This window comes from Borostomias antarcticus, assembly GCF_949987555.1.
Source record: "Borostomias antarcticus genome assembly, chromosome: 11".
NCBI classification, from domain to species: domain Eukaryota; kingdom Metazoa; phylum Chordata; class Actinopteri; order Stomiiformes; family Stomiidae; genus Borostomias; species Borostomias antarcticus.
The window spans coordinates 6,375,988-6,513,487 of NC_140244.1; the positions used below are offsets into that span (position 1 = coordinate 6,375,988).

General features: G+C 48.7%; 6 protein-coding genes across 7 annotated transcripts in view; 1 reads left to right on the top strand and 5 right to left on the bottom strand.

The window, feature by feature from the left end:
* il17rc (interleukin 17 receptor C) overlaps positions 1–107 on the bottom strand; it is a gene marked incomplete at its 3' end in the record, with an annotated part of 7,600 nt that extends 7,493 nt beyond the window's left edge. Inside the window, exon 1 of the mRNA XM_084445767.1 lies at positions 1–107. This exon is cut by the window's left edge and continues 131 nt beyond it.
* Positions 108–3,049: 2,942 nt separating this feature from the next.
* Positions 3,050–19,512, bottom strand: LOC311315603 (inter-alpha-trypsin inhibitor heavy chain H3-like). Of its 2 annotated transcripts, XM_084446284.1 has the most exons (25): positions 19,382–19,512; positions 18,176–18,339; positions 17,860–17,964; positions 16,882–17,044; positions 16,360–16,467; positions 16,084–16,212; positions 15,571–15,687; positions 14,720–14,888; positions 14,038–14,148; positions 13,650–13,831; positions 11,497–11,676; positions 11,028–11,149; positions 9,834–10,057; positions 8,373–8,453; positions 7,607–7,636; positions 6,975–7,034; positions 6,747–6,767; positions 6,083–6,142; positions 5,505–5,576; positions 5,344–5,409; positions 5,116–5,220; positions 4,815–5,010; positions 3,992–4,137; positions 3,733–3,817; positions 3,050–3,382 (listed from the first exon to the last, which is right to left on the bottom strand). In XM_084446284.1, exons 1-25 carry the CDS (start codon positions 19,454–19,456, stop codon positions 3,265–3,267), a joined length of 2,889 nt encoding a protein of 962 aa, XP_084302410.1. In that variant the 5' UTR covers positions 19,457–19,512; the 3' UTR covers positions 3,050–3,264. The 2 variants fall into 2 exon arrangements, with proteins under 2 accessions (XP_084302410.1, XP_084302411.1); XM_084446285.1 differs by lacking the exon at positions 6,747–6,767 and having other exon boundaries at positions 6,083–6,163.
* A 16,192-nt stretch (positions 19,513–35,704) lies between these two features.
* Positions 35,705–83,488, bottom strand: wnk2 (WNK lysine deficient protein kinase 2; the record flags this gene model as incomplete). Its single annotated transcript, XM_084445768.1, has 29 exons — positions 35,705–36,019; positions 37,217–37,533; positions 37,744–37,788; positions 40,088–40,186; positions 40,530–40,679; positions 42,941–43,173; positions 43,578–44,206; positions 44,426–44,493; positions 44,742–44,799; positions 46,180–46,967; positions 47,508–47,675; positions 47,837–47,879; positions 48,301–48,471; positions 48,719–48,835; positions 50,029–50,194; positions 52,739–52,788; positions 52,974–53,060; positions 53,334–53,414; positions 54,769–55,439; positions 58,488–58,770; positions 59,194–59,390; positions 59,984–60,263; positions 60,854–61,073; positions 63,537–63,625; positions 64,370–64,527; positions 65,539–65,759; positions 66,708–66,880; positions 82,571–82,828; positions 83,069–83,488. The coding sequence occupies 29 exons, from the start codon at positions 83,486–83,488 to the stop codon at positions 35,705–35,707; spliced, it is 6,555 nt and encodes a 2,184-aa protein (XP_084301894.1).
* A 2,474-nt stretch (positions 83,489–85,962) lies between these two features.
* On the top strand, positions 85,963–92,305 carry ninj1 (ninjurin 1; the record flags this gene model as incomplete). The annotated part of the gene is made up of 3 exons (XM_084446318.1): positions 85,963–86,087; positions 90,257–90,494; positions 92,163–92,305. The coding sequence occupies exons 1-3, from the start codon at positions 86,031–86,033 to the stop codon at positions 92,303–92,305; spliced, it is 438 nt and encodes a 145-aa protein (XP_084302444.1). The 5' UTR covers positions 85,963–86,030.
* Positions 92,306–93,994: 1,689 nt separating this feature from the next.
* Positions 93,995–100,153, bottom strand: card19 (caspase recruitment domain family, member 19). Its single transcript, XM_084446037.1, has 6 exons — positions 100,118–100,153; positions 99,300–99,439; positions 98,618–98,774; positions 96,128–96,187; positions 95,940–96,005; positions 93,995–95,420 (listed from the first exon to the last, which is right to left on the bottom strand). The coding sequence occupies exons 1-6, from the start codon at positions 100,122–100,124 to the stop codon at positions 95,308–95,310; spliced, it is 543 nt and encodes a 180-aa protein (XP_084302163.1). The 5' UTR covers positions 100,125–100,153; the 3' UTR covers positions 93,995–95,307.
* A 2,240-nt stretch (positions 100,154–102,393) lies between these two features.
* Positions 102,394–118,386, bottom strand: LOC311314902 (protein bicaudal D homolog 2-like; the record flags this gene model as incomplete). Its single annotated transcript, XM_084445429.1, has 8 exons — positions 102,394–102,523; positions 105,636–105,873; positions 106,473–106,624; positions 106,820–107,818; positions 109,325–109,732; positions 110,034–110,186; positions 110,514–110,726; positions 118,144–118,386. 8 exons carry the CDS (start codon positions 118,384–118,386, stop codon positions 102,521–102,523), a joined length of 2,409 nt encoding a protein of 802 aa, XP_084301555.1. The 3' UTR covers positions 102,394–102,520.
* Positions 118,387–137,500: the final 19,114 nt, after the last annotated feature.

Sequence of the window (137,500 nt, forward strand, 5' to 3'; positions counted from 1 at the left end):
ACACCGAAAGATACTTTCCTTTTAACCCGATAGCGATACTCTTGCTTTACGTCCCCAGAGTCTGACACACTTAAACAAGTTCAGTCGGTCTCACGACATGTTCCCGGGCCGTTTCCAGCGTCTGGGAAACACGATGACGCCGCTGCCGTCGTATAAGAACTAGCCGAGAGAGTGAGATAAAGGGGGACGTGCTGTCAGGAAAGCCACTCGTAAACCTGAGCCTAGGCTAGCCTACTACTTCCTCCACACAACACAACTGGAAGCACTAGGTCCACTTTCAAACAACATTTAGTAAAAAATCTAAGTGATTTGGACCAGTTTTCCTTTAATGACAAATATATGGTTCTAAGATGAAAGAGTCGTATGTTCTCTACTCTGATGTGTGTGAGTCAGTCTGCAGGTAAATGTCCTCCTGGCTTAACCCCACCCCTCCAGAGCACACACGCACGCACGCACGCACGCACACACACACACACACACACACACACACACACAAACACACACACACAAACAGGAAATTATACGGTCCACAAATTTCCTCTCGGGGGTTAAATTCCTAAATCCAGTTCACCCTAATGTCGCCTCAACCAAGCCCTGCTATGGGGCACATAACACACACAGTAACATATGAGATCCTGCCACTCTCCTCAAGACTAACCCTCCCTGTCACACAACACTCTAGTGGGACCAAAGTCCATTGCCCTGGTAATTATATAACACTGCCTGTCTTTGAGGACAGGGTTACCTGTAGCCTACATTTGCTTGGACAGGGTTACCTGTATACAGTATTTTACTGAGGCTTTTGGTGTGGTGAAAATGGTACTGTACCTCACATTACCTGGTCCAGTGATCCCAGACTGTGTTCGTTTGTTAGCTGGCTTTGTGACCCCGTGCTGTGTCATCCCTGTGTTGGGTTTGTTTCCATGTGTGCCCTTTTGAACCAGTTAATCAGTGAAACTCTGCTTCATTTCAGGAGGAGTCGGATTGCAGTTGTGCATTCTATAGCTTTGACTCATTCCATGCTCCCAGCATACAGTAGCCTGACGATGGAATAGGAGCCGAACCTGTTTGATCACATAGCCTACTGTAGTTTTGTTTGTTTTGAGGACATCATACACTTTTCTTAGATGTTACTCCTATAAGGCATTATCTTTGTGGGAGATAATTCAGAATTACTTTATTGTACACTACAAGGTTGTCAAATTGACTTATTTTATTTTACCCTTAGGCAATTGTTACTATTGGTAATTGTTACAATGGGGGAATCGGCCTTGAAAGTTTGAGTGTTTCTGTGGTTGTGTGTGTGTGTGTGTGCGTGTGTGTGCCTGTGTGTGTGTGTGTGGTCGTTCTACATAACAAAGTAAGTGTCAAATTACATTAGAGTAGAGATGAGCTATGCTGATACCTCACGATGTGATACCGGTCAATTCAGTGTTTCAAACTGAGACTCATCAACCAAGCAAGTCTCCCCACACAGTTTTGCTTGGTAACGAAGCACTTACAGACCAGTGTTAATTTCGTTGACGAGAACTATGACGAAAACTATTCGTCAACGAATTTTTTTGGGTTATCGTCACGAGACGATAACTAAATAAAAATGAATGTATGATGACAAAAACTATGACTATATCTATTCACATTTTCGTCAACAAATAAAAACTAGACTAAAATGGTTATGGAGGGACGTATGGGAAAAGTTCAAATCAGAATGTCGAGGTTCGGGATGTGCGCAGTTGGATCATGGATGTATTAATAGAGCGAGTCTGATGCAACCCTTATACCTCCATGGATGCAACCTACAGGTAGCCTGTTGTGTGTCGCCTACATTTGAATAGTACCGTTGCTACACCGGCCGGCGGGAAGTCAACTAACAGCATACGACTGCGCCTGAACTGTTCAGTAAATTACCACAGTTCAGAAATGTCAACGTTCGCACACACCGGGAGGAAGAGGAGAGCAGACATCTGGATAAACTTCATATTTGATGCAAAGGAAAACAAAACCATTTGTAAACCGTGTGGGGTGAAAATGACTGGCAAAAATACAACAAACTTAAAGCGACATTTGGAGAACAGTCATCCCGAAATTCACGAGAAGGTAAGCACCCCCCCACCCCCGGCTAACGTTACTGTATTAGCTAAACCCAAGCTGGTGTGTTTCTGAAATACTTCAAATACAATACAAGCTAAAAGAAACCAGTGTTTCATGTAGGTTTGTGGCGGGGGAGAACTGAAGTGTGATCATTGCAACGCTAACGTTAGTGGCTAGCTAATGTTAGGCACAGGTTAGCTAGCAACAAGTGGGGCTATGCTTGTGGCGGCTGGCGGGGGTATCTAGCGTTAGCTAGTCTGGGTAAGCTAGCTAAGCAACTACTGCTGCTGTCTAATGTTATACTGTAGCTAGATGGATAAGACACGAACAGTTAGCTATCTGGCGCCGCCATAGCCCCTCTCCGGTGTGACGTTAGCTAGCCTGTGCCTGATGTTAGCTAGCCTGACTAGCCAACTAGTGCTGACATGATAATGTTATAGCTTGCTATATCAGGCAAAAAACACAGTTAGCATCAGACTGGGGGAGAGGAATGCTTCATTATGAAACTGTCTGACAGAAGCAGCCACGCTTCTGTCAGTCTGTAGCTATGTATCTTACCACCACCGGTATGACTGTGTCTGAATGAATACTGGACTCTGTAAAGCGCTCTGGGTTTCATGAAGGGCGCTATATAAATCCAACTTGATTGATTGATTGAACTAAGCCTGTTAAATTTGAGTTGTCTAAATCTATGGTAGATTTTGTCGACTAAAATCGTAATGATATTTAGTCAACTAAAACTAGACTAAAACTAAAACAAGTCAGATGACTAAAATATTACTAAAACTAAATGGCATTTTAGTCAAAAGACTATGACTAAAACAAAATCATAATTTGCTGTCAAAATTAACACTGTTACAGACCTACCCAGTGAAAATAGTCATGACACTGACAGTACAACAGAGAGAGAGAGAGAGAGAGAAACTCAAAGTCCAAACTAACAGAGTCTGAGCATGAGTGGAATTATTCATGGTGTACTTTATTGAAACTCTTTTTAGGTTAGATTTTTTACAACAGGGAGCAGTGACATGGAATTCTACTAAACACCAGTTAAGAGGTGTAACCTTGGCTTTGGGGGAATGCAGTTCATATGCTGCGCTTGTCTTCATGCTAGACCTGGCCACCCGACTGGCCGCTGGATGTGCTGAGTTTGCAGCGTTTGAGAGCGGTCAGTTACAGGTGTGGGGCAGGGAGGTCCGAGAGCAAGCTGCTCTGATAGGCTGACTGGACAGGAACCAGCCAGCAGGTCACAGACGGCATGGAGCGAACGCTGAGGTTCACAGCAGAGGAACTACAATAAACACACACACACACACGCACACACAATCTCCTTAAACGCGGTGTTGAGAAAAAATGACTACAATAATCAAACCAGACAAGTCAACAAGAAAGCCATTGGATTGAATAGACTATCAATGTGTCCCGCCCCAGTTTTGCACACACGTACGCATGCACACACACACACACACACACACACACACACACACACACACAGACACACACACACATACACACGATATCCTTAAACGCTGTGATTGGGGAAAAAATGACAAGTCAACTAGAAAGCCATTGGATAGATAGACGGTCAATGTCTCCCGCTCCAGCACACACGCACGCACGCACACACACACAAACACTTGCCTGGAAACAGTAACCTCCTGATGGTTGATCTTCAGTGTTGGTGAACTGGCTCCTTGGATCTCCTCGTAGAAGACAGGTGTTGCGGCTGTAATACCCACACATTTTAGATTCTTAAACAAGACGTGCAGAATGGACCGTTCTGTCACACACCACCACCAACGATGAAGAAACCCCAGGTTCGAACCTACCATTTCACTTAGAAAGAATTATAGTAATTATATTTTCTGTATGTTTGTATCATTGTTTTTGTATCAATCACCTATTAGACCAGAGATGTCTCCTGCCGGCCGCTGTCTCAAAGCAGGCCACATGACCGGGACTCCGTTTCTGTCACTGAGCAGGATGACAACCCTGGCGTCGCCCACGCTGACGTCCATCTCCTTGTCTCGCAGAATCACTGTCATTCTACGGGAACAACATACATCATCAACAACAATAACAACAGAACTATAAACACACCAACAGTCTTCTCCTCTCCATCACACTCTCACAGGTCTATAAACACACCAACAGACTTCTCCTCTCCATCACACTCTCACAGGTCTATAAACACACCAACAGAAATCTCCTCTCCCTCACTGTTGAGCCTTGGAAGTCGTGGCACCTAGGCTGTGGAACGTCCTTCCGTTGGTCCTATGTTCTGTGGCCTCTGTTGACTCTTTTAAAAGTCAGCTAAAGACTTATCTGTTCAGACTAGCCTTTGTCTAGCCTCCTGTGTTTTTATGTTCCTTTGTCCTTGTTTTTTGTGGGGGGGGGGTTTGCCATTGTTTTTATTTATTGATGTTTTGTGAAGCACTTTGTGAGCCCTGTCTGTGAAAGGTGCTATATAAATAAAAGTGACTTACTTACTCTCACAGGTCTATAAACACATCAACACATGGTCCTGAACATTCAGCACAGACCAGCATTCCGTTAGCCCTATGCCCTATACATATATATATATATATATATATATATATATATATAGCCTTACATATATATCAGCCTTTACATTGTCAAATGTCTCCTGTAGCATTACGGTAATCACATATGAATCATTATCTCCAAAGCATTTCCATAGTGTAATTAGTTTGACAAAACACCTGTCTTTTATGTAGTTGGTCAAATTGGTGTCCTTGGTCCAGAGAAAACTTGTGGAATTCACTCCGTCACTGATGGTGAGGGTGGATGGCTTCCGAGATGAGACTTCCAACATGAGCTTCACGCTCTGATAATGAACAGCGATCTTCTTGAAGCCCTCGTTGGCGAGACTCCAAATCCGACCATTTATGGTCAGTTCTGGGAAAGACACACACATATTCAGTTCACTTCCATACGCACCTGGAAAGCCACAAGTGAACCAATGAGGATTGAATGAATGGATGAATTGAAAGATGGAAAGACCGTTGCTGGGGTCGTGCAGAATTCTGACTTGCTGCAGTCCAGGTATGTCATAACACAAGGGTCGCGCTGAACCCACAGCTGGCAACAGGACCCTCAGAGCGGGCCCTAACACAGACAGACAGACAGACGGAGGGAGGGAGAGAAAAGAGAGAGAGAGAAATTCAAAAACAATTGAATAACACTCAGAGATCATTGATATTTGGTGAAAGACACATTACAGACAAATACCTGGTCGTGGTGTTAGAGCTGGCGTTTCTTGTGTGGTCGTCGGTAGAGGATCCTTTTCAGGTGGATCTAAACAGATCAAGGTACTCTTTCATGTCTTTTGGCCCAGGCCAGTCAGAATTGGAGCAGAGTGGAAAAAGTGTTTGTCAGAAAAGCGTGTTTACCGTGCCTCGCTAGACCAGGGTGACTCATCAGATCATCCTGATCCAAAGTTGGGAGTGTGGGAGCCGCCATCACTGTACAGATATAATAACCAACAAGGTATAGTAAGCAATAAGGTATGATAACCAACAAGGTATAATAACCAACAAGATATAACAAGATGTAATAAGCAACAAGATGTAATAAGCAACAAGATATAATAAGCAACAATGTATAATAACCAACAAGGTGTAATAACCAACAAGATATATTAGCCAACAAGATATAATAACCAACAAGGTATAATAACCAACAAGGTGTAATAACCAACAAGATATATTAACCAACAATTTTATCCATCCCTTTACAGCAGATCAATGTGTGTTTGGCGTGCGTATGTGTATGTGCACGTGTGTGACTTCTGCAGTGTGACAGTTTACAGTATCTATCTATCTATCTATCTATCTATCTATCTATATCTATCTATCTATCTATCTATCTATCTAGCTCTAGGTAATAAGGTAAACAGGCCAGTCAGAACTGGAGCGGAGTGGAAGAAGTAGCAGAGAACAGAAACAGATATGTTGATCAGCATGTTTACCGTCACTCATTCTCGGAGGCATTGGGAAATTTGGCATCTGAGGCACCATCATCGCTTGATCTGGAGAGATATAATAACAAGCTGATGAACGCTATTATACATGTAGATGAATCTGTGCATCTGACTTTTAATACAAGCTTGTCCTGTTAAAGCAGCGCAAGATTGAAACGAGGGAATACAAACAGTAACAGAGAAACACAGTTCTCTCTCTATCTATCTATCTATCTATCTATCTATCTATCTATCTATCTATCTATCTATCTATCTACTGTATCTATATAGCTGTCTAGATAGATAGAGCTATCTAGCTCTAGGTAATAAGGTAACAAAAGTTCAAAAGTTGAACTAATACAATTTAGGCATTTTAAGATAAAAAATACTTAGTAGCTATTTCAATTTTAGTTTGTTAAAGGGGGGGTAATAGATAGACAGGGCGACTTGTTTATACAACAGATTCAGTTCTAAACAGATACAGCTACTCATTCACGTTTTTTGGGCCTATTACTTTTTCATCAATAGTAATAAAAAAAAAAAATCATTTTATTCATGAAGCACTTTTCATTGTGAGAATCTCAAAGTGCTGAGGATAATTGTAAATAATATTTAATAGTGACCCGTTTTTTTTACAGAAAATATGAACACAAACAAAAATAGGTGTGGTTACCTAAATCCACTTCCAAGTAGTCTGTAACAAAAAAAACACATGTTGAGCACAACAAATTTGGTCATGTCACATTCAAATCAATCAGATTGGTGATTCATTGTAATCCTTTCAAAGATACACTTCTGCCTAGATCGGATGTGGAGGTACAGAGAACAGGCCAGTCAGAACTGGAGCGGAGTGGAAGAAGTAGCAGAGAACAGAAACAGAAATGTTGATCAGCATGTTTACCGTCACTCATTCTCGGAGGCATTAGGAAATTTGGCCTCTGAGGCATCATCATCGCTTGATCTGGAGAGATATAATAACAAGCTGATGAACGCTATTATACATGTAGATGAATCTGTGCATCTGACTTTTAATACAAGCTTGTCCGGTTAAAGCAGCGCAAGATTGAAACGAGGGAATACAAACAGTAACAGAGAAACACTGTATCTAACTATCTATCTATCTATCTATCTATCTATCTATCTATCTATCTATCTATCTATCTATCTATCTATCTATCTATCTATCTATCTATCTATCTATCTATCTATTGTATCTATCTATCTATCTATCTATCTACAGTATCTACTGTATCTATCTGCTTAAGGTAACAACTAGTACCATTTAGGCAATTTAGAATACTTTGTAGGTATTTCTATTTTAGTTTGTCAAAGCAGATGATAGAGGAATAGATTAATAGAGTAATTGTTAGTATAACAGACTCAGTTCTAAACAGATAATCATTCTACTGCTACTCATGTTTTTTGGCCCACTTTTTCATCAAAAGTAAGCTGGTTATTGACAGAAAATATGAACTATATATATATGTGTGTGTGTGTGTGTGTGTGTGTGTGTGTGTGTGTGTGTGTGGTTACCGCTGAAACCATAGCTAGGCGGAGGGATATCTGTAACAAAAAACAAAAAAATGGTCACATTAAATCAATCACATTGTTCATCCATTGCATTTCTTTCAATAATAATAATAATAATAATAATAATAATGAATTGTATTTATAAAGCACATTTCTAAGACCCAATGTGCTGATGATACACTGTGATACAATGTGATTCAATGATACACTTCTGCCTACAGTAGATAGGGGGCGTGGAAGCAGTTCAGGCCAGTCAGAACTGGAGCAGTGGATAAGGTGTGTGCCACAAAAAGTGAGAGGCACAGAAATCTTATTGACATATTTTCCAAATGACAAGCCGTCCGTTGTCACAGGCGGTCCCTTCTTCCAGCTGCTCTCCCTCTTTCCCAGGTCCCTAAGCTGCCATTGTCCCCCAGACCCCCCCAGACCCCCCAATCTCTCCATCTACACCTCACTTCCTCCATAGCCACTTGCTTCATATCCCGACCCAGACCCTCTGTTCCCTTGTCAGATCATTGTATTTTGTTATGTTGCTTGTTGTCAGTGCTTTCCTGTTTCTCTTTCTCTGTGCTCTGACAGGTCTATGGACCTGCACTACATCTGGTCCCGCCTGCCTGACTGGACATTCTTTTCTCCCGTCTGCAACTCGGAGCATTTACTTTGTTTCTGCTGTTCTGGACATTTGGACTCGCTTTCGGTAACGTCTCTGTGTCAATAGACTCACGGAACTGTCTCAGCCTCGGGAGTTTGCGTTCTGGGGTCTACCTACCAAACGCTGGAGGGCCAGGGAGCCCCCGGTGTCTCTGTCCACCCTGTCTAGTGTCAGGTGTGAACTGCATGAACGGATGAACTACAAGGTGAAAGAGATCAACAGTATTAGTCTTTGAAGACAAGCTTGTCCAAAATGTAAAGGAGAGCGGACAGATAACAGAGATACAATGTTTCTGGTGAGTAGAAACATGCAGTAGAAACATGCAGTAGAAACATACAGTAGACTTTTCTATTTGGACTACTTGTTTCGGTCCTTGATTGTGCCTTTTTGTTGTCCTACCTTCATCTATCTTCTAATTCCATCTTCTAATCTCCCTTCCAATAAGGTAAACATTGAACTACTGTAGTCCCAACAGAAGACCTATGAAATTTCTTTCGCTGATACACTACGTAAGCTACGCTAACTACGCTACGGAATCCCGGCGACACCAATCAGTAATGACTTTCACAATCAGGCGTTCCCACTCATAGATATGCCCCGACCATCTAACCTGGGCTAGCGTCTCTCATTTGCTGCTACGACCTGTCACTCTTTCAATTTTGACCCGTCGATACGCCCTCAGAACACCAGATTGGGCGGCGAAGTTGGCACAGACTCTATTACGTAGTATGCAGAGCGCAGCGACTCAACGTAATATGAGTCTGGAGAGAGACTAAGGCCGGATTCATAAGCTGTGTTCGGAATCGCTCCCTCGTTCCCTCACTCCCTGTTCCCTATATAGGGTTCACCATGTAATGAACTACCTAGGGAACGTAGAAAATGTAGGGTACATGCACTGTTCCCTGCAAATCAAGATGAATTGTGGGTAATAAATAGTGGACTATATAGGGAACGAAAATTCCGTGGAGAATTAGGACACTACAAACAAAATGGCTGACGCCCTATATAGTGCACTATATAGTGAATAGGGAGCGATTCCGAACACAGCTATAGTCGACGCAAACTACATAAGCGCAAGCAACGCAAGCTTCGCAAGGCCACGCAAGATCTCGTTGCGTCCTTAAGTGTCATGCCGAAATTTGTCACTTGACGCAAGCAATAGTGCAATTCCTTGCGTTTCCACAAAACAAAACACAGAACGTAGCTTGCGTTGTTTACGTCGACTATGAATCAGGCTTAACGATGAACTTGCACCATGTAGGCATTTAAAAATACTTGGTAGGTATTTAAATTTAAGTTTGTCAAAGCAAAGAAAATATGATTAATAGAGCGACTTGTTAGTACAACAGATTCAGTAATTCTCACATCTGCAAAAATTGGAGGTGTTTTCAGAGAGAGAGAGAGAGAGAGAGAGAAAGGAGGTGAGAAACGCATTACAGTATGACCGGACTATACAATATTATCTTGAAAATGATTTTCAGTTAACATTATGCTACAGTAGCTGACCATGATAAGGGTCACGTGAAAGACGGTATTATGTACAGTACACAGGCCTACTCCTCTCATCACTAGCTTTACCTTTCCCATGTCGCGATCCACCCCTCGCTGACCCACCCCTCGCTGACCCCGTCATACGTGCAGAGTGCTTCTCGCCCTCCTGGGGCTTGTGGGCCACCTGAGTGTCGTCGCCCTCAGGCTTGGTCACCACCATGGAGGTGTGGGGCGTGACGAAGCCGTAGCGCAGAGCCAGCTGGAGGGCCGTCTCCTTCACCTTCTCCTTTTCTGCCCCGGAATACTGCACCCTGGACACAGCATGGGGTCATAGGTCAGAATACTGCACCCCTGCACACAGCATGGGGTCATAGGTCAGAATACTGCACCCTGGACACAGCATGGGGTCATAGGTCAGAATACTGCACCCTGGACACACATGGGGTCATAGGTCAGAATACTGCACCCTGGACACAGCATGGGGTCAAAGGTCAGAATACTGCACCCTGGACACAGCATGGGGTCATAGGTCAGAATACTGCACCCTGGACACACATGGGGTCATAGGTCAGAATACTCCACCCCTGCACACAGCATGGGATCATAGGTCAGAATATTGTACCCCTGGACACAGCATGGGGTCATAGGTCAGAATACTGCACCCCTGGACACAGCATGGGGTCATAGGTCAGAATACTGCACCCCTGCACACAGCATGGGGTCATAGGTCAGAATACTGCACCCCTGCACACAGCATGGGGTCATAGGTCAGAATACTGCACCCCTGCACACAGCATGGGGTCATAGGTCAGAATACTGCACCCCTGCACACAGCATGGGGTCATAGGTCAGAATACTGCACCCTGGACACAGCATGGGGTCATAGGTCAGAATACTGTACCCCTGGACACAGCATGGGGTCATAGGTCAGAATACTGCACCCTGGACACAGCATGGGGTCATAGGTCAGGATACTGCACCATCGAGGTACCCCACCAGTGCGACACGCAATGAGTGCAATGCGAAACGGCTACCCTGAAACAGTGCAGCGAGGCGTTCATCGACACTTTCATGAACTCTACATCAGAAATCATGTCAGAGGGGGCCCCCTAGTGGTCTGGGGCTGGTTCATTTGAAACCTATGAGACGTAACAAAATCTGCAAAAACACATAAATGGACAGACACACAGTACACATTTACAAACACACACCCAAAAGGGTAAAGCTCCATCAGTCATACAGTACCACGCTCCTCCTCCCCACATGGTGGCGCTGTCTTACTCTCTCTCCAGCAGCTGCTTGACGGTCAGGTAGGCCCACACTCTGCTGGCGCTGCTGTTGGCGGTGGGATCCATGGCCTGCATTGTGGATTCCTTGTCCACAAACTCCACCTTCTGGCTTCTCTGTTCACAAACACATCCTCACTTTAAAATATGTATTAATATTGACTTGGCTGCTTGGGCTTCCCTAGGTTGATTTTTCTTAAGTCCACAGATCAAATGCAAATCAAATATAGGCATATGTCATACATTTTCATATTGCCCCTGATGATGCTTTGAAAGCATATTAGTGGACTGAGATGGACTAATACTGGTATTTAGATAAATACTATCTGTTTAATTCCTATAGTATTGTCTACTCATCCCAAAATAAAAGTGTCTGCTGCTTCCAAAAAATACCTCAACAAAGCGTTTCACTCGTTAGGGTTGAACCCTTCAACTCTGGGAGGGGATTGAAGATGTGTCCTCACCGATATGCCTATGACCTGGGGGGCGAAACTCTGGATATTGTTGTCGGTAATCTGGCCGGCCACCACAATCTCTGAGCCGTTGTAGTACTGGCTGAAGTTGGTCTGGGTCAGATTAACCCCGCCTACGTAGATCATCTGTACGTCTGTCAAAAGAGGCGTGGACACTTCTTCATAGAATCCCTGTTGAATGATACAAACGTCATTAGGACTTAGTAAAAGCAAGTCGCCTTGAGAATCAATGGTTCTGGAGCCTAGTGGCCTATAGGGAAGACTATCTCCTGATTACTTAGCGTGAGGCAGCTTGATGTACAAGTCCACCCCCTGGACATGACGCTAGTACAGTATGTCTACAGTATGTCTCAGAGACGTACCCCCAACCCAACCCTTGATGCTGAGTGCCAAGCAGGGAGGCATTAGGTACCATTTTTAATAGTCTTTGGTATGACTTTGCTCGGGATTGAACCCCCAACCTCCCAGCCTCAGGGCGGACACTCTAACCACAAGGCCACTGAGCTGGTGTGACTGTGAGACTTACTGTAAGGTGGACGATTTTGTGTTGTCATTCATGATACTTTGTGTGATATGGTTAGGGTAGTGTTAGTGCTAGGGTAGTGTTGGTTTTAGGGTAGAGGTAGTGTTAGGGTAGAGTTAGTGTTAGGGCAGTGTTGGTGTTAGGGTAGTGTTGGTGTTATGGTAGTGTTGGTGTTAGAGTAGTGTTGGTGTTAGGGTAGTGTTGGTGTTAGGGTAGTGTTGGTGTTAAGGTAGTGTTGGTGTTAGGGTAGTGTTGGTGTTAGGGTAGTGTCGGTGTTAGGGTAGAGTTAGTGTTAGGGCAGTGTTGGTGTTAAGGTAGTGTTAGTGTTAGGGTAGTGTTGGTGTTATGGTAGTGTTGTTGTTAGGGTAGTGTTAGTGTTAGGGTACTGTTGGTGTTAAGGTAGTGTTGGTGTTAGGATAGTGTTAGTGTTAGGGTAGTGTTGGTGTTAAGGTAGTGTTGGTGTTAGGGTAGTGTTAGTGTTAAGGTAGTGTTGGTGATAGAGTGGTGTTGGTGTTAAGGTAGTGTTGGTGTTAGGGTAGTGTTGGTGTTAGAGTAGTGTTGGTGTTAGAGTAGTGTTGGTGTTAAGGTAGTGTTGGTGTTAGGGTAGTGTTGGTGTTAGGGTACTGTTGGTGTTAGGGTAGTGTTGGTGTTAAGGTAGTGTTGGTGTTAGAGTAGTGTTGGTGTTAGGGTAGTGTTGGTGTTAGAGTAGTGTTAGTGTTGAGGTAGTGTTGGTGTTAAGGTAGTGTTGGTGTTAGAGTAGTGTTGGTGTTAGGGTAGTGTTGGTGTTAGAGTAGTGTTGGTGTTAGGGTAGTGTTGGTGTTAGGGTAGTGTTGGTGTTAGAGTAGTGTTGGTGTTAAGGTAGGGTTGGTGTTAGGGTAGTGTTGGTGTTAGGGTAGTGTTGGTGTTAGAGTAGTGTTGGTGTTAAGGTAGTGTTGTTGTTAGGGTAGTGTTAGTGTTAAGGTAGTGTTGGTGTTAGGGCAGTGTTGGTGTTAGGGTAGTGTTAGTGTTAAGGTAGTGTTGGTGTTAGGGTAGTGTTGGTGTTAGGGTAGTGTTGGTGTTAGAGTAGTGTTGGTGTTAGGGTAGTGTTGGTGTTAGGGTAGTGTTAGTGTTAAGGTAGTGTTGGTGTTAGGGCAGTGTTGGTGTTAAGGTAGTGTTGGTGTTAAGGTAGTGTTGATGTTAAGGTAGTGTTAGTGTTAGGGTAGTGTTGGTGTTAGGGTAGTGTTGGTGTTAAGGTAGTGTTGGTGTTAGGGTAGTGTTGGTGTTAGAGTAGTGTTGGTGTTAAGGTAGTGTTGGTGTTAGGGCAGTGTTGGTGTTAGGGTAGTGTTGGTGTTAAGGTAGTGTTGGTGTTAGGGCAGTGTTGGTGTTAGGGTAGTGTTGGTGTTAGGGTAGTGTTAGTGTTAAGGTAGTGTTGGTGTTAGGGCAGTGTTGGTGTTAGGGTAGTGTTGGTGTTAAGGTAGTGTTGGTGTTAGGGTAGTGTTAGTGTTAGGGTAGTGTTGGTGTTAAGGTAGTGTTGGTGTTAGGGCAGTGTTGGTGTTAGGGTAGTGTTGGTGTTAGGGCAGTGTTGGTGTTAAGGTAGTGTTGGTGTTAGGGCAGTGTTGGTGTTAGGGTAGTGTTAGGGTACCTGCAGCTGCAGTGTAGCATCTGAGTCTTGGTAGATTCTGCGTGCAGCACCGTTGTTGTCCAGGGCCATGCTGGACAAGAAGTCAAAGTTCACATCAAATCCAAATCCCAGACAGTAGAGAGGGAATCTCTTACTAATGGCCTCCCGGACATTTGCTTGAATCTTCTTCAGATTCCTCTCACCTGGTAATCCGGTTGGAACAGAATACAATAGAATCGATTAAAATAGAATAGAATAGTACTTTCTCGGTCCCAAGAATCAGACATTAAACAGGAATGTACAGGTATCTTCAGTTAAAATCTGTTTTTGTGTGTGTGTGTGTGTGTGTGTGCGTGTGTGCGTGTGTGTGTGTGTGTGCGTGTGTGTGTGTGTGCGTGTGTCATCATACCCGTTGTGGGGTCTCCGTCAGTGAGCAGTATGAGGAGGGAGGCGGAGCCTTCACGAGGGTGTTGGTTCAGTAACTCAGCTCCTCTCAACACAGCAGCGTTGATGTCCGTGGCTGAGGACAGGACGTTAGTGACACCGTTGGAATGAGACTGGACACAGGGCTGAGTAACGCTGTTTTTTTTACTGCTTTGCACTGACATGTGTTTTTCAGTCCTGTTCCTGTTCTGAATCTGCACCCTGTCCCATGTCGTCTACAACAGCGTTTTCCTTAACCCTAGTCAAATTCCTAGTATGAGTGAAATATATACAGTACATGGCAATAAAGAGATCTTGAATCTTTGAATCTGGAAAGGCTACACTGGCCCACTTTCCACTGGGGGCTAAACCTAGTACTGGAACTCTTTCCACTGTGGGCTAACCCTAGTACTGGAACTCTTTCCACTGTGGGCTAACCCTAGTACTGGAACTCTTTCCACTGTGGGCTAACCCTAGTGCTGGAACTCTTTCCACTGTGGGCTAACCCTAGTACTGGAACTCTTTCCACTGTGGGCTAACCCTAGTGCTGGAACTTAGTTCCAGGCCTTCTGCTCTCTTTCCACTGTGCAGGGCGAGGCTTAAACTCAGCTTCGCCAGGAACCTACGCCCCACTCGAGAACTCTGGACATCTACTCCCACAAACCCACCTCCGCCATCTCTGATGCCTCGTGCAAAGTTCTTGGCGGCGTCTAGGTTGTCCTGGCTGGCCTGGACCAGCTCCTTCTTCCAGGTGGACAGCGAGCTGTCGAAGGTGACCAGACCAAAGTAGTCGTCCTCCGCCAAGTCTCCCAAGATCTTCACGATCGCATCTCGGGTCTGGGCGAGCGCAGTACGACATAAATACTGGTTAGAACGTAGAGGATAGCTCTCTCCCTGGATCACACACTCTCTCTCTCACACACACACACACACACACACACACACACACACACACACTCAGACACACACACTCTCTCTCTCTCACACACACTCTCACCCTCTCTCACACACTCACAGACATACACACTCTCTCACACACACACACACACACACACACTCTCTCTCTCTCTCTCTCTCTCTCTCTCTCTCTCTCACACACACACACACACACACACACTGACACAAGTCTTTCTCTCTCACACACACTCTCACCCTCTCTCTCACACACACACACACACACACACACACACACACACACACTCAGACACAGTCTCTCTCTCACACACACACTCTCACCCTCTCTCTCTCACACACACACACACACACACACACACACACACTCTCTCTCTCTCACACACACACACACACACACACACACTCAGACATACACACTCTCACACACACGTACACACACATACACACTCACACATTAACGCACCCCCCCCACCAAACACACACACTATCTCACACCTTTTCTCACACCCTCTCTCTCTCTCACACACACACACACACACACACACACACACACACACACTCACACACACACACACACACACACACACACACAGTCAGAAGGCACCTGCTCCATCTTCCGGCCATGCATGGAGCCGCTGCGGTCGATGAGGAAGACCACGTTCTTGGGGATGCGAGGAAGGTCTTTTGGGGCAAAGTGATGAACAAAATAGCCATCGGACCTCTGGTGGAGAACGAGAGAGACAGAGTGTGAAGAGCAGCTGCAGGTGATGAAGAGTGAGAGCCTCCATGTCTGGGCCTGTGGTGACAGAGCAGTCTAGGTGGTACCCAGATAGCAAGCGGATCTGGGCCATATATGGGCCGGAACTAAACCACAAGGGCCAGATCTGGCCTGTATATGGCCCAGATCCGCTTGCTATCTGGGTAGTTCACCCTTCCACACCTCCTGCTCACTGCCTTTATTCCACTAAACAGGCTACTCTTGTCATGCCCAAAGAAATGTATATCTTGAAGAGACAAACTAGGGTGAATGAGAAACAAAAACGTAATTGAAAACAGTTCTAAACAGTTGCATCCAGTAGCTTTAGTCCCTATGTCCCGACAGTCACCAGGCCCGTACCACGATGTCTCCGAGGGAGTCGTCTCTGTTGACGTCGTAGACGACCAGCAGGTCCCCGTTCAGGCCGTCCTCTCCACATCCGGCGCAGGTCCTCTGCTGGTCCGCCGTGGGGTAGAAGTGAACCCAGGCCTGCGTGAGAGAACGGATGAACGTGGTTACACAGCAGGCTAGCAAGTTACTGTGCGATGTTTTGTGTAGTTAATGTCCTGTACACAATATATAATAGTCTTAATGGCTTCAGGTGTGATGTGATGTGCATGGTGTTGGGGAATGCACCTGGTCGTTGGCATGGTTACTGGTGATGGCATTAGCCAGGGTTTTGCTCAGTCCTCCTTTCGTCTCCAGGAAGTTGATGCCCGGTTTCTCGTTGATGTATACGTCAACCTGGGATTAAGATTATCCACCTGAGATGATTCAACTTAATCTGCCCCAAAATCCCATGTAAACTCGACATTATTTTATGATTTATTCACGTTTCTATTTCAAGCGGATAGCAATAAAAGGAGGCCGTTACAATGTAGACACCTGATTCCAACAGGACTGTTTAGAAAATAATTACTTAATAACGGTCAATGAAACCAGACACAGTTAGATATATGAGGCATAGCATTCACCAGATTTACATTCTGACACCTACTGGTGTAACATATCCTAACATATCGCTTCTCCGTAACCATCCAAACCAGATAAGATTTGTTTGTGCATTAATTTTCTACCCACGTAAGATGGAGGGTCAGTTGTGTTTCGGGGTAACATAGGACCGGACCGAGGACCTGATCCTAGGTCAGCATTCCTCACCTTGAAGTCGTTGACGGGCTGCATGGGCCGGGGGTGGATGAGCAGCTCGTACCTTCCCAGGCGCCTCCTCAGCAGCTCCTCGTAGGTGAGCTCAAAGGTCACCTTGCTGAACGCTGCCACAGTCACGGCCGTCCGGAAATCCTCCAGCGTCCTTCCCACGGAGCTGTGACACGAGAGGGACAGACAACGCCACGCACGAGGACACGCACGCACACGTGAACGTCAATGCGCTTAGCATGCTAAGGAACCTCTCTTAAAGCGCCAATAAGGGATTTCCTACCAATAGATGGCAGTAAGAGACTTGTTCACAAACGAAAGGCCTAAAATGTATAATATGTACATTTAAGGCAAAGGGGGCGGAGCAAAATTACTAGCGTAATTTGACAATGCAGGCAGAAATGCTGGAACAACCAGACGTGGTGACTGGTAGGGGTGAGTCATTGACGTTGGACGCTATTAGGACGCTTTGGCTCAATGAAACAATCTGATATCAGGTTAACTAGTTTTGACAACATGTGGAAAAAAAATCTGTTATCGCAGCTTTAAGAAAACAGCTAGATAAAAGATGACACCGCTTTTGGCGGCTCAAGAAACTAAGATATCATTTCAGGATAATATCCCCCCAAAAAGTAAAACACACACAGTGGCTGTGGCTCAGGAGGTAAAGCGGGTCGACGGTTCGAATCCCGGCTCCTCCTGTCTACATGTCAAAGTGTCCTTGAGCAAGACACTGAACCCCATATTTCTCCCAATGAGCAGGCTGGCACCTTGCATGGCAGCTGCCACCATTGGTGTGTGAATGTGTGTGTGAACGGGTGAATGAGAGGCTTTCATTGTAAAGCGCTTTGGATGAAAGCGCTATATAAGTGCAGTCCATTTACACACACACACACACACACACACACACACACACACACACACACACACACACACACACAATCAATCAATCAAACACAAACTATTGTATGGATATTGTACCTGACCACTCCAGCACTTTGTCCACGGGACACTGCTTGTGTGTACTGCTGCTCAGCCTCTGCTTTCCTCTTCACCACCCCGTCATAGGTCTCTCCCTTGATCACCCTGAAGAGGAGAGGAGAGAGGAGAGAGGAGGAGAGAGAGGAGAGATGACAAGGGAGAAGAGGGGAGGAGAGAAGAGGGGAGGGGAGGAGAGAGAAGTGAGAGAAGAGGGGAGGGGAGGAGAGAGAAGTGAGGAGAGAGGACAAGAGAGGACTTGTGTAAGCGCTTGTGCACGCAAACTTTGTTTGTGACATGCTGTATAGCAAAGACTCACATTCTGAATTTAGAGATGAAGGCATTCTTAGGGATCTTGACATGGAATTCTATTTCCTTCGACGTCTCGACAAGATTAGCCACGCGGCTGGTGATGACAGTGGTAGCGTAGCGACTGGTCACCGTGGAGTTGATGTGAAAGCTGTATATTTCCCAGCCCTTGCCCTGCACAGGATCAGGAAATGACATCACATAACCAACTGGGCTGGCTGTCCCAAAAATTCCATCAGCTCATTATAGACCACATTTGAAAAGATCTAAATAATTACACACACACTGTAAATTATTATATTATACCATGTGCACAAGCGATCTCAAGTACTGTACAAACACACTTACAAATCTGGTAGTACATTTGAAGCCTGATTGGTCTAGGCATAGTAACACCCCTTTGACCAACTGCCAGACTTGCTTTGTCAGGTTGCTACCCCCGCATTCACAATCATCCCCAACACACAAACACGCACGCATACACATGTACGCACACACACGCACGCACACACACACGCACACACACACAAACAACGAGCACAGTTCAGGGTCCAGTAGGTTTTTCACCTTAGTCTGTTTATCGACGAGTCTAACAGTCCACTCTGTTTGTGCGTGATAGGACCAATCGCCATGACCAGAAGAATCTGGGTGCTGGCCCCTCAGTTTGGGTGGACCCTAGCCCTGGTCCACGCCGGTCTAGTATTTGAGGCCTGGTATACCACCCTGCCAGGGACCATTCTTTGGGCCATTGACTTTTTTCACTCTGTCTACATTTCTGTATCTACAGTACAGAAGCAAGACCAGTGGATATCAGTGGATATGTGCTATTTAAGTGCAAAATGCATTATATATAAATTGTGGGGGGCTGCAAAGCCACCTTGGAGAAAAGGCTTTCATCTCTGGAAAAATGTCTTCACTTCGGTGAGTAACGAAATAATATTATCTGTAGATACAGTAATGTAGACCAAGTGAAAAAAAAAGTCTATGGCGATTTACTGGGGTACCTCCGATCAGTATAGCCTAGCCTGGACCAGGGATAGGTGAACTAATGACTATTGTCACCATTTTTTACATTAAAAGCAGTATTAGAGGGACAGTCGATGTAATTAGTATGAAAATAAACACAACAACTGACATACGTCTGCAAAATGTATAGTCACTGCTCTCTGCTCTTTTCTTAAGCGATGTTTCTTGTCGTTGTTTTGTTTGATCCTACCTGATTGGTGGGTGCTGTGGTAACACAGGCCAGGAGCAGCCCGAGGAGGGCGACCCGTACCATAGCGCTCTTCATGGCTGTCTCCACGGAAATGCTGCCCCCGAATCACACACCTCCCTTTAAACCCAGGAGCCAACAATGCTATTGGCCAGGACAGTGTAGCGTTATCTTCCACTGTCTGGTAGTCACATGAGCAAACACCGGTCCCTCCGCACACACACACACACACACACACACACACACACACACACACACACACACACACACACACACACACATAAAGCATGTATATATCTATAAAAGAAACGGGGGGAAAAAACATAAATCATGTTAACACAATGAAAGCATTTTTTTTTTTTTTTACAATAAAAATAGTTATATTATTAATAATTAATTAATTAATTTAGTTGTGGACAGGTGTGGATCCACCTCCCCTCGCCCTCTGGACCCCAAACTGAGGAGGCGTGACCTCACACTCCTGACCCCATCAATCCACCTCCCTTGCCAATCTCTCTCCGAACGCACACAGGTCTGAGAACACAGCCTGTGAACACACAAACCACAGTTATACTGATGCATTGGGCAATATATGAAGATACCGACATCATCAATGTCCCAGCCCTGACCTTCCCAGCTCCTCACCTCAGCCCTGACCTCCCCCAGCTCCTCCCCTCAGCCCTGACCAACCCCAGCTCCTCACCTCAGCCCTGACCTCCCCAGCTCCTCACCTCAGCCCTGACCTCCCCCAGCTCCTCACCTCAGCCCTGACCTCCCCTCAGCTCCTCACCTCAGCCCTGACCTCCCCCAGCTCCTCACCTCAGCCCTGACCTCCCCTCAGCTCCTCACCTCAGCCCTGACCTCCCCAGCTCCTCACCTCAGCCCTGACCTCCCCCAGCTCCTCACCTCAGCCCTGACCTCCCCTCAGCTCCTCACCTCAGCCCTGACCTCCCCTCAGCTCCTCACCTCAGCTCTGACCTCCCCCAGCTCCTCACCTCAGCCCTGACCTCCCCTCAGCTCCTCACCTCAGCCCTGACCTCCCCAGCTCCTCACCTCAGCCCTGACCTCCCCCAGCTCCTCACCTCAGCCCTGACCTCAGCCCTGACCTCAGCCCTGACCTCCCCCAGCTCCTCCCCTCAGCCATGACCTCCCCCAGCTCCTCCCCTCAGCCATGACCTCCCCTCAGCTCCTCCCCTCAGCTCCTCACCTCAGCCCTGACCTTCCCAGCTCACCTCATCAGGCAGGTGTCTCCTCTAATCCCTCAGCAGCACCTCCTCTAGGAACGGGTTCTTCAGTATTGGTCTGTCTTGGAAGAATATTCATACTGATATTTCCCTTTTATGAGCAGAATACGCATATAAGGTGGTTTTAACGCCCGCACTCGGGAGAGGTGGTCGTAACGCCCAAATGTAGTGACAAGACTGATTTCTGAGCTTGTGCTAGCGACATTTTAAACTGCAATGGAAAAGTAACCGACTCTCCTACAATTACATATCATAGAGAGTCTACCTTCATATTTTCAGCTTGTTATGTGCATATTTTGTTATATAAAAATGACCACAAATCATCAATATGAATTCTTTGAAGTGTCGCCCTCAAAAATATTGCTAAAAAAATTTGCACAAAAACTGCAAATGTATAAAACCAGACAACGTTTGTTGATAACAATTTAGCATACTTTGGAGTTCAAAGTGTCCTCTAAACAATTCCGGTTTTCAAATCTAGCGGCTGTGTCCAACTGGGTCGCTAGCGCTGCAATTTGGAATCCTAGAGGAGGGCTGCGTTAACAACAACAACCAATTCTTCCAACTCCTATTTTATGTACAGTAACGTTAGTAGGGGTTGGTACAGTAATATGGAAATCTCATACAATGACGAGGCATCGCCAAGCAATATTTTCAGGGTGACACTTCATAGTGATCATTTGTGGTCGTTTTTATATAACTAAATATGCGGATTCCATTCTGGGCGCCAGTACTGCATTTAACGGTAATTCCGCGTGAGGCATGAGCCATACATGAGGCTATTTTGTATTTTTAAATACTCGGCAGTCGCGCGAAACCACTTTTCTTTAATAGGCCTACAAAGTGGGTATCAATTTTAGCCTGACTCTCTGAATTGCATTTCGTTTCACTTCATTATTCAATTGTATTACATATGTAGTTTAGTTAGTTAGTTAGTTAGTTAGTTAGTCATTTAGCAGCTTTCATTCAAAGCTACAATCATTGTATTAAGTCAATGACTCACAGCAAAGTTGTACAAGATCAGCAAACTATTCATTTCGAAGATTTGAAAATTCAGATTCAGGGGCGGGAGCTAGGCTATATTAAATAACCATTATGTACATTTTCACAAAATCGAAATTTATATTGTTGCAAGGGTTCATATAAACATTATAAATAAAATAACCATACATATAAGTTATTATATTTGTGAATATATGTAAGATACATATATTATTCTAACGTGTAAATATGTATCTTCTAAATCATATGTAATGTTCATATAACACCAATATATTAAACATACATATAGGTTATTATATTTATGAACATTGTGGTGGCTGGATTCGCTTGACCTATGACGTTTGGACACTCACAAAATACTATTATAACACTCCAGATTGAATTCGCCAGTACCACAGGGTTCCCCTCGTAGGAGTCAACACAACCACACAACCTTGTCAAATGAGGACGAGAAATACAACAGAATAGAATAAAATAACTTACTTTAATACCTTACAGTTTGCAGCAAAAGGGACGGTTACACAGAAACATAGGTGTGTCTGAGCAAGCGCGCCGACTAAATGTCGGGACGGCATATATATATGCTAGGCTAGGCTATGCTATGCTATGCTATGCTATTCCACACCGCGTGACTACATGTGTGAGTACCTGATTGGTTGAAACTTTTATCTAATGCTTGTCCTATGATCTTACTACTTTCGTTTTCCATTCGGCCGATGTGAATAAGGTGTTCTCTGTTAAGTTACATTTTCTGCAACTTTAACAGGCTCTCCATTGTGAGGATGTGTGTCCTTGGCAGTCAACTTATCTGCTACTGGAACACAGATAATAACTATGTGTTAAACAAACTGCTGACATTCAGTATTGAAGCATAACTAGGCCTAAATAGACAGGCCTTGTGTTTAAACAACTATAATAGCACTTTATCAAAAATACCTTCCACATTTCCCCCCTTTGATCCATAATATGGATCACTCTACTGTTAACATTACTGGTGAATGATGCTAAGCTAAGCTATCAGAATGGGGAATAACAGAGTACTTGAAAACACATCTAAATAGCCCAGTGACTTTAAAACAGAGTATAAAACATAATAGAACATAGTTACTGTACTGTAACTAATACAATCATAAAACAACAGTTTAAAATGTCAGGAATGGCATGAGCCTTTAATAGTGAAATTTACAACAGTATTATTGCTTTTTGGGTTGACCCTATTGGTCGGTTACTCAGCTTCTTGGTGGTTTGGTCTTCAGGACTCCAAGAGTCCTCTCCGGTGCTCAACCTTTAGGTGACTGCCAGCTGGTCTGTCACTGTAGGGAGGTGTTTGTAGCTCGACTAGCAGGGGCCACGGCTCTCGTGTCTACCCGAGTTAGGAGGTCCCAGTGTGGGGTGTATGTTGGTTATCAGTGTCTGGAAATGTGTGTATGTGCTCAGATCTTGCCTGTTTACTGGTGAATCACTCCAGGGTTAGCCTCATGGTATTTCTGGAGGTCCCAAGCCTTCTGCTGGGCTGGGGACAGGGAGGCTTCTTCATCCTGCAGCAGGACCATCTCGGTGGCGTCTGCTCCCAGGGTGGCTCGGGTTGCTTTGGTGATGAAACACTTGCAGATAGGGATGCCACAGAACACTAGTATTCCAATTAGAACCAGGACACTCACGATCATGTAGACTGCTTTCCCCGCCCAGCCAGAGAAGAACTCGGTCAGCCAATGCAGATCTCCTCCGGTGGGGGCAACCTGGCTCAAAACTTGTTCAATCATGGTGGCGCTATGTTTGAGATAGTTAGTGACATTGTCTTTGGCGTCTGGGATAAAGAAGCAACAACTTATGCCTAACATTTTGCATACTCCACCTTCCCTGGCGGTGATTAGGTCGAGGGCTTCACGGTTCTCCAGGAGAGCTTCCCTCATGGCGGATACTTCGGCTGTCAGTTGGGACATGGCTGAATTGATGTCTCGGGTGGCATTGGCTAGACACTCGTCATCCCAGGCGAGGCGGTTGATTTTCTCGAGGCTCCAAACGGCCGGGATAGATGCAGTGAAGCCGAATGACGCAGCGACCCCTAGACCCGCCTCTTCGGCTTGAGAGGTCCAGGGATTGCGAAAATTAAGATTGGGGTGTTGGGATTGTGGGCCTACCTCACGTTTGTCTCGGTGTCCGACGGCAGTGGTGGAGAGTTCTGGGCCAGTTGGATTGGCTGGATGGATGTTACTTTTGGGTGTCAGGAGTCCTGGGTAGCAGCATCCCCTCCAGGTTCCTGCTGGTCCTAGGGTGTAGGGTCCGCGGGCTCTGGGACTGGTTGTTCTTCCTTGACAGGGGAAAAACTGGGAACAGAAGGAATGTCAGTTTGTGGGGTGTCGGGTCCCCCCTTTGTGGGTGACTCTGGCTCACACGATGGGAAGTCTCTGGTGGTTTCCTCTGGGATGTCTTCCCCTCTCCAACGCTTCACATGTGCTGTGTGTACCCAGGTTGGTCTCTCGTTCACTCGGATGGCTGTTGGAGTGGCGAGGATGACCTCGTATGGGCCTCTCCACCTGGGATCGGTCCACTTAGTGCGGCCGAACACTCGGATGAGCACAAAGGATCCTGGGCTGATGGGGTTGTTTGGTTCTGGTGCTGGGTCGTATGCCTGGGCTGTGAGAGTGGATCTGATGACAGAGAATTGTTTAGACAGACATACAGCGAATTCACATGCATTGGGTGGTGGTACCAGGTCCGCTGGTGGGTCCGCTCCTGTGTATGGGGGACGGCCAAACATGCATTCAAAAGGTGTTAGAGGTGTCCCTGACCTTGGCGTGGTTCTCATGGACAGCAGAGCGAGGGGCAGGCACTTGACCCAATTCTGACCGGTTTCAGACATGAGTTTGGCGAGCCTGCTCTTGAGGGTTCCATTGGATCTTTCTACCTGTCCTGCCGACTGTGGGTGATAGCTACAGTGTGTTTTGAGCTCTATTCCCAACAGTTGTGTGGCGTGTGCCAGTATCTCACTGACGAACGGGCTGCCGTTGTCTGAGGAGATTTTCTTGGGTAAGCCAAATGTGGGGAACCAACCTCTGCACAGTGCCTCAGCCACTCCTCGTGCTGTCTCCCGTTTCATTGGGTAAGCCTCCACCCACTTACTGTACATGTCCACGACCACCAACGCCACATTCTTGCCGGCTGCAGGAGTAAGGTGCACAAAATCAAGCATTAGATGAGCTCCTACACCCTGGGCTAGACCCCCATGGTGTCCTGGTGTGTTTTTGAGGCCCCTAGATACATTGTATCGGGCACATGTGATGCAACATTGACAAATTTTCTCTGCTGTTTGTGTGATGCTTGGGCAGTACCAAGATCGGGTAAGGATCTGACTAATCCCCCCTTTGCTCACGTGACCACGTCCGTGAGCAACATGACAGTAATATGTGTAATGTTTTCTCGGCATGCACGGTCTACCGTCTGCTGCCCTCCAGATACCGTCTGTTTTCGTGCAGCCCTCTTCCTCCCATAGGGAGGCTTCCACAGGGCCCAGATCAGTCCTGTACATTCTCCTAAGCACACTCGATCCTGCAGCCACCAAATAGTCCTGTCCCTCAACTGGATCCTCCTCCGTCAGCTCCTCTGGTTCCTGCGAGAGAAAGCAAGTGTCACAATTGGAGAGAGAGTTAAGGTTGGCTGCCAGGTGGTAACCAGCCGCTCGCTTGGCCTCCTCATCGGCCAGCTGGTTGCCCTTTGATGCTGTGTCTGTTGCATTGGTGTGTGCCATGACCTTGACTACCGCCAGCTTCGAGGGTAGTAGCATAGCTGCGAGTAGGCCGTCAATCAGTTCCCTATTCTTGATGTTGGTGCCTGCTGATGTTTTGTAACCCCTTTTGGCCCATAGGGCGCCGAAACTGTGTCACACTCCCCATGCGTACTTGCTATCGGTGTAAATGGTGACCTTGTTACCACGTGATGCCTCACACGCCTGGGTGAGGGCCCACAACTCTGCCTGTTGTGCCGACCACCCGTCCTGTAGCCTGCCACTGGTCACTACCTCTGTGTCGGAAACAACTGCAAAACCCACATGTTTATGACCTGTATTGGGATCGATGGAAGCAGAACCATCACAGTAAAGTGCACGCGCGCCCTCCAAGGGCACATCCTTCAAATCTGCCCTTGGTTTGCACTCTTCGTCCACTCGTACCACGCAGTCGTGCTCCACCTCTGCCAGGTTGACATCTGGGAGAAGGGTTGCAGGGTTAAGTGTGGTACAGCGGACAACTGACACGTTGGACTGACTCAAGAGAGAACTTTCGTACCGCTGAACGCGGGCAGTACTAAGACAGCCTTGCTCCGAAGAGTTAAGGATCGCCGCCACTGCATGCGGGGCCTGAATGACAACCTTACAGTATCCTACAATCGGAGCACACTTTACCAGAGCGATGTCGCACGCCACCACGGCCCTCGTGCACCCAGGGAGCCCCAGCTCGACAGCAGAGAACGCCTGTGAGAAGTAAGCGATTGGTCGGTGTCTTCCCCCATACCTCTGGGTCAGCACACACCTCACATGCTTACCACTCCCATCGACGAACAGGTCGTACTGCTTGGTGGGGTCCTGGTACCCAAGGCACGGTGCGGTGGTGAGCGCGGACCTCAGCTCCTCCCAAGCTGACTCCATCTCCGGGCTCCAAATCACCTTTTCTCCTGGTTTAAGGGAGAGAAACGGGGTGCGCAGTGTTTTGTCTAACCTGCTGCATTCGGGAATGAAGGTGCGACAGTAGCCTACCATTCCAAGGAAAGAGAGAACTTCCTTCTTGGTCCCTGGTCTTTTCATGGCCAGGATCGCTGTGACCCGACTTGGTGTGATACGCTTACCTTCGGCCGTGAGTGTTTGGCCCAAGAACGTGACCTGTTGTGTCACAAGCTGGGCTTTCTTCCTGGATGCCTTGTGGCCTCCCGCCGCCAGCAGGCGTAGGAGCCTCTCGGTCCCTTCCAGACAGCCTTCTCTGGTGGGACAAGCAAGAAGTATGTCATCAACATACTGAATGAGCACCCCGCCAGCCAGTGGGACATACTCACGAAGGTCGTTGGATAGGACAGCGTTGTAAATTGTGGGGGAATTCGTCCATCCCTGGGGACAGCGTGTCCAGGTGTAGCATCGACCGTTGAAAGTGAATGCGAACCAGTGCTGTGATTTGGGGTCAACTGGCACAGAAAAGAAAGCATTTGCAAGATCCACAACAGTGTACCATTTGCAGTCAGGTGTTAGAGGTTCAAAGATTGTGTTAGGGTCTGGTACCAATGGAGCGAGTTTCAAACATACCTCATTCACGGCCCTGAGATCCTGCACAAACCTCCACTCTGGTGGCTGACCTGCTTCCCGGTGCTTTTTTACTGGGAAGATGGGTGTGTTAACAGGGCTTCCTTGTGGCATGTCTATAATCACCCCTGCTTTTAACAGCTCTTCCAGCACCGGCCTTACCCCTTCTTCTGCCTCTTTTGAGATGGGGTACTGCTTTACCTGAACTCCGGGCGCCTGGGCCCCTCCGTCTCTGTTGGATACCACCACTGGGGTGGCTGACCTAACTTTCCCTACATCATACTTCCCTGATGCCCAGATGCAGTGGGGTAGCCTGGCTAACATTTCCCCTACATCGGCTGGTTCCTCCTCGGTCATCAGGTACTGTGGATCAAAAATTGCCATTACATCTCGGGTCATGGTCAACATCATGGGTTCAAACAGTTTCAATCTATATACAAGTTCACCATACATCAATAGGGAGGTTACCTCACCGAACTGAGTGTAACCCTCCTTTTCATGTTTACCCGTGCTCCACAGCCACTCACAGGCCCCTGTGAAGCCTCCTAGGCTAACCCATGCATCCGTCCGCCCTTTGGTGAGAGAAACATGGGGCACCCCCTCCTGGACGGCGGGCACATAGTCGTGTGCCTCGGCGTCTCCTAGGGTGACTCCCGCTGTGGTGATAGAGTTGCTGAAATAGATGCTGTTAATCCTGCCTGTGCCTAGCTGGGGACCTGCTCCATCTACATCCCTTACCCATTCTTCAACTTCCTCTTTGCTTGCTGTAACCTGCATAGTAACATGGGGTGTTTGTACAGTGCAGATAGGTGGTTCTACAGTCATGTCCTCCCTAAAATCATTAGCCATATGTGCCAGTAAGTCCCCGTCCTCCTCCGCTAACTCCAGGACAAGGGCAAACCGGTCCTGTTCATCTAGCATGAGCCTGAACTCTGTGTCTGGGTGTGGTATGTGTGCTTTGACTCCGGCATCTGTAACTACTAAATTTAGGTTGAGTTTACACATGATGTCCCTGGCTAGCAAATTCATGGGACACCCTTTGCTAAACATAAATGAATGCTCAAAATCAATTGATGCTGAATCAGTGTGAAACGTGCATTTTATTGGTACAGTGAGTGGTTCAGTTGTGGAGGCCCCAGACGCGCTTCTAGTGGTTCTGGTATCTCCCGACAGTGTGGGTCTGAAATTACATTGGTTAGCACATAACACAGAAGTGGTAGCACCGGAGTCAACAAGAAACATTATGTCCTGACCTTCGATTGTCAAAAGAACAGTGGGCAATCGTCTGTGTGCTCCCTCCATCATAATGTATACTCCCTCAGTGTGTGTGTCAGTGTTAGATGTACCTTCAGCCTTGTCGGAAAAGGGAGGAACGGTCGAGTCGTGCCAATCATCAAAGACTCCCTCCCTGGCCTCCTCGCCCCATCATGCAAGGTCATTGCGGTTGGCTGGTCTCCAGGTGCCTCCTGATCCTCCGGTTCCTTGGTTCTGCCTTGGACGGTCCTGATTGTACTGTAACACATCGCCATGAACCTGGAAGGGGCCTCTCCCTGCTCTACCTGGGTCTCCTTCGCGGTTCTGGTGCCTCCTCCTCCACTCCTTCTGCTGCTCCGTCTCTGGATATGGGCAGTCCCGAACCATGTGGCCTTCCTCCTTACAGTTGAAGCACCTCATTGGTCCGTACTGGTCTCTCGGTGGCCCGCTCCTGGTCCGCTCCTTCCACTGCACCGTTGGCTGCCGGCGTGGCTCCCTGGGCGGGTCGGGTCGATCGAGCCCGTGGAGCCTGGCATGAGCATCAGACATAACCAGAGTTAGTGCAGTGTTCAGACTTGCCTTGGTTTTGGCCTCCTTCTTTTTCTCCTGCTCGACAGCCTCGGCATCCTTCGCGTTCTGCTGCTTCTCGGCGTGTCTGGCGTGGATGATGAGGTCGTTGGCGGTGGGGTTGTCGTCATAGCCAATCCAGGTCTGGGTCACCCGCTGTGAGAGGGCGGGCTTCATCCCCTTTAGGGCCATGCCCACGAGCGTGGATCCATACCCCTCCATGTGGTCGTTCATACGGAAGTGATCAGCGATGCTCTTCTTCAGCCTCTCGATGTAGGTCGTCACTGGCTCCTCGGCTTCCTGTACACAATTGGTTACCTTGGTGGGGTCTCTGCTGACGGGCCAGAGGAGAACCAGGTTCTGGCGGAGGTCCCTCAGGAGCAGGTGCATTTGGTAGTTGGCCGCGCTGGTTCCTGGGGCTTCGACCCAGTTGGTGCCTGGCTGTACGACCTGGAACACCCGGCGGTTCAGCCGGTCCCACAGCTCCCCTGGTCCAGCGGTTTTGTAGAGGATGCGCACGAGGTCCTGGATAGTGAGGAGGCAATCACTAGAAAGTCTGGTTAGTTGTCTGGCATACCCTTCAGAGTCAGTCTTTAGTGGGGGTAGTTGAAGTATCATGTCATGAATGTCACTGGGAGTCATGGATCGGTGGACGAGACTCATGGTTCCATTAGCATTGGGTAGCTCGATCATCGGGAACTGGCCGTCCTCCTCCTCCTCCTCCTCCATGGCTGACACGGATGCTCCGAACCCGGTGTCGGAGTCTTCAGGGCCGCCGCAGGCACCCCCTGAGTGGGGTGTGGACGCGGCCTGTGGGGCCCTTGGGGCGGGTGTCTGTGGCGCTGGAGAGAGGTTACGAGATGTCATTAATTTGTTAAAATTGTCCTCAGATAGTTTACTTTTTTTCATGTAGTCGGTGATGAGTTTGATGGCTGCCTCATCGGTGGATATTGATGGCGGCCCCAATTGTAGTGGTGCCCCGGCCTGGTACGCCCCTTGCTGGTAGGCGGGTGGAGGTGGCTGTTGTGGAGGTGGCTGTGGCTGCAGCGGGGCTGGTGCCTGGACGGAGAGAGAGAGATTGGGGTAGAGAGGGGGCACTGGTGCTGGTGGCTGTTGTGGCTGTTGTGGAGGTGGCTGCAGCGGGGCTGGTGCGGGGAACGGGCTGTATTCATCGTCTCTGCGAGCCTGATCAGTTAGAAACGACGGAACCGTGTCTCCCCCCTGGCTGGAAAACAGTGTTAATTCACATCCCTTTTGACGGTTCTTAGCCTCTGTTTCCCAGAGACCGAGAACCGCACAAACATCGCTCTCTAACTTAAATTTTTTCCTTTCCTTCTCTGTCATCTCTTCCACTTTATCCTTCACGCCTTTTATCACACACATTGCAAATGTACCGTTAGCGGGCCAGTCTACCTTATCGAGGTTGCGGAGGCCGACCACGCTACGGACGCCTTGTGTGTCTCGCATATAAGCATAACATTTGCTCTCGGTACAGTAATCACCGAGAGTTTTACCTAGATTTGAACCCATGTTTCAAACACCTTAGGTCTCTAATGCACACAACACAACAGTCACTTCAATCACACTTCTTTAATAATGGTAGTAATAGTAATAGTAATAGTAGTAGAACAGTAGTAGTAGAAGAATAGTACCTTTAATCAGAATGGGGAACGTACTTTATGTGGAACAGCAACACTGTTTAATATCGGAGTCGTTATGGTTCTATTTCGCACCGCTCGGATAAAACACTTCACACAGTCAATTAATTTGAAAACCCAACCAAAAGAATAATTCTTCAACAACTAAAATGTTAAACACAGGCGCAGCACTTCTCTGTGAGCCTAACCGGTGTTTAGGTGTGGGAATTCTTGGTCTATGGACGGACTATGTAGTTATAATGTAGCTAGCATTAAAACCTCACCGTGGCAACCAATGTATGTATGTGGACCTTAATAATCTCTTTATATCCTATGCCGTACGTCACAAGCGTAGCCCTAGGTATATACTCTCATTAAAAAGGAATTTTTAACTCTGTGAACAATTGGTGTACGTTTGGAACTTACTTAAAATGTCAGAAAAGCAAAATCCTCCCAGTTGTGTGTTGGTTGTCCTTCTATCGAGGGATTCCAGGCCCCTGCCCCTCTGAGCGACCCTGCGTCCGCCTTCCAACCTCGTCCGTCGACGGCTTGGCTATGAAGTGGATGCGTGAAGGGTGATCAGTCCAACGGAGGCTCACCCAGACGGGCAGATCAGCTGGAATCCCACTTCTGGACACCAGTGAAATGTGGTGGCTGGATTCGATTGACCTATGACGTTTGGACACTCACAAAATACTATTATAACACTCCAGATTGAATTCGCCAGTACCACAGGGTTCTCCTCATAGAAGTCAACACAACCACACAACCTTGTCAAATGAGGACGAGAAATACAACAGAATAGAATAAAAGAATTTACTTTAATACCTTACAGTTTGCAGCAAAAGGGACGGTTACACAGAAACATAAGTGTGTCTGAGCAAGCGCGCCGACTAAATGTCGGGACGGCATATATATATGCTAGGCTAGGCTATGCTATGCTATGCTATTCCACACCGCGTGACTACATGTGTGAGTACCTGATTGGTAGAAACTTTTATCTAATGCTTGTCCTATGAGCTTACTACTTTCGTTTTCCATTCGGCCGATGTGAATAAGGTGTTCTCTGTTAAGTTACATTTTCTGCAACTTTAACAGGCTCTCCATTGTGAGGATGTGTGTCCTTGGCAGTCAACTTATCTGCTACTGGAACACAGATAATAACTATGTGTTAAACAAACTGCTGACATTCAGTATTGAAGCATAACTAGGCCTAAATAGACAGGCCTTGTGTTTAAACAACTATAATAGCACTTTATCAAAAATACCTTCCACAACATGTGTATATTACATATATTATTTTTACATATAAGTAGGCCTACTTATATCTTCAAATATATGTCAAGTTCATATGGCAGAAATATATTTACCATAGGCTACTATAGATTATTATATTTGAGAATATATGTATAGAATGAATGAATGTTCTGTATACTGTAGGATGCACCAGTCACGTCACGCTACACACACGCTGAACACTAGCTCTGGACCATCTGGTAACTATCCACACTACTGAACACTAGCTCTGGACCATCTGGTAACTATCCACACTACTGAACACTAGCTCCAGGCCGTCTAGGTAGAGGGTTAGGTGGGTGGCCCTCCCAGTGCTGTGCTCAGTGAGCATATGAGTGAACTAAGAGACTTTGTGCAATAAAATGTAGAGTAAAATTAAAGCCGCAAGCAGCAACTAGAAATGGTGCTCAGAGAGCACAGACCTCCACCCCTGAATGCACCTCATGGCTCTGTGCGCGTCAACATTGAATGGGTTCTAAATAGGCCCATGCTACACCCCTCCACCGAGTTTCATGAAAAGCAGTCTGGTAGTTTTTGTGTAATCCTAGTTGGAAAAATTTAAGGGAGGTTCATGGCCGTCCGGGGTGCGTGGACCCGCCCCATGATTCACTGGGGCTGAGGTAAAAATGACTGGAGGTGAATGGGTGGCTGTATTTGGCCAGCTCTGTGGCGCCCCCCTCTTGTCACAGCCGGTGGGGGGCAGTGCGGTGGACTCTGGGCTCCCCCCCCCCCCCCCCCCCGCACACCCCCGTCCAAATCCAGTGTCTCTAGTACCCTCACATGGGTAGCTGGCTTTGTTCTAAGTTTTGTTTTCATTTTGTGTAATAATAGTCCAAAGACTCATTGTGGCCTAATTACAGTACTCTGGTCTGTAGTTTTGGGCCTGGTGATTTTTAGCATTTTTGGTCCAGAACTTCAAGACTTTTTCAAGCATTTCCAGGAAAAATAATAATAAGGTATACAAACAATTACAATAGGGTTCCTATGTTTACTCTCATAGGACCCCTAATTATAACAGCTTGTCTATAGAAACAGACACATAACACTACTGAGGTAAGAAACCACTGACTGACTCAGAAATCAGTTAGCAGCAATGATCAATTATACACAGTACATGACACCAGTTTTGTCAAGCAAAAATGAGTTTATTTCCATCTTCAAGTATATACAGTCTTTGTGAAAGAGTGTGTGGTGGAAAAAGCTTTTAACAAGAAACAAGTAGCCTAATTCTCAGATGCAGACGCTAGTTTTAATCAACCTCAGCAGAGAGGGAAGGTTTTACAAGAGTGACAACAAAGTTGTCAGTGAAGTCTCCCTGAAAAGTACTGATCAGACAGTTCAACTGTGTTTTTACTGTTAGTGGACACACCCCTTAATGATCCATTTGTCAATGTAACCACAGTCACCCCTCAACAATTTGAAGAATCAGGGTTAACCCTTCACCCATAGATTGCTCTTATCCATCACAAGATGTGTTCACTCCGTCAACTTTCAGACCCAAACCTTGTGCTGTGTCTGCTGTTTAGTCTCTGTTAGTAATCAACCTTTCGACCATCCTGGAGCATCTTGTCTGCTACACAAAAATGTTGGTAGAAATCATATCAATCACAGAGCAAGTTCAAATTCGACCACAGGTGTTGCTGTCCAGGTCAGGAGAGTACATGGAGGAGTAGGCGATCTATACAGCAGGCAAAAGCAAGCGAACAGAGCTTTGTAATGCAAGCGTCACAGATCAGAGATAGAAGAGAAGCCTTGCTGGGTTAAAACGCAGGTGTGGAACGGCATAGGCCTGATGGAAATGATAGTCTCTCCATCATGGACGATTCGAGTCAAAGTCTGCTGTATCAGAGTTCAGTTCTAATTGAGTTGAACACTGTACCGTTACCAGAGGGTTCAAACTGAGTTGAATGAACACTGTACAGTTACCAGGAAATTGCTGGTTGTCCACCTGACTGTGAGAGTAAAGTAACAAACACAGTTTCACACTGCAGACAAAGATAAATACATTCCAGGCCATTCAGTAAAGCCTTGGTCACAATCAATGAGAACTGCATTGACCAAAATCTCTGTCTCCCACAGTAGTTGCGTCTAACAGACAGTCTCCAGCCTCAGAGCCACGAGGGCCGCCCTTTGAAGGAAGCTACTATTAAGTTATTTCATCATATTGACCTTACATTTTTGCACCCTTTACCAAAAATGAAAACAGTGATGTGGATTTAAAATAAAAAAAAACATGGATAATAAAAATTATATGTATCGTATCGTATACACATTTTCTGTCAACCCCCCCCCCCTCCCCCCTGTGTGATGGTATCCTAGATTCTGGTTGACTTTACATCAACGCTGCAGCTCATTCCTGTGTAGTATTACCTTTCTTGGCTGCCTATAGTTATCTACAGTATAATCCTAGCCCCAGAAGAGGCCCACATATACAGTACTTAATGCAGATATCTGACCTGGTGGCTACACTAATAGACCAGTCATGTTATGGCCCCCCTACCAGTTACAGTACATATACCTACATGCTTCTAACATTCATATACAGGTTGGTAATTCTGTTCAAGTGACATGCATTAACCCCTCATAAAAAGTAATTCACTTTTCGAGAATCCAAACAGGCGAAACATGTACATGTACACCTAGGTAATTAGGTGTACAGTAGGAAGCTGATGGTTTCTGAGCATGTCTCCACTGTAGGTCATGTAGCCTTTTTAGCCCTCTAGGATTTATTGCATGTTGTTTCAGACAGTCAGAAGTTTGTTTGTTTATTAAAAAGGAAAGAGCCTTGAGGTAAATAACTTCCTTTGAAAATGTACTTCTTCTGCAGGTCCCACAGTGTCTAACCCAACTACAGAATGTTCAGCTACTCCCTATTCAGGTCACCTGGCTGGCGCAGGCTTGACAGTAGTAAAACAGTGTATACATAGCCTACATAGCCTATTATGTGCTGTGGTCAATGAGGTACAGGATGTCAAGCAGAACCATAGCTGTACTTACACATCCCTTAGAGCATTGGGACAGGCATAATGTAGCTTTAGTGCGCTATATATATGATTCTCCCAGTACAATTCTGAGATAGAAAAATAGATTTGGAACCTCCGCTTACCATAGCCTACTTTTTAATCAGCTAACGATGATATATGATGATACTATCTAACGATGCGGCCTCATAGTGCCCCGAACATGAGCCAAAATAAGCTGTTGGCTTTCTCCCTACATTCAACATTCAAATGAAGAGCCACATTCTCTCAAGGGCAGATCCTTGTGACCAAAATGATATCGGATTTTGACGTCATAATGAAACAGAAACTGCTGTTCAAGGCACTCTCGTAGGATTTTCAACCTGAAGATTAAGTTCAAGTTCCAACCATGTTACATTAGGACTATATCAAGCACTAATGTCGAAAGCGTCTCATCGATAATGCGAGTGTCACATGACCCGCTAAGGAGCCGCAGACGACTGGCCATAATGATATGGCGTTGTAGTGATGCATGATGGGAAGTTGGTTAACTAAGGACAACAATGCAGCACCTACTAGATGACATACTGTACACACAATCAAGAGCTTGATGGTTTACATACACACATGGGATGTTAATAAATGTATATGGGTGATACACACAAACACACACACACACACACACACACATGGAATGATTTATATACATACACACCTAAAGTATGAATGGAGCAAATACAAATAGATCAGATCAATTGAAATAAACTTAATTATGCGAAATGAAAAAGAAAAGAATGAATTATGTACTTTTGCGCATAAGATGTTTATGTACATGACAGTACATTCACACAGGTAAATATGCCATAAACATGTGGCTTATGTACAGTATATAAACATGAACTATGTCAATGGACGTGATTCATGTAACATAAGACCTTGAACAACACATACTGGCTATATACAAAGGCTTCCTATATACAGACATGCTGCTGATTAAATATATACGGTTTATTAATTCTATGTAGATGTGTAATTACATAGGGACTCCTTTATTTGGTAACAGACGTGACGCTGGGGGGGGGTTAGAGGGTCCTGGTTTTGGGGTCGGGGGGCTCGTAGGGTGGAGCTGGAGCGGGGGTGGGGGCGCCCCAGGCTGGGGGCACGGCGGGGAAGGTGAAGACCCCCGAGCCGAGCGGGGAGAGGAGCCCGGGCCACTGGCTCACGCTGAGGGGGGACGGTAGCAGACTCCCGTGGGGCCGCGGCGCTGGCGTCAGGTAGCTGGGGGGGAAGCCGCCCACGCAGGGGCCGGGGCCCAGACCTGAAGGGGGGCCGTCCGCCACGGGCCACGAGAGGGGCAGCTGGGAGCCTGCTGGGCCATGGGCTGTCCCGGAAGGTGCCTGAAGAAAAAGAAGAAAGAGCTTTCTCAACAATTACACACATTCCGGCAAAAACAAAAACAAAAACAAAACAATGACTACATTCTGAGCGGAAACATTACCGCTCCACACACGAACACGTACTGTAGAACGCCAAATTTCCCCCTAGGGGGATCATTAAAGTATGTACATGTCAATGTCATGTTATTTATATAGCACCATTCACACAAATCAATGTAGCACAAATGTAGTGCTACATCTAGGGGGATCACTACTAGCCCTCCCTAGTCCTGGTCCAGGTGGGTCTACTAGCCCTCCCTAGTCCTGGTCCAGGTGGGTCTACTAGCCTTCCCTAGTCCTGGTCCAGGTGGGTCTACTAGCCCTCCCTAGTCCTGGTCCAGGTGGGTCTACTAGCCTTCCCTAGTCCTGGTCCAGGTGGGTCTACTAGCCCTGGTCCAGGTGGGTCTACTAGCCCTCCCTAGTCCTGGTCCAGGTGGGTCTACTAGCCCTCCCTAGCCCTGGTCCAGGTGGGTCTACTAGTCCTGGTCCAGGTGGGTCTACTAGCCTTCCCTAGTCCTGGTCCAGGTGGGTCTACTAGTCCTGGTCCAGGTGGGTCTACTAGCCTTCCCTAGTCCTGGTCCAGGTGGGTCTACTAGCCCTCCCTAACCCTGGTCCAGGTGGGTCTACTAGCCCTGGTCCAGGTGGGTCTACTAGCCCTCCTTAACCCTGGTCCAGGTGGGTCTACTAGCCCTCCTTAGCCCTGGTCCAGATGGGTCTACTAGCCCTCCCTAGTCCTGGTCCAGGTGGGTCTACTAGCCCTCCTTAACCCTGGTCCAGGTGGGGACACTATTCGGGGCTGTACCCCGGTACACCGCCCTGGCACGGACCGTTCAGTACGCCACTGACTTCCTTCCCTCCGTCAACATTACCGCGTCTACAGACAATATTATTTCCTTACTCACAGACAATTTTCGAAAGATGAAAGCCTTTTCTCAGAGGTGGCTACAGTTGTAGCCCCCCACCTTTTATATAAAAAGCAACATTTTGCACTTAAATAGCACATACCTATATCCACTCAGCTATTATGGTATCCACTAGCCTGGCAGTACAGTATAGCGGAGTATAGCCCCGAATAGAATACTGGACCAGGGCTATAAACTATCTAAGTATTTAATCTAATCTAATTGTGTCATATGCCTACTAAAAAACCTCACTCACATCTGGGACGCTGGCCGGTCTGGCTCTAGTCCGAGGCTCCGCCCCCGCGTCCCACGGCGGGTGCCTGCTGAAGCTGAGAGGGGCGTGGGGGCGGGGCCTCCTGGTGACCGCCAGCACCTCGTGCGCCCAGTCGTCCACCAGGCGATGCAGGTCGTCCGTCAGCGTGCCCATGCTGGTGCCCGTATAGGCGCCTGGGTACGTGCCCACCTTGTTGTTGCTGTTGTTAGCCTGAGCTTGGGCAAGGCCCACCATTGGCTGACGGGGAGGGGGGTCGGAGCTTGCTGTCTGCTGCTGCGATTGATTGGATGCACCGGATCCTAGGAGACACGCACACACACACACACACGGCTAAAATGAACAAGAAAATAATGTTGTAATGTAAAAACTAATGTTGCTCAGTTGCTTGTCAATGTACAGTAAGAAAAGTCACAGGCAGCAAACATGGATGGAACCCTAGGAGATCGCTCAGTACTGAAGAACGAGCAAGACTAACAGATTCACCCGTTAGCCAAAACAGCTTCACTTACGGTTGCCGCGGTCTTTCCCCAGGCATAGCCGCTTCAGTGTTGACCCTGCGGGACAGACAGGGTCAGGACTTCCACCAAGCCTGACCATAAGAATACTAGAAGCACACTGCTGTCCAGAGCTGCACAGAAGCCAGACGCCACATCAGAACACAACCACAGAGCAAAACTGGGAGAGCAACGTTGAGTCAGTCAGGCTGGACATGCAGTCACTACACATGTGAGCCACAGTACTGAACACAGAGAGAGAGAGAGAGGGGGGGGGGGGAGGAGAGAGAGAGAGAGTGTGGGGGGGGAGAGAGAGAGAGAGGGGGGGGGGGGAGAGAGAAAGAGAGAGAGTGGGGGAGAGAGAAAGAGAGAGTGGGGGGGGAGAGAAAGAGAGAGAGAGTGGGGGGGAGTGAGAGAGAGAGAGTGGGGGGGAGAGAAAGAGAGTGGGGGAGGGAGAGATTTGGAGAGAAAGAGAGAGTGGGGGAGAGAGAGAGAGTGGGGGGAGAGAGATAGAGAGTGGGGGGGGAGAGAGAAAGAGAGAGAGAGTGGGGGAGAGAGAGAGAGAGAGTGGGGGAGAGAGAGAGAGAGAGTGGGGGGGAGAGAAAGAGAGTGGGGGAGGGAGAGATTTGGAGAGAAGGAGAGAGTGGGGGAGAGAGAGAGGGAGGAAGAAAGAGAGAGAGACTGGGGAGAGAGAGAGAAAGAGAGTGGGGGAGAGAGAGATTTGGAGAGAAAGAGAGAGTGGGGGAGAGAGAGAGGGAGGAAGAAAGAGAGAGACTGGGGAGAGAGAGAGAAAGAGAGTGGGGGAGAGAGATTTGGAGAGAAAGAGAGAGTGGGGGAGAGAGAGAGGGAGGAAGAAAGAGAGAGAGGGAGAGAATGGAGACAAAGGTGAGAGACAAAAAAAAGTGTCATTCTTAGCCAGCACAGACCAAAAAAGTGGCAGTTGAACATACAACAGATCTCAGGTGGTTTGGCCATGCATACAGGGTCTACTGCACAGGACTGCAGGGGCCCACCGGACGCTCCTGGAACTGATAGAGGAACACAGAGCTGCTGAAGCACATGACACTACAGGACATGCAAAAGCAAGACGACCAGCAGAGACATACTGGGAGATATGAGGGAGAGAGACATACTGGGAGATATGAGGAAGAGAGACAGAGAGAGAGATATGAAGAAGAGAGACAGACAGGGAGATATGAGGAATAAAGACATACTGGGAGATATGAGGAAGAGAGACATACTGGGAGATATGAGGAAGAGAGACATACTGGGAGATATGAGGGAGAGAGACATACTGGGAGATATGAGGAAGAAAGACATACTGGGAGATATGAGGAAGAGAGACATACTGGGAGATATGAGGAAGAGAGACAGAGAGAAAGATATGAAGAAGAGAGACAGACAGGGAGATATGAGGAAGAAAGACATACTGGGAGATATGAGGAAGAGAGACATACTGGGAGATATGAGGAAGAGAGACATACTGGGAGATATGAGGGAGAGAGACATACTGGGAGATATGAGGAAGAAAGACATACTGGGAGATATGAGGAAGAGAGACATACTGGGAGATATGAGGAAGAGAGACAGAGAGAGAGATATGAAGAAGAGAGACGGACAGGGAGATATGAGGAAGAAAGACATACTGGGAGATATGAGGAAGAGAGACATACTGGGAGATATGAGGAAGAGAGACATACTGGGAGATATGAGGGAGAGAGACATACTGGGAGATATGAGGAAGAGAGACAGAGAGAGAGATATGAAGAAGAGAGACAGACAGGGAGATATGAGAAAGAAAGACATACTGAGAGATATGAGGAAGAGAGACGTACTGGGAGATGTGAGGAAGAGAGACATACTGGGAGATATGAGGAAGAGAAACATACTGGGAGATATGAGGAAGAGAGACAGACACGGAGATATGAAGAAGAGGGACAGAGAGGGAGATATGAGGAAGAGAGACAGACAGGGAGATATGAGGTAGAGAGACAGACAGGGAGATATGAGGTAGAGAGACAGACAGGAAGATATGAGGAAGAGAGACAGACAGAGAGATATGAGGAAGAGAGACAGACAGGGAGATATGAGGAAGAGAGACATGGGGAGATATGAGGTAGAGAGACAGATAGAGAGATATGAGGAAGAGAGACAAACAGGGAGATATGAGGAAGAGAGACAGACTTGGAGATATGAGGTAGTAGAGGATGAGGGGATGAAGTGAGGATGGGAAGAAATAGAAAAGACGAGATGAGAAAGAGGGAAGAAGAGAGCGAGAGAAAAAGAGAGGAGAGAGAGAGAAAAAGAGAAAGGGAGAGAGAGAGAAAAGCCATGGAGGAGAGGAGGAGAAGGTACAAACAGATGGAAAGAGACACGGGCCCACTGAGGAATCTAGCACGTGTCTTGCTACTGGACTTATAGGAGACTCCCTCAGACGCTGGAGGGTAAGGCGGCCAGCCTGCAGGGGGCGGTAGAGAGGAGAGGAGGAGAGAAGACACAACAACCAGGGTGAAGGAGAGCACGGTGCTCAGAGCCCCCTAGCCCTGTCAAAGCCCCACATCGGCGTGACACGTTGGCAAGCTACCACGTTAAGTTTTGCGTTAAGTTAAAGGCAAAAGGCACAAAGTAGCTCATAACAGTTTTAACGAGGCTTAACGAGGCCCTGCTAAATGGCTTTACGATTACCGACTATCACTTCGATGCGTCCCCCTACGTACGACAGCGGTTACGATAGGGCGCAAAAAACAAACAATAGCGTTTCTCGTGTTGCATGCTGGTACTTGCAGTCCGGGCGGGGTCACCTTGGCCGGGGGGAGCGCGCGGGCCGACGCCCTCTCCCTGTAGTCCTGCGTAGATGTCGTCGGAGGAGAGTGAGCCCCTGAGGGAGCAAGGCTGCTGGGTCTGGACGGGCCCGGCGGCGGGGGGCGGTGCCTGGGAGCGAGCCCCGCCCCCTGGGAACGAAGCCGGAGCTCTGGCCGGAGAGCCGTTCAAGCTCGTGGCGGTAGTTTCATCTGCGCGTGCGCACACACACACGCACACACACACACACACACACACATGAGGAGAAATGGTTGTTGGTCACAGTGCCTCATAAGACACACATTCCACGACATCCGACTGCTTCTCAAGTCTCTACGTAGAAAACAGCATGCTTCCTTACGCCATATGCTAAATGGTATCACTTATATAGCGCTTTCATGATCCAAAGCGCTTTACAATGGCCTCTCATTCACCAATTCACACACCAATAGCAACAGCTGCCATGCAAGGCGATAGCCTGCTCATTGGGAGTAAATTGGAGGAGCATATTGATCAAGATTTTATGATCGACTGTATCAAACGCTTTTGATAAATCAATAAAAAGCGCAGCACAAGTTTTTTTGCTGCACTTTTTATTGATTTATCAAAAGCGTTGGATACAGTCGATCATAAAATCTTGATCAATATGCTCCTCCACATTGGCATGTCGAAACAAACAAGCAGCATCCTGGTTTACCAACTACCTGTCTGCCAGAACGCAATGCGTTCAGCTGGAAGGGTCCACATCTTCCCTTCTGACAGTAAGTATCAAAAGGGGTGCCTCAAGGTTCTGTGTTAGGACCCATATTGTTTTCAATTTATGTCAAGAATCTGTGTGAAAACGTATCAAATGCTATGTGCCATTTATATGCCGATGTAGTTTATTGTTGTTTATCATCTGTTGAAAGTACCTTTAATCTCCTACAGTCCACTTTTGATGTTGTTCAGTCCCGATGGCAGAAACTGAAGTTGGTTTTAAATGCAGACAAGTCTAAAGTCATGCTGTTCTCCAATGCTAGGTTACCTGTAAGTCTTCCAAACCTTGTAACTTCTCATGGAAATGTAATTGAGCTAGTCTCAAGTTACAAGTATTTGGGCTTTATCATTGATAGCAAATTATCTTTTAAGGCTCATATTTCAAACCTGGTCTCTAAGCTCAAGATTAAGCTAGGTTTCTATTTTAGAAATACTGTAAGTCTTGCTTTTCCTTTGCAGCCACGAGATACCTTGTGTCAGCTACCTCTTTGCCTCTGCTGGACTATGGTGTACATGAATACCTCTGCCCAGTGCTTGCAGTCTCTAGACACTGTGTACTGTGCATTGTGATTTGTTACTGGTTGTAAACATCTCACCCACCACTGTACCTTGTATGCAAACTCTGACTGGCCATCTCTGTACGCAGGCATACCCACTGGTTGAGCTTTATCAACTAAACTCTCCTGGGACTGGTTCCTAGCAATTTGTACACTTTTCTTCTTAGAAGCCAAAGCCATTATGGTCTGCGCTCACATAACGCCCTACAGCTGACTGTTCCGAGTGTTAATACTGTGAAGGGAACGGCTTTAAATATGCTGCCCCTATGAGGGTATTTTTATACTTGGTTTAAAAATAAGAGCACGCGAGTGGTCGATTCAAGCTGGTTTCAAACAAAAGACAGAAGTTTTATTCTGTTACGATTTTGCAAATTTGGACTCGGGCACAGGAAGTGAATCCGGGCAAGAGTGAGTCACTTGGGGACGAGGTCGATAGGTTATAACGTGAAAAAGGAAGTGACATAGTTTCAGGATGAAGAGGACAGGGAAGTGATGTCACACAGGAAGAATTTGTAGTTTTACAGACTGATCTATGAGAACGAACTACAAAGTTAGAACAACAGTCAAGTAGGAAAACAAAACACTTTGGTGAGACTTGAATTTCATTGACACCCCTTCTGATTGGAACGCCCTCCAAAAGGACTTAAAACTCCCCGAACTGATCTCATGCGATGCCTTTAAGGAAATCCTAAAGGATTTAGAGCTTGAAAGTAGTGGGAAGTGTCTCTGTAACTATGCAATCCTGAAACTTTCTAGCAATGTTTTATTGTTGTTCTGTATGTATGAAACGTGGATGGTTATGTGTTTTTATTGTGTGCTGCCCTCTTGGCCAGGTCACTCTTGAAAAAGAGATTTCCTTTAATCTCAACACGTTTTATCTGGTTAAATAAAGGTTCAATAGAATTTAAAAAAATTGGGGTTCAGTGTCTTGCCCATGGACACTTGTGACATGTAAACAGGAGGACCCGGGCTTCGAACCGCTGACCCTGCGGTCACTAGACGACCCGCTCTACCTCCTGAGCCACAGTATCGAACCCCCCACACCCATGTAACCTACAGAGATTACAGTTTACAGTAGCGTCGTTTAGCCTGCTACGTACTGGTTTTGCTGAGGTCGGCGCCCTTTGACCTGGCGCTCCTGAACTGCTGCACCAGCGGGCTGAGCAGCCTGCCGGCCTTCAGCTTGTGCTTGCTGGGCCTCCTCCTCCGGCCTGCGGGGGGCGCCGTGTGGGACAGGCCCAGCCCGGGGGGAGGGGCCTTACCCAGCCGCTCGTACAGCAGCTCGATCTCTCCCCTCTGGTTGGCCTGCAGCTCAGAGATCTCCTTTAGGTGCCTGAGGGGAGGGAGGGTGGAGGAGGGAGAGGAGGAAGAGGAGGGTGGGGAGGAAGAGGAAGACGGAGGAGGAAGAGGAGGGAGAAGAGGAAGAGGAGGAATGAGGAGGAGGAGGACGACGGAGGAGGAGAGGTAGGGGAGGAAGGGGAGGAAGACGAGGGTGGGGAGGAAGAGGAGGGAGGAGGAAGAGGAGGGAGAAGAGGAGGAAGGAGGAGGAAGAGAATGGAGGAGGAGGAGGAGGAGGAGGGAGGAGGAAGAGGAGGGAGAAGAGAATGGAGGAGGATGAGGAGGGAGGAGGAAGAGGAGGACAGACACAAGTGAAAAAGTAGTTTTAGATGAGCTGCCAAGCCTCCAGACACAGAGTCCATTTGTCCAACATGGATGAAGACCAGCGCGGTGTCTCACTTCTCCCTGAGTCTCTGCAGCTCTCTCTTCATGTCAGAGTCCTCCATCTCAGAGTCGTTGTCGCTGCTCATGTACGCCGAGGCATGCACGCCCCCCTGCCGGCTCGGCGAATCAGAGCTCTGCACGCTGCTGCTCCGCCCCGAGCGCCGCAGGAAAGCCACCGCCCTCTTCATCAGGTCACTCCCCCTGCGCTCGGAGCGCGCCTGGCGAGAGGGCGTGGCCGGCGCCATCTTGGCGGGGCTGCTCTCCGCCCCCGAGTCGGAGGAGAGGAAGCGCGCGGGGGCGTGCACGGTGACGTCCGCGGGGACGACGGAGCCGGAGGTGTGGGCGCGCGGGATTGGGGAGGGGCCGCACTTGGCCAGGGGAGGGGGCGTGTCCAGGTAGAAGTCCGGCGGCGCGGAGTAGCGGCTGGGCCGCGTGCGCAGGGTGACGTCGTCCTCGGCGACGACCACGGAGAAGCGGCCGATGGTGGTGGAGGAGGAGGGCCCCAGGGAGGGCCGCGGCGGGGCGGCGCGGCCGGGGGTGTAGTCCGAGGCGGGGCAGGAGGGGCGCGCCGGCGAGGCGGCGGCGCTACAGGTCCGCAGCTTCAGATCCGCTCTGGTGACCACGTCAGGCGGCCCGGAGACCATCTGGCCAGACAGCACACACACACACACACACACACACACACGGTGGGCTTTTCATTATGTTACACACGGTTACATTGACCAACCGCTTATATGGATAAAAAAGCTCGAAAGCCAGAATCATTCCTATACATGCCAATAAAACTGATTCTGATAAAAGCTGAATGAATAAAGATAAAAGCTGAATGAATAGAGATAAAAGCTGAATGAATAGAGATGAACCTTAAACCTCCCCCTGGTCCCGGTGCAGGATGCGGAGTGCGGTACGATGTGTCTCCTGGACATGGTTGCTGAGGACAGATATTAAGACAGAAGTTATTATTCTTATTTTTGACAGGCGTCAGACGAAGGAGTGCATGTTAGCGTGTTGTACGTACGGCAGAGTCGCTGAGCATGCGCGTTAGCGTGTTAGAATGTTGTACGTACTGCACACGGCAGAGTCGCTGAGCATGCGCGTTAGCGTGTTAGCATGTTGTACGTACTGCACGCGGCAGAGTCGCTGAGCATGCGCGTTAGCGTGTTAGCATGTTGTACGTACCGCACACGGCAGAGTCGCTGAACGTGCTCAAACTGTCCATCCTCTCAGGGATCTGGGGCTGAGAGAACGAGACACAGAGGAAGAGACAAGAGGTGAGGAGGCAGAGCAGGAGAGTCAGTAGATTCAGAAGAGTCAGTAGATTCAGAAGAGTCAGTAGATTCAGAAGCGTCAGCAGATTCAGAAGCGTCAGCAGATTCAGTAGTCAGAAGGTCCAGAAGATTCAGTACATTTAGAAGAGTCAGTAGTCAGAAGATTCAGTAGAGTTAGTAGAGTCATATGAGTCAGAAGATTCAGTAGAGTCAGAGGAGTCAGTAGAGTTAGAAGAGTCAGTAGATTCAGTAGTCAGAAGAGTCAGACGATTCAATAGAGTCAGTAGAGTCAGCAGATTCAGAAGAGTCAGAGGAGTCAGAAGATTCAGTAGAGTCAGTAGTCAGAAGAGTCAGAAGATTCAGAAGAGTCAGTAGATTCAGTAGGCAGAATAGTCAGAAGATTCTGCAGAGTCTGAAGTGTCAGAGGATTCAGTAGTGAGTATAGTCAGAAGAGTCAGTAGAGTCAGAACGGTCAGTAGATTCAGTAGTCAGAAGATTCAATAGAGTCAGAAGAGTCAGTAGATTCAGTAAGCATTAGTGTCAGAAGATTCAGCAAAGTCAGAAGAGTCAGAGGATTCAGTAGTCAGTAGAGTCAGAAGATTCAGTAGAATCAGAAGAGTCAGAGGATTCAGTAGTCAGTAGAGTCAGAAGATTCAGAAGAGTCAGAGGATTCAATAGTCAGAATATTCAGTAGAGTCAGAAGAGTCAGAGGATTCAGTAGTCAGTAGAGTCAGAAGAGTCAGAGGATTCAATAGTCAGTATAGTCAGAATATTCAGTAGAGTCAGAAGAGTCAGAGGATTCAGTAGTCAGTAGAGTCAGAATATTCAGTAGAGTCAGAAGAGTAAGTAGAGTCAGAATATTCAGTAGAGTCAGTAGAGTCACACACAACAGCGGCAATACTAACTTTCCAGCCTACAAAGTGACATCAGACCTCACCACTATTGCATTGCATTTTTGGTATGAAATGTGCTATATACGGCAAATAACGTTTGATTAGATTACATCTGATAGATGCAGACACAAGATTACAATCTTATTATGTGACTATAAAGCATCGCTCGCTATAGTGAGCCGTGGTATTATGAGCTATGGATGGAAGCAGAAGGAGAATAACCCCATGGGATCTTACATCTGAAAAAATATGTTACGTTAATCTAGAGACTAGAGCTAGAGATGAATCATTTCTTGATCCTGTTTGAATTGTGTCATGACACAACAAATCAAACAGGATCAAGAAATTGTTTGTCGCCACTGACTAGAACACATATTTTTCCCGAAATTATTGACTCTTCCCGTGTCCCCATAGGCACTCTAAGGTTATTATTATTTTATTTTTCTTCTCCTTTACCAGTTGGTCCCCGATGCGGTAGCGCCCCTCTCCCATCATTCCAGGGGTGCTGACCGCGCTGTCCGGTCCGGGGGGAGACTGGACGTACTCGGTCCCTGATCCGGGGGTGTCGGCCGCGCTGCCGGAGGGGTACATGGGGGCGTACTCCTGGTACAGTAGGTTCCTCAGCTTCTCATCCAGGGTCTTGATGGTGCTGTCCACGAACCCGCCGCGCGCCCCCCTCCCCTCGCCGTCGCCCTCCCCCGGCCCCGCCCCCTGCGAGTGGGGGGCGGGGCTCTGAGGTACGGAGGGAGCCTTGGCCCCGCCCAAGTTGCTGGCGAACGGCTGCTGGAGCACCACGGGGGTGTGCTGGGCGCGGTCGCGGGGAGGCAAGGCAGATCCCCCCCGGGCGCCGCCGCTCACGTCCAGGGAGAGGGGCGCGATCAGCGGGCAGCACGGCACCTCGTCGGCCATGGAGGCGGCGCACGCCATCTCGGCCATCTGCTGGGCGGCGTTCATGGGGGAGACGGCGCCCACGCGGACCCCCGGCGCGTCCTCCGCTGACAGGCAGCCCTGGAGGAGGGTGGAGGAGGAGGAGGAGGAAGAGCGAGGGGGTCCCGGAGGAGCTCCGGCCGGCTGGGACTGCTGACCCCTGGGCTGGACCGCACCACTGACCGCCTCCTCCGGTAAGGGCCCCGGGGGGGACAGGTTGGCCAGCAGGAGGGGGTCGATGTTAGACACTACTGGGGGGCTGCAGAGGCTGTAGCCCCCGCTGCCCCCCGACACGGTGGAGGACGACTCTCCTCGGGCTCGCTCTCCTCCTGGAGGAGAAGAAGAGGAGACGAGAGACGACCAGATGGACCACTAGCATCCGGATCCATGGAAACACAACAGAAGAAACACACCCTTCTCTCTTGCAGTTTTGATTTTGTTAAATTGGTGCATCAACACATCAGCATTTCAGAATATAATCTCAATGTCATTATATTCAAGACTGGTATAGGGATGGGTTTGATTTAAATCTATATAGTGAGCAAAAATGTACTTGCTGAGTATATAACTTTACATACACCTGCAGACTATATTGCCTCTTTGTATATTTCTGTGCCCACTGTGCCTTTGTGTATCTATCTATCTATCTATCTATCTATCTATCTATCTATCTATCTATCTATCTATCTATCTATCTATCTATCTATCTATCTATCATCATCATCTGTATGATACCTACTATCATTTGTAGGTAGTGATACATAACTAACAGGGTGTGGTTCATAGGGTTGCCAGTAGAGGGCAGTGCAGGGCTAGTCTCCAAGGGGTCTGTCTGGAGTTACATAAACTAAAGTCACCTCTGGCTGCAGCAGGACCCGCAGTGCCGCTGTCTGCAGGCAGGGCTGCTGCAGAGCTCCCAGGGGACTGTGCGGTTGTAGTTCCGTCCGACTGAGCTTTTGTAGTCCTGTCGGAGGGGGTCTCCTCCACGGGGCAGATTATGAACCACCTCTTCCCCGTGTGGAGGACTGGGAGAGAACGAGGACAGGGAAACGGGGATGTTACACTAGTAGTGAATGACGAACTGTAAACCACACATCCTTTTGAAGAATCTTCCCCACATGCACAATATACTCCACACCATGGAGGTATGCTCCACACGGACAAGAAAGAAGGAGTTTGAGTTTACCATTCTGCTGATAGACCGGCTGGGGAGCTCCAGGCGTCAGACTCTACAGACAGACAGACAGACAGACAGGCAGACAGACAGACAGACAGACAGACAGACAGACAGGCAAACAGACAGTCAGACAGTCAGGAAGACAGGCAGGCAGACAGACAGACAGACAGACAGTTATAGAGCCATCTCCGTAACATCTGTGTAATTCAGATTATAATGCTTATTTTAAAGGTTGACATCATTAGTGACAACAGTCGCAGCATTGCTGCAGCAGTAGCAGAGTTACGGGTAAAATGCTTCAACAACAACCAAATTCTGGAACAGGGGTTGAGAGCGTGCGGCTAATTCACTCAGGCAGGAGTGAGCGTTGTTGAAATCTAGAACGCGTGTGTCAAAAGGTCGTTAACTTTTGTTAATTTATTATGTGTCATTTCCGTGCGGCAACATGCCGTCTGCTCCGGCCTGTCCCTCACCTCTCCCCCCAGCCTCCCAGCGGAGAGACCCAGCTGGGGGCTGCCCCCCAGGGCGGAGGCCGTCTCCCCCTCCATGTCCTCGCTCAACATGTCCTCCGCCTTGTCCACGATGTCCTTCAGCTGGTCGATGAACATCTCCTTCTCCGTGGGCAGGATGAAGCCATTCTCAGCCTGCGGGGAAACGCATTCGAGAGGACCAGAGAATATAAACAATAATGACTCACAACCATCGATATAAACCCCTTTATATGTCTCTATGACCGCAGCGGTGGCTGCATGCACAGCAACCAATACACAAGACACACTGACAGCCATTACATATCCTGTAACCACACATACACACAAACGTAGAGAGGGAGGGGCTTCAAGAAAGAACATGGCCAAGAGCTTGAAGAGGAACTCAAGGTTGGGATCTCACCATGTAGGTAGCTATTTCCTCAGGGGCATCTCCATCCAGGTCAAACTTAAAAGTCACCATTTTGTGGTTGTGGGTCTCGAGCTGGCACTCCACCATTTTGTCACCCGTGTTGCAAACCTACAGGGAGGGGGGGGGGGGTGTTGGGATATAAGATTGTGAACATGGCTTTAAAGAGAGACTGTTGGGATTTAAAGTCGCACAGAAATGAAAAAAGCATTCTGTCCCATTTTGGTTCACATAATACAGATACAGATACAGATAGCTTTATTTGTCCCCGAAGGGTAATTCAGTTTCTACAGTCCACCGACTACAGTACATATATACACATTCATACTGCACAATCATCATCAGTGACAGAGGAAACACGATAAATGGCATGCAGTTAGGCAGAGAGCAGAAGAAAATTCTTCACTAAGAATACACAAATAAATAAAATAAAGTGCCAACAGGGGCAACCAACATGTGGTTTGTGCAAAATAGGTGCAGCAAACTCTTCATTCATAGTGTTCACCTATTCAACGATGTATTCCCAAAAAAATACAAAATTCTACTTTTGTTGTAATCTTATATCAAAGTATATAATTTCTTACTTCCTGGAAAACGGTAGGTCACGTGCAATGACGACAACAGGTACCTTAGACTTTAGGCCAATAATCTCACGACATCCACCCGTCAATCAACGCTATCCTTCTCTCGAATCTGTCTAAAGTTCTTAAAACCCGTCCACTTGTCAATGTTCCAATCGAATTCCTGTAAACATAGGCTATGTCCCACCCTCATACCTTGTTTGCATCGGAAATACGTCAAACTACGGAAGTTAGATGATCTCAAACGTCTGTTTCTGTGCGACTTTAAGATGGCGAACATGGCTTTAAAGAGAGAATGTTGGGATTTAAGATGACGAACATAGCTTTAAAGAGACAATAGCTGTGTTCGGAATCGCTCCCTATTCACTATATAGTGCCATTTTGTTTGTAGTGTCCGAATTCTCCACAGAATTTTTGTTCCCTATATAGTCCACTATTTATTACCCACAATTCACCTTGATTTGCAGGGAACAGTGCATGTACCCTACATTTTCTCCGTTCCCTAGGTAGTAGGTAGGTAGGGAATAGGGAGTGAGGGGACGAGGGAGCGATTCCGAACACAGCTAATGTTGTAATTTGAGTGAACTTAAATCAAGCACAAATTGAGTGTTGCCACAAAATAAAATGCATACGTGGTCGGCGTACCTGCTTAACTGAAATGCAATAGTTGTAGTTAAGTCACTCGATATAACTCTGCAAGGAAGGGTGAAATAAACGACTCACGTTGAGCATGCTCAGTTTGGGCTTGCTGGTCTTCTCCTGGCGTGAGCGCGTGCGGGTGGACTTGCGGTGGTGGTGTTTCCTGTGCTTGCCGTCTCCCTTCCCGCCGCTCGCCAGACTCTCGTAACCGTCGCTCGTCTCCTTACCGGAGGCCACGTCTGAACCGAAGCTACACGCGGGGGACAGGGAGGACAGACTCACCCTGCAGACCAAGAAATACCGTCTTGTATTTCAAGTGTTTACTACAACATTCAGAGTTGTACACAACAGACCGAAATATACTCAAAAGCATCTGCATCTTGAGTTGTATATTGGCTGGTAATCGTAGCGTACAACATACCAGACCTCGGTCAAAATACTATTTGAAATCCTTCCAGTTACTTTAGTGTCTACCCTAGTGTCGGGTGGGGGGGATTTGCATCACTGTGAAGAGACACATTTGTTCAATTGTGCCAGACCAGAAAAATCAACAGTGATTTCATGAATAGTATTTTGATACAGGTCTGCAACATCCATCCATCAACTAGCTGAGTTACCATGTTAGGGTTAAGGTTAGTTACAATGCTAGGGGCAGGGTTAGTTACAATGTTAGGGGCAGGGTTAGTTACAATGTTAGGGTCAGGGTTAGTTACAATGTTAGGGTCAGGGTTAATTACAATGTTAGGGGCAGGGTTAGTTACAATGTTAGGGTCAGGGTTAATTACAATGTTAGGGTCAGGGTTAATTACAATGTTAGGGGCAGGGTTAGTTACAATGTTAGGGTCAGGGTTAGTTACAATGTTAGGGTCAGGGTTAGTTACAATATTAGGGTCAGGGTTAGTTACAATGTTAGGGGCAGGGTTAGTTACAATGTTAGGGTCAGGGTTAGTTACAATGTTAAGGGGCAGGGTTAGTTACAATGTTAGGGTCAGGGTTAATTACAATGTTAGGGTCAGGGTTAATTACAATGTTAGGGGCAGGGTTAGTTACAATGTTAGGGTCAGGGTTAGTTACAATGTTAGGGTCAGGGTTAATTACAATGTTAGGGGCAGGGTTAGTTACAATGTTAGGGTCAGGGTTAATTACAATGTTAGGGTCAGGGTTAATTACAATGTTAGGGGCAGGGTTAGTTACAATGTTAGGGTCAGGGTTAGTTACAATGTTAGGGTCAGGGTTAGTTACAATATTAGGGTCAGGGTTAGTTACAATGTTAGGGGCAGGGTTAGTTACAATGTTAGGGGTAGGGTTAGTTACAATGTTAGGGTCAGGGTTAGTTACAATGTTAAGGGGCAGGGTTAGTTACAATGTTAGGGTCAGGGTTAATTACAATGTTAGGGTCAGGGTTAATTACAATGTTAGGGTCAGGGTTAATTACAATGTTAGGGTCAGGGTTAATTACAATGTTAGGGTCAGGGTTAATTACAATGTTAGGGGCAGGGTTAGTTACAATGTTAGGGTCAGGGTTAGTTACAATGTTAGGGTCAGGGTTAGTTACAATGTTAGGGGCAGGGTTAGTTACAATGTTAGGGGCAGGGTTAATTACAGTGGGTGAGACTCCTTCAAGAACGAGAAGCACTCTGACGCTCAACACTCATTTACACTAACACTGAACACTTTGAATCCCCATGTGTAGTATAATTCTGCAGCGTATTGTGTGAGTGGTATGTTTGCATGGTCTTGGTCTGGTTGGGTTGTTCTCAGAGCGTGGTATTTGGCTGGGTGGAAAGCCTGGGGATGACCCTGTTTCTATCTTCTGTGTGTCTGACATGTTCCAGGTTGGGTTTTGTATTTAAGGAGGAGTCACTGTCACATTTGGGTTTTATTTAGCTTGGTGAAACTCCCAGGGGTCAGGCACATACAGTACTGTAGCCCGATGAGCCATATTTTGGATTATTTTATCCTTTTACTTTGTTTATTCAACATTGTTTATTCAACATTGACGAAGTTATGTTCTGTAATGTCAAAAAGTGTTTACTGAATACATTGTTCAATTTACTATGTAGTTAATAGATCTATTAGCTTGCATTTAAACTTTCTTGTTCTGTATAATATCTTGCCTCGCTATGTTATATTATTATTATTATTATATTGTGGTAGTGGTAATGATATAGTTACAAACGTTTCTGATGCAAGAGGATACAGTTCTATATGCATATTCAAAGCAGATATTATTACTATAATCAAAGTTGGAGTCAAATATGATGAACTACTTTGTTCCCTGCCAACATGGTAACAGTGAATACCGAACTACAAAACAGATCCTGGACCAGGTCTCCTGTGATTCAGCCTCCATTAATGACTCAAGAACTGTTGTACGCCCATGTAAGTCACAGGGTCAAAGGTCACAGTCAAGGTACGTTACACCATCGCCTCACAGCGAGAAGGTCCTGGGTTCGATTCCCGCATGGGGCTATCTCCCAGGCCTTTCTGTGTGGAGTTTGCATGTTTTCCCTGTGTTCGCTAGGGTTTCCTCCTTAAAGAGCCCGATACGAGAAACATGCAGAAGAACAGATCGCTAACGCAAATGAAAACGGACAGGGGCACTTCATTGGTCCCGGGCATGACTCATGCACACTGTGCCTATTGTCTGCTCCCAGCTGCCCTTGGGGGAAGGATGACGGCATGGTTACGAGCATGTCATTTGTGTGTGTGTGTGTTTTGCTTTGTTCACTGACGAATGATGAATAAAGATGTTTGTTTGTTGTCAAGGTCAGAGAGGTGAAAGGTGACACACCTGTCGTAGGCGTAGCAGGGCAGCGGAGTGGATTTGTCCTGTGTCAGCCCCTGGGGACAGAGCAGTAGACGGTCACACACACACACACACACACACACACACACACACACACACACACACACACACACACACACAGCACTAGGAGGGGACAAACCAGTCATGCCAAATGTAAAAAGTGTGTGCTATGCAACGAGGTCGTAGTCCTGTCCAAATGACGTAGGTGTGTGTGCCTCACCTCCAGGCCGGGCTCTAGTTGAGAGGACGTGGATATAGATGCGGCGTCCAGGTTCTGCTGAGTCGTGGGAAGGCTAGCACAGCCGGGCTGCAGAGACGGAGCTGGGGCGAGCCCCTCTGAGGCTGGGGCTGGGGCTGAGGCTAGGGCTGGGGCTGGGGCTGAGGCTAGGTCCTGGGCCAGAGCAGAGATCTGAATGGGGGCTGGAGCTGGCGCTGAGCCTGCTGCCAGAGTCGCGGCCGGGCCCATAGTTGGGGCTTGGGCTGTTGCTGGAGCTTGAACCAGAGCCGGGTCGAAGGCCTGTGTTGAAGCTGGATCTGGACCCTCAGTAAGGTTCCGGTCTGCAGTACTTCCTGGATCCACCTTGGGCCTCCAGGCTGGAGACTGGACCGCAGGGGGGACGTTGTGGACCGGAGCCAGAACCGAGACTTCTCCTTGGGACTCCTGAGGACCAGAGCACCAGATGTTACAGAACCTTCCACAGACATAGAAGAACATAAATGATAAATTTACACTAATGTTAAACGAGTGGTGACATTAATTCATAGATAACTGACTAAATTAGCCAAGTGTGCTGACCTGTGCTTAAAATTCCAATATTTTAACACCCTTTTTGGCATGGTTTCCCCAGACAAAGACTAAGCTCAACTGACTAAAAAAAACATGTCCCAAACAAACTGTATTCCATAGCTTATAAGAACAGTAGAAAATACATGTTACAAACATGTAAATACAGTATAACATACGACTGCTTCACGTGGCCAGGACACTTGGCAAGGAAGCAAAATAATTCAAATATAGCTGCAGGCTGCAATAACGATGGCAAAGCGCCATGAAAGGCAACAAGCGAAACACGCCGTGGCCCCATTTGAGTTATGTGGTCATTGAAAATGTCAATGAAAATACGATGAAAGTGCGATGTGGGTGGCTTGGCACAATATCGACATCAAAATTAAATCTGGGGATTCCGGGTCCAATTAATAAGTTGTCGAGCAAACCTACTCATACAAAAAATATGAACCCCATCGCTTGTTATAGCGCCACTCTGTGGCCAATCAGTTTCAACTTTCTCCAGTGACCATTACGCATGCCCTTGCATCACTCTACAAAGTTAAGTCAAAATTGGCATGGCGGTTAGGACTAAACAGAAAATGACCTCTCTAGCGCCCCCATTTTGTTTGATTGGACCAATAATGGAGGGTTATCCGCCTTTTATGGGTGGCGACATGCTTACAAAGTTTTGTGGTGTTCTGTCAAACCAGAAGTCATACACCTTTATGTGAAAAACCACACCCTCTGCAATATTCATTGGCTTAAAGTGGCACTGGTTTTTAACTTTTCACATTTTTGCGGAAATGGAACTTTAGATATTGGTCCCTAGATTGTGTTTTCCAAATTCCATGCAGATTGGTAAATGTTCCTAGGAGGAGAAAGATTTTAAATGTTTTTCAAAAAATTCAAAATGGCCAAACATGTACATAACCGGAAGTTATGGGTTCTTGAGGCAGATTTGTTCCTGGTAAGGAGGGACATATGTCTGCAAAGTTCCATGCCTCTAAGTCAAATGGTGGAATGGTGGATGAGCCTGTTCAAAGTTTGCCATTTCAAACGGTTGCTATAGCGCCCCCCTCTGGCCAATTAATGTAAGACTCGCTTATAGGGACTGCTATAGACTTCCATGGCAGATAAATAATAATAATACTACCAAATATGATAGGATGCCTCGCACTTTCGTGCTTGGCCTCCATAACAATAAGGAGTTTTGACCTGAATGTGAGTTACTAAGATGAATGTTCACCTGGACACGTGGTTCTGTCGGGTCAAGCCCAGGGAGGGTGGTTCCATAGGAGGGGGTGGGTTGGGCCTGGGGGAGTATAGAGGGGGTGAGCTGGGCCTGGGGGAGTATGGAGGGGGTGGGCTGGGCCTGGGACAGTATGGAGGGGGTGGGCTGGGCCTGGGACAGTATGGAGGGGGTGGGCTGGGCCTGGGAGAGTATAGAGGGGGTGGGTTGGGCCTGGGACAGTATAGAGGGGGTGGGCTGGGCCTGGGAGAGTATAGAGGGGGTGGGTTGGGCCTGGGGGAGTATAGAGGGGGTGGGCTGGGCCTGGGAGAGTATAGAGGGGGTGGGTTGGGCCTGGGGGAGTATGGAGGGGGTGGGTTGGGCCTGGGAGAGTATAGAGGGGGTGGGTTGGGCCTGGGACAGTATGGAGGGGGTGGGCTGGGCCTGGGAGAGTATAGAGGGGGTGGGCTGGGCCTGGGAGAGTATAGAGGGGGTGGGTTGGGCCTGGGACAGTATGGAGGGGGTAGGGTGAAGCTCTGGCTGGGGCACTCTAGGGGGCGTGGCCATAGCGAGGAGGGGAACGGGCGCTGCCACGGCCGGGGGGGGCGGTAGGGGGGCGTAGTAGGAGGGCACTGGGGGGTCACTGCTCGGGTACAGTGGGGGCAGGAAGGCTGGGGAGTATGGGCCACCTGTTGACATGACAGGATACGGTGGAGGAAACTAGAAAAGCAAAAAGAGACAGATTATGAACAGAGAGACGGCTTCCTCTGCTACCTACAACCACATTACATTTACCATTTACATCACATTGCAGTCATTTAACAGACAATTTTTATCCTACTACTCGCCAGAAGTGCCTCTCCTTTCTAAACAAGTGACTAATAGCTTTGAATCTAGCGCTAAAGCCAAAGTGCATGAGTAGCAAAATATAACTAGATACAGGTAACAGAAAGTCTTTTGTTCCAAATGTGTGTGCCGGTCCCTAAAGACAGACCTGTGTGCATATCTGGAGTGGCTGGAGTGGGGGAGGAGCCAAAACAGTTGATTGACAGCTGGTGGACATATCAGGACCCAGCTGAGATGGAGGCTGACCAGCTGCAGTCAAGAGCTGTATGAGAGAGAGAGAGACAGAGAGAGAGAGACAGAGAGAGAAAGAGAGAGGGAGGGAGAGAGAGGGAGAGACAGAAAGAGAGAGGGAGGGAGAGAGAGGGAGAGAGAAAGAGAGACAGAGAGAGAAAGAGAGAGGGAGGGAGAGAGAGGGAGAGACAGAAAGAGAGAGGGAGGGAGAGAGAGGGAGAGAGAAAGAGAGACAGAGAGAGGGAAAGAGAGAGAGAGGGAGGGAGAGAGAGAGAGAAAGAGAGAGAGGGAGGGAGAGAGAGAGTGAGAGAAAGAGAGAGAGAGACAGAGAGAGGGAAAGAGAGAGAGAGGGAGGGAGAGAGAGGGAGAGAGAGAGAGAAAGAGAGAAAGAGAGGGAGGGAGAGAGAGGGAGGGAGAGAGAGAGAAGGAGGGAGAGAGAGAGTGAGAGAAAGGGAGAGAGACAGAGAGAGGGAAAGAGAGAGAGAGGGAGGGAGAGAGGGAGAGAGAGAGAGAGAGAAAGAGAGAGAGGGAGGGAGAGAGCGGGAGGGAGAGAGAGAGTGAGAGAGAGACAGAGAGAGAGGGAGAGAGGGAGTGAAAGAGAGAGAGAAAGAAAGAGGGAGACGGAGAGAGAGAGGGAGAGAGAGATAGGGAGGGAGCGAGAGGGAGGGTGAGAGAGAGAGAGATGGACAGAGAGGGAGGGAGGGAGGGAGGGAGAGAGAAAGGGGGAGGAATAAAGAGAGAGGGAGAGAGGGAGTGAAAGAGAGAAAGAAAGAGAGAGACAGAGAGAGAGGGAAGGAGAGAGAGAGAGGGAGGGAGAGAGAGAGGGGGAGGAATAAAGAGAGAGGGAGAGAGAGAAAGAGAGAGAGAGAGGCAGTCAGGCAGGCGGTGGACTGAGTAAGCAAGTTAATGGAAAGGTCGGTTGTGTTACACAAACATAATCTAATTTGTGAGAGATATTTCCATGAATCTAAGATATTTCCATTTATCTTATTTATTATGAGATCTCCTAAATAAACCTGAACATAAACACATTTCAATTGATCTAATTTCTCTCTCACATGGACACTCCTTCTCTCAGAGGGCACACAGCACAGCCATGAGTGTGTGTGTGTGTGTGTGTGTGTGTGTGTGTGTGTGTGTGCGTCTGGAGAGTAGTCTGGAGAGTTGGATTGTCCCCATAGAATCCACGTAGAGTAGATAAGTGTGTGTTGGGGGGGAGGGGGGGGGTCTACTTTGGGCAGCACAGCAGGGAGAAGCTAGTGGAGCTACTGAGAGGAATAAACACAAATTAACACAATACATAAAACAGCACACAGTCTAGTGATGGCCTTATCAATACACACACAGCATACGGTACACAAACAAACAAACACACGCACACACACACACACACACACACACACACACACACACACACACACACACACACACACACACACACACACACACACTACCTCCAGAGTGGTTGTCTGTACAGTGGGAGCTGCAGCTGGGAAGCTCTGTGCATTGAGTGTGCTCTGGAGGGCACTAGGACCTTGGGGATCTGGGGCGGAGGGCGCTGGAGGCTGCAGCTGGAGCACGGATGCACTGGGCTGGAGCAACACACACACACACACGCACACACACACACACACACAGACACACAGACATACACGCACGCACACACACACACACACACACACACACGCACACACACAGACATACACGCACACACACACACGCACACAGACATACACACACACACATGCACACACACACAGATATACACGCACACATGGACATGCACACACACACACACACACACACGCACGGACATAGACACACACACACACACACACGCACGGATATACACACATACACACACACACACGCATGGACATACACACACACACACACAAACACACACACACACACACACACTGCTGTTAGCTTAGCACTGACTAACACTGACCTGTTCACAACAAGAGAACAGATTCCAAACAGAAACCAACACAGCAGAGTAGAGAAGAGGAGGACTGTGAACAGAGGATCAAATCACTGAGTGATGAAGACCCAGACGAACATGAGGGGAAGAACCAGAGAAGCACTCTGATGGAGAGGAGCACCCAGAGAGGGAGTGAGTCACCACCGAGCTGCTCCAGCCAACATCCACCCTCCCTCCGCTCTACACCAGCCCGATAGGACCAGGCTGTTCCAGGCACTGAGCAGAACCTGCTCTGACTCACACACACACACACACACACACTACCCCGAAGGCAATTGAGGGGGAGCAAGTACCCACATTGATTGTGTGTGTGTGTGTGTGTGTTGGAGTTGGGGGGGGCAAAGCAGGCGCAGCAGGAGGAGATTCAGGAGAGCCAGCAGCAGAGAACAGGCCAGCCACCACGCCCACCACGCCCCCCTGCAGGTGGACTGCTGCTACTGCGCCCTCTGGCCAAGGTCCGGACTCCTCCTCTCATCACCTACCGCTGGACCTGCTCGGCCGTCCAGTGACTTTACCGGCGGGGTCGTTTTCTGGCACGCCGGGCCGGAGTACCGCCACTCCCACGGATGGGCGTGGCCGCGGTGGTGGAGGAGGGTGGGGCTGGGGGCGGGGCTGGAGGCGGGGCTGCGGCCGGACCAGAGCAGCCCGGGGAGGGAGAGGGGGTGTGTCCGGCTGCGCCCGATGATGTGGTGGAGGCAGTGGTTCAGCAGGGTCAGGCCGCCGCTGTCGTCGCCGCCGCCGGGGGACGCCAGCGGGGAGCGTGGCAAGGGGTGGGGGGAGGTCGGAGAGAGGGGAGAGGCGGGGTCACTGCCGGGGGGAGAGCAGAGGGGGGACCGCAGGAGAGTTGGCGTGTGGGCGTGTCCCAGAGAACCCCCCCTCTCCGTCCAGAGGGGCGAGTGCGGGAGGGGCAACTGGGCAAGGCGGAGGTCCAGGGGGCGTGGCCGCCGCCTGGGCGCCGCCTGGCCAGGAGGACCGAGATGATCGGCTGGATCACGGTCAGAGCGCTGATGATGAGGATGATGATGAAGGTGATGAAGGTGATGAAGATGACAGGAGAGGGGAGGAGGAGGAGGAGGAGTAGACGGCGGCGTGGGGGCGTCGGCGCGGGGCGAGAAGCGGACGCCGCCTCGCCGTCCGCCCGCCCCGGCACACACACACGCGGGGGAGAGCAGAGGGGCATCCTGGGAGAGAAAGCGCTCGCGCGCGCGGCGGGGCTACGCCGTAGGTGATCCGACAAAAGAAAACACGTTTTAGTTCAGAATAAAAAACAAAATAAAACTGAGTAAACAAAAACAATAGGGGGTGACAGAGGAGGTTCTGTTTTTTGTTTACATTTTTTGGAGTGACAGTCGATGAGGAAATGGAGGGTCGTGTGAACTCACTGGTGGAGACTGGTAGACCCCCTGGTTCTGGTAGGCCCTCTGAGAGTAGGCGTCTTGGGGGAGTTGAGCGCTGGTCAGCTGGTAGACCCCCGGGGCCGGCAGGGCTGTGGGGACCGGCTCGGGGAGGGGCAGGTAGGGGGCGCTGTGCTGACTGTTTAAGGAGTCTGGCAGCGCCACTGGGTCGAGCCCGCCCTCAGCTAGGAGGAGCACAGAGAGGAGGAGTGGCTTAGGAGTTGGGTAAAGAAGAGGTGGCGGGATAGATAGATAGATAGATAGATAGATAGATAGATAGATAGATAGATAGATAGATAGATAGATAGATAGATAGATAGATAGATAGATAGATAGATAGATAGATAGATGATAGATAGATAGATAGAGTAGATAGATAGATAGATAGATAGATAGACAGACAGACAGACAGACAGACAGACAGACAGACAGACAGATAGACAGACAGACAGACAGACAGACAGACAGACAGACAGACAGACAGACAGACAGACAGATAGATAGATAGATAGATAGATAGATAGATAGATAGATAGATAGATAGATAGATAGAAAGATAGATAGATAGAGTAACTGACTCATGGGTATAATTCACAAGTCACACACACACACATGCATGCACACACACACATACACACACACACTAGCTTGTAAGTGTGTGTACGTCAATGTGCATGTGGATGCATGTTTACATACATGCGTGTGTGTATAACTACTGCATGTACAGTGTGCCTTCTGAACATGGATTAAGCATAATGCTCTTAACATGGGCTCCTACATGTGGCGTTGATGGCGTTGGTGGCGTTGGCGGGCGCGATGCAGCAGACTGGAGCGTGCTGGTCGGCCTCTGGCTCCTCCGGCTCCCCCAGGCCCCGCGGCACTCCCACACCGGGCACCCGCAGCAGGTGCTGCTGGGTAGCGGAGTTCTTCAAAGCCGCCTCGCCGTCGTCTGGCGCCGGGACGGTGCGCTCCCTCCTCCAGGTGATGAGGGCCACGCGGTCTCGGATGGACTTGCCCACGATCTTCACGTCGCTGTCCAGGAAAAAACCCGACTCCACCTGCAGAGGGCAGAGGAGAGGGGCTTAGCAGGCTGTCAACGGTCAATTAGTTCATAATAAATTAATATTAATTAATATCTTCTAAGAGGGAGACTATATTTGGTCATTTGTTAGGGTTAGGTTGTAATTATATTTTAATGGTTTTCCAGACAGATTAAATCGAATTGTTTCCTAGCGCTGTCACTCCGAGGCCCCTGTGGTCGTTCGTCACGGCTCTTCTCTGTCCTGTCACAGTCGCTGCCCATCTTTCAACACAAACTCGATAGGTCTCTTCAAGTACGATCCTCCCTCTTAAGCACCTATTGTGTTTTTAGTTTGCTCTTCTTGCACTTTGTCTTAAGCAGTAGATCAAGCTCTTAGTCACTTGTTTTAGAAAGGAGATGCACTTGTGAGTTCTGGTGAGTAGTAGTACACTGACTACCTACATTAAATGCAATTTGTGTAAGTCGCTTTGGAGAAAAGCGTGTGCTAAATGACTGCTTTGTAATGTAATGTCTTAGTCCAAGGCTAGGCGTAATCTATGTGTGGGAAACTGAGCTGTAGATTGGCGTCGTGTTAAGAGAAAGCTCAGCACAGCTGAACCCACTGACCATCTCCTGAGCCACGCCCTCCGGGGTCTCCCGCTCCAGGTCAAAGGTGAACTCGATGGCACCGCTCTCCTTGTACTTCCCCTTCAGCTTCTTGGGGTCCTCCACCCAGAGCTTCAGGGCGATGGACGACTTCTTCCCGTCGTCCTCCTCCGCAAGCTCAACCCGCACGCCGGTGTCCTCGGCGAAGAAGGCGTGGTTCAATAGGTCCTTGATAGTGTATCTGTGAGAGGGGTATGAACACACAGTAGGTCCTGGATAGAGAGGGGTATGAACACACACTAGGTCCTGGATAGAGTATATGTGAGAGGGGTATGAACACACAGTAGGTCCTGGATAGAGAGGGGTATGAACACACAGTAGGTCCTGGATAGAGAGGGGTATGAACACACTAGATCCTGGATAGAGAGGGGTATGAACACACAGTAGGTCCTGGATAGAGAGGGGTATGAACACACAGTAGGTCCTGGATAGAGAGGGGTATGAACACACACTAGATCCTGGATAGAGAGGGGTATGAACACACAGTAGGTCCTGGATAGAGAGGGGTATGAACACACACTAGATCCTGGATAGAGTATATGTGAGAGGGGTATGAACACACAGTAGGTCCTGGATAGAGTATATGTGAGAGGTGTATGAACACACAGTCGTGTGGTAACGAGTGAAAAGCAAAGGTCACGGCGTCATTCGGAGGTACTGAGGCATGACTTAGTGAAACATCAACAGCAGAAGAGACAAATACTGGCAGCTAGACGTTTACCTCATTGAAGGAGCGGGACAGAACCACAGAATCCACTTTCCCTTTGAATTAATAACCTGATGTGGCCGACTCAGTACACACACAGCACATACTGAGCTACCCACTGAAACACATATACTGTACCTGCACGAAAAAAAGTCCAGTAGCTAAGCTGAAATAGCATAGAGAGGGAAATACCACCAAAAAATATACTGTAGAAGATCAATATACCAATTCGTCACCTTCTTAAAATAATGGCCTAAGTCATTTTTTGAGGAAAACGATTTTTTTGCCTGAGTCATCTCTTCATGCTGCTGGCCTGGCCACCTCTGGTAAGATTGACTACATCCTCAACTGAAAAGATCACACTGTTCCTACTCCGGTAGTATAGGGGGGGGGGTAATCTCATCGCCCCCTAGTGGTAGCGTTCCTAATGCCGAGAGACTTAATGGGATTTCTCAGACACGTCTTTTGAAAAATGATATCTTGGTCAACACCGAAAAGTTAGTAGAATGCCTTAAACGGCAAATACTTGGAGACAAACTTTATTGATTTTGGTGATCATAGTTGATTTTCAATCACAATACGAATTATGAAAATATTTTTCTTAAATTCCATTGACTTTGACTGGAGGAATGGAACAATTTCGAAAATTGGAAAGAAGGCAAAATACTGTTTGAAATTCTCACGGTTAGTAGTTTATTACTGTAAAGACACTCACAAGTTTTTGTTTTGATAACTTCACCGAAATGTCTTCGTAGTATTTATTAGAAAATCCTGTCTATGGGAGTTTACATTGAAACTCCTCTCCGATAGGAACACATCCGCTAGGGGGCGCATGTTTTCACTTTCCCTCCATATATAACGGCCTATGTGACCTATGCCTATATGTTGACCCATGGGCCCCTTGAGGCCTTTTGTTGTGTGTTTTCTGAAAAATTTGAAAATATGACTTGGGCCATTATTTTAAGAAGGTGACAATATACAGAATGTGGTCGACTTTGACCCATTTTTTCTGCCAAATCATGCGTTTAGGGGGGTGTAGGCGTGGTCTGATGCCGTGGTATAGGGGTGTCCAGGTCCCCGTACTACGAAGCTAGTTCAACAAATCCAGGATAACATTTTGCTAGCTCGCTTGAGTAAACCAAACAATCGCAATCACAGATGAACGGTACCACGACTATCAACTCGTAGTATGGGTATTTAGACACGGTCAGGCTCCAAGCTCCGTCCACCGCATTTTACACAAGAGGAGCAACATTATAGAAATATTAACTATATTGTCGTTGGTGTCAAAGGCAGGAAGGAACGTTGACGAAATATTGCCTATGGGATGAATGTGTTTTATCAATATCCTGATGAATACGAGTAGGCTATCTCTATAACTGGGCCATGTATTTTTATGCCGTATAAAGCAATTGTAGCCTATGCCTATATCTTATTCTCTCAGCTGCAACCTGGTGAGCCTGGCAAGGGACGCTTAAATAAAGCAAGTGTAGACTATAATTTATTTATTTTGATTAGTTTCAGGTTGGAGCAGACAGTGATGTGATGTTTCTATAAAAAAGGAGTTTAGAACTCAATATTAAGATACAAAATATTAAGATGGAAAAAGTGAAGCTCGAGGTGGAGAAGTAGGCTAAACTGCGAAAAGAAGGTAGAATTGATCGGTCAGCAGGCAGTGCTTCATACGTTTTGATCCGGAATCTGGAATCTGGAACCCGGAGCAGGTTAGCCTGGCAGCATAAGTTACCATGGCGATATAGCACGGTGAAAAGTGATCCACCTTCGTGATACGGATAAACCAGGCTTGAACCTGAAGTTATCGCGCTAGCCCTGTAATCCTGTTTCGTAGTACAGGGCCCAGGTGAATTCTACCTCCTCCCCAGCAATGAAGATGGCGCTGCCCACTCCACACCATGGATGTATTAGCTCCACACTCACCTCTCCTGCCTCCTGTGGCAGATGCACTCGCCGATGATCTCCTTGATCTCTGGGTCGCTGATCTTACCGTAGCTGGCCGGTTTCACCCCCTAGGGGGCAGACAGGGTATGACAATCACACAGAATATCACATGTTGTCTGTCTCACACATTCCCCTGTGACACACACAGGGACAGATAATAACATGTACAGGGACAGATAATAACATGTACAGGGAAAGATAATAACATGTACAGGGAGAGATAATAACATGTACAGGGACAGATAATAACATGTACAGGGAAAGATAATAACATGTACAGGGAGAGATAATAACATGTACAGGGAAAGATAATAACATGTACAGGGACAGATAATAACATGTACAGGGAAAGATAATAACATGTACAGGGAAAGATAATAACATGTACAGGGACAGATAATAACATGTACAGGGAGAGATAATAACATGTACAGGGAAAGATAATAACATGTACAGGGAAAGATAATAACATGTACAGGGACAGATAATAACATGTACAGGGAAAGATAATAACATGTACAGGGAAAGATAATAACATGTACAGGGAAAGATAATAACATGTACAGGGAAAGATAATAACATGTACAGGGACAGATAATAACATGTACAGGTACGTAGCGGTTCAATCCTCACTTCTGCTATTGATTTTGAGGACAACCGTTTCGTTGTGTTCGTTTTTTTGTGGTTTGCGTTAATAGCTTGCACTGCTATGTAAGTGTAAAGCACAGTTGATTTCGGACGTAATATACAGTATATCTTTATGGAATGGTTGTTCACCTTAGTAGGTAAACATTGATGACAGTGGGACTCACGCTGGTGACCTTGCGGTAGATCTGGGCGGCGTTCTGGCACTCGGAGTAGGGGTACTCTGACGTAGCCATCTCCAGCATGCACATCCCGAAGGCGTAGACATCCACCGCCTCATCATAGTGCTCCTCGTACATCTCTGGAGCCATGAACTCCGGGGTACCTGGGAAATGTAGTTCAAGAGATTAGAAGTGAGTTCACTCAAGACAGGTTTCTTTCCTTAGCATACAGTATACTCACACACGCACAGGTACAAATGCACACGCTCACACAGACACACACACACACATGCACACAGATCAATTTATTTACCAAATGCAATCAGAGGATCGATTAACTAAAAAAGTTACTTTCAGGTGTCAAGTGGGAAGAAAAAACGAGGAGGTGCCGCTTCTAACCCATTAATCATATGAATTAAAATGGTACATTTTTGAATTAACGTGTATAGCCCATCAACTGGGATGTGGGGGAAAACAACTCTTAAATCCAAAAGAAGAGGGCGCTGTGCTACCATTTCAGATGCCAGCTGTCACATGACTAGCAAAGTTCGCTCTCACAGAGTCAGACGACAACATGACATGAATGCTGCAAAATATGCAACGCAGTACTACGACAATGCAGGCAGTACCACATACGTACAGTAGTAAACATCCACAAGACACATTTAGTCTCAGACTAAGTGTAGCATATTTTATATTTTATAATTTTATATATATTCTATACTTATATACATAAGTTATTGTCTAGTCTACAATAATGTTACTCTTATCTAATGTTATGGCTCTAGCCATGTTTTTTCCGCATAACTTTACTGCAATGGATATAAAGTCTGCTGGTGGAACAAGCTTTCAAATCCATACCTACCAAAACAGAATGACCAGCTGACATTAGCTGGATTAAGAAACTTGCTGCTTGACCTTCCAACTTTATCTGACAACGTGTGAGTGAAAATGTGTCCTTCCCGCCTCGCTGGAGACATTGCCAGTGGTCTCATCAGATTAGCGCAGCTTCTCCTGTGACTCACTCACCAACGTCACAATATGCTACTTTTATCATAATCTTCATAATGCATTTTCCATCGCATTATCTGTGCCTTTCCGTAAAATGTACTAATGTATTTCCGAATAATGACCTTCATACTGTGAATACTAGGTTAGAAAACATGATAACTCGCCTATGACACTCTTGGCGAAGGATGCCCTCTTGAGTGTGGCCAGGCCCAGGTCTCCTATCTTGACGGAGCCGGTGGGGCCGGTGATGAAGATGTTGTCGCACTTCAGGTCGCGGTGGATGATGGGCGGAGTCCTGGTGTGCAGGAAGTGGAGCCCCTTCAGGATCTGTCGGCACCAGCTCCTCAGCACCTTGGGTTTCATCACCTTGAAGCGTTTCAGGTACCTGGAGGGTGGTGGTCGTCGTCATCATCATCATCTTCTTCTTCATCATCATCTTCTTCATCATCACCTTCTTCATTGTCATCATTATCACCATTATCATCATCATCACCATCATCACCATGATGATGATGATGATGATGATGATAATCATAATCATCATCACCATCCTCATCATCATCATCATGTCACATGGAGAAAATCTACCTCCTCCCCTCCCTCTGTACTAAAACTAGTGTTATCATTCACATAAAAGCGTATTCCTCCTGTTTTTATTCTTGAAAACAATCTCCACTATACTGAGGTCTGGGAGGGTGTGGTTATTGTCATATAGCTCTACTATACTGAGGTCTGAGAGGGTGTGGTTATTGTCATATAGCTCCACTATACTGAGGTCTGAGAGGGTGTGGTTATTGTCATATAGCTCTACTATACTGAGGTCTGAGAGGGTGTGGTTATTGTCATATAGCTCCACTATACTGAGGTCTGAGAGGGTGTGGTTATTGTTATATAGCTCTACTATACTGAGGTCTGGGAGGGTGTGGTTATTGTCATATAGCTCCACTATACTGAGGTCTGGGAGGGTGTGGTTATTGTCATATAGCTCCACTATACTGAGGTCTGAGAGGGTGTGGTTATTGTTATATAGCTCTACTATACTGAGGTCTGGGAGGGTGTGGTTATTGTTATATAGCTCTACTATACTGAGGTCTGGGAGGGTGTGGTTATTGTCATATAGCTCTACTATACTGAGGTCTGGGAGGGTGTGGTTATTGTTATATAGCTCTACTATACTGAGGTCTGAGAGGGTGTGGTTATTGTTATATAGCTCTACTATACTGAGGTCTGGGAGGGTGTGGTTATTGTCATATAGCTCTACTATACTGAGGTCTGGGAGGGTGTGGTTATTGTTATATAGCTTGTCTGGGAGGGCGTGGTTATATAAGCTCACGTCTTGAGTGTCCCTGAGGTCATGAGCTCGGTCACCAGGACGATGCACTTCTTCCCTTTGACCAGCGACTCCCAGAAGTCGTAGAAACGCACAATGTTGGGGTGCTGGAGAGCCTTCAGCATCTCAGCCTCCTCCTTGAAACGCTGCCTCTCCACTTTGGTCAGCTTCCTCTCCTGGGGGGCAGGCAAGGGACAGGAGTCAGAACATTTCTATTTTAATTTATTTTAATTTAAACATTATTTAACCAGACCAAAAAAACAATTGAGATGGAAATCTATTTGGCACAGACTGGTTAAAACGCCAGGGAGAAAAGGTGGGTCTTTAGGGAGGATTTAAACTCAAGGGTCTGGGAGGATCTAATATGGAGGGGCAGGTTGTTCCATAGCTTGGGGGCAGCCGCCGCAAAGGCCCTGTCACCTCTAGACTCAAGTCTGGTTTTAGGCACCTCCAACAGCAGTTGGTCAGCAGACCTTAAAGGTATCAAATGTAGTTTTTGACCACTAGTATGCGCTCTAGAGCAAATTTGAGAAGGTGGTCCCCGAACATCGCGTACTACATCACGCGGAGCACATAATAGTGACGTTTCACACATCTTTGTTGTTTTCAAAACATTAGATATATATATATTAGATAAATATCATTTTGCGAAGAAATTACAAGGTAGGAAAGACATTCAAGTGATTCAACATGTTTATTAGACTACAAGGAACGATATAATCGAGAAATTTCGAAAATAAACAAAGAACGGATTGTTTTGATTCACGTTTCGTTGGGTACCTTTAAGGCTCTGGCTGGGGTGTGGTGTTGCAGGAGCTCAGAGAGGTACAGAGGGGCCAGACCGTTTAGGGCTTTAAAAACCATTAGCAAGAGTTTGAAGATGGTGAAATTAAGAGCACAAGTGCAATATAGAATACTATAGAAATGTCCTATAGCTAAACAAGTGCAATGTAGAATACTATAGAAATAACCTATAACTAAACAATGCAATATAGAATACTATAGAAATAACCTATAACTAAACAATGCAATGTAGAATACTATAGAAATAACCTATAACTAAACAATGCAATATAGAATGCTATAGAAATAACCTATAACTAGACATCGCGGCAGGAGCAGCTAGAGGTAGGGAGTTCTGAAATGTTTTGTTTAAAACTCGGTAAGGAAATAAGGAAATAAGAGACAATTTTAAGGCGAGTTTGAAAGTCATTCTAGGACCAAGGACCAAAAAGAAAATACTCTTTTTACCAGTCTCAGTCTGCACAGGTGGCAGCTTGAGACGCAATGTCCTTGTCGTGTGTCTTAAATGTAGATTCTAGATTTTCTTGTGTGTCTCTGCAATCCTCTGTTCTTGTTTGTTTGTTTCTGTACCCGGGCTGCGCCGCGGGCTGATGTAACAGTTGGTTGGGGGGCGCATTATAAATAAAAATAACATAACATAACATAACATAACCAGATGCTGGATCTGAGGTTATGGGAGTCATGTGTAAAAGGCAGTTTGGAACCAATGTATGAAGGTTAAAATATACCAATGCTGCATCCTGCGCATAGCAAGCGAAGACCAACCAGCTAGACTGTATGGTGTTCAGTGGTGAGTCCTGTAGGCTGAGTTGGGAATATATCTTAGTGCAGCATGATAGAGCGGGTCAAGTTGAGCCAGGGTGGAGGGACACGCAAATCTATAAATACTGTCACCATAATCAAGCTGAGACAGGAAAGGGCAAGTAGCCAGCCGTTTACGTGCAGATGGAGAGAAGCACGATTTTAATCAGTAGAGGAACCCCAGCGTTAACGCAAGTTTCTTTGTTAGCATATCCATATGGACTTTAAAACTAAGATTCTTGTCCAGCCAAATACCTAGGTATTTATATTTATCAACACACTCTATAGGAGTTCCTTCAAGGGTGCTGACAGAGAAGAGACCACTGGTTTACTAGGTGCATGTTAGGTCAATTAATTAATTCCCCATTTTCAGAAACGTTTTAATTTCGAAAGCCGAGCACTGGTGCCTGTTTATCGGATCTGTGAAAAGAAAACAAAGGAGGATCTATTACACAGTTGAAAGGGCCCCGTTTGTCATGAAGACAGATACTGGTCAGATACTGGTCATTTACTGGTCAGATACATTTCATGTCAAAGAAGCAGAGATAATCGGAGCGGGGTAAGTAGCCCATGTTTATCCTTCAACACAAGCACGCTATTCTGAGTTATCATTAAACAGAGGGGCCTGACCCATCCGGGAGGTGTACACACACACACAAACACACACAAACACACACGCACAAACACACACTGGCCCATCCGAGAGGTGTACTGTACACATGCACACACACACACACACACACACACACACACACACACACACACACACACACACTGACCCATCCGGGAGGTGTACACACACACACACACACACACTGACCCATCCAGGAACTGTACACATACACACACACACACACGCATGCACACACACACACTGACCCATCCGGGACGTATACACACACACACACACACACAAACACACACTGACCCATCCGGGAGGTGTACTGTACACATGCACACACACACACACATAAACACACACTGACCCATCCGGGAAGTGTACACACACACACACACACACACTCACTGACCCATCCAGGAAGTGTACACATACACACACACACACACACTCACACACACACACACACGCACACACACAAACACACACTGACCCATCTGGGAGGTGTACACACACACACACACACACACACACACACACACACACACACAAACACACACTGACCCATCCGGGAGGTGTACACACACACACAAACACACACGCACAAACACACACTGACCCATCCGAGAGGTGTACTGTACACATGCACACACACACACACATAAACACACACTGACCCATCCGGGAAGTGTACACACACACACACACACACACTCACTGACCCATCCAGGAAGTGTACACATACACACACACACACACACACACACTCACACACACACACACGCACACACACAAACACACACTGACCCATCCGGGAGGTGTACACACACACACACACACACACACACACACACTGACCCATCCGGGAGGTGTACACATACATCAGAACCCAGGGCTCAACCTTGAAGTCAGAAACAACGTCAGAGCAACGTCAGAGCAACGTCAGAGCAATGCTGGTTTAACAACGCCTGAAAGAAAAACGACATGAGGGTCTGAGGGATGAGGGCTCTGTTGAGGCTGGGGTCAGGGCAGGTACGGGTCTGTGGATGAGCGCTCTGTTGAGGCTGGGGTCAGGGCAGGTACGGGTCTGTGGATGAGCGCTCTGTTGAGGCTGGGGTCAGGGCAGGTATGGGTCTGAGGGATGAGGGCTCTGTTGAGGGGGGCGTCAGGGCAGGTACGGGTCTGTGGATGAGTGCTCTGTTTAGGCTGGGGTCAGGGCAGGTACAGGTCTGTGGATGAGGGCTCTGTTGAGGGGGGCGTCAGGGCAGGTACGGGTCTGAGGGATGAGCACTCTGTTGAGGCTGGGGTCAGGGCAGGTACGGGTCTGTGGATGAGCGCTCTGTTGAGGCTGGGGTCAGGGCAGGTACAGGTCTGTGGATGAGCGCTCTGTTGAGGCTGGGGTCAGGGCAGGTATGGGTCTGAGGGATGAGCGCTCTGTTAAGGCTAGGGTCAGGGCAGGTACAGGTCTGTGGATGAGCGCTCTGTGTTACGGCTCGCATGCCCTCGCCTCCACAACCGCCTCCCTCTCTCCCCTCTGGGCCCGCTGCGCGCTCGGGGCGTCCTACGCGCTCTACCGCACGTCGCATCGGCCCGGGCATACAACGCTCTGACTCTCCGGAGTTTCCCCCCACTGCCGGGCGTTCCCCGTCTCCGGCCAGCTCCGCGGACTCGGCAGTCTCCTCCCTCTCCGGTGACGAAGAGTCGGATCCCGACATGCCCAGCACATCGGCCCGTGCGCAAAGACAAGAACGGCGCGCTCGTCTCCGACGATGACGCGGGCGCGGCTCTACTCACCGGTTTCCATTTATCATCACCACACCTGTCCCTCGTTCTGCAATCACCTTCAACCTCTACAAGAACCTGGTCTACACTCCACTCATCGCCAGATCTTACCATAACCCACATGTGGTAAAGTATAGCCTAGCCTACAATCTCCTTACCCGTATTTTGTAGTGTTTTTTCCCGTTCCCCGTTTGTGATTACTATCACTCACCCTACCTCTCCTCCTCGTCTCTCCAGTTCCTGCCTGACCCACGCCTGTACGACAACCCTGCTCCTGCCTGACCCACGCCTGTACGACAACCACGCTCCTGCCTGACCATCGCCTGTACGACAACCCCGCTCCTGCCTGACCATCGCCTGTACGACTACCACGCTCCTGCCTGACCATCGGCTGTACGACTACCACGTCCCCCTTTGTGTTATCTCATTAAATCGCCCCTCCGGGCTTTACCGTCCCTTGCCTCCTCCTTTCCTGTTGCGCCTGAGTCCCTAACCAAACCCTCACAGTAAGATCTGGCCAGTTTGGACCCAGCCAACATGGAGGAGAGACCTGCACCTCCCGGACTACTCCAAGCCCTCCCACAGACCCAAGCTGTGCAATTACAGCAGGTATCCGCCCAACAGCAAGCCCAGGACGAGCGACTGAGGGGCCTCGCTACTCTGGTCTGCACCCTGTCCGACCAGGTCACCGCGCTCAGTGCCCGCCTGGCTCCGTTCCTGAACCCCACCGCTCCACCAAACCGGGAGCCCCATCTCGCCTCCCCGGCCCCCTACGACGGGACGTTCACCCTCTGCCGGGAGTTCCTCATGCAGTGTGAGTACGTGTTTGACCTCCAGCCAAGTATGTACTCCACTGCGTCGGCTCGGATAGCCTACATCGCCAACCTAACCACGGGACGGGCTCGCCGTTGGGTCATGGCGGGTCGCGAGGGCGCAGCTGCCTACATGCAGGACTACACTGCCTTCGTGGCTGAATTCAGGACCGTGTTTGACCACGACGTCCACGGACAGGACGCGGACGCTGCTCTCTCCGCCCTCACCCAGGGTCCCAGTTCCGTAGCGGACTACGCCACGGAGTTCCGCATCCTCGCTGCCCGTTGCCCCTGGAACGAGTCTGCCCTGTACAGCGCTTTCCGACGGGGCCTAGGGGAGGCCATGAAGGACAGCCTGGCTGGAAGAGACAGACCAGCGACCCTGAACCAACTCGTCTCCCTCTCCATAGCCATTGACGAGCGCCACCGGGAACGCAGGCGCGAGCGGGCGCACCAACACCACAGCGCACCCAGACCGTCTCCACCTCCCTCTACCGGCCTCTCTCGGCCTGCCCCGGCCTCCCTCGCCCCCCCAAACACCGCTGGAGAGGAACCCATGCAACTGGGTTGGACCCGACTGACCCCTGCAGAGCGTGAGCACCGGAAACAGAACGGACTGTGCATATACTGCGCTAGCCCAGCGCACGCCGTCGACTCCTGTCCCTCTGCACCTCCCAGGGTGGCAAAAAGAGTAGGCTCACTCGCCAGGGGGTACCGAGTAAGCCGGCTCATCCATCCCCAATCCCGGACCCGTGCCACCAGGTTCACTGTCACCCTCGCCTGGCAGCGGCACACGCTCTCCGTCCCTGCCCTCATCGACTCCGGTGCCGACGAGAGCTTCGTGGACGTCCAGTTCGCCCACAAAGCGGCGCTCCCTCTCTCCCCTCTGGAGAGGCCCCTCTCGGCTTTCGCCCTGGATGGCCATCCCATGGGCCCCATCACGCACCGGACCCTGCCCCTCACCCTCACAGTCTCGGGAAACCACGTGGAGGACGTCCGCCCCTTCGTCATCCACTCTCCCGACGCTCCATTCATCCTAGGGAGGCCCTGGCTGGAACTCCACACCCCTCATGTCTGCTGGAGCTCGGGGCACATCCTCGGCTGGAGCACCACCTGCCACGCCCGCTGCCTCCAAGCTGCTCAGACCTCCACTCGGGTTGACCGGTCCCGTCCCGCTCCTCCGGACCTCTCCACGGTCCCTTCGATGTACCACGACCTCGGAGAGGCCTTCAGTAAGGAGCGCGCCCGCACACTCCCCCCTCATCGACCCTACGACTGCGCCATCGAGCTCCACCCTGGCGCCCCTCTCCCAGCCAGTCGTCTCTACAACCTCTCCCTCCCGGAGAAAGCAGCCATGGACACCTACATCTCCGAGTGCTTGGCCGAGGGTCTCATCCGACCATCTCGATCCCAGGTGGCAGCGGGGTTCTTCTTCGTTAAGAAGAAGGGAGGAGATCTGAGGCCGTGCATCGACTACAGGCTGCTCAACAACATCACGGTCAAGAACAAATATCCACTCCCCCTCATGAGCTCCAACTTCGAACCCCTCATCGGTGCCACCATCTTCACCAAGTTGGACCTCAGGAACGCTTATCACCTGGTGCGTATCCGTGAGGGGGACGAATGGAAGACCGCCTTCAAGACCTCCCGTGGACACTACGAGTACCTCGTCATGCCCTTCGGCCTCACCAACGCCCCCGCCGTCTTCCAGGCGCTTATGAATGACGTGCTCAGGGACATGCTGGACGTTTTTGTGGTCCTCTACCTGGACGACATCCTGGTATTCTCCAGGAGCGCTGAGGAGCACGTCCAACACGTCCGCATGGTCATCCAGCGTCTCCGGGAGAACCGCCTGTATATTAAGGCGGAGAAGTGCACTTTTCACTCCTCATCAGTGGAGTTCCTGGGGCTCATTGTGGAGGGAGGCCTGACGCGACCCGACCCCCGCAAGATCAAGACCGTGGTCGAATGGCCTCCACCCACGACCCGGAGGCAACTTCAGAGCTTCCTTGGCTTCGCTAACTTTTACCGCCGTTTCATACGGGACTACAGCCGGGTAGCAGCTCCCCTCACCCACCTCACCTCATCCCTGCGTCCGTTCGTCTGGACACCGGCTGCCAGCGCTGCCTTCTCCGCGCTCAAGGAGTGCTTCACCACCGCCCCGGTCCTTCTCCATCCTGACCCCTCCAGGCAGTTCGTGGTCGAGGTGGACGCATCGGACACAGGCATCGGTGCTGTTCCGTCCCAGCGGTCAGTGGAGGACCAGAAGTTGCACCCCTGTGCCTTCCTCTCCCGCCGGTTCACCCCAGCTGAGGTGAATTACGACATCGGGAACAGGGAGTTGTTGGCGGTGGTGGGGGCCTTGGAGGAGTGGCGCCACTGGCTTGAGGGCGCCGAACACACCACCCTCGTCTGGTCAGACCACAAGAACCTGACCTTCATCCGGGCGGCCAAGCGCCTCAACTCCCGCCAGGCGCGGTGGTCCCAGTTCCTCGGGAGGTTTGATTTTACCCTCACCTTCCGGCCCGGCTCCCGCAACGCCAAGGCCGACGCGCTGTCCCGCCTCCACGCGCCCGAGGCGCCCCCCGCGGAACCTGAGACCATCCTGCCGGTCTCGCGTGTCATAGGGGTGGTCACCATGAACATCGAGGCAGTGGTGAGGCAGGCCCAACGCGCCCAACCCAGTCCGGCCAACGTTCCTCCTCGCCGGCTCTTCGTGCCTGACTCGGTCCGGTCCCGGGTGCTCCAGTGGGGCCATGCCAGCCGGTTTGCGTGCCATCCCGGGGTTCACCGCACCCTCTCCTTCCTGAGCCGACGGTTCTGGTGGCCCTCCATGAGGTCCGACGTCCGGGAGTTTGTGGTCGCCTGTCCCGTCTGCTCCCGCAGCAAGGCGTCCCACCAGACCCCGGCTGGCCTCCTGCGTCCTCTCCCGGTCCCCAGCCGTCCCTGGTCCCACATCGCCCTGGACTTCATCACCGGTCTTCCCCCCTCCAGGGGCAACACGGTCATCCTCACCGTGGTGGACCGGTTCTCCAAGGCGGTCCATCTGGTGGCGCTCCCCAAGCTCCCGTCCTCTGCGGAGACAGCTGAGCTCCTCGTCCAGCATGTCTACCGGCTCCACGGTCTCCCCGGAGACATTGTCTCGGACCGTGGGCCTCAATTCACCTCCCAGGTCTGGAGGGCCTTCTGCAAGGAGATCGGCGCCACCATCAGCCTCTCCTCTGGCTACCACCCGCAGACCAACGGCCAGGCCGAACGGGCCAACCAGAGCCTGGAGTCCGCTCTCCGCTGTGTGTAGGCTCTCCACCCCACCTCCTGGAGCAAGGACCTACCCTGGGTCGAATACTCCCTCAATGCCCTGACCAGCGCTGCCACTGGCAGGTCTCCGTTCGAGTCATCCCTCGGGTACCAGCCCCCGCTGTTCTCTCTCCAGGAGTCGGAGGCCTCCGTCCCCTCCGTCCAGGCCCACCTCAGCCGCTGTCGCCGTGTCTGGAGGGAGGTCCGCAGGGCCCTGCTCCGCTCCAACGAGCGCTCCTGCCGCGGGGCCAACCGCCGCCGCACTCCTGCTCCGGCGTATCGGCCCGGTCAACGTGTCTACCTCTCCACCGCTGATCTTCCGCTCCAGGTCCCCTCCAGGAAGCTGGCTCCGCGCTTCGTTGGGCCCTTCGAGATCGACCGTGTCCTGAACCCAGCTGCGGTACGCCTTAAGCTCCCTGCTTCCATGCGGGTACACCCTGTGTTCCACGTGTCCAAGGTCAAGCCTGTCTCCTCGAGTCCCCTCATGCCTTCTGCCCCGGCTCCTCCGCCTCCCCAGATGGTCGACGGGCATCCCCAGTGGACGGTTCGGCGGCTGCTGAAGGTGCGCCGCCGGGGTCGGGGTTTCCAATACCTGGCGGATTGGGAGGGGTACGGCCCCGAGGAGTGCAGCTGGATCTCCAGGCAGCTCATTATGGACCCGTCTCTCCTCCGGGACTTCTACCGGGCCCATCCTGACGCCCCCGGTCGGTCGCCAGGTGGCTCCCCTCGGGGGGGGGGGTCCTGTTACGGCTCGCATGCCCTCGCCTCCACAACCGCCTCCCTCTCTCCCCTCTGGGCCCGCTGCGCGCTCGGGGCGTCCTACGCGCTCTACCGCACGTCGCATCGGCCCGGGCATACAACGCTCTGACTCTCCGGAGTTTCCCCCCACTGCCGGGCGTTCCCCGTCTCCGGCCAGCTCCGCGGACTCGGCAGTCTCCTCCCTCTCCGGTGACGAAGAGTCGGATCCCGACATGCCCAGCACATCGGCCCGTGCGCAAAGACAAGAACGGCGCGCTCGTCTCCGACGATGACGCGGGCGCGGCTCTACTCACCGGTTTCCATTTATCATCACCACACCTGTCCCTCGTTCTGCAATCACCTTCAACCTCTACAAGAACCTGGTCTACACTCCACTCATCGCCAGATCTTACCATAACCCACATGTGGTAAAGTATAGCCTAGCCTACAATCTCCTTACCCGTATTTTGTAGTGTTTTTTCCCGTTCCCCGTTTGTGATTACTATCACTCACCCTACCTCTCCTCCTCGTCTCTCCAGTTCCTGCCTGACCCACGCCTGTACGACAACCCTGCTCCTGCCTGACCCACGCCTGTACGACAACCACGCTCCTGCCTGACCATCGCCTGTACGACAACCCCGCTCCTGCCTGACCATCGCCTGTACGACTACCACGCTCCTGCCTGACCATCGGCTGTACGACTACCACGTCCCCCTTTGTGTTATCTCATTAAATCGCCCCTCCGGGCTTTACCGTCCCTTGCCTCCTCCTTTCCTGTTGCGCCTGGGTCCCTAACCAAACCCTCACACTCTGTTGAGGCTGGGGTCAGGGCAGGTATGGGTCTGAGGGATGAGGGCTCTGTTGAGGGGGGCGTCAGGGCAGGTACGGGTCTGTGGATGAGTGCTCTGTTGAGGCTGGGGTCAGGGCAGGTACAGGTCTGTGGATGAGCACTCTGTTGAGGCTGGGGTCAGGGCAGGTATGGGTCTGAGGGATGAGGGCTCTGTTGAGGCTGGGGTCAGGGCAGGTACAGGTCTGTGGATGAGCACTCTGTTGAGGCTGGGGTCAGGGCAGGTATGGGTCTGAGGGATGAGGGCTCTGTTGAGGCTGGGGTCAGGGCAGGTACGGGTCTGAGGGATGAGGGCTCTGTTGAAGGGGGCGTCAGAGCAGGTACGGGGTGAAAGAACCGCCTCTCCTGCTGCAGCGTTCGGACCCGAGACAGGCCACATGTTTTGGGCTGCATCTCCGGGGTGGCTGGGTCCACTGCTGATCAATACACGGGCTCTGGTCCTCCGTCAAGCGTCAGATAGTGAAAGCGCTGACAGAAGAGCTCTTCAGCGCCATGTCCCTCTACGCTCCGCCAGCCTGGCCGTGACCTCACACAACGCCTGACTCTCATATCAGCAGGCCCATAAAACCCCATGCTTCTCCTTAACTCACTCGTTCGCACACACACACACACACACACATGCATGCATGCACAGACACACACACACACGCACGCATGCTCAGACACACACATGCCCTCACGCACTCACGTGCACGCACTCACTCACACACGCACACTCACACACACGCACACACTCACTCACGCACGCACACTCAGAGCAGACAGCGAGATGGAACAACAAAAAGATGCTGCAACGCGCGCACACACACACACAAGCACACACACACACATACACATCCCCCCTCCAATTAACTGTCATTTTGCTGGGAAGTGTGTGTGTGTGCGTACATATGTGTGTGTGTACAGTATAGTGTTACAGATGGCAGTCATGGAGGGTTGGCACTATAACATCCATCTGCAGCCATGGATTATTCAGGAATGCTGCAGAATCCCGTTTCACTCAGAGCCCATAGCGACCGACCAGCGTGTATCTTTTACATTACAAACACACTGCAGGTGCGCTCTCACCTTTTAATTGCTCATGTTTCTAGTATGGGGCACCGGCGCTCTGTTCTGGGGGTGATGTGAGGACAGAGGCTCATTACATTACATTTTACATTAGTCATGTAGCAGACGCTTTTATCCAAAGCGACTAACAATAATCGCATTTATCGTAGGAAAAGCCAATGTTCTACTACTTGCCAGAACTCACAAGTGCATCTTCTTTCTAAAACAAGTGACTGAGAGCATAATCTAGTGCTGAAGGCAAAGAAAGTGCAAGGAGCTCGGAGGCGGACCGAAGGCATCCTGTGTTCTGGTTCTCTTCCAGGCAGGGCGTGGCACTTGCAGCATCCATAAACGTGGAGCAGGGGAGGGGGCGGGGGGGGGGGGGCGGGGGGCGGTGTGGAGGGGCGGTAGATGGGAGAGTTAGCGCTCACGCTAATGGGGGGCTGTACGCGACCGTAGCCTGCAATTAGTGAGGATGGTTTACGAGCTTATTGACGTTCTAGAGACAGATGCAGGGTGGAGAGAAGCGGCCAGATGCGTGGGGGGTGGAGATGAAGGTCGCTGGAGGCCTCCTCCTCCTCCTCCTCCTCCTCCTCCGAGGACGATCTGGAGAGATTGTTGTTGTGCATCTTGTAGACACCGTGACAAGCCCATCTTATCCTCAGATGACCCGGCCTCTCTCTCCCCCTCTCTCTCCTTCTCTCTCTCCTCCTCTCTCCCTCCCTCTCTCTCTCTCCCCCTCTCTCTCCTTCTCTCTCTCCTCCTCTCTCTCTCTCTCCTCCTCTCTCTCTCTCTCCTTCTCTCTCTCCTCCTCTCTCTCCCTCCCTCTCTCTCTCTTCCCCTCTCTGTCTTTCCCCCTCTCTCTCCTTCTCTCTCTCCTCCTCTCTCTCCCTCCCTCTCTCTCTCTCCCCCTCTCTCTCCTTCTCTCTCTCTTTCTCTCTCTCTGCGGAAGGGAGCCCTTGAGTCAGCGAGTTCGACTCTCTCCAGACAGATCTGCACAGTAACACCACTGGGGGATAGATCCTCATTTGCTATTCTGAACCATCAGCCCACCGGGCCGTCAGTCCCGTCCACATGACGTACAGACCGGTGGTGTGGATCTGGACCCGGTCAGAGGCCATTTTCTTTTTAACTGAATCATGTATCGTCCTCCGCTGGTCGGTGTTCCGTCGGACACCACAGCATCAGTGATCACATGACCTAGGGCGAGAGGCGTGGCCACGACGGAGGTGAGAACGGGAGGTTTGGGCTGTGGCTTCGCCGTGGAGATGGGATCCAAGGACAAAGGTGTGATTTATGAATGGGATCCAAGGACAAAGGTGTGATTTATGAATGGGGCAGCAGATTTCCTCTCCCGGCGAACAGGTGGAGAAGCACTGAAGGGCAACGTGTCCGTCTCCAGGGAGGCTTCTGAATAACTGCTGAATCATGATTGTGTCTCTCGTACTGCCCCCCCATCTCCCCCTCCCCCCACCCCACAGAAGCACTCGCACACACACACACACACACACACACACACACACACACACACACAATCCAGACATCAAACTAGGCCACAAAAGGTGTTCTCGCATTCATGATGTATGACTTCTCATGAACACACCTAGAAATATAACTTGCGTAATAACTATTTATGTTCCATTTATCTTGTCCTATGCAAGTGATCCTTTTATACATTCAGTCTGTGGCCTCCGCAAGAGCCTGTGTCCTCCACCATTAATCTGCCACTATCAGTCCTCTGATCCGTCTCTTCTCTCCTCCATCTCTCTCCATCTCTCTCTCTCTCTCTCTCTCTGTCCAGTCTGACCATAGAGGTGTAGACCACCACGTGACTGCAGACCAACCTGCGCCTGGGCTCAACCCGCTGCTCCTAGACCTGCCCTGACTGAAAGACTGTCTCTGTCAGTCTCACAGACGCCCCCACCGTTGCTGACACTACCGAACACAGCTTGCACTTTTTGTGTGGAGCGTTTTTGTAAAGCTATTTCGGAAAACCGCTTTTCCCGCAAAACAAAGTAATGATCCTAAGCCAGCGTTATCGTCGTCGAAGCAGTTTGAGGTGGTTTGGGTCCTCGCTTGCCTGTCACCAGAACCACGGCCGGCCCGGACGAGCTCTGTGAGGGAGCAGCAGCACGGGCCACACTCACCTGAACATCCCACCAACAGCATGACAGTCACATTGGCCGGGTTTCCCGAAAAAGAACCTTCTTAAGGAATCCTTTTTAAGCAACCCGGTAACCCTTTACAATAAGGGTATATTAATAAGCATTAGTTAATGCATTATTAAGCATTAAGTAACAGTTAACTAACTCTATTAACCATTTACTAATGTTATTTATGTTAACTAAGGTTAACTCACCTAACCCTAACCCTAACCTTAACTAAGGTATTAATTAACATGAGTAACCTAACCTAACCCTAAATAAGCATTAGTTAACAGTTAACTAATGTGTTTTGTGACCCTTATTGTAAAGTGTGACCAGCAACCCTTTGTATGGGAGTTAAGAAGTACTTTGGAGTTAAGTGCTTCTTAACTCGTTCGGGAAACCTGGCCATTAACTGTTAGATTAACGCATCCCCGCGCGCTTGGAGATCAGAGGACTGTCTACGCTGCCGAGGACGGCGGCGAAGGAGCTGGCAGGAGCTCCGCTCTCACAACCCCCCCCCCCCTGACACCTCAGTTCCCTCACGCCTCCGGACACGCCCCGAAACGCTCGACGCAGCGTTTACAGGAACCTCCCGTCAACGGCGGCAAATGGACCGCCTCCAAGTCGTGAGCACTGTTCAGCAAGGCAAAACCTCCGTACGAGTCACTGCAGAGGAGGAGAATGTCGCTGTTGTCTTCTCCTTCCTGCTTCCTGCTACTTAGGCTCACATTGTATGACATGTCGATTGATGTTTTGTTGTGTCGTTCTATGTTATGTTGTGCCGTGAGTTATTAGATACATTGAATCCCCAAGGGGATTAATAAGGTATCTATCTATCTATCTATCTATCTATCTATCTATCTATCTGTCTGTCTGTCTGTCTGTCTGTCTATCTATCTCTTTATCTATCTATCTATCTATCTATCTATCTATCTGTCTGTCTGTCTGTCTGTCTGTCTGTCTGTCTGTCTGTCTGTCTGTCTATCTATCTCTTTATCTATCTATCTATCTATCTATCTATCTATCTATCTATCTATCTATCTGTCTGTCTGTCTGTCTATCTATCTATCTATCTATCTATCTATCTATCTACTTTATAGCCCTGTGGTAAGCTATGCTTAATACATTCAAGGTGCTAAAAAAAAGTTATACAGAGCATCAATTCATTCAAGACACTTGTCGCAGTGAGAGTGTCGGCTATTTCAGGTGGAGCTCTCACAAACAGCCATCAGTATCACAGTAGGTCTACTTCAAATCACATCTGAGGTGCAGAATTTTTACAGCAGGGAACCCTGATAGGCTGGAGCAGTGTTGGGAAGAGCACACACACAGTCTCCCTCATTTATATCACTATATAGGCTAGGGTAAACAGCGTGCTAACCCAGAGGATTGGTTGGTGCAGCCCCTATACACCGTCTCCCAGTGCAAACAAGCCAAGCCTGGGAGCGTTGGCCCAACAAATACACAGGACCGCCCCCCCCCCCACCCCTCTGGCTGCACGGGCCTCTCGCTAAAGGGCAACGCACGCCGCCCTTCAACATGGCTGTGAAAATAAACACGGCAGCATCTTCTACGGGCCCGGCGCGACGCTACAGCGACGGCGACAGACATGAACCATTGGTCTCCGCCTGCAGTCGCGGCCCACGGCGCTGTTCTAGAGGGGAACAGATACGGATCTCGCAGAACTTCACCGTGCGCTGCTCTTCACTCGGACTGTGTGGCATTGTGGATAAGTTTGATTCTGGGGACTAGCTTAGTGGCTTTGTGGTTAGAGTGTCCGCCCTGAGATTGGGAGGTCGGGGGTTCGATCTCCGGACGAGTCATACCAAAGACTATTAAAAATACTACCCAATGCCTCCCTGCTTGGCACTCAGCATCAAGGGTTGGATTGGGGGTAAGTCCCTGAGACATATTAGCATCATGTCCAGGGGGTGTACTTGTACATCAAGCAGCCTCACGCTAAGGAATCAGGAGATAGGCTCCTGGACTATGGGCCACTAGGCTCCAGAACCATTGGTTCTCAAGGCTACTTACTTACTTGATTCTGGGGCTCACTGACAGAGGGGAGAGCACCATAGAGCTGTAAATTAAAAATCTTACTTGGTTTAGTCTAGATTTCAAAGAACACGCTGAGTGGTCGGTCAAGCTGGTTTCAAACAAAGACAATAAGTTTATTCTATGTTACGATTTGCAAAAAGGACAAATGCACAGGAAGTGAATCCGAGCAAGAGTGGGTGACGGGGGAACGAAAGTGATAGTTTATAGAGGGAAAAAGGAAGTGACATTCAGTTTCAGGATGAAGAGGACAAGGAAGTCACACAGGAACAATTTGTAGTTTTAACAGACTGATTCTAGAGGAACGAACTACAAAGTTAGAACAACAGTCAGGTAGGAAAATAAAACACATTGGTGAGACTTGAATTTCATTCACAGAGCCTTATTGGTTTGTGACTGGAACCCGATTGGTGGACCGGAAATGCATGTGGCTGTCCTCATCTGAACACAGTGATATAGGGAGAACCTGGCCTCTTCCATTTATAGGGAGTTCCTTAGGGTGTGAATAGTGGGATGCTATAAACCTGGCAACCCAACCCCATCTTAGGTCTTGGGTTCTGAACACATACAGTATCCACACATAGGCTAATACAGTATCCACACATAAGAAGAGGATTATTCCACTCTGGCAGGGAGATTAAAAATGCATGAAACTAAAATAGACAAGTAGCCTAGTAGTCACATCAGACGAAGCAACCATGCTCAACCGGTCAACAATAATAATGCATTAGGATACAAACGTTTCAGTGAAGAGGCCTATAATAGGTAATGTTATGGTGCAAGCCTGGGTGTTTGTAGGACTTGTGGTTAAAGTGTGTATGTCTAGATGTTGAGTCATAGAAGTAGCCTATAGGCATGTTAGGCTAAAGGTGAAGTTTTGTGAGGAAAATTGTAGGCTATTCAACCAGCTCCCTTACCTGAAGTTCACACCATGCGACTTCGATCCAGCTGTCGGTGTCGAGGCCTTTGTAAACCGTTTTGAAGGACCCACTCCCGAGCTCGATATCGAACTTGAGAAAGCGGCCCCCGGGAGAGGTGGACACGGCCTTCATCCCGGCCTCCTCCTCGTTCTCGTCGCTGCCAGCCTTCCCGTTCACATCAGAAGACGTCGGTGGGACCTCCGGCCGCGGCTCGCGCCTCTCCTTCTCCTCGTCCGCGCTCGCGCTCTCCGTGGCGCTCACGCTGTCCTTCTGTCCGACCTGGCTCTCCGTGGCGCTCACGCTGTCCTTCTGTCCGACCTGGCTCTCCGTGGCGCTCACGCTGTCCTTCTGTCCGACCTGGCTCTCCGTGGCGCTCACGCTGTCCTTCTGTCCGACCTGGCTCTCCGTGGCGCTCACGCTGTCCTTCTGTCCGACCTGGCTCTCCGTGGCGCTCACGCTGTCCTTCTGTCCGACCTGGCTCTCCGTGGCGCTCACGCTGTCCTTCTGTCCGACCTGGCTCTCCGTGCTCGAGCCCCGCTGGCAGGCCACGAGCGGACCGAGTTCCCGGGTTCGAGTTCGGTCCACGATGGTGCGCAGGTGGACGCTGCTGAACAGCGGAGTGCTGCCGCTGTTGACGCATTCTGGGGCGTCCAGCACTTGGTCCTCCGTGTCAGAGAACCACAAACTTCGGCGAATGAACCTCTGTCGGACCAGCCCTCGGTAGTCCGAGGACGGGTAGGCGCTGGGGTCGCTTGCCCCTCGCAGCGCAGCGTTCTCTATGCTGTGGACGCTCCGCTCTGCACCGTTCTCATAAATACGCAGGTTCGCAGTTCTGCCACCAGAGTCCAGATTGGGCACCGAGGAAAACGAGGGTCCCAGAGGCGGCTCTAAGCCGGAGTCATCCCCCGAATCCATCCCCGGTAAATGTTTAAAAACTCACCGGTGACATTCAGAGACAACGCGGTGCAGAGGGCTACCTGCGACGCTCACTGACGCAGTTACCCAGCATCCCAGCATCGGCATAGCTCAAAGATGATCTCGCATGGAGATGTTTCTAAAATGTTTCTAAAATGACAAACAGACACAAATATCGCCACTGTTACATCCAATGAGCAGATTATGCCAGCCGGGAACGTTGCACTGAACAGGAAAGCTACAATGTCATTTCAGTGTCTCTCAGATCAGATCAGCGGCATGTTTTCACAAGACTAGGCTACTCCTCTTACAGGAATCGTCATAATTGAGAAATGTTTAACGCGTGGCTGGTGGCAGGCAACATACACTCGCGGTTGTCTTGCCGGAATAGTTACAGGCTATTGCTTTTCTCTAATCAATCTCATGTCAAGAAAATGTCAACTGCGCAGTATGATCCACTGTTAATCACAGTCGATCCTTTAGCCGGTTAGGCTAGCCTATTGCCAATGGTCCGATACGCTGGTAAATGTCGCTTAAAAAGGCAGAATTAACTCCGGAGGTGTGACCTCCACCTCGCAACATCGTCCCCTTCACCGCAGGCCGCCGCAAGGGAGCACTCCGCTGAGTGTCCGAGAGAGAGGGAGAGAGAGAGAGAGAGAGAGAGAGGACGAGAAAAGCGCTGATCAGATCATTTGGACTGCGGCACATTAATTCCCGGCGTTGCGAATGATCAGTGGCATCTCGACATTCGGGCGATAGCAGGGCTACCTGGACATCGCCTTTCTCAAATTTCACTTATCCCAGCCAGGAAAAAAGTGATCAATTTTAAGGCACCGACCCACGCCCCTAGCAACAGCACGTATCCAATAAATGCGCACGTTTTTAGGCGGTACCCTCAGCCTCCGTGACACGGGTTGTTATGGACCACATCGGGTCCGCCCATCATCCCCGTGACGCCGCGGTCCGCCGCGGTGGATAGAGGGTGCTGCTTCGGTGCATGCACATGTCAACGCTCACAATCTAAACGCATAGCCTAAGCACAAATCATCAAACTAGCCTATTTTAACGTGTCTACATTTTCTAAATTTAACTGAACTTAGGCTATAAATATAGCATTTAACTAGGCTATTAATTTAACGCACCAGTGATCATCAACTGGCGGCCCGTGAGCCAAATCCGACCCCCCAAAGCTTCCCATCCGGCCGTCAGAAGTATTTTGAATAGCCTATCTAAAAAATAATCTTCCAAAATTGAAGCAACGTACTGAAAATTTATAATTAGTTATTTTCTCAAGAAAGTGAAAATATTAAACAAAAATGCTACATTTTTAAATTTGAAATTCTGGCCCCCACAGTGTCTGCTGAGATCAGTGGCGGGGATCTGTATCCAACTTTGGGGGGACATATACATTGACATTTTGCAAGAGTATTTTTTTTTGGTGGGGGAGACATATTCCTACGCGGCTGTATGGTCATTTTAATGCCACTACCCGAATCTAAATATTGGGGGGGACAATTTTAATGATCTCAAATATTGGGGGGGGCATGTCCCCCCTGATCCCCGCCCCTGGCTGAGATCAATTCTGGCCCTTGGACAAATGTAGTTGAAGATTCCTGCTGACTAATCGCACAAGCACACACACGCGCACACGCACACGGTGATAGGCTAGTAACAGTTCAGTAGACTGAGCAAAACGGTGTTGATGTTGTACACTATTAACCTCGTGACATCCAGATCCCGCGAGATCACATTCTGAAGCTAACTTCTAACGGACTGATCTTGGTATAGCGCATGGATGTTAGGCTATTACACTTCTTACATAGGCCTACACTCCACTAGAAAAAACACACCACCCAATTAATTCTACCAGGATACTCCCTTTTAAACACCTATTGTATTTATATTTTGCTCACTTTGGCTCTAGCACTAGATTATGCTATTGGTCACTTGTTTAGTAAGGGATGCACTTGTGAGTTCAGGCGAGGAGTAGCCTAGTAGCCTACACTGACTACCTACATTTAATGCAATTTTTGTAAGTCTCTTTGGACAAATGTAATGTAGGTAATGTAATTGCAGTGATACGTAGCCTATGTCTATAATTGTGTAAAATGCTCTTACATGTAAATGGTTAGTGACATAATAGCAGGTCCACTGAAGCTGAAGCCCACTCAAGGCTACAGTACTCCATTATGTACACAAGGTGGCATTATGACCTTAATAATGCATTCTTAAAAAAAAAAAGGCTAATGAATGTTTTAATTTCAACCATGACTATTCAATAAGGCCACTTATGAAAACGAATTAGGCTACATTATGGACATTTCGCCGGCACATGTTTTCGTTTTCCATCGACCTCAGAGAATCGTACACAGACGTCCCTGTTGAGTTGGAGGGGCGGTATCCTATCCTCCGACATTGATACCCTCAGTAACGTTAGTAGGCTTAGGCTACACACTGCACCGGCAAGAGACGAACCACAACTAGCCTGCTTCCCCGCATACGGAATTTATATTTCATTGACCTTACTATTGCTAAATAAGATATGGCGACCGAACACATGGAAATGAACGGAGACGCGGACAGGGAGAGCGGAGGGGAGGTAAGAAGATGCAGAGTAACGTTTCTAACCTCGAACACATGAAGCGTTTCAGTCAATGATCGAGTCACAAAAGAAGCCGCTCGCGGGAACTTCATGTTGAGAAGCTTTGTCTTTTATCTAGACGGGATAACGGAAGGTTTGAGGGCAACGTCTCATTCACCAGTCTTTGAAATGAATAAAATATGATTTTGTTGCCTGTAATGAAACATATAGCCCGCGGCGTCTGACCTTTGTCGAACCTCATAATATTATGCAATTTGCCGTAATAAATACACACACACACACTGGCCTTCAGTTTTTTTTTGCCAAGCAAGCAACTTTCAGTTAAGTCAGGTAGGCCTATCCCATCTACACTGGTAGAACGTGCGTAGGAAACATTAATGTAGGCTACATCAATCTTGCACCATCCTGCAAAGATAGGCTTCATTGTAGTGTTTGTTTCCTGTTTGACTGCTTAGACTAACCACGCAGAACTAGAGGAAAAGTTGTCAGTGGATCGAACCCAACTTTTTGAGTCCCAGAATGCAACACAGTCCTATAATTCATAACGCGTGTAACTCAATATTGTACAGAGACGTGCGTGAGTGTGCTGTGTGTCGCGTTAAACTCGACTGGTCTAGAGACAAAGAGTGATTGTGTTCTGTTTATTGATGATTCATCACAACAGATACAGCCTACATCTAGACGCATGCACTGGTAATTTCCACGACAAACCTCCCCGTAGATTGAAGATTGAATTAACTCATTAATTTAATCCAAGTCCCACGTGTTGAGGTTGAGGATTAACCATCGCTGAGCTCACTGATCCCTCCCCCACCCGCAGGAATGCGGGTATAAATTGGCCCCCTGCATATGTTTATTCACGGCCAGTGGGATTAGGCTATATATAGTTATAAAGGAGTTATCCCTCTTGTATTGTGTGTGTGTGTGTATAATATAGTAATAATCATGTCCATGCATGTTCTTGCTTATTTACACACACACACATGCACAATACATTCACTTGCTGTGAACGTGTGTGAAATGCAGAAGTGGTCATAATTCCTAATTCTGTAATTCCAAGTTCTGTGGCAGCTTGCCTTTGTGCAGTTCAGTAAATTGACAGGCGGCAACGTATCCTACTGAGGGAAATTTAAATCGTCTTTGGAGGTACTTTGTAGTCTTTGGAGGTATTTCATGACTTCTCAGGACACCACGCGTTATGAAGTCATGTGACACAACGGATGGAAGCTTTCAGAAATGCCCACAAATCCCCTTTGATGTCGCTGGGCTCAAGCCACTGTGCTGAGTGCCATGTGGTTGTCAGTATTTGGTGACACCGTCACCGTGGCACCAAGGTAAACACGTCTGGCCTCCTTCCTCCCGCCCAGAGAGAGTTCCCAGGCTCAGTGGGGGTTCAGGACAGGCTGATGTCATGTTTAGGCAACACCTGTTTGGAGCATTAAAGGTATCATTATTACTTGTTTTTTTTTTCCCCCCAGAGATCTAATGGGTTTATTATTTATATCACTAGCACACATGCAGAGTTAAACCAGATACGCTTAAGGGGAATATTTAGTTTAAATATCCAAATGAATGTCTCCGACCTGAATGATCGCCTGTGCTGTGAGTGAGACCATAGTGATGTCGACTGGCGTGCTCTCCCGGGTGAGGTGATGTCACGTCTTCGATGGGTCGACAGAGAAAAGGCGGAGCAGCTCAGCATAACACCGCTGTGGGCCACACAGCTCAACTCCACCATGTTTGTTGTTTCATCCATGGGAGTTTATTTAAACCTGCCTCTCTCACACAGAGTCAGCCCACTCATTGTTGACCCGCAGTGGCAGGTCTAAACCCAGGAGGACAACACCAGAGAGAACCCTGGTCAATCATCACACAGGCAGCTATCAGCTCCAGGGTCGTTATGCGCTAGGACTGAGGGGAAGTTTGTGTGGCTGTTAATTTTAGAGTTCCCTGGTAGTTATTTCCCTCAACAATTTCCCCTCAGAGTTTAACTATCTATCTATCTATCTATCTATCTATCTATCTGTCTGTCTGTCTGTCTGTCTGTCTGTCTGTCTGTCTGTCTGTCTGTCTGTCTGTCTGTCTGTCTGTCTGTCTACTCGGTAGCAAACAAACTCAGGTTTGTTTCTAAGAACTCTTCGTAACTTCAGCACCCTAAATAACAGCTGTGGTGAAAGACCCTGAAGTCAAGGAAGACAGGGGGCTTTCTTATCTGTCACATGCACAACCTTTAGTGACATATCTGACTACGTCTGAAACCGTTTTTGACGGAGAGGTAGAAAAAGAGATAAGAGACTAAGAAAAAGAGGAACAAAGCTTTAGAAAAATCAATCACGTGTGAAAACAATTAGAGAGGAAGACAGAAAGAGAAGTCGTTGACGGAAGTAAGGGACATTGTGACCCAGAGGTGACCGTCCGACCCTCGGTCTTCCACGCGGACCTCTGTGTGCTGGGAGTGTTTCCTGAGGTGCTGAGCGGGGCAGGAGCGTTGGACCAGGGTGTCCTATTCTGCCAAGCTGGGCACAACGCCGGCCTTGTTGGGGCGGCTAGACTGGACTGTGCTCCACCCAAAAGAAACACTGTGTTCTTAAACCAACCCACACGGAGGGGCAGGGCCGGGAGGGCTGAGGGGAATGTTTGGATTAGAGGGGCCCTATGTACAGTAGGCATAAGTTATGTACAGTAGGCATAATGTACAGTAGGCATAAGTTGTATTACAGTGATGTATGTTGCATGAAAATGCATGTTTAGCCCTGTTTTAAGGTTACTTATGATCATATACAATGGTTCAGATCAAAACGTTGACAAAACTAGCACTTTTGAGAAAGTCTGATAATTGCTCTACCACCGTTTTGGTCATACAATGGATGTGGGTGGGCACCGTGAAAAATAATTCAAAAAACATGTTAAACACTCAATTTCAAAGACAAGAAATAAGCTAAATAAGTAAAGTGGCTAAACACACACACATACTGTAGTACTTGTACATACTGTGTAGTACAGCCAAATGAGTGTAGAGTGCAGATTCGTGGGAGAAATAGGACACGATGTGTAGCCACCTGGCTGGAGACACGTGACACGATTCAGCTGGAATGAATTTCTTGTTTACCTCTGTAAAAATGGGAGTCATGAGGGGAGGAGAGCTGTCGTGAGGAGAGGCCTGCCCCCCCCCCCCCTCACTGTTTTGACTACCCTGTCTTCAACATACACAACCACAGCACAGCCTGTGGTGGAAAGAGCTGTCATACCAGTCTCATGTAGTAGTGTCTCATGCCATATTACTATTCTAATTTTTGGACGGCAAGGCTCCGCTCCGGTATAAAAACTCAAGGATTTTGACTCTCATACAGTATCAGCATGTTGTGGTATTACTCCTACTACAGCTAAGTCCACGGCAGCGTTTCTCTCTGCCTGCCAGTCTATATACAATATTCTGATTTCCTGCTCTGCTCCACGCTGGGTGGAGACCTTCTTCCTCCGTTGGCTACTGTGAGACCATCCTGGTCAGCAGGAAACAACACTGTATGGAGAATGACCTCTCTTCCTCTGTCACTCATTCTCTTTCACACATACACACACACACACACACACACACACACACACACACTTGTACTTTCTCTCTCAAACATGGCACTACTTCCTGTTTCATTGTACACTTTTAAGTTTCCACAAACTTTCCTCTGGATAATGAAGTGCAGCACAACAAACAGTGTTTTCCGGAAACGTGTTCTTCCAGTGTGAATGAAGTCATGGAGCACCTTAACACTAAGCTATGCTTTGTCCACCTACAGTATACCAACCTGATAATGTTAATAACATCTCTGTGTTCACATTGATTGTTGATAGCGTTAATAACGTTTGCGTCCAGAGTGTTTGTTGATAATGTTAATAACGTCTCTGTTTTCAGTGTTTGTTGATAATGTTAATAACGTCTCTGTTTTCAGTGTTTGTTGATAGCGTTAATAACGTCTCTGTTCAGTTTGTTGATAACGTTAATAACGTCTGCATCCAGAGTGTTTGTTCATAATGTTAATAACGTCTCTGTGTTCAGAGTGTTTGTTGATAACGTTAATAACGTCTCTGTGTTCAGAGTGTTTGTTGATAACGTTAATACCGTCTCTGTGTTCAGTGTTTGATGATAACGTTAACACCGTCTCTGTGTTCAGAGTCCTCGGCCGGGGTGGAGGGAGCGGCATCGCCAGCCCATCAACATGAACCACTACGCCAACAAGAAGAGCGCCGCGGAGAGCATGCTGGACGTGGCCCTGCTGATGGCCAACGCCTCGCAGCTGAAGGCTGTTCTGGAGCAGGGACCCGACTTCACCTTCTACACCCCCCTCATCGTCCTCATCAGCGCCTCCCTCCTCCTGCAGGTGCTGGTGGGGATCCTGCTCATCTTCATCGGTGGGTCCCTCACTTCAATTCAACCTTGATTTGAAAAAGTTACATTGTTACGTCATATGAAAGTAACATACTGTAGCATAATGGAACGAGATAAAAACATGAATCACACGACACAAGGTAAAATCAAAAGATAAAAGATAAACAAGATAAAACAAGAATCAGCTACAACAGTTACAAACAGGTACAGTGGTTAGTGATCAAGGTTTTGAACTGTGCAAAGTTTGGAAGAACATCAGTCTTAAGAGTGTGATTTGAAGGTCATTCCATGAGCTAAGAGCACTAAAGCAAAAGGCAGTCTTTCCAAGGGTAGAACACGCTGGGGGACTTCAGCAGGTAAGATAGAGACCAGAGTTCTAAGATAGGGACCAGAGTTCTAAGATAGGGACCAGAGTTCTAAGATAGGGACCAGAGTTCTAAGATAGGGACCAGAGTTCTAAGATAGGGACCAGAGTTCTAAGATAGGGACCAGAGTTCTAAGATAGGGACCAGAGTTCCAATCCAGCAACCTTGTAACGTAAGGAGGTTTCTTACCAACTCTCCCCTTGAAACCAGCACCTCCTCTGGTCATCTTCTCTGACCTGCCCTCTATCTATCACTGTATCTGTAGCTGATATATAAGTAGATGACTCTGGAAATGGGTATTTATTACTTCTTACCTTCTTCAGCCTCTTCTTAAACGATGAGTCGTCAGAACTCCAGTTTGTGCTGTTTGACACCTCTTTCTGCTGGGTTGACCTGAGTTCAGCCAAGCCGAGCCGAGCTAACCAACGCTGCACTTAACACACGGTGACGGTTGAACCTGCTAGAAAGGACAAAGGGAAAAGACGTTTTCTGGACCAGCACTGAAACGTCTCGTCTCTGAACGGGACCAGGCTAACTCCACCCAGTGAGTTGGCTCCATCTAGCAACTGGATTGGACAGAATGAATGCTAGCAAGCTGTGTCTTGCCTAAGATTGGGTATAGCAGTTGCCAATATTGTTCTCTTTCAAGAAAAGCGCAGCTGTGGACTATTACAGACATTCCCACAAGGTCTTGCTTATCTTCCTCCGCCAGGGGCTCTTCCTACATGTGGGGGGAGTTAGAGAATGAGGAAGCATTTTATTTGCCTTTCTGTTTTTGGTCCTTTCTCCCCTCAGCTGTTTCCAATTGATAGATACTTGGTTTAACCTCCTGGGAGAGACGGCCTGACCTTAGGGCGGTTTAACTTCCTCAGGGAGACTGTCTGACGTTATAGGGCGTGTGAAAAATGCAAAGATGGCCCTTCTAAACCAGCACAACGCCCCTCACCACTCACGCCCCAGCGGATGCACAAACACATCTGCTCTCCCATGGTGCACTAACCAGGCATGTGAGGGGCGACCTAGATAATCATCATTCCTAGATAATCATTCGCTCAAAGTGAAAGCAAACGCTGTCTGTGCGTATCACAAGGTTCAGTAATTATTTCTTAAATAATGGTTGAACTAAATGTAAATATGGTATAGATTATAAACCTTTTAATGAATGTAGAAACTCGCCTGTTGCGCCATCTGGTGGCTGCTCGCTTTGAAGACCAGAGAAAATACTGAAGTGACGCTAAAATACTGAAGTGACGAAACTAAAAATGCAGTTTCAAATCTTAATTTCTGTTCTCAATGTCTCTCTGTGTTCTCCTTTATGTTCCATAGTGAAGTGGAACCTGAACGATGAGAGCATGCACTACAAGCTGAACATCATGGAGAACACGGCCACAGCGCTGGTCTTCGTCATCGTCGTCATCAACGTCTTCATCACAGCGTTTGGCGTCCAGCGGCCCAATACGAGCGCTTGACTGTCCTCCCCGACCCCAACAATGAATAAGCAACAGTACAACTCACGCCTTGAACTCAAACTTGACTCAACTCTGGGTCATTTCTGGTCATTTAATTTGGGGCGGCTGTAGCTCAGGAGGTAGAGCGGGTCGTCCAATGATCGCAGGGTCGGCGGTTCGATTCCCGGCTCCTCCTGATGACATGTCGAAGTGTCCTTGGACAAGACGCTGAACCTCACATTGCTCCCAATGAGCAGGCTAGCACCTTGCATGGCAGCTGCAACCACTGGTGTGTGGATGTGTGAATGGGTGTCACCATTGGTGTGTGAATGGGTTTCACCATTGGTGTGTGGATGTGTGAATGGGTGTCACCATTGGTGTGTGAATGGGTGTCACCATTGGTGTGTGGATGTGTGAATGGGTGTCACCATTGGTGTGTGGATGTGTGAATGAGAGGCCATTGTAAAGCGCTGTGGATGAGTGCAGTCCATTTACCGTTTGAACTCAAACTCGACTCAACTTTGGGTCATTTCTAGTCATTTAATTTCTGATAAATTGAAATGATCTTTAACAGTTACTATTATGGGATGTGCGGATGTGTGAATGGGTGTCACCATTGGTGTGTGGATGTGTGAATGGGTGAATGAGAGGCCATTGTAAAGCGCTGTGGATGAGTGCAGTCCATTTACCGTTTGAACTCAAACTCGACTCAACTTTGGGTCATTTCTGGTCATTTAATTTCTGATAAATTGAAATGATCTTTAACAGTTACTATTATGGGATGTGCCAGCAGTATGGTGCTCCATTATCAAAGTCATTAATGTATGCCTTTATATGATATCTACATATCAGTGTTGCATATCTGGGTGACTGCATCTTCAAGAAAAACTCCCATAGAAACCCTGCTGCGTGTGTGTGCGTGTGCTGTTTCCAAACTTCCCCAGCAGGCACAAGTTGTTCCAAAAATACACCCATGTCTACCACAGCTTTGCCCTGTAATCACTCAGTTACCCAGGGTGCCGTTCTGGACGGCCATTGTTTTAGAGTACAGTTTATCCAGATGTGATTTATATTACTGCCCTTAGAGTACAGTACTGTTAGTTGACCGCTGCAGTCACTGGTGATGTTTGAGCCATTCCAGCCACCCAGTTCCTCTGCATATCCAAGCTCAGGATTGGTGTAGGAAGTCATTCTTACACCAATCCTCTACTTCCAAATCTAAGCAGTGGAGACACGTCATGGGAAGAACTGGGAGGCAGTACGTGTCGTCACTGCTGACCAGAACGAGGCCTTCCCATTGGCCCTGTGGGACTCTGCCTTGTTTAGGCAGTGCTGCAGCTCCACCTAGTGGCCAGTGTGTGCAGTTTACAGTTGAACTTGCCCACAACTGAACGGACATTTGGGACAGTATGCTGCATTCCATCTCACTTCCAACTATGCAAGTTACAGGTTACAGTTACAAATCAAATGTATGTGTATTAAATGACCATGTACATTTAATTTAGTTTATTTTAGCCATGTCATTTGTTAATGAAGGACCAAATGATGAAACCCCACTTAAAGTGTTTTATTTTTGTTGTATGCACTGTGTAGCTATTATTCTAAAAATGACTTTTTAAATAAATCCCGAAAAGTGTTCATCTGTTTATATTTTATTATCCATGCTTTGGAAGACAGAAAGTAGTGTAACATCAAACAGTCATTGGTGGCACTTGTGATTCTAAGGCAGTAGTGACATTCATATAAAGCAGACAGAATTATAACATTCAAGAAACCTCACTTCATCTGTCTACACTGAACATGTATCAGGCTGGGTACACAGGAACCATCGGATAAGAGAACGGTTCCCCTGCATCAGGCTGGGTACACAGGAACAGTGGGATAAGAGAACGGTTCCCCTGCGTCAGGCTGGGTACACAGGTACGGTGTGATAAGAGAACCGTTCCAGCCCATAAAACCTTCCGAATCAAAGCACGTAAGGCAACTCGGTCCACAGATGCCACACGTCTGATACAGGTGTGAGTTAAGTATTAACAGAAACAATAGGACACATGTTGAAAGTGTTTGAGATGATTTTTAGTGGGTAACACTCTCTCCAAGACACCACCACGTGTAGTTTCCCAAATCTAAGCCCCTGAGAAGAGTTGTCAGTGATTCTGATGTGATAGTTCTAGAACACCTAGAACACGTGGAACACAGCATGACCTTGTCCAGGTAGAACCACATGGGACCTGGGTCATTATGCAGCCCAAGTTAACACCGTTACAAAAGCGACAATAAATCATTACTTTACATTTTCAGAACATTCCTTAAAATTCAATAATTGCTTTAGTTCCCTTAATTCTTCGATGACTTGGAGCATACAGAGATCACATACAGACATCAAAGTTATATAAATCCCGTCCCCATGTTATCAAAGGTGTTCCATCCCAGTCCTGTGATACAGCACCAAAAAAAGCACTTTTTTTTTTGTAAAATAAGAAAAATAAAACTCCAGGTGCTGAAAATAGAGACTTTAGTGTAAATGCCTCTTCAACAGAGGTCTGTGAAAAGTGTCCCTCGACCGGTGGAACAACATGGTTCAAGCTCCCAGTGACCAAGGCCTATATACAGTATGATGGTCCAAGATCCCATTGACCAAGCCATATATACAGTATACAGTATGATGGTCCAAGATCCCAGTGCCCAGTGACCGAGCCATATATACAGTATACAGTATGATGGTCCAAGCTCCCAGTGACCAAGGCCTATATGCAGTGTGTCCAGTTCTGTGCCAGGCCTCTGAAGCAGTGTGGTGAGCTCTGGACGCTCAGAGGTACTCATTACCAGACAAGGCATAATTATGATTTACAGTAACGGCCTGGCAAGAGGCAAAAGGCCTTCTGTAGGAGCCAGGGGGGTTGAAACTGCTGTTCTCAGTCGTACTGTAACTCTCCACCCTTATAAAACGCTTCTGGACCTTCAGAAAGTGTAGCGAGGAGACGGGGTGAAGGGTCACAGCGGGGAGATCGCTGGACACACGGCTACTTGGTGACTCCTCCGTCCTCTGTGTACCAGATGAGCACCTCCCTGGCGGTTCTGCTCAGGCCCAGAGCAGCCAGCCCCAGGGCCCGGCTGCCCCCCGTCACCCTGGACTCTGCAGGAGGAGAAGGAGGCGCGGCAGTCAGTACCGTCCCTCACACCTCAACACAGCCACGGTCAGTACCATCCCTCACACCTCAACACAGCCAGGGTCAGTACCGTTCCCTCACACCTCAACACAGCCAAGGTCAGTACCGTTCCCTCACACCTCAACACAGCCAGGGTCAGTACCGTTCCCTCACACCTCAACACAGCCACGGTCAGTACCATCCCTCACACCTCAACACAGCCAGGGTCAGTACCGTTCCCTCACACCTCAACACAGCCAAGGTCAGTACCGTTCCCTCACACCTCAACACAGCCAGGGTCAGTACCGTTCCCTCACACCTCAACACAGCCACGGTCAGTACCGTTCCCTCACACCTCAACACAGCCAGCGCATGCACACCCAACTCTACAGCACGGAGCGCATTAGTCGTAAATGCAATATGACACAATGATCTCAGACGTTCATACTGATCTCTCTTTGTGTGCGTGCGTGTGTGTGTGTGTGAGTGTGTGTGCGTGGGCTCACCTCCACAGTAATACAGAACAGCCATCCCCACCGAGACGCTGAAGCAGCTGAGGAAGAACAGAGGACCTGACCAGGAAGTGAACAGAGGAACCGAGATCTTGAGTTGAGGAACTCGGTCAACCCTCACAATTCACTCATTCACAGTCAAGTCAAGTCTTCTAAAGTCTGTAAAGAGATGTACGTCTCACCTCTGTCATTCAGCATGTATCTCTGTCGGGAGCTGACGAGTGGAACACTGAACGGGTCATCTGGGTTAAGTGTGAGAGAACAAAACGTGTTGACAAACTCTCTCAACGTCGTCGAGCAGACTACCATGTTAGCAATGGGGAACATGTTTTAGAATTCACAATCAGGGCTGTCAATCGATTAGAAAATGTAATCAAGTTAATCACAACAATAGGCTGTGATTAATCATGATTACTCACGTGTTTAAAATACTAGTAGTGAGGGAAATAATTATTTGACCCCCTGCTGATTTTGTACGTTTTGTACATCTTGGGGTCATAGTTGACTTTCCTCCTCCTCCAAACACAGCGAGTTGAGTTGATGATAAAGAGCTCGATTTTTGTCTCATCTGAGAACAACACTTTCACCCAGTCCTCCTCTGAATCATTCAGATGTTCATTGGCAAACTTCAGACGGGCCTGTACATGTGCTTTCTTGAGCAGGGGGACCTTGCGGGCGCTGCAGGTTCAGTCCATTACGGTGTCGTGTGTTACCAATTGTTTTCTTGGTGACTGTGGTCCCAGCTGCCTTGAGATCATTGACAAGATCCTCCCGTGTAGTTCTGGGCTGATTCCTCTCCGTTCTCATGTTCATTGAAACTTCACGAGGCAAGATCTTGCGTGGAGCCCCAGACTGCGGGAGATTGACAGTTATTTTGTTTCTTCCATTTGCGAATAATCACACCAACTGTTGTAACCTTCTCACCAAGCTGCTTGGCGATGGTCTTGTACTCCATTCCAGCCTTGTGCAGGTCTACAATCTTGTCCCTGACGTCCTTGGACAGCTCTTTGGTCTTGGCCATGGTGGAGAGGTTGGAATCTGATTGATTGGTTGCTTCTGTCGACAGGTGTCTTTTATACAGGTAACAAGCTGAGATTAGGAGCGCTCTCTTAAAGGGAGAGGACTAATTTGTGTGCCTCATGGACATAACCAGTATGTGGGAGCCAGAAATCTTGCTGGTTGATAGGGGATCAATACTTATTTCACTTGATCAAATGCAAATCAATTTATAACTTTTTGGAAATGTGTTTTTCTGGATTTTTGGGGGGCGGCTGTGGCTCAGTGGTAGAGCAGGTCATCCAATGATCGTAGGGTCAGCGGTTCAAATCCCGCCTCCTCCTGTCCACATTTCGAAGTGTCCTTGGGCAAGACACTGAACCCCGAATTGCTCCAATGAGCAGGCTAGCAATGTGTGAATGGGTGAATGAGAGGCCATTGTAAAGCGCTTTGGATAACAGCGCTATATACTGTAAGTGCAGTCCACTGTTGTTATTCTGTCTCTCACTGTTAAAATAAACCTACCATTACAATTATAGACTGATCATTTCTTTGTCGGTGGGCAAATGTACTAAATCAGCAGGGGATCAAATAATTATTTCCCTACCTGTATTTACGTGTATTTTTGGGGTTGAGATGAAACAGCCTACGTACATGTGTGGTAGAGTAAAGAAATGCATCACAAATTAGTAGCCCATCATTCAGATTCAGGGGCTGGAGCCAGGCTTGTTATAGAAATCAGTGTTTTTTTTTGTGTTTTTTTTTACTCAACTTGCTTCGGTGGAAAGACATAATTAATCATATTACCGAAAGTGACACCTAAATTCCTCCCATAATTCCAAACACGAGTGTTTACCTGGCTGAATTACTGCATGTGAAACGCAGATTTATCACATGCCTTTCGGTAATTCAGCTTAAGAACTTAAGTACAGCTTAAGAACAAAGGTCCGACTTATATAGCAGCAATGTGAAATCAGTGCTGTTATATGGTTCTGAATGCTGGCGGGTAACATCACACCACATGAAAAAGGTGGATGCCTTCCATAATGGATGCCTCAGGAACATCTGCCGCATCTTCTGGCCCGAGAGGACCTCAAATGAAGAGCTGCACAGGAAGACCAAACGCAACAGCATTGTGCTTGAGATCAAACGCCGCCGAATTCGATGGCTGGGGCACGTGTTCAGAATGGAGCAGGACCGAATCCCAAAGGTCGCACTACGATGGAGTCCAGCAGGGAAGAGGAAGCAGGGTCGGCCCAAAACAACCTGGCAGGGAACTGTGATGGCTGAGCTGAAGGAGATGAACCTTACATGGGGCGAGGCGCGAAATTAAGCACAAGATGTCCCATCCGGGACGAAGAGGATTAAACTGTCCCGTCTCCCCGGGCTCCGGACCGGCTGGCCTGTCCTCCCACACTGACCTCCGACCCCCCCGATGACGTCAGTAATCCAGCCAGGTAAACTCGTGTTTGGAATTATGAGAGAAAGTCGGGCTCAATTTTGGTAATATGATACATTTTCGTTAACGCGCTACAGTTTCCAGATTAATCGTGAGCGTTAACGTGTTACGTTGGCAGCCCTAATCACAATATATTCTTCTGTACATGCGTGCTAGATGATATGTAAACAAAATGACTGGGCATAATTGGGTGAGGTCAGAGGTCAGAGGGCCTAACCTCTGAGGCGGAGGCGCGTGGGCAGGCTGTAGTACACCTCCTCCACGTGCAGGTGAAGCGCCCGGTAGAACTCCCGACACGCCTCCTCGCCTTTCCCCTGCAGGTGCGCCAGGAGCTCGGCCAATCGGATGCAGGTGGGCACATCCAGGTCCCTGAACTGGACAGGACGACACAGGGAGTTATTAAAAACGAACAGAACACAACTTCAACCTTGAGGAACATGAATGAGGTACAATGAATAACGATTATCAACAAAGGTATTAAAGTGTTCAGCACTAAATACATGTACTAACATTTCGCAGTACTGTATGTTTAGATTTTTCCGTCTACCGTAATGGTAAATGGTAAATGGACTGCACTTATATAGCGCTTTTCCACCTTAGTGGCACTCAAAGCGATTTTCAATGGCCTCTCATTCACCCATTCACACACACATTCACACACCAATGGCGGTAGCTGCCATGCAAGGTGCTAACCTGCTCATTGGGAGCAATTTGGGGTTAGGTGTCTTGCTCAAGGACACTTCGACATGTGGACAGTTGGAGCTGGGATTCGAACCACTGACCCTTCGATCACTGAACGACCCGCTCTACCAACTGAGCTACAGCCGCCCCTGAGGGGGAAGGTGACCGACTGCGTGTGGAAAGGGGGTCGTCTCTAGATCAGTGCAGGACAGACTTACTCTGGTGGCCTCCTTGTCTGTGAGGATCTGTGGGTAGATCCTGTTGAGCTGGAGGATCAGTTTGTCCACCAGCTCTGTGTCCAGTCTCCTGTCGGCCTTCAGGAACCTGCTGTCCTCCAGCAGCTGGGCGTGGAAGGTGTCTGGCAGCCGGGCAGAGATAATACATCAACTGTATGGTTACACAAGCATGCATCTGCAGTGTAAGTATAGACTATGGGCCGTATAGAGAGAGGTGGGTACAGTAGGCTATTTACTGTAAACAAAAAAGTAGAAGGGCAATGAATGAATAAATGCCTACAAATTAGTCGATAAAGTTACAGTGAACTCAACACGTCAAATAAGTTGAGGTTTGGGTAGACTATGCATTTGATGCACGGCTGCATGAGAGCATTTCAGGCGTCAGATATCTCCTCAGTCTGATCTCGATCCCCGTGGCTCTGGGATGGGTCAGTGTGTGGCAGCGCGTGACCTTTATGTAACATCCCGGTCAGGAAGCTCGCGCGCGTTTCCGAACGGAAAGAATGATGCGTGACCATAGACATGTCTATGTGCGTGACGACAAGTTATAAATGGAGGACTGGTAACTACAATACTTTTCTTTACAAGACCGGCAGCAAAAAACAAGGTTTGGGCGAAGTTGCTCGTCTTTCATTGCTGCCAAGACGCGAAGACAAGGAAGCCCTGACTGCTCCACTGTCAAAGCGCCGTTCTCTTTATGTTCGAACGAGCGAGAGCATGGGGACGTGCTGTCAAGTAATAAAGACGTAACATATGGATCTATCTGTGACAAATCTAAATATACGAAGTAAACAACTAACCTCCCATTGTAATCCTGACTCCCCTCCGTCCTTTGTTTGGCCACTCCCCTTGAGGTCGTCAAACGTGACCGTGGGAGGGGCCTAAGTTTCACAGGAAGTGGCAGATGTAGGCTAGGCTTCTTAATAAAGCTCTGGATTGGATTCTATTTTTGGCCATTCATATTGCATTTCAATGGCTATTATTGAACCTTGACCTGAAATGACGCCCACACCACGAAAGCGAAATCAAAACTTGAAAAATGATGCTGTGACATTTATTAGATATCTCCCGTTGACATACCTTGTGTGGCGCGAATCAAATTTGATCAATTATCTCAATTTACAGTGAACTACAGTAAAATAGATACTCTGACAATTAATAGACTACACGAACAATAAGAAAATGTAACCGTTTAATGACAAGTACAACAACATAAAACTGAAGTTAACATTAATTTTCTCATAAGTCGGAACAGAGACACACATTAGCTATGAGATGTGTACCTTCCTGTTGGCAGAATGCATTTTTAATGGGCACATGTTTGATCTACAGTAGCATCTACAGACTCATGAAGAGAATGAGAATTATTACTTTGGTATCAATATACCATCATAGCCCACATCATCCACAGTGACATTGTATCAAATAAATACAAACACAGTGAAGATTTAGTACAAATATATAAAACACAACTAGGTTCAAGATTGTGTATAAAACGCTTTTATAAGACAATTACATTAGCACACATAAATGTTGATTTCACTTCTACCTACTGCTTTCAAATTGCACTTACAGTTTGAACAGTAACCCCAAATGTAACTTTTTGTTGCAAACAAAACAGACAAAATGGCACTGTAGTTTTGTATATCTTAAATTCCTCGGTTTCCTTAAGATTTTTAGGATGTTAAAGATTTTAATAAAATAGAACTTCATTGAAAAACTGAGAATAAATAAGTGTTTGCATTTCTCCTACAGCCACAAACATTTTCTGAACGATTCTACTAACTAGGTAACCAAACCTAGTTAATCACTTATGGTATCCAAAACCTGATCATTTGATCATCAACCCTGAAATTGCAGTTCTGCATGCATGCAAAGACTAGACATGTCACATAATTCACCACAATAGCTATCATGTTCAGTCATCCAGTCTCTAATGCCTGACCACAAAACCGACTCCTCTTAATTGATCTCAGACATACCTGTATGAAATACTGTTACCGTCTACTCAAGGCACAACTTGTCACTACTAAGGCCAAAAGGTGACAAAGGCTATAAAACATTGTCCTCCTGAAGCTCCGCACATTCTTCTAACCTCCATGTTTTTCAATTGTTAAACACTGTCAAAATTCTTGGAGAGAAAACGGACATTTCATCCAATATCTTGCAGGGAGTTTCCGTATGCGGGCCCATTGTAAATTAGCTCCAGGTGGAGCAAGTCACTTTAGTTCCTATGGCAACGTAGATCCCTCCAATATGAAATAAATATTCTGAACACATATACTTACCTTGAAAATTAAGTTATGGATCTAGCAGTTACTTACACATGCAAATAATGTAAAAATAATAATATTCTAGTTAATAAAACATTGAAATGAACATCACAAAGGTAACAGAAGCGACATAATAACATCTCATGAAGTTCACTAAGGCGTCACAAGCATAAGTCAGACACAGAACAGGTAATAAAAGTGCGCAGTCATGGCGAGGAGCAGGAGTCATGGCGAGGAGCAGGAGTCATGGCGAGGAGCAGGAGTCATGGCGAGGAGCAGGAGTCATAGCGAGGAGCAGGAGTCATGGCGTGGAGCAGGAGCCGGAGTCATAGGGTGGAGCAGGCGTCATGGCGTGGAGCAGGAGTCATGGCGAGGAGCAGGAGTCATGGCGAGGAGCAGGAGTCATGGCAAGGAGCAGGAGTTATGGCGTGGAGCAGGAGTCATGGCGAGGAGCAGGAGTCATGGCGAGGAGCAGGAGTTATGGCGTGGAGCAGGAGTCACGGCGTGGAGCAGGCGTCATGGCGTGGATCAGGCGTCATGGCGTGGAGCAGGCGTAGTCAGAGAAGGTTCCTGATTATAGCCATGGACTGAGGATCATGGCTGCAGAGGGAGGCTGATCACAGTGGGGAGTCAGGGTTCATTACCCATGAGCACTTGCGTCCTGCAGCCGCACTTACGGACCAAACTCCAGGGAAATGAATGTTGGTCTTTAAGATCAGTGGTGTGTGTGTTTCTGTTAATGTTGGTCTTTCAGATCAGTGGTGTGTGTGTGAGTGTGTGATCAGAGGTGTGTTTGTGGTATGTGTGTGTGTTTCTGTAGAGTCACTGGCAGGGTGGCCCACCACCACGAGGGAAGATACTGGAGTAACTGTCGTCAAGGTGACAGGTGTCCTGTCACACACACACTGTGATGGACTCTGCTTGATTAAATTACTGCAAAAGAGAGATAAAACAAAATCACATTAAAAAATCACAAAATAATCACTTATTTAGTTAGTTTTCATTAGATGAAATCACATGGTCGGAGAGGTGAAGTTGAGGGTGAGAGAAGGTGGTTTACGTGAGTGAGAGAGTTAGGTGGTGGAGGGTCCGTGCAACGCAAATGGCTCCAGGAAACACCGGCTCCGGAAACATGCAGGTTAGATGGGTGTTAGTCACTGGACTGTGACACAAAGTGATGGAGGGATTGGCTTGTGTTTGCATGGAAGGATGCGGGAGGTTGATGAGAGAGAGAGAGAGAGAAAGAGAGAGAGAGAGAGAGAGAGAGAGCAGAGGGAGGTAGCACAGTTTAGGCTTGGTCATCGATTTAAAACTTTGTCATTAAAACACTCACTCACTTAAAGATAACCTGTAAACTACTGTTAGAACTCATGCCAATTTTTCAGTAACCAACTAGGGCTGAGTACTGGCAAGGAACTCATGATACGATACGCATCACCATGCATATGATACAATACATATTGCGATACACATAATTTACTGAAAATTGTAAAATACAGCTGAATATACAACTCCATCCCCCGCTCCCTGGAGGTGATTCTGAGGGCGGAGGGAATGGAAGGACATTTTAAATCCATTTAAAACATGAATAATGTATCTATGACTGAATCATGTATATATATGACAGAATTCTATCCTTAATTTTCTATATCTATATATATTCTCTGTCTTGTTCTGTATATTTTCTTTATGCAAAAAAATATATATATATTTTTTTTCTTTCTTTTTTTACTGTATCGATACTGTACAGTGGAAAATCGATACAGTATCGCAGACATTTTTTTTCTTTTCGTTATTGCTTTTATTGCACAGCCCTGTAACAAACCCAGCTTTGGTCTTCCATCTATCTCTGAAAGTGCAACAAAAGGCTTAAACTCTGCACCTCAAACAGCACTATAGGTACCAGCCATAGGAACACGTACCCAGATGGCCGGCCAGACATCAAAGCAAAGTTAACATGTGTCATCTCACAGAACTCCATCCTCTTCCAGCTAAAGTACACTTGGTCTAGAAGACATCCCTGAATAGTTATCATCCCTGAGTAGCTGACCGGTCAGTAAACCCCTGAGAGACAGACCCCTAGCTGCCAGAATACCTTCCTTCCACAGCCTGACAGGCTGCTAGCTTCAAGTCACCCATTATTACGGAGAGAGAGGTCAGTTCCACGCTCCCAAACACACACAGCCTCCCAACCACACACAGCTAACCTAGCAGCCTACCATCAACACACAGCTAGCCTACCAGCCTCCCAACCACACACAGCTAGCCTAGCAGCCTACCATCAACACACAGCTAGCCTACCAGCCTCCCAACCACACACAGCTAGCCTACCAGCCTCCCAACCACACAGCCTCCCAACAACACAGCTACCTACCAGCCTCCCAACCACACACAGCTAGCCTACCAGCCTCCCAACCACACACAGCTAGCCTACCAGCCTCCCAACCACACACAGCTAGCCTACCAGCCTCCCAACCACACACAGCTAGCCTACCAGCCTCCCAACCACACACAGCTAGCCTACCAGCCTCCCAACCACACAGCCTCCCAACAACACAGCTACCTACCAGCCTCCCAACCACACACAGCTAGCCTACCAGCCTCCCAACCACACACAGCCTCCCAACCACACACAGCTAGCCTACCAGCCTCCCAACCACACACAGCCTCCCAACCACACACAGCTAGCCTACCAGCCTCCCAACCACACAGCCTCCCAACAACACAGCTACCTACCAGCCTCCCAACCACACACAGCTAGCCTACCAGCCTCCCAACCACACACAGCCTCCCAACAATACAGCTAGCCTAGCCTCCCAACCACACACAGCTAGCTTAGCAGCCTACCATCAACACGCAGCTAGCCTACCAGCCTCCCAACCACACACAGCTAGCCTACCAGCCTCCCAACCACACACAGCTAGCTGAGCAGCCTACCATCAACACACAGCTAGCCTTCCAGCCTCCCAACCACACACATCTAGCCTACCAGCCTCCCAACCACACATAGCCTCCCAACAACACACAGCTAGCCTACCAGCCTCCCAACCTCACACAGCTAGCCTAGCAGACTACCATCAACACATAGATAGCCTAGCAGCCTAGCATCAACACACAGCTAGCCTACCAGCCTCCCAACCACACACAGCTAGCCTAGCAGCCTACCATCAACACACAGCTAGCCTACCAGCCTCCCAACCACACACAGCTAGCCTAGCAGCCTCCCAACCACACACAGCTAGCCTAGCAGCCTCCCAACCACACACAGCTAGCCTAGCAGCCTCCCAACCACACACAGCTAACCTAGCAGCCTCCCAACCACACACAGCTAGCCTACCAGCCTCCCAACCACACACAGCTAGCTGAGCAGCCTACCATCAACACACAGCTAGCCTTCCAACCTCCCAACCACACACATCTAGCCTACCAGCCTCCCAACCACACATAGCCTCCCAACCACACACAGCTAGCCTACCAGCCTCCCAACCACACACAGCTAGTCTAGCAGCCTCCCAACCACACACAGCTAGCCTACCAGCCTCCCAACCACACACAGCTAGCCTACCAGCCTCCCATCAACACACAGCCTCCAAACCACACATAGCCTCCCAACCACACACAGCTAGCCTACCAGCCTCCCAAACACACACAGCCTCCCAACAACACACAGCTAGCTTTCCAGCCTCCCAACCACACACAGCTAGCCTACCAGCCTCCCAACCACACACAGCCTCCCAACAACACACAGCTAGCCTACCAGCCTCCCAACCAGCAGAACAGGTTCCCTGAGCTGAGCTAGCATCATGCTACATAGCCGTTAGCAACATTAGCATGCCTCCCCGGTGACATGCCGAGACACAGAGGGACCATGCAGGAGCAGCTCAGCCTCAGCAAAGCATGATGGGAGGTTACACACAGAGGGGTGAGAGGTCAAAAGGCTACAGTAGGTCTTGTGCTTCTCGCCGCAGAGAACCACGCGGGGGATGGGGGGCTCCCATGATGCTGTGGGGCAGGCCCGACGAGGGGGGGCGTGTCTCAGACTCACGTGGTGGTTGGCTGTTCCTTTGCCCTTGGAGGAGGGTTTTCCCCGGGCGCCCGCCCCCGTGGCGCCGCCGCTGCGCCTGGCCTGCTCGTGGTCGAACTCCAGGTCCTCCAGGCGCTGCGTCAGCGCCAGCTTCTGCTGGATGGCCATGCGCAGCAGCGAGTTCAACGTCTTCTTCTCGTCCTCCGCCGCCGCCAGCTGCCTCTGCATGTCGTCCAGCTGGGTCACATACTCGTCACAGCTATATTTGGGGAAGGATGGGGAGTGTGTGTGTGTGTGTGTGTGTGTGTGTGTGTGTGTGTGTGTGTGAGAGAAAATGGGAGAGTGTGTGTGTACATGAAAGAGAGAGAGAGAGAGGGAAAGAACAATGTCAAACTGGATGCACCCAAAAAAGAGAAAATGACTAAAATAACTCCATCCAGCAGGTGGCGCTGATCCTCTGTTGTAGCTATAGTGGTCCGCCATCCTGTGTTTTCTCCATTCTGTCGTCACTGCATTTTTCAGATGCTGACATGAGGAAGCTGCCAGCAGTCTTCCAATCGCTCCACTGTTACATCAGACAACTCCCACAATGCCCAGCTTCTCACACACACGCGTTGGCTCTGCCGCAGACCAGACTACACAGACTCCCCAGTAAGCTAGAATCTCATTGGTGCAGCTCTCACATATAACTAGAATGATCCAACCAAATGCTAACTAATGCTAAATGTCTTATTCATTCAAAGCCATGTGGAATGTGGACTATATGAAAGAAAGCACAATGGGCTGGAGATCATTTCTGTTCTCAAATCATCCAATCAGAGAGCGCTGGTTAGCGTGGGCGTTTCCCCCGCGTCTTACCGCGTGGCGAACATGGCGCGCAGCGAGGTGAAGGTGGCGGCGTCTTCCTTCAGCGCCTTGAGCTCGTTGCGCAGCTTCAGCATGGTGTCCTTCACCATGGCCTTCTCGTTGTCGTACTTGCTCTTCAGGTTGGCCAGCGCCACCTCGGCCGTCTGTGGGGGGGGTGGGCGGAGTTATCCGCTTCCGTTATTCCCATGAAACACTAACCACACTTGTGGCAACGTTACCAACTGACACACACAGTGCTCTCTGCAAACATATACGCACCAAACACACACACATTCACACTTGAATGTAGCTTGCACCCAAACACACATTCTCCTAACCCCCCCCTGCCTCCAGCTGACCTGTTTGTTGGCCTTGAGGACGGTGCGCAGCGTGGCGATCTGCTCCCTCTTGGTGCTCAGCAGGGACTTGAGCTTGAGGATCTCCCCCATGAACGCCTCCTTGTCCTTGTCGGCCACCGTGCCCAGCTCCAGGGACGCCAAGCGCTGGCGGGACAGCTCCGTGGTCCGGTCCACCGCCTGCTGCAGGTGGCGCACCTGGTCCCGGATGATGGCCACCAGGTTGTAGATGTTCATGGGCTCCGCGCGGGGCTCCGGGGCGTCGGCCGCCGCGGCGTCCACCTTCCCGGGTTCCGAGTCGGGGACGAGTCCGTTGGCGATGAGGACCGGCGACGACCTCCGACCCCTCCCGTCGCGGCCGCGCCGCCCCACGCTGGCCCGCCCCTCCTTGTAGTAGTCCAGCATGACGCGGTTGGGCGTCTCGTTGTTGCACATGCACACGTGGTTGTAGAGGTTGGCCAGCTCCTCGCTGAACGCCGTCAGCTCGTCCTGCGCCACGTTCAGGCTGCCCAGCGACTCGCCCGCCTCCGCGCTGACGGCGCTCAGCTCCTTCCCCAGCCGCGCCGCCTCCTCCCGCTCCGAGCGGCCGCTCCTCTCCAGCGACGCCAGCGCCTCGCTCAGCTCGCGCACCTGGCCCTCCAGGCGCGCCCGCTCCTCCTCGGACCGCGCCCGGCACTCCCGGTACTCCGCCTCCAGCGCCTTGAGCTCCTGACGCAGCTCGCTGGCCTCTGCCACCGCCACCGTGTACTTGCAGCGCAGGATCTCGGGCCCGTCGATGTCCAGCTCGTAGTAGTCGTCGGCGGCGTCGCCGCTGTCGCGCTCCTTCTCCGTGTCCAGCGCCGAGTGGCGCTCCTTGCTGGCCTGGAGCTTGCGCATGGCGCTCAGGTTCTCGCTGAGGCGCCCCACCGCCTCCTGCTGCTCCGACAGCGCCCCCCGGGCCTGCTCCACCTGCCTCTGGGCGTCCTGCAGCGACGAGGACAGAGACGCCTTGTCCCGCTCCGCCTGGGGGGAGGGGACACACGGGGAGAGGACACGGAGAGGGGACACAGGGAGGGGACACAGGGAGGTCATAAGGCAGCAGCATCCACAAACACTCCCTTTTCAGATGGGGCTTAGTTCATACCATGGTACCCACTTCTAACCAACATGCTTTTTAATGCTTGTTTAGCTGGTATCGTGAAAAAGTACAGGCCCAAATAGCACTAGAATGCAAAATAACTAAATATTACAAGAGAACATATCATAGCTTATATCATCAGCTAAATGACTGTAAATACAGTAGACAACCGACCACCAATGACATATAATCTGCATATGCTTCAACAGGTATCCTATCAGAAGTAATCGTCCGTGTTTGGAAGGTTCCATGAATGAGTGTTTGTAGGTCAATCATAATCAATCTCAGCAAGTCAATAAACAGCATTTCAAAGAGCTTGATGGGCTTCTCAGCCACAAGGCCGAACACAGCCCACTGCTACACATGACTCTGTTCACAGCTCTCTCCTCCAAATCCTTTAAACATATTAAAAACCCCTCAGCACATATTTATCTTGACACACCAAACACCCCGGATTCACACACCAAACACCTCGGCTTCTGGGAATCAATGTGGCTCTCAGCCCATGTTTCTATTCATCTATTCACGTTTATTTCACCATGTAAGTTCAGCTCTTCAATCACCCAACCAAGGAGAGACATGTATGGGTTAATGAAGGCCTCACTAGGGTCAACCGGGTTTAACTGCCGACTAGGACTTTACACAGCAGCTTTGCTGCACTTGAATACTGCTTCTTCCTGTATTTCTTAATACAGTAATAAGCAGGTATAGTAATGATATAGTATAGTAACTTAAGCAGGCACTTAAGCAAAGGTATTAAGTAACGGTATTTTCAGCATTTGCCAAACTATGAGTTTTAATATGTGTAAATTGATGTGCTGTTGCTTTTTTTTTAATTTTTTTGTCTGAAACTGTGCTGCCATCTTTGATATCTCTCTTGAAAAAGAGATTTTAAAATGTCAATGAGACAAACCTGGTGAAATAAAGGTTAAATAAAACAACTAAACGAATATCCATCAGTAACGGTGTGAGGGTTTAGTGATCCGTCAACAGGGTGGGTGAACCACTGCTCATCCAGGGTGAACCACTGCTCATCCAGGGTGAACCACTGCTCATCCAGGGTGAACCACTGCTCATCCAGGGTGAACCGCTGCTCATCCAGGGTGAACCACTGCTCATCCAGGGTGAACCGCTACTCATCCAGGGTGAACCACTGCTCATCCAGGGTGAACCACTGCTCATCCAGGGTGAACCACTGCTCATCCATGTACTGTATTTTACTTGATTTCTTATCTTTATCTTTTATTGTGTTTTTCATCTTATTTTCCTGCTTTTTGTTCATGTTATGTCTATTTTTATGTGAAGCACTGTTGTGAAGCACTCTGGGCTGTATTTATTTGTATGAAAGGTGCTATACAAATAAAGTTGTATTATTAGTATTACTGTCATACCTGCATGAGCTGCTGCTTGAGCTTCTGGATCTCTGAGATGTTGAGCTCGCTCAGCAGGTCGTCCACCAGGCTGGGGGCGGGCCGGCCGCCGCCCGTCCCGGTCAGGCCGTTCTCCAGCCCGCGGAGCGGCTCGCCGTTGTGGGCGGGGTCCTCGCCCAGCCTGAGGCCGTCCAGGGACACGTCGAGGGCGGGGCTGAGGCAGAGGCCGTCGCCGATGGTCATGTAGTGGGAGAGCTCCTTGCGCAGAGCCGCCTTCTGCTCGCGCTCCGTCTTGACCGTCTCCAGGGCCTCGGTCAGCTGGCGCTCGGCGATCTCCCGGAGCTGGACCGCCTCCTCCAGCTGGCTGTGGAGACACTGGGCGTCCTCCTCCAGACGGCAGATCTCGTGCTTCAGGCCCTCGAACTCCACCTGAGGACGGGACAGCGCAGGGTCAGCTGGCACCAACCAAGGGTTTATTTAGAAATAAAGACAGATCCTGTCCCAGTCCCAGTCATAGTCCCAGCTCCAGTCCCAGCTCCAGTCCCAGTCCCAGCCCTAGTCCCAGCCCTAGTCCTAGTCCTAGTCCTAGTCCCAGTCCTAGTCCCAGTCCCAGCCCTAGTCCCAGCCCTAGTTCCAGCTCTAGTCCCAGTCTCAGCTCCAGTCCAAGCTCCAGTCCCAGCTCCAGTCCCAGCTCCAGTCCCAGCCCTAGTCCCAGTCCCAGCCCTCTCACCTGGCTCTGTCTCAGCAGGGAGACCTGCTTCTGGAGGGAGATGTTCTCGTCCTCCAGCTCGCTGTAGTCCTGCAGCAGACGAGCCTCGCGCACCTTGAACTCTCTGATGTCATCACGCAGCTGAGCACGCTGCAGCTCCACCAGCTCCGAGCTCTACACACACACACACACACAGACAGACAGAGACAGAGAGACAGAGACAGAGAGACAGACAGAGAGAGACAGACAGAGAGACAGACAGACAGAGAGAGAGAGGGAGATAGACACAGATAGATATTAGCACACATGAACACTTCAAAAGGCAAAAACAGAACAGTGATACAAGTTATCCCTCTCTCTGTCCCTCCCCCCCCCCCCCCCCCCCCTCTCTCTCTCTCTCTCTCTCTCCCTCCCTCTCCCTCTATCTCAACCCTGTTGGGCACACACACACACACACACACACACACACACACCCCCCCACGCGCTTCCCTGGGGCCCCACCTCTCTGGTCTCCAGGGCGAGGGTGGCTAGGCGCTCGTTCTCCGCCTGGGCCCCGGCGAGGGCGTCCCTGGTCAGGCGCAGCTCGCTCTGCAGGTCCAGGACCCGGCGCTGGTACTGGGCCTCCTTGCTGGCCGACTCCAGGATCAGAGACTCCTCCCGGCTCTCCCCGTCCGCCGCCACCTTGCGGTGGGTGGAGTAGGCGTGGCCAAACGCCTGGAGGGACACGGGAGGACGGAGGACATGCTGGTTAGCACACAGTATGGAGGACAGGATGGACAGAACACAGTATGGAGGACAGAATGGACAGAACACAGTATGGAGGACAGGATGGACAGAACAGGGGCACAGGTATATGAGCTAGTAAAACAGGGAGAGAGAGAGAGAGAGAGAGAGAGAGAGACAGAGATAGAGAGAGAGAGAGGGAGAGAGAGAGAGGAGACAGAGAGAAAGACAGAGAGATAGGGAGAAGGAGACAGAGAGAGAGGGGAGGGAGACAGAGAGAAAGAGAGAGATAGAGAGATAGAGACAAGGATACAGGGAGAGGGAGACAGAGATAGAGAGGGAGGGAGACAGAGAGAGATAGAGAGAGATAGAGAGGAGACAGAGAGAGAGAAAGAGAGAGAGAGACAGAGAGAGTGAGAGAGAGAGAGGGAGGGAGACAGAGAGAGAGAGAGAGAGAGAGAGAGAGAGAGAGAGAGAGACAGACAGAGAGAGGGAAAACCCCGGACCAGTATTAGTACCAGACCAGTGTTATTGACCACGTGGGTGTTTTTGTGCACGGTCATAATGCCATGGTCTGTCGAGTGTGAACAACACACCTCAAATTAACGCCAGGCTGAAGAACACAGGCATGAGCAGTACTCTGTTTAGTGTGCTACACCATGCTGCACTACCGCCGGGTTAAAGGTCAAGAAAGACAGGCCTGTGAGATCATCATTGGCTGGTTAAAATGGCTGCCTGAGAATTCTTATGCCAGACTCTCACCGCCAGGCCTATACAACACGCGGATCCCCTCACTGCATCTCTGCGGCACGCTCTTTGCCAACTGGTGATGTAACAGACCCCGACCCCCCGTCCAGAACGCCCCCCCCCACAGCCCACCCTCTGGAGAAAGGGCTCTCCTACACTCTGCTCTCCTCCTCCACACTGTCCATTCAGAACTAGCCTCTCCTCCCCTGCCCTCAGTAAACACTGATTAGCATTTCAGGCTAGCCTGTGACCAGGCCCGGGGTTGAGTGAGGATAAGCACTAATAAGGCTACATTTGAGCCCTTTCGTTGGTACTGCTGCTGGAGACGCAGTGTTGGTGTGCACTAATAGCTGAATGCACCTCAGGGAAAAAGAGCAACCAAAATCACAAGGGCGAGACGTACTGCAGTAAAACCGCCAGATGTCTGGACGGAACGAGGCAGACGAACAGACGTAGACAGACAGACAGACGGTCAGGAAGAGGAAGTATGGCAGCCAACCAGAGACAGCTGCGCAGGAGTCACCAACACAGCTCGCGCCACAAACAGAAACTGAAAGCGAAAGATTCACCTCAGAGCAGCGAGCAGTCTCTCAGAGAGACACAAACACAAAGACACTCGGGTTAGACGAGGAGCCCATCAGCCCGGTCCCAGGATGAGAGAACACTGCGGTCACACTACAGTCCAGACATCAACATGGCCAAGATTTGGGGAAATACGCTTGTTTTCCATCTTCCCTGGGGTTAGACGAGCAGTATGAAGCATTTTCAACTCTTGTGTGTGCAATATGGAGTGGCGAGACCTGGACCGATTAGCCTAGCTTCATTACTAGCCATTCACTGGTACCAGGTTAGGCCGATTAGCCTTCTTTCCAAATGTCACAAATTAAAGTTATGGACGGTGTATCTAGATACGAGCTAGTCTATTGTAGCATCTAACTATGTAACTATGTATTTCCCCAAATCTTGGCCATGTCCTTTAAAGCTAAAATGAAGCCATGTGGTTGCAGAATAAAATGTAGCCTAGCGATGCATACTGCTCACAACCTGTGAGTCGATTTCTACCAGCGCTGCCTCCATCTTCCTGCTGTGGCCGACTGACTCTACACAACACTACTTGTGAATGGAGAGGGAGAAACTTCTGGACTGTAGGCCCACATTTTGGCACTGATTCTCCATTCTTTGGGTTTACTTGTTCCGTCACCCTCAGCCTAGCTAACCTTCACTCGCCACTCCCACAGGCTACCCACTCACCATGAGATCACCTCTATAGGTACGCTCCTTTAAATATCAATCCTCTTTCCTTCTGCTACAGTCCACGTGTTGACCTGGATTTAGTGTGGCAGGATGTATCTCTACAACCCCCAGGTGCCCGGCGTTCAGGCCGACGGAGTGGTCACGCACACACAGACACGGGCCTGGTCACGGACACACAGACACGGGCTTGGTCACGCACACACAGACAAGGGCTTGGTCACGGACACACAGACACGGGCTTGGTCACGCACACACAGACAAGGGCTTGGTCACTGACACACAGACACGGGCCTGGTCACGGACACACAGACACGGGCCTGGTCACTGACACACAGACACGGGCCTGGTCACTGACACACAGACACGGGCCTGGTCACGGACACACAGACACGGGCCTGGTCACGCACACACAGACACGGGCCTGGTCACGGACACACAGACACAGGCCTGGTCACGGACACACAGACACGGGCCTGGTCACGGACACACAGACACGGGCCTGGTCACGCACACACAGACACGGGCCTGGTCACGCACACACAGACACGGGCCTGGTCACGGACACACAGACACGGGCCTGGTCACTGACACACAGACACGGGCCTGGTCACTGACACACAGACACAGGCCTGGTCACTGACACACAGACACGGGCCTGGTCACGGACACACAGACACGGGCCTGGTCACGCACACACAGACACGGGCCTGGTCACGGACACACAGACACGAACCCATGCACTGACATGACAGGGCCTGTATCTGAAGAAGACCTACATGTGTTGTAGGTAAACAGGAGAAGTCATGTCAGCAACAGCTGTGAGTCAGGTCTGGTTAAGCCTTCTCTTTACAGCCTCCTGACTCTCTGAGCCCACCCAATCCCTGCTCTCCAAAACATAAACACTTCTCTGTTGACTTTTACTAGGCAGGCAGACAGGTGTTTCTCATCTGGTACCAGGCAGGCAGACAGACAGACAGACAGACAGACAGGCAGACAGACAGGTGCTTCCCATCTAGTACTAGGCAGAGAGACAGACAGGTGTTTCTCATCTGGTACTAGGCAGGCAGACAGACAGGTGTTTCTCATCTGGTACTAGGCAGGCAGGCAGACAGACAGTCAGACAGACAGGTGTTTCTCATCTGGTACTAGGCAGGCAGGCAGGCAGGCAGGCAGACAGACAGACAGACAGGTGTTTCTCATCTGGTACTAGACAGGCAGACAGACAGGTGTTTCTCATCTGGTACTAGACAGGCAGACAGACAGGTGTTTCTCATCTGGTACTAGACAGGCAGACAGACAGGTGTTCCTCATCTGGTACTAGGCAGGCAGGCAGGCAGACAGACAGACAGACAGACAGGTGTTTCTCATCTGGTACTAGACAGGCAGTCAGACAGGTGTTTCTCATCTGGTACTAGGCAGGCAGGCAGGCAGACAGACAGACAGACAGACAGGTGTTTCTCATCTGGTACTAGGCAGGCAGACAGACAGGTGTTTCTCATCTGGTACTAGGCAGGCAGACAGACAGGTGTTTCATATCTGGTACTAGGCAGGCAGGCAGGCAGGCAGGCAGGCAGGCAGACAGACAGGTGTTTCTCATCTGGTACTAGGCAGGCAGGCAGACGGGTGTCTCTCATCCCCATCAGATGGACCTCACCTGTCTGAGCCCACAGCCACCTACCTGCCCAGGGCTCCATGAGAACACAAACCCAACATAAACACAAGGATGGCGTGAAGTTCAGATGGGGGTCAGGTTTGGGTTACTCATCAAGTTCTGCTGGGGGTCAGGTTTACTCTGCGTACGAGGCGACTGGTGTGTTCACTGTTCCTCCACAGCGAGCCTCATAGAGGGTCTGTTTAGAAGGAGTGTGTGTGAGTGTTGATATGACAGGGAGGAGAACAGCGAAGCCGTAGTCTGTGGTAGGCCGGGTCGCCTGCTGTTTCCTGGTCCTCTCTCTCTCTCTCTTGTCTTTAAGATTCCAGAGAGAGAGAGAGAGAGCAAACAGAGAAAATCTCCATATCAACAAGCAAAGATGAATTCATTATTGACCCAAAGCCTGTTGGGGAACAAACACCAGAGTGCTTGAGCGCTTGTCTCCAGAGTTTGGGGATTGGGGGGTTGGGTAGTGAGTGGGTTTTGGGGAGTTACTCCATGTCCAGACTGGATGTGGCTGGGGGTGAGGGGTGGGTAGTGATGTGGTTTTGGGGACTGAGGGGTGGGTAGTGATGTGGTTTTGGGGAGTAACTCCATGTCCAGACTGGATGCGAGAGCGCCATAGAGCGTCAGTTCTCCCGTGAGAAGAAGCCTGGCTGCATATTTCCATTCTGGTAGCCAAGCCTCTCTGCTCCTCTGCCCTTTATTCAGGCGTGCGCTCGTGGCTCGATGGATAAACAGACCAGACGCCGATTCAGGCGCTGCGGGGCGCGAGCCGCCCTCGGAGCTCCAGAACGCCACACTGCCGGGGTGAACGGTCACCCTGGTTAACACGGGGTGCCGGAACTGGTCAACATGGGGCTCCGAAAGGAAACTAGCATGTGCTTCACGGCGTTTCGTGTCCAATCTGAACCCGGCGTTCAGTGGTGTTGTAGTTTTGGGATGTTAGGGGGAGTGGTTTGTGATTTTGGAGAGTTAGAGGGAGTGGTTTGTGATTTTGGAGAGTTAGAGGGAGTGGTTTGTGATTTTGGAGAGTTAGAGGGAGTGTTTCTGTGATTTTGGAGAGTTAGGAGGAGTGGTTCTGTGATTTTGGAGAGTAAGAGGGAGTGGTTTGTGATTTTGGAGAGTTAGAGGGAGTGGTTTGTGATTTTGGAGAGTTAGAGGGAGTGTTTCTGTGATTTTGGAGAGTTAGAGAGAGTGGTTCTGTGATTTTGGAGAGTTAGGAGGAGTGGTTTGTGATTCTGGAGAGTTAGGGGGAGTGGTTTGTGATTTTGGAGAGTTAGGGGGAGTGGTTTGTGATTCTGGAGAGTTGGGAGTGGTTGTTCTGTGATTTTGGAGAGTTAGGAGGAGTGGTTCTGTGATTTTGGAGAGTTAGGAGGAGTGGTTCTGTGATTTTGGAGAGTTAGAGGGAGTGGTTCTGAGTTAGGGAGAGTGGCTTGTGGTTTTGGGGACTGGGAGAGAAGGTGGTTCAAAGGCAGAATGGGAAAGGAAATTCATGTGTTATCACACTCTCATACACGTCCCACAAGCTTTGCTCAGGGTGCCACTCCCTTCCACCCAGCTGAGCTCTGGGCCTGCCCTGCTCACAGGCTGGGCCCTTAAACCTGACTCAGAAAGAGGCAGGGACAGATCCTTAGGCCCAGTGGAAGATTAAGGCCTTAGGTAGGTAGCTAGGTAGGTAGCTAGGTGGGTAGCTAGGTAGGTAAGTAGGTAGGTACAGTAGGTAAGTAGGTAGGTAGGTAGGTGGGTAGGTACTTTTAAATTGCACCAGCTACACCAGCCACATTCAACTGATATCAATACAAAGTACAAAAGGTGAAGTATAAATACAGTATAGTACAAATGGTGCTCAGAGAGCAGAGACCTCCTCCCTAGCCCTGGTCCAGGTGGGTCTACTAGCCCTCCCTAGCCCTGGTCCAGGTGGGTCTACTAGCCCTGGTCCAGGTGGGTCTACTAGCCCTGGTCCAGGTGGGTCTACTAGCCCTCCCTAACCCTGGTCCAGGTGGGTCTACTAGCCCTCCCTAGCCCTGGTCCAGGTGGGTCTACTAGCCCTGGTCCAGGTGGGTCTACTAGCCCTGGTCCAGGTGAGTCTACTAGCCCTCCCTAACCCTGGTCCAGGTGGGTCTACTAGTCCTGGTCCAGGTGGGTCTACTAGCCCTGGTCCAGGTGGGTCTACTAGCCCTCCCTAGTCCTGGTCCAGGTGGGGACACTATTCAGGGCTGTACCCCGGTACACCGCCCTGGCAGGAACCATTCATTGCACCATTGACACCCCTCCCCACCATTACAGTATGTTCCATGAAACTCGGCCTGGTAAAACATGACCTCTGTACAGATAGACTGGACAATACAATATATATAATTAGACAGTCATGTAAACATACAGATGAGCTGTAAACATGCAGATGAGCTGCACAATCATGCCAAGCTGTTAGTGTTGTTTAGAAATGATTAGAGACATAGTTGAAAGGCTTACTCAAACAATGACTGTGTCTGGGAGTGAGGTTTACGTGTGTGAGAGACAGGCAGGCAGGCAGGCAGACAGACAGACAGACAGACAGACAGACAGACAGACAGACAGACAGACAGACAGACAGATAGATAGATAGATAGATAGATAGATAGATAGATATTACTGCATTCATCCCCCACAGGAAATTGTTGAAATAAGGAGACAACGTGATGGCTCAGAGAATACATACTAGTAGCTTTTCACTTCCCCTTATTCTCTCACACACAGTGAGACAGTGGAGGAGCAGGTCTGAATGGTTCTGTACACACAGGAAGAGATCGTCTAGGCTGTATTTTCACCTTCACAAAAATAGCCTAGATAAAAGAATGGCATAAAACTGTAAACAGAGCCCAGCGCTAACGCCATCTCTACAGACATCTGAGACTCCTGCTGTGAAAATAACCAGGCTAAGTTGAGATGGCTAGCTAATAGCTACAAGCATGACTGACTTCATTACACAGCTTACGACGCTATGGGAGAATGACGCACTTCCCAGCACATCAGGGTCAACTTATAAACAACACCTTCAAAATGGCAGAGAGGAGTAGGTTGTTGATTGATTAATGGGAGACGAATGGCTGGAGTGAGCCTGAAGTTACGTGTCCAGACAGCTCTGTCCTTCACTGTGTGCAAACAAGAACACAATGGTAGTACTAGTGCATTTAACTTAGTTAAAAACACATGACCTACTCCCAGTCTCATTCAATAATGGGTTGTCTGTGGCATGGAATCCTCTCTTGGGCAGGGATGGGTCTGAAATATGTCATTAGTGTTATTGACATCATGGGTGCAATAGGCCAAGACTGAAGATGTTCAGACAGTTTTGTGTAGCCTAAAATATATTCTCTGCAAGAACAGTAACACACAGCCTATCTGTAGCCTAAACAATGTAGGCTAATAACATGACTAATTATCAGGACATAATTATGTGGACCTAGGCAGAATCACCTTAGCCCCCACATTTGCCATTACGTTAGTTTGTGATTAAGCATAGCCGTATGGACACCTTCAAGTTGTTATTAATTTTATTTTATGCACCTTCATTACGCATGTGTAGGCCAATAATGACAGGGGAATGCTTTTGAAAGTAGGCCAAACATGAAGGAACAGCATGAGTGGAACGTTTCTTTGGGGGAGAGTAACGAGTTGAACTGATAGAAAAGTGAATTGGGCGCGCCGACTAAAAACGGACCCATTGGTATCAGACAGACGGGCTCGTGACCTCATCATCATCATCATTTTCACCTCCTTCAGCTGGTCCAACTCCCGCCGCGCGCTCTCGAACTCCGTCTCCATGTCGTCGTAGCGCTGCTGCAGCTGCTGCTTCTCGTCCAGCACCGCCAGACCGTACTCCGCCGCCTGGATCTTCTCCCGCGTCGTCTCGCTCAGCTCCCGGGACAGGCGCTCTATCTCCGCCCGGAGCCACTGCGGCCCGGACTCGGTTACGAGCGTCGCCTCGGGGTAGCCCAGGTCCTCTTCCCCAGACATCTTGGCCAAGCCGGTGTTCACGCCAACTAGCCCTACAACGATAACGGAACCCAGCCCCAGACGGTCCGCCGACAAGCCTCTAGACTAGCACGGAAAAACTCAGAGCCGTCTGTACTTGAACGGCATGACTGAGTATATTTCACTCACTTTAGGTCGTCGTTTTTTCATTAACATCAATGGTCAGCTGTCATTGGACCGATATATAGTTATAATACTTTCTTTTGTAATTGCTCCATACTCGCGTTCACTGTTTTCTTTCTTCTACCAACTTAATGGGAGTCGAAGAGGAACTAAAGCTGAGATCATCGTTTTGGAATACGGTGCGTTAGAAGTCCGTGTTGTATACTATGGGATATGTAGTTCTAATTATGAACACAATGGCCTTTTAAGACTACATTGTTGGGTAAATGAACTTCAACTACCATGGTGCTTTGCTAGAGCCTACAGTTCTCTGGGAAGAAATTTGGGGATTTGCTAAAAAAGACTAGGCTGCCACCTGGGGATACTTTGGCGACGCTACAATGAAAATCCATTTACCAAAAATGAGATGGTTCAAAATACGATGTGATGCGAGTGATTTAGAACTGATATAAAATCTTCATCTGAATAGACTTTCTCTTTGGGTGTGTCCATCTAACTGTCTAATATGCATTTGTGTTCTGTATTATGTGCACATAGACTTCACTTTAAAATTAAAAACTAGGCTATATGCAGATACAGACCACAGAGGAACCCTTTCCTGGGTGGTGAAGTTAACTTTCAGTGGTTATCTACTAGGTTTTAGAGGGATGATTCAGTTGAATCTGCTTCATCACTCCAGCTGTGTTGCCGAGGGGGCTTTTGAGTATCATGATGAAATATAGATGTAGCCTAGTTCTTAAAATAGACTCAGTGAATGCTTTCTCTCGACTTGCTCCCATTAGGCTACCATGATGGGCTTTCCCCATCTACTGGAACCTCTAATTCCAACCCCCCCTCTCCTCCCTAGTGTCTCTCCCTCTTATACTCTAAACGGGTCCTGTGGATGCCCCACCTGTCCCCTGCAGACAACCCTGGGTCCAGTAGAAACCCCCCTGACTGCTGTAAAGACCCATTGCAGCTACTAACCCTGTCTTCCTCTCTCCTCCCTAGTGTCTCCCCCTCTTGTATTATACCCAGGCTCTGGAAAGTCTGTATTATACCCAGGTCCTGGAAAGTCCTCACCTCCCCCCTATTCCCGGTCAAGATCCTACTGAGGCCCCCCTGGCTCCCGGAGGGCCCCCTGCCATCCTCGTGTCCAGCTCCATCCCACTGTGTGTCACCAGCTGTCCCTATACTCTTATTTAGGAGCTTTATGGTGTGATCCACCTAAATATCTTATTATGGACTACAGGAATAGCCAACACATAATGGCCGACCATGTAGGTAACATCTCTAACTATTTATCTACTATTTGTCTCATGATTATCCCTGATTGTCCCATGTTTACTGCTCTGTAAATGTTCCTAGCCAATCGTCTTAAACATTTTCCAGGAGCTTGCTCAATTGTCTTGAGAGAGGTCAGGGAATAATTTGGACACCTCACCTTTTCAGCCTCCGGGGTGAACTTTTTTTCTGGATCTACAATGGCCAGAAAGGCACACTAACATACTGTATACAGTACAATAACTTAACTCACACTAACACATACAATAACTTAACTCACATTTACACATACAATAACTTAACTTGCACTAACGCATACACTGTACAATAACTTAACTTGCATTAACACATACAATAACTTCAGTCGAGATCACTTTTGTCAAATTTGAACATTTATTATACAAGCGGCATAATACATGCATATGAATTTTTGGCGGTGTGCTCTGTCCGGGGGGCCCCCTGCCTTCCACCGGCGTGGAAAGCGCGTTAGCAGGGGGAGGCAATCTAGGTGTTCCCCCCCTCTGGGCCAAGCCCTTGGCCCAGAGAGCCAGGAAGGGGGAACGGCATCTAGCCCCCTGCCTCAATGACGATCAGAGTGGGCCGCGATCGGGAAGACGCTCGGAGGTAACTCAGCCCACTAAGACCGTCAAAGAGTGCCACAGGAGGACTGCTGTACATTATAGTCCCTGGTCCCCACGGGCCGACGCTTCGTGGGTTCCGCGGGAGATACAGCCTCGTGTCTCTGCGTCCATGGCGCCCGCCATGGAAAGCCACAGAGACCAGCTAGCGGCTACTCTGGCATCCACCGGCCGACGCTGGTGGAATACCTGCAAACTACCCCGGACCGAGAGCAACGATGACAACAGATGACATCGACATACGCAGGAGGAGCAGGGGAGGAGGTGGGGCGAGCATGCAATGCACAACCAGCAGGAAAGGCAAGCGCGAACAATGACATGTTTTGACAGCTTAAATACATGCGCTCTAGTGAGCTGACCAATGCTATGACAGCTACAGTCAGCTGGTGCTGCGTCATGCGTGACTGATTAACCTCTGCTGACCCCCCGGCCGTGACGTACGTGCCTCGGCTGAATTTGCGTCGTTGACTTCATTTAGGTCACACTAACACATACAATAACTTAACTCGCATTAACACATACAATAACTTAACTCACATTAACACATACAATGACTTAGGTCACACTAACACATACAATAACTTAAATCGCATTAACACATAACTTAACTCTCACTAACACATACAATAACTTAACTCACTAACACACACAATGACTTAGTGGAGCCTTGTGGCCCCAAAAGTTACTATCCTTGTATTATATGGCCCAGATGTCCCCACAAGGATAGTGAAACAAGAAAAATGTTCCCTTGAGACCATACAGTAAGGTTAAAGTTCATTTTAGGGTTAGGGTTTAGGGTTTGGGTTACATGGTTATGGTTAGGGGTCAAAGGTTATGTTTAGAGGTTTTCTGGGGTTGTAGGTTAGGGTTAAGCGTTAAAGGTTATGTTTAGGGTTAGGTTTACATGTTATGGCTAGTTAGGGGGCCCCAGAAGGATATACTATTAACAACAGACTTGTGTGTGTGTGTCCCTCAACTCCTCTGACTAGAAGCGTTTTTCCTCCACGCTGGAACGCTCAGACGCTCCAGCTGACTCTCATTCTCTCACAGGCATCATTCTCTCACAGGCATCAACATCTCATTCTCTCACAGGCCTGCCTCCTCACACAAGGCGATGGAAAGGTGCCTGTGGTTCACTCGGCTCCAACTCATATCACTATTTCTATCACATCCTATCACAGATTTCAACCCACAGGATTACACAGGATTACAGTGAAAACAATCTCAATGCTGAATAAAATCCAAAACAAAGATGGATAGAATGTAGACTAGGGTTTCTGTTGGTACGATTCATGAAATATTATTGAAATCACTCAGAAATATAATGTGAAGTGTGTGATTTTTCACAATGGGATATTATTGTGTGATCCACACTTTGTCATACGTGTCATATTGTGTGTTCCAGTGTATACTAGGTCATATGTGACTATTGTCGTGTACACGTGTATACTATGTCATATTATTGTGTGTTCCAGTGTATACCATGTTGTACGGATTTGGACTCATGGTATTTGCTCTGAGCGGAGAGAAGCAGAAATACACTACACTCCCCACGGTTGGTCACGCATCACAAAGCCATACAACACAACACCTCTAAAGCCCCACTGCGGACAGGGACTCACTGCAACAGCGTTCAGCGCATAGGCCTATATCACGCCACTGACTGTGATACGCAATCTCAGCTCATGTAACTCATGACAGAAAATGCCAAACAGTACTCTGTTGTAAATGCTAGACTAAGAAGCTTCCGCAGCGTAATCCCACACGAGTGTCTGCAGCTGCACAGGACTGACCTGCTCAGCGTCCGTCCCTCACCGTCTAAAGATGTGACAGTCTCGGTGAGGCGTGAGGGAGCACAACTCCTGGTTTCAAAGAACAGTTACGGACGCCCGGTAGGGTGATAGCCTACAGTGAATAAAGACAAGAACCGGCATTCACCAGATAGACAGTAGTCTTTACAATTTTAATGGGCAAACAGACACGGTGCGGCCTAAGGGCATCATCAGCATGACGCTGATCATGGATTAAGACGGAAACGCTTCCGGTTGCCTATTAAAACTTTCTAGACTATAGCCGACTGTCTATCTCGTGAATGCCTTCTGTATTCGCTGTGACTGTGAGACCTGTGGGTGAATCTCGGCCAGCCGGAGCGAGCGCTTGACCTTCTACGTGGAATCTACAAGGTGCAGAGGTCAAGGCTCGTCGTTGGAGGAGCCGCCATTGGGAGGAAGGGACCGGCGGCGTAACCATGGCGACTGATGCTCCAGTTGGGCTCAGCGGTCACCTGTCAGAGTCTCGCAGGATCAAGTCCATACTTTGAGGTCATCTGTCATACTGTATGAATATACTTCTAATATTATTCTAAATGGTATATGAAGCACTGACTATTCATCATGTCTAGAAACAAACAACATGTGAACCCACTACACAACATGTATTCTATATGAATTTGAATCATATTTCACGAATTTTCTTCTTTTTTTTTCAGTGAATGACCAATATCTTGCTCTAAACTGAGACTTCAAACTGCCGTATACAAGCAGTGTTCAGGTCACGTACATTAAGACAGAATGCAGACTGGAGCCTGTTTATCATGCCTTATCACAAACACCAAATCACTCACTCACCATTGTACTCTCGGTCAGCTACCTGGTGCTCCTCTCTTTATATGAGCAGACAGCTTCATTTCATTACCTCCACCGCAGCGACAGTGCAAAAATGTCCAGAAAATGTTAAAAAAAAAAAAGCCTAATAATTGAAGCGGATCCACGGGTCGGGTCCACGAGCCGCCCAAACACAGCCGGCCATTCACCTCCATTCATTTTTAAACAAGATTTACCATAAACTACCGGACCGATTGTCATTGGCTGAAACTTGGTGGAGGGGTGTAGCATGGACAAACTTACATTTTATTGGAGCCGATCTAATTCACGGGGCGGGTCCACGAGTTTCCTGGTTTATCAATCAATCAATCAATCAAAGCTTTATTTATATAGCGCATTTCATACCCAGAGGCAACACAATGCGCTTTACAGAGAACAAGGGAGGGTGGCATATAACCCACCCCTACATATTCCAGAGGGAAGCAAAAAAACAGTAATCACCCGGGGGCCAGATAAGTGAGCTGTAAAAATTCTTCCCTGACCCCTCTCAACGAGGCGATCGAGCAAGCTCCTGGAGTATGTTTGTCTACCGGCTAAGAACATTTATAGAGCAATAAATAACATTAAATTACATTTTCAGAGTAAGAGAGGCTAATAACATAATAGGAGAGACATGGCAGACACTGGTGTATGTCTGTGTGTGCATGAATGTGTCTGGGCCCAGATAGAGGCAGGGTTCAGGGGTAGGATCGTGTAGAATTATCCATTCACTTCCATTCATTTTGGACTAGGATTACGCAATAACTAGGCTATGACGTGGGGGACGCCTTTGATCTTGTTACAATCTTCAATGTTCTTTGTTCAATAGTTGAGTAAGTTGAAGTCAAATCAAAGAGGCACTGGTGACTGGAACTTAATGCAATAGGTTTTATTTGTTGGTACAATCAGTAACAGACAATTAAAACCGGTAAGCTCTCGAGAGATATCACACCCAACTGACTTGTTGTCAGGTCTTATATACCTTATCTGATGAGCAGTTTGAGAACACCTGCTTTCTCATGCAATGTTGTTTCTTAGCCTGATCCGTTATCTGGTGTATAGCACCTGGCTTCAAATGCTGTGTAGCTTCTTAGCCTGACTCGTTATCTAATCAAGTTCATTTCAACGTTACTTTTGGGCCACAGCTGCGTTCCCACGGGAGCCTCTGCTCTCGCCCCTCCCTTACAGAACAAACCTCGTGATAGCTGTTTTCTGGCCTAATACTGACTTTAAGAATAGACACATATAATATAATCTGGATTAGAACAAAGGTTTGAGTTTAGTTAGGCAAATTAATACACGACATTTCCCCCCTTTGTGACTATAGAGTCACAGATCAATATTCATACAACAGAATGATTCAAAAAAAACATAATAACAAAGTTAAGTATAAGAGTTACCAAACTAGAGGCCAGATAAAACTTCATTCACAATGATTTATATAGTCTAAAAACATTCACATAGTAATAGTATTGGCCTCAAAATATCAAAGATACAAACTAATATGATATAGCTTACTTTTAGATGCTCATCAGTTACTTTGTAGGCAAAAAATGGTTTATTCTAGCACGCCTTCTGGCCACACTTAATGCCATTAGGCAGATTAATGATCCTCCATTGCCCAAAAACAATCACTCCTTACCATCAAGCGTTTCACTGACAGAGCCGCGCGGGTTTGATTCCTAAGAACCCACCATTGCCCGGAAACCCCAGACAGCTACGGCAACCTTTCAGCGAGAAGCCTCATAAACCACAAAGTAACTGAAGTTCCAGTGCATACATTGTAACCTCCAGTGTGAATACAAGATTAAACAGTGTAATACCAAACAGCCTTAACGGCAATCACAGTACGCTCTTAATGAATGTCATGTATTATAGTAGGCACAACATCATTGGCAGTGTTTTACTTAATGATTGACAAACTTATTGTAAACAACTTAAAAACATTGTGCATTAAAATTGACTCATGTGTGGTGGTGGAACTGCCACGCTATAATACACATTGAATACTGAAGTGGGGTGTAGTGAGGTTACATGAATATAGTCCCACAATTACCCATTACTGGGTGATGCTTTTCAGATTGGGCCGATTTTGCCCTTCAGCCGACCATCTCTCGTCTGGATGACCCGCTTGATTGACTGGACGTCCCCCTTGATTGACTGAACGTCCCCCTTCATTGACTGAAAGCCCCCCATGATTGACTCGACCCCCTTCACCGAGGTGATGAGCTCTTTGAGGACTTCAATCACTCTGTAAGTCTCTCTGGCTGGCTGCGCTCGATAAGTTTGACGTGCCTTCCCTCGGCCACGCATATAACGCACCTTTTTCTTGCCTGCTTCACCAGGGATCCTCCTAGTGAACTTGACGAACCGGGATTTTGGCAACTCGGCCAAGGCCTCTCTGACTTCCCAGGTGTCGGGAAAGTCATCCATATCCACTTCCCCTTCTGACATAAGTGCTGTGTGCACCCCATACTCAGATTCGTCATCTGTGTCAGAGTGGTGTGGAGATGTGGGAACTGGTGAAGTGACGGGGCTTGTGGGGGTCCAGATGGGAGAGGGAGGGGTCTGAGTTGGCGCTGGGGTCTCAGATGGCGCTGGGGTCTTCCTGAAGTTCCCCCCCCCTCTTCCCTGCAGTGCAGTGTAGTTACGAGCTCTCTGTTGAGTTGAACCGCTCCCAGCGGTTGGGACCTCCTTAGTCAGCAGTTGGTACAGGATGGACTCCGTCTCTCTTTGGCCCAGACGGGACGGGTAAGGGGCCATCCTTGATGGACCTGGTGCAGATCTCGGGCTGGTTGAACCGGTGCCACCAGCGCTCCATGTGGTTCTCCCTGTAACGGTGTAGGAACGCCTACCATACACTGCTTCTATCTGGACTGGGGGCGTTACACCAGGACCGACAGGTGCTGGTGTGTGTGGCAGGAATTCTCCCTGAACTGGGGTAAACTGACCCGTAGAACCCTGAGCTCGGGCTTGGTAATAGCTATTCTGACTCATGTCTGGCAGATATTGGCCTAGACTAGGAAATGTGGGGATTGGCCAGAACTGCGGATCTTCCTGGGGAGCAAAGTTAGATGTAGAAGTGGGGTATTCTATCTTGCGCACTGGCGGCAGGTTGTGGTAGACAGCCGGTGTTAAGGATACAGTTTGGGGCCTGATCGGACTGATATCTATCTTGGGTGCTGGTAGGGGTTGGGTCTGCATGGCCTGGGACTGGACCGGCTGGCCAAAGGGCTGCTGGGGTAAGCCAACGTTGTTCCTCCAGTAGTTGCCCTGGTCCATGATTTTCTATCAAACAATTTCTCAGAGTTAGATTGGCAGTCATTGGTCATACACAGAGATATCCATCATTCTGAACCATTAATCTAAGCCCACCATTGGTCGAGCTCTTCCATATTGGAATACAAATGGTCACATTCTTGTGGTTGGACTATAGCATCGTCTGATTGTAAGATTGACATTTGATCTATTTGGCTTTCTTCCTCCAACCTAACTCTGCGCTGTTGGACCTGTACCATGAATTGACCAATGGTTATTTTTGATACCTGTTTTAATGCTAGGCTAGCAACAGGCACTACGCAACATGCTGTTATTAATATAATCAAAAGGATACAGGCTACCACTATCCCTACACCCCTCAAGACCTTGCTCCATGACAGATTTTTAAGCCAATCCCACCATTGTTCAGTTTTGGTGTTCCAGTTAGAATTTATCACATGTTCATCACGTAGTAGTTTGAGTTTGGACAAAGCCATTGTAAGGTTCCCTCCTTCTCCAGTGTGCATGGGTATTACTGAACAGCATTCCTCACCTATTTGTTGGCATACTCCCTGATCTTCGGCTAGGAGTGTTTCAATTACAAACCTATTTTGCAGAGCCATAAGAGATACAGCATGCAGTTGTTCTCTTACACCCTCAAGCGCGCGTATGGTGTAATTAATAAACCTCTGTTGGTTGTACCACATGTAATTGATCCACCTACTGTTACGAGCGAGGTACTGCGCGTTAATTATTTGTCCGTAAAACGGTACTGACCCTGCGATTTGCCCTGAAATTATCCAGGACTCGCTTATGGCTTTATGGTCGTCGGGCGCACCAAACGGTTCTTGATTCCATGCTATGTAAACCTTATCATCTGTTTTCCATTTTTGGCCAACGTCTCTCTTTTTCCTCGCTTGAGTCTTTCGGACCTCCCATCCAGGGCGCAATCCCGGGCTAGACCCCGTTCCGTCCGAGGTCTCAAGCCAGGCACCCCTGGAATGAGAGCTCAGCCTTCTGCTTCCCGGTGTCTTCTTTTCAAAGCCCACCGATCACAGAAGCACTACTCGCCTACTAACGCATTCGCTTTTGGCTTGTAGTGGCCTGACTGTACATTGAGCCGAGCGCGGCGGCCATCTCGTGGTCTTACTGCCATCTGCGACCCGACCGGCCGGTGACCCAGTCGATAGCGATCCCGGACACCGTAGTGATTGTTAGTCACCCAGCTCAGAACCGACGGTCTGATCCTAATTCCACTTGGCTATGAATATTAGAACTTTGACCGTTTTCACCAGCCTTGCCTATTCACAGAGGTCGTCTATCTCGCCCCTCTGCTAGGTGTGGACTGTCATCCACGTACCACACAGTGCCAACCCCTTAACGGCGACACAGTGCTGACTAGACGGTACCAGAGCAGTATGTTAATTCATACTTCATCAGACACGGGGGCCTTCAGTCACCTCCCCAGCACTATATTATCCATTTAACGTGCCCTCGGGACCTTGCGGTTCCGCTCCCGTCTGTTGAGGACTAGGTCCAGAGGTGCCCAATCCCCCTCCCTAATCCCCTGATAATGTTGATGGGGCTAAAACAGTTATTTTCCCTGTTAGCATTGTGGGTGCACAGATCCCTTCCCAGCTGTTTGGAAGGTGAGTGCGAATTTGCTCATCTTTTTCACATATCCAAAACATGTCCCCTATTGGGACGGTTCCCCCAGAATAATCTGGAATTGCGTATTGTGAGATTTGCGTCTCCTCTAGCTGATAGATAACCTTTTTCCCATTTACTACTAGTTGTTGACATTGGAAATTTGCCTTCTTTGTGGTATTACATAGTTTGAGGTACTCTGTTTTGTTTCCGTTTCCACTTTTGTCGCTTGGGTACCATGTTATGTTTCTACACTGCACTAGACCCTTTCGGTCGGTTAGTTTTGGAGTTGTACGTGTGACCGTTTGTCGCAGCTTTTCTCCTCTCACTATACAGAAAGGAAATACTAGGTCCGGTGGAATTCTCACTACCGGAGGTAGAGGGTATTCTTCTTTTGACGCGGCGGATATATTTAATCTAACCGGACATACTTGTGTATCTTGGCTCCAACCGACGGTCTTTTGATTGTGGCGTCCTGCCAAAAACATGGCACATGGTGCAAAGCAATGTTCGATTTTTGGACATTCTCCTATTTGACTTCCTGGAATTGGTCTTAAACTAGGCAACCTTTTAGCATTATAGCATGCCACACATGTTTCATTACTCACTTGTCTGGCAGAGAAGTTTAGCCACTGGTAGAACATATTTGATCCCCATTGTGTTGTTTTCACCCTGTTGATGGTGACAGCCCTACCCCCTGACACATCCCTTCTCTGCCTGTAAGTCCCAGTAAGCTTGACTACTCTCTTAGCTTTTGCCAGCATCATGATTCTCCCATTGAGTGTGTCCTCACAGTGTGCTGGCAGGCGGCAGATGACCGTAATGGTTATTGACCCTGTTGTGGGGCATTTGTCTCCTACTGCCCAACTATAGATTCTGGTTTTCTCTGAGGTTACAGTCAGTGCCAGATGTCTTGGGACAACTTTCGTGTATGTCAGATTTGTCTTTTTCCCCATGACCATTTTCCCTTGATCTGCAGCCAATACCCCTGTGGCCAGAGCACATCTTGCCAATGTCTCTTTTTCTTCCTTGGTGTATGTGTGGTTTAGGAATCTGTCAGGCATGGGTTTTTTGGTGGATTCCTGGGATGGCCTGCTGCTCTGAGGGGGGTCAACATAGTGCATTCTGTATGCCAGTATCATCAAGCATATTGCTGATATTAACATAAAGAGGCTACCCCCCAATACCCACAGGTCAACCTCATCCTGCTTTCCCTTTCTCATCCCCTGCCTGTTCTGTTTCTTCCCTGGCTTAGGTTTCGACATTATTTTTAACTCTATTTTGAGTGTCTGTCGTTCATCGTCTTTCTGGTCCACTGCTAGTGGATCGACTGCTGGTGGCGCTGTTGGTTGAAGTGCTTCCAGTTGAAGCGCTCCCATTTTCTCCTCGTCCGGCCAGTCTTTGAGATCGCCTGACTCCCTGAGGGGAGGCATCGCCTTCCCCGTCCCGGTGTTGTTCATGCTCCTGCGGGGCGGTGTCACCTGCCCCTTTCAACCCAGGAACTGTTGCTCTTCTTCTAAAGGCTTCCTGTGTCTTTTCAGGATCTTCTGCTCTGCAGCAATGATTTAGGTGGAACCAAAACTTCTTACCGTCAACTTTTACGGCTGTTCTGGTGGCTAGTCGGACTTTGAATGGTCCGTCTCGTCTGGGTTCGTTCCACTTTCTTTTGAACACCTTCACGTATACCCAGTCTCCTGGAGAGATTTTCTGCAGTTCCTCAGCGATCTCCGCCTCTCTCTCCTCTGTGGCTCCTTTCACCTGTTGGAATACAGCTTTATGGATTTGAGTTAGCTGCTGTAGGTAGCTTTTCAGCTCCCTTTCCAATTTTTCAAGAGAGGGCCCATCGATGGGGCCCCTCGTGTGCGGCACTGGCATGGGTCGACCCGTTAGCATTTCATGCGGGGTTAAGTGTGTTATTCGGTTAGTACTTGATCTCATACTCATTAGTGCTATTGGTAAAGCTTGCAACCAGTTCAGATGGCTGTCTTGCATAATTTTTGCTATCTTTGCTTTCAGCGTGCCATTCGCACGTTCTACACTACCTTGGCTCTGTGGGTGATATACGCACCCATATCTCTGCCTGATTCCCAGCATCCTGAAAGCTATTCTGGCTATATCTGCCACAAAGGCTGAACCGTTGTCTGAACTTAATGTGTCCGGGATGCCAAACCTGGGGAATACTTCTTTACACAAAAATTTTGCCACCGATCGTGCATCTTCTCCAGCTGTTGGAACTGCTTCTATCCACCTACTAAATCTGCAAACTACTACAAGAATGTATCTCATTTTCTGTATTCGCATTGTCATGTCTACGTAATCAATCATTAAGTGCCGAAAAGGTCCATCCGGAACTGGAATATGTGCTATTGGGGCTGTAAAAGTTTTTCTCACATTTAATCTTGCACAGACGTCACATTGTGCTAAAGTTCTGTCTACCGTGGCCGCTAAATACGGTGACCACCAGTTCTCTTGTAGACGTTTAATCACTTCCCCCCTTGCGCAATGGCTAATGCCATGCGCATTCCTAATAGCAAACCCAAGTAACGAGATAGGCAGCACAAAATGTCCCTGATGACTGCGCCATAGTCCTTTTAGAGGACCAGGTGAGGCTTTGTATGAAGCCCCTCTCTTGGCCCACATAGATTTCTCCTGAGGAGACGCCCTACCTTGTGCTGATATAAGAGACGGAATGGTTACAAGTGGTTCTATGTCTTCCGCCAAAATTACAGGCCCCATCGTGATACCACTACCTGTTGCGGCTTGCCTGGCTGCTTCATCAGCCTTGTTATTGCCAATAGCAATGATTGAATTTGTTTTTTGATGTGCTGGGCATTTAACAATAGCTAACGCGGTGGGTAAAAGCATGGCTTCTAACAACTGTGAAATGGCATCTCCGTGAATGATGGGAGTACCGTCAGCTCTTTGAAAACCTCTCTGTTTCCATATGTTGCCGTAAATATGACAGACTCCGTACGCATACGCCGAGTCCGTATATACGTTTAATCTCTTACCAGCAGCTAGTTTACATGCGACAGTCAGTGCCTTAATCTCTGCCAGTTGTGCAGAACATGGTTGTGCTATGTGTAAGCTCTGAATGTCTCTGAATGATTCACCATCATCTTCTAATTGAACCACACCATAACCGGCGTGATTTCCAGTAGCATCACGGAAACATGAACCATCTACAAACAAAGTAAGATCAGCTGGGATCGGTGTGTTATGTAAATCATCTCGGGCACGCATAAACGTGTTTGTTGCTAAAATGCAGTCATGTGGCGTACCATCTGTCGGCAGTACCATTCTGGTGGCCGGATTCACTGTACTACATCGCTGAATTGTCAGTTCTGGTGCAGAAAGTATTACCTCATAACCGGTGCGTCTGGCATGTGTCAGTACGAATCGTTGGCTAGTGAGTAAAGCATGTAGCTGGTGGGAGGTGTATAAAATCCCTGGATGTCCCATAGTAACAGAGGAAGCTTTCTGAAACGCAAACGAGGCTACCGCTAACCCTTGATAACATGGAGGTAATCCGGCCTCAACATTATCTAATTTAGTACTATAGTATGCTATGGGCTGCTTCCCTATCGGGGTGTCCTGCATTAACACGGCATTAGCATATCCTGCTCTTTCAGCTACATACAAATGAAAAGGTTTAGAGTAAACTGGGTTTCCCAAGGCTGGTGCAGACTGCAGGTCAGCTTTTAGGGCCACGAACGCCCCTTCAGCTTCTTCTGTCCACTGTAACTGACTTTTTTGGTCCTGTTGACCAGCAGCACGTATAAGAGCACGAAGTGGAGCTGTTTTAAATGCATAATCACAAATCCAGGGTCAACTGTATCCAGCCATCCCCAGAAAAGACAACAGGTGCCCTACTGTCTGTGGTTTGGGAGTTTTTACTATGGCCTCTATCTGAGATTTAGCTATGTGTCTCTTGTCACCACACAATTGTCTTCCTAGATACTCTACACTAGGCTGACAAAACTGTAACTTATCCTTACTAACTTTATGCCCTCCTTCAGCTAGTCGTGTCAGTATTGTTATAGAGTCCCTTTCACACTGCTCTTTAGTATCACTGCAGATCAGTAGATCATCTACATACTGTAATAGTGTACTTGATACATGCAGATCCTGTAAGTCTTGTGCTAACACTCTGTTAAACGCTGATGGGGAATCTGCGAATCCTTGAGGAAGTCGCGTATATGTGAACTGCGAATTTCGATCGCTTAAGTCTTTCGGACCTCCCACCCAGGGCGCAGTCCCGGGCTAGACCCCGTTCCGTCCGAGGCCCCAAGCCAGTCTCCCCTGGAATGAGAGCTCAGCCTTCTGCTTCCCGGTGTCTTCTTTTCAAAGCCCACCGATCACAGAAGCACTACTCGCCTACTAACGCATTCGCTTTTGGCTTGTAGTGGCCTGACTGTACATTGAGCCGAGCGCGGCGGCCATCTCGTGGTCTTACTGCCATCTGCGACCCGACCGGCCGGTGACCCAGTCGATAGCGATCCCAGACACCGTAGTGGTTACCAGCCACCCAGTTAGGAACCGACGGTCTGATCCTAATTCCACTTTGCTATGGATATTAGAACTTTGACCGTTTTCACCAGCCTTGCCTATTCACAGAGGTCATCTATCACGCCCCTCTGCTAGGTGTGGACTGTCATCCACGTACCACACAGTGCCAACCCCTTACTGGCGACACAGTGCTGACTAGACGGTACCAGAGCAGTATGTTAATTCATACTTCACCAGACACGGGGGCCTTCAGTCTTCTCCCCAGCACTATATTGCGATTTAGCGTGCCCTTGGGACCTTGCGGTTCCGCTCCCGTCTGTTTTACACTAGGTCCAGGGGTGCCCAATCCCCCTCCCTAATGTAAATGCAAATAAATGTTGGGAATCTTTATGTATTGGGACACTGAAAAATGCAGAACATAAGTCTATGACTGTGTACCATTTTGTGTTCGGTGGGATGTTTGATAATAGTGTGTGCGGGTCAGGGACAACGGGTATGGGAACCTCCACAACTGAGTTGACAGCTCGCAAATCATGCACCAATCGGTAATCGTTTGAACGTGGCTTCTTTATTGGAAAGATAGGTGTATTACAGGCGCTTCTTGTTTTTATTAGTACGCCTGCATTCACCATTCCTTCTATTATAGGGCCTATACCCTCCGTGGCATGTTGTTTAAGAGGATATTGTCTTTGGTATGGCAAACGTGCTCCCTCTTTTACCTTGATTAGTATGGGTTGTACAGATTTTACTAATCCTACGTCTGTTTTGTGTTTGGACCATAAACATTGGGGCACCTGGGCTAAAAGACCCTCCTGTTCTACAGTTAACATCTGATGCACGGGCGCCTTAACTGTAACGAGAACTCGTTCTGCTGTCCATACGTCATATAATTTTGAAGATATTCTTAAATACTGTGCATCTGGGGATACATGGATATACTTGTTGCCGGTTTTCTCCCACTCCGGTATCTGCATGGCTGTTCTAACCATAGGGCCTAGCTCATGGGACTGATATCCCTCAGATACCATTAATGTGATGTGTGGGGTGGAGTTATTCACCTGAAACCATTCTTGTAATTCTGGTGGGAGTGTAACTCCTGCTGCTGCCCCCTGGGGTCCTATATAAATGTCATTGCTAATTAGTGAATACTGCTGTTTGTTAATCATTTCCTGAAAACACCTATCATAGTCAAACTCTGCAGGAGTTAGTTCAGTGAGATATTGAAGTGTACAGTGCAGGGGCAGTTCTGGGCTTTTAGCTTGCCCTACCTTGGTGCGTATCCACGGTTCCCATTCTATCCACCGCTGTTTCAGTGCTGATTCCTGTGGGGTAAGCTTTACCCAATAAACTACTGGGTGTTTGTCTTTGTGTATGATTACGCGACCCTGTACAATTCTACCGGGCCTGTATTTGTAATCATGATCTGTTGTCAAAGTCATCATTTGCGTGAGTGGTTCTTCGGGGAAGGTAATACTTAGTCCATCTTCTGCACATGTGATGTTTGCCCCTAGAGGGCACAAAATGTCTCTTCCTAACAGATTGAGGGGTGATTGAGCAGCATATAGTATGGGTGCCACAACTTCTTTATCGGCTATGAGCATCGTGATTGGCTTGGTGAGGGGTACAACTTGTGTCTTCCCAGAGAAACCTACTGTTCTTATTGATGAGCTAGAAAGGGGCAATTTACATCCGTCACTTCCAATACACGAATATGTTGCCCCTGTATCTACCATGAATGTGTGGTGTTTACCAAGTATTGTTACTGGTATATTGGGCTCGTCATGCGGTTTTAACGAGATAATTGGTGTCATGGTGTTCCCCTCCGGTTTCTCTAGGCACCCCTAATCCCAGTCTGCCGCAGGGCCTAACCATGGATTTGCTGGGCAGTTTCTCCTGAAATGGCCCATTTCTCCACACTGCCAGCATTCTCTTGACGGTCTTTGGGGTTCTTCTGCCATATTTGGTGTTGACTGCGGGCGTCTGGTTTGTTGTTGACGCTGTTCACCTTGTTGCTCTTCTGCCTGTGGATTTTGCTGTTGTCTTTGGGGGGCATAGTTTCGTTGGCCGTACCGTTGCTGTTGGCCTCCTCTCCATCCTCCGCGTCCTCGCTGCATTGGCCTGCCTCGGCCTCCCAGATCCTCGCGACGGTATTCTGCTGCTGGGTTGACATGCACGTGGATGGGAGGATATGCAGATTGAGTTGTGGGTGGACAGCGTGGCATCGTCTGAGTGGGGGGTCCTGGACCTATTTGTGGTTGAGTTAGAACTTGGGATATGACTGGGGCCTGAGTGAGGGTTTCTTCAGTCCCCGCCATCAGTGGGGTCTGAGCCTTTGCTTTTTCTTTCTTTTGTTTCTGAGTTAGCTCTCCCAGTTGCAGTGCTGTGAGTTTGTTGGCCAACACTTTGCTCAGCTCTTCTACATCTTGCTTTTCTTTTCTGTACATGTCCACATGATGGACGATGTGTTCTGAGAATAGTGGCCACTCCATCTTCGCCAGTCCTACTACTCCATCCAATTTCCTCTGTACTTCGCCTGGCATGGCCTTTTTAACCATCAGTTTGAATAGGCTCTGACAGGTGCTGTTAGCGTTCCAAGCACTCCCTGTCTCGTCAAGCCATTTTCGTTGGAAGTCATGTAGGAACTTGGTTGGACATTCGCCATCTTTCAGCTTCTCTCCTTCGAGCTTGGTTGGATCCATCTTCTCTGGATATTTCTTTCTGAGCTCTGCCCATACCACGGTGCGATGTCCTCCGAACCCCACTCCGTTGTAGGTGGCTCCGGCCATTACTCCTGGTAGTTGGGCTCCTTCGAAGATCTCGTCCGTGGCTTGTTTTCCAGCCACGTTCATCAGTAATGCCTTAATGTCCCCCAGGGCCAAAGTTACTCCTGCTGTACTTTCTTCTAACGCTGTTATCCATTTATTTGCCCCTTCCGTGACGTTCGGTAGTCGTGCAACCAGACCTATCAGATCCATGAATCCCCATGGTACGTATGCAGGAGCCTGTCCGGGTCCTTTGATTACTAGTGGGCAAATTCTCTCAGTCGACCACTGTGTTTCGATTTGCGGGTCACTCTCTCCCCTTCTTATGAGCCGTAGTCCTGGGTTTCTCTCCCAGCTTGAACTCCTAGTTCCTTCCGTTCTCCTACTCCGGGGCTTGGGTGCTCTCTGACGCTCTTCCTCTTCAGAGTCAAACTGTGGCTGTTCTGTTGGGCGCAATGGCTTCATGATGCCTGTCAGGCTTACTTCCATTTCTCCACGATGGTCGGGATGCTTCTCTTTTCCTGAACGAGGTCTGTGGAAGCTTGTGGTCGGGGATGACGGTGTGAACAGTTCTTCCAACTCGTCACAATTCCTTTCAGCTACTTGTATTCGTCTTGCGTGATCTAAAAGGAGTTCTTGTACCTTGTTTATGTTAATCGTCTGTCTGTCATTTGCTGGTATCCCCGTTGAGCTCTCCAGGTACAGGGCATCTCGATCTTCCTGTTGACTTGATGGTGGTATGTGGTTTACCTCATCTTGGTCATTTCGTCTTTGTCCAGTGGGGGTCGTGTTTGGCGGACCGGGCCCCAGACTGCTTTCTGGACGTCGTGATGAGGTCTTTGGTGGAGTTTGTTGAGACTCCCTCCTTCTCTCTCTGGTGTTGTTGCTGTTCTTCTTCTTGTAGCAATCTATACAACCGTCTATCTTCTTCCTCCTCGGGTCTTTCTCTCTCAGTTCTTTGGTGGGTGGATGCAGCCGCTGTCGTTGGTTCTGCTGGAGCAGGCGCAGGTTCTCTTATTGTCAAGATGAAGTCCCCTTTGATTGCACAATTCAATTCTTCTCTGGCCTTGTCTTCTCCCGCTGGTATCACTGGATAGAGCCCTGCTCTGAATGGGTTTGGGCGGCCGAATGGGTTCAGTCTGCCTGGATACGGGGGAGGGTCGATGTACGCCGTGGGAGCCGTGGGGGTCGTGGGAGTTGTTGCTGGACTCCCTTTTTTATTGTTGTCTTCTGCTTTTGGTGTGGTATTGGCTGTCATTTCTTGCTTGACTGCCTCCATCTTTTTTACTCCTCCCTCCATCCTGAACCATTGTAGCACCTCCCTTTCTTTGGATCTTTTACCTGTCCTTTTGTCACTGTTATCTTTTGCCTTGTGGTGTTTTATGTTTTGCGCCATCTCGTCACAAATTGCCACTATATAGGTACCACCTTTCGGCCACGCTGGATTTCTAGCATGCCATTTCCGCATGTATTTTAGAATTTGTTTTTTTGTGTGTCGGGTGCTTTGTCACCACTAGCTCGACTGGGGTTGTTCCCTCGTTGCCCCTGTCCTTCCCATTCACTGTTCCTTGGCTCGCCCCCATGTATCCCTGTCTCGCTTGATTAGCTAGGGATCTAGGGATTTCTGCTACTCCTGGTTCGTTTCTTCTAATTAGCACTATTATCTTTCCTACTGTTACCCCTACTTTAACCTTTGGGATCTGGTGTGGGTTGTATTCTAATTTAGTTGATCCGTCTCGCTGTGGTGTTTGCTTTATGTAAACAAACTTGCCTGTATCCCACTTGACTCGCCTGGGGGTGATTGTAATACAGATCCGTGGATCTATTGCCTCCCGGTATATTCCTCCTAATAAGAAACCTTCTGGTAACCTAAAAAATGGCCTTAGAGAAACCTCGGCCTCTGATCCTGGGTTATCACACAATTGACTTAAAACTTGGTTTAAGCTTAGGGGATCCCACAGTCCCCTCAATAACTGCCTCCAAGGTGCAGTTGGAAATTCTTCTTCTACTTGTGTTAAATTGAGAAACTTAGTTATACGCCAAAGTTTTAATCTAACATCGTCTTCTGTTTGCCACACTTCGAAACCGTCTTCGTCTATGTAGGTGCGTTCTAACCAAAAATGTGTTCGTATGCCTTTGGTTTCTGGGTCACCTTCAGTGGTATGATCTGTGTTAAATATCTCGTCACCGTCTACGTTCTCATCCATAAATGTGCCTTATATCGACTTGTACTGAGATGCCACCACGCCTGGTT

Coding starts and splice junctions, on each gene's coding strand:
- card19 (XM_084446037.1), bottom strand. Junction 96,188..98,617: donor CACGCGCCTCCGCCTCAGAG/GTTAGGCCCTCT, acceptor CACTTAACCCAG/ATGACCCGTTCAGTGTTCCA. Junction 96,006..96,127: donor ATACATGCTGAATGACAGAG/GTGAGACGTACA, acceptor CTTCCTGGTCAG/GTCCTCTGTTCTTCCTCAGC.
- LOC311315603 (XM_084446285.1), bottom strand. CDS start 19,456: ATGAAGAGCGCTATGGTACGGGTCGCCCTCCTCGGGCTGCTCCTGGCC. Junction 14,149..14,719: donor AGGCATCAGAGATGGCGGAG/GTGGGTTTGTGG, acceptor TCCTGTCCTCAG/CCACGGACATCAACGCTGCT. Junction 11,677..13,649: donor ATGCTACACTGCAGCTGCAG/GTACCCTAACAC, acceptor ATCATTCAACAG/GGATTCTATGAAGAAGTGTC.